The sequence below is a fragment of the Sus scrofa genome, chromosome 16 (genome assembly GCF_054392235.1).
Source record: "Sus scrofa isolate SSC_HxYL_T2T_F1_AM1 chromosome 16, Sscrofa_HxYL_maternal_Yorkshire_Landrace_v2.0, whole genome shotgun sequence".
Taxonomy (NCBI): domain Eukaryota; kingdom Metazoa; phylum Chordata; class Mammalia; order Artiodactyla; family Suidae; genus Sus; species Sus scrofa.
This window is the reverse complement of record NC_139398.1, coordinates 62221601-62365338: the sequence shown is the minus strand read 5'-3', so window position 1 is coordinate 62365338 and position 143738 is coordinate 62221601. Positions and strand designations below refer to the sequence as shown.

The 143738-nt window shown below is 45.1% G+C and overlaps 2 protein-coding genes, 1 long non-coding RNA gene and 1 pseudogene across 5 annotated transcripts in view; 2 read left to right on the top strand and 2 right to left on the bottom strand.

Moving 5' to 3' along the window:
* Positions 1–7436, bottom strand: part of LOC102164640 (uncharacterized) — a 182203-nt gene extending 174767 nt beyond the window's left edge. The window contains exons 1-3 of the long non-coding RNA XR_014831535.1: positions 7270–7436; positions 5909–6044; positions 1188–1323 (exon numbers count right to left, since the gene is read on the bottom strand). This is a non-coding gene — a long non-coding RNA (uncharacterized LOC102164640). The remainder of the gene's footprint in view (positions 1–1187; positions 1324–5908; positions 6045–7269) is intronic.
* A 7678-nt stretch (positions 7437–15114) lies between these two features.
* On the top strand, positions 15115–31722 carry C16H5orf47 (chromosome 16 C5orf47 homolog). Of its 2 annotated transcripts, none has more exons than XM_085002471.1 (5): positions 15115–15525; positions 24122–24207; positions 25705–25804; positions 27765–27833; positions 31523–31722. In XM_085002471.1, the coding sequence occupies exons 1-4, from the start codon at positions 15234–15236 to the stop codon at positions 27782–27784; spliced, it is 498 nt and encodes a 165-aa protein (XP_084858597.1). In that variant the 5' UTR covers positions 15115–15233; the 3' UTR covers positions 27785–27833; positions 31523–31722. The 2 variants fall into 2 exon arrangements, with proteins under 2 accessions (XP_084858597.1, XP_020932618.1); XM_021076959.2 differs by having other exon boundaries at positions 15115–15537.
* Positions 31723–50432: 18710 nt separating this feature from the next.
* On the bottom strand, positions 50433–52301 carry LOC100520701 (large ribosomal subunit protein uL11 pseudogene; annotated as a pseudogene). The gene has a single exon (XR_014831534.1). The product of XR_014831534.1 is annotated as a large ribosomal subunit protein uL11 pseudogene (transcript).
* Positions 52302–53585: 1284 nt separating this feature from the next.
* On the top strand, positions 53586–114367 carry NSG2 (neuronal vesicle trafficking associated 2). Its single transcript, XM_021076768.2, has 5 exons — positions 53586–53723; positions 54628–54778; positions 73619–73702; positions 109086–109196; positions 112567–114367. Exons 2-5 carry the CDS (start codon positions 54650–54652, stop codon positions 112756–112758), a joined length of 516 nt encoding a protein of 171 aa, XP_020932427.1. The 5' UTR covers positions 53586–53723; positions 54628–54649; the 3' UTR covers positions 112759–114367.
* The last annotated feature ends 29371 nt before the right edge of the window (positions 114368–143738 follow it).

Below are 143738 nucleotides of genomic sequence, written 5' to 3'. Positions count from 1 at the left end.
ATCCGCGTGGCCCGGCACGTGGCCTCAAGGCCGTTCACAGAGAGGGGTCGCTGGGCCGCTGGGCCGGGGCTGGTGTGCGTGTGTCTGTGCGTGTGTGTCCGTGTGTGCGTGCGTGTGTGTGAAGTTCTGGGGCAACCCTGCGTCGGACAAGCCCTCTCTGCACCATTTGCCCACCGGCCTCGGCTCATCTCCTGTCTCTGTCTCGGTCTCTCGGTCAGCTTCTCGCCGTCTGTCCAAGGGCAAGCCGGGTGGGGGTGGGGGTGGGGGTGGGGGGTGGAGAGGGTGGTACGCAAGAGACAAGGAACCCACTGGAGAAGAAAGATGATCTCGGGCCGTGGTGGAGACGACGTCTGAGGGAGGGACCAGGGACCCCTATGGGTGGCTCGCAGGAGGGGCCCCTGGGTGGAGAACTGAAAGGCGAGCGGGTTGTGGCTCTGCCCAGCGCGGTCACCCACCAGGCAGCCTCTCTTGTCACCCTGCTGGTCCTCACGTCAGCATCCATGCGTGCTGATCTCTAGCGGAGGGCTGGCCAGGCCCCGGGACACCCACGCCCGCCAGCGTGCGTGCACGCGCGCGCACACCCCCCCCACCCCCCTCAAACACGCCCCTTCCCTCACCCCCACAAGGGGCAGTGACGGAGAGCTCTGTGATGGTGCCGCACGGGTAGGCCCCGTGAGGCCCCGGTGGCTGAAGGCCTCCCTCCTCGACAGAGTCAAGAGACCCACTCGCAGACATTTCCCCGCGCTGTACCGGCGGCTCCCCTGGCCCATCCATTCCACACAGCGCAGGTGGCATCCACAGAGCAGCCCAGAGGCCCATCCCCATCCATCCCAGGGCAGCCCCTTTCCCCCACCCCCACCCCCACCCCCACCCGCCAAGCCCAAGTGTGTGCTCCTTGCCCACCATCCCCCCCCACACACACGCCCCCCCCCCCCCGCAACACGCCCCTTCCCTCACCCCCACAAGGGGCAGTGACGGAGAGCTCTGTGATGGTGCCGCACGGGTAGGCCCCGTGAGGCCCCGGTGGCTGAAGGCCTCCCTCCTCGACAGAGTCTCAGCCAAGCAGCCCTACACGGGCCGGCCCACACAAAGACCGAAGCCGGCCTCCAAACAGCTCCATTTCACCGGGACCAAACTTTCCCGGAAGCAGACCCGGGCACCCCTCTGTCTGTCGCCGCACTACTCACCAGAGCCAAGATCTGGAAGCCACCTAAAGGTCCACTGACAGGTGAGTGCACTTCGCAGACCCGGGGACATCTATGCGATGGCATCGCACACAGCCAGGAAAAAGCGGCAGAACGAGTGCCATCTGCCGCCGCGGGGCTGGAACGAGAGACCCTCAGGCTAAGCGAAGGAAGCCAGAAAGGAAAAAGACAAGTGCCCTAGGACATCACCTGTTGGTGGACTCTAAACGACGCAACGGATGGCGCTATCTAAACACCCACCCGCAGACACCAGAAACCGAGGGTGGGCAAGGAGCACACACTTGGGCTTGGCGGGTGGGGGTGGGGGTGGGGGTGGGGGTGGGGGAAAGGGGCTGCCCTGGGATGGATGGGGATGGGCCTCTGGGCTGCTCTGTGGATGCCACCTGCGCTGTGTGGAATGGATGGGCCACGGGAGCCGCCGGTACAGCGCGGGGAAATGTCTGCGAGTGGGTCCCTTGGCGGACCAAGACCCCTGGAGGAAACATTGGACATCAGCTCGACTTTAATCGTAAGAATCGACCTCCGACTCAAAGCAGACGAAGCCACTGCATTGCTGACCGCAGGAGGATTGAGGACACACGCCCAGCGCCCTCAGCTGCGGGCTCCAAACCCGAGTCAGTTCCCTGTGCAGAAAGAGGCTATCCTCCCAGGCTTCAAGTCAGCGCCAGCGACCTGACGGGGCCGTCTCGGGCATGGGGTGCCACCGTCCGCCCCCCCCCCCCCAGCCCGCCAGCCTTTGCAAACAACGAAACCCAAACGATCCTCCCCGCGGGTTTTTCCAAGCTCTGGTTCAGGTGATCCCGAGGCAGCCTTTGTTTGTTTGTTTGTTTGTTTGCTTGTTTGTTTGCTTGTTTGTGGATCTGGGCTGCTGGGGCCAATGGGGGTCTTGGGTGGGCTTCAAGGACCTGTCGGGCCACGAGGGATGTGCGGGTGTGGTGTGGGTGGAGAGCACAGGTGGGCAGCAGGCCCTGCGGGGGAGCGGGCCTGGCGGGGAGGGCAGGAGGCTCGGACCGGCCCGTGAGGGACGCGGCGGCGGCGGCGGCGGCGGCGGCGGGGGGCGCTGCGGTGGCGGCGCTTAGGGCAGGTGGCGGCCGCTGTGGGTCGGTGGCTTGAGGCAAGAGAGAGCATTGCGAGGTGCGAGAGTGTGGGTGAGGGTTGCGGGGGGCGCGTGGGAGCGCGTGTGTGAGTGGGGGTGCGGGGCGCGGGGGGTCGGGGGCGCGGGGCGCGGGAGGTGGGCTCGGGAGAGGCAGGCGAAGGCAGCGGGCGAGCCGGGGCAAAAGGCGAGGCGAAAGGGCCCGGGGCGGGCCGGGGAGGCGAGCGGGAGCGCAAAACAAGTGGCCGCACCTGCGGCATATGGAAGTTCCCAGGCCAGGGGTCGAGCCACAGCCACTGTAGAAGCAACGCCGAGTAGTTATGTTGTGAGCCACACGGGAAGTCCGAGTTCTCGGCTGCCGAGAGGCGCTCAAATGGAGCCGGGCGGCTGACGTCACGGGCGTCGGCGCGGGAGGGGGGGGGGGGAAATGGGGGAGCGAGCGCCACCTGGTGGGCTGCCGGGGGATGGGAGCGCCGCGCGTTGCTGGAGGGGAGGGGAGTGTGTGGGGGGGTGTCCCAGCGGTCGGGGGTGCGGGGGGTGCAGGGGGTGGGGTGGGGGTGTGTGTCCCGGGGGTCGGGGGGGGGAGTGTGTGTGTGTGTGTGTGTGTGTGTGTGTGTGTGTGTGTGTGTGTGTGGTGGGGGGGCGTGTCCCGGGGGTCCGGGCTGGCGCTCGGGGGCTTCGGGACAGTGTGGAGCGGTGTGGGGACAGTGCCTCAGGGCCGCACGCTGGGATCGCCCCGCCCTGCCCTGGGGCCTGGCCGGCCTGGCCCTTGGCCTCCGCGGCTCCCCGGCTCCCGGGCCTCCCCTTCCGCCCCTGTGCAGGGGCACTCGTGTCCTGGAGGGACGGCGACCACCGGCTGCCCTGCCTGCCCAGTCCTCGGCCGTACTCAGCCCACGGCGGGCTCCTGGAGAGCCCTGGGCCGGGCCCCCCTCGGTGGTGCCAGGGAGGAAAACGGGGGCTGGGCTGCAGGGGCATTGGCCAGAGGCTGGCGACCAGAACCACGGGGGCGTGGGGGTGGGGGGTGGTGAGGGGGTGGGGTGGGGGTTGGTGGGGGGGTGAGGGGTGCGGGGGGTGGGGTGGGGGGTGGAGTGGGGTGGAGTAGGGGGGGCGGCGCGGGGTGGGGTGCGGTGGGATGGGGTTGGGGGGGGACTTCACGGCATGGGGGGTGGGGGGCGGGCCCGGTGGCTGTCTGGGGCGGGAGAGCCGGGGCCCCGAGCACAGCAAGGAGCCGCACCGCCAGCCCAATGGACCCGGTCCCCTGCCGCCCACCCGGGGTCTAGAGGGAGGGTCAGGCCGGGCCCGAAGCCTGCTGGACGCTGCTCTCTCTGTCCGCCGCTGGACGCCCAGGACGGTCCCCCTCGCGGGCCATGCCATCACAGCAGCCCCCCGCCGAGGAGCGCCCCAGGCTCGCGAGAAGGAGCGCCCCGGGGGAAGCCGAGGCGCTCCAAGCAGGATGAGGCTACCGGGGGCCGGCTGAGGCCAGGGAGGGCCCGGTTCCCGCCGTTCCCTGGGCTGCTGGCAGGGGCTCCTGGGCGCAAGCCCACCCAAGGCCTTGGAGGAAGTCCCAGGGGCAGCCGAGGGGAGGGTGCGGAGGCAGGCAGGGGCCGGCTCCCTCCACCCCCACCGGGCCTCCCAGGCCCAGGCAGGCACCGGCCTCTCGGGTCCTCAGAGCCATGGGGGGCCACGGAGGACAGGACGCAGGGAGAGCAGCACCCCACCCCCGCGGAGAAGGACCTCGCCTCGGGGGGCCCTGCGGCCAGGGCCCCGGGTCCAGGGCGGGTGGGCTGTGTGAGCGGCAGGCCCCACCAGCTGGCCCTCCCTGCCTCCGTCTGGGATCAGACGACCAGTGTCCACGGGGCAGTGACGGAGAGCTTCGGCGGCCAGAGGGTGACAGGCCTGAGCCCCAAGCACGCGAACGCAGGAGAGGCAAGACCCGGCCGGCTCTGTCCCTGCCCCCCAAGGCCGCCTTGGACCTGGCGGCGGCGGCGGCCGGACACGAGCCGGGTGGTCTCCTGGGGCAAGACAGACCTTCTCAGGCTGAGGGCCCAAGCAAGGCCCAGCACCAGCCGCCTCCGCGTCAGGAAGGACGGAGCGGAGGAAGGCAGGCCCACCGCCTGCCTGGCGGGCACCGAAGGCTTCGCTGGGGTTTCCCGGACACAGGAAGGGAGGGACGCGGGTCCGGGGAGGGCCAGGGGTTCGGAGCCCACAGCTGAGGTCCCGCCCGCAGAGAGCCGCCGGGAGGCCCAAGGGCTGCGAGGGTGGGCCTGGGAGGCGGCCGGAGGAGTCGGCCCAGGCGGAAACAGGCTCTGGGCAGAGGTCGTGCCTGCAAGCCATGCTTCTCGTGGCACGTGGACCCTGCCAGCCTCCCACCCGCCTTGCCCTTGGATCCCTGTGGGCCGCCAGTGCCCTTGGGCACTGGGGGATCCGCGTGGCCCGGCACGTGGCCTCAAGGCCGTTCACAGAGAGGGGTCGCTGGGCCGCTGGGCCGGGGCTGGTGTGCGTGTGTCTGTGCGTGTGTGTCCGTGTGTGCGTGCGTGTGTGTGAAGTTCTGGGGCAACCCTGCGTCGGACAAGCCCTCTCTGCACCATTTGCCCACCGGCCTCGGCTCATCTCCTGTCTCTGTCTCGGTCTCTCGGTCAGCTTCTCGCCGTCTGTCCAAGGGCAAGCCGGGTGGGGGTGGGGGTGGGGGTGGGGGGTGGAGAGGGTGGTACGCAAGAGACAAGGAACCCACTGGAGAAGAAAGATGATCTCGGGCCGTGGTGGAGACGACGTCTGAGGGAGGGACCAGGGACCCCTATGGGTGGCTCGCAGGAGGGGCCCCTGGGTGGAGAACTGAAAGGCGAGCGGGTTGTGGCTCTGCCCAGCGCGGTCACCCACCAGGCAGCCTCTCTTGTCACCCTGCTGGTCCTCACGTCAGCATCCATGCGTGCTGATCTCTAGCGGAGGGCTGGCCAGGCCCCGGGACACCCACGCCCGCCAGCGTGCGTGCACGCGCGCGCACACCCCCCCCACCCCCCTCAAACACGCCCCTTCCCTCACCCCCACAAGGGGCAGTGACGGAGAGCTCTGTGATGGTGCCGCACGGGTAGGCCCCGTGAGGCCCCGGTGGCTGAAGGCCTCCCTCCTCGACAGAGTCAAGAGACCCACTCGCAGACATTTCCCCGCGCTGTACCGGCGGCTCCCCTGGCCCATCCATTCCACACAGCGCAGGTGGCATCCACAGAGCAGCCCAGAGGCCCATCCCCATCCATCCCAGGGCAGCCCCTTTCCCCCACCCCCACCCCCACCCCCACCCGCCAAGCCCAAGTGTGTGCTCCTTGCCCACCATCCCCCCCCACACACACGCCCCCCCCCCCCCCGCAACACGCCCCTTCCCTCACCCCCACAAGGGGCAGTGACGGAGAGCTCTGTGATGGTGCCGCACGGGTAGGCCCCGTGAGGCCCCGGTGGCTGAAGGCCTCCCTCCTCGACAGAGTCTCAGCCAAGCAGCCCTACACGGGCCGGCCCACACAAAGACCGAAGCCGGCCTCCAAACAGCTCCATTTCACCGGGACCAAACTTTCCCGGAAGCAGACCCGGGCACCCCTCTGTCTGTCGCCGCACTACTCACCAGAGCCAAGATCTGGAAGCCACCTAAAGGTCCACTGACAGGTGAGTGCACTTCGCAGACCCGGGGACATCTATGCGATGGCATCGCACACAGCCAGGAAAAAGCGGCAGAACGAGTGCCATCTGCCGCCGCGGGGCTGGAACGAGAGACCCTCAGGCTAAGCGAAGGAAGCCAGAAAGGAAAAAGACAAGTGCCCTAGGACATCACCTGTTGGTGGACTCTAAACGACGCAACGGATGGCGCTATCTAAACACCCACCCGCAGACACCAGAAACCGAGGGTGGGCAAGGAGCACACACTTGGGCTTGGCGGGTGGGGGTGGGGGTGGGGGTGGGGGTGGGGGAAAGGGGCTGCCCTGGGATGGATGGGGATGGGCCTCTGGGCTGCTCTGTGGATGCCACCTGCGCTGTGTGGAATGGATGGGCCACGGGAGCCGCCGGTACAGCGCGGGGAAATGTCTGCGAGTGGGTCCCTTGGCGGACCAAGACCCCTGGAGGAAACATTGGACATCAGCTCGACTTTAATCGTAAGAATCGACCTCCGACTCAAAGCAGACGAAGCCACTGCATTGCTGACCGCAGGAGGATTGAGGACACACGCCCAGCGCCCTCAGCTGCGGGCTCCAAACCCGAGTCAGTTCCCTGTGCAGAAAGAGGCTATCCTCCCAGGCTTCAAGTCAGCGCCAGCGACCTGACGGGGCCGTCTCGGGCATGGGGTGCCACCGTCCGCCCCCCCCCCCCAGCCCGCCAGCCTTTGCAAACAACGAAACCCAAACGATCCTCCCCGCGGGTTTTTCCAAGCTCTGGTTCAGGTGATCCCGAGGCAGCCTTTGTTTGTTTGTTTGTTTGTTTGCTTGTTTGTTTGCTTGTTTGTGGATCTGGGCTGCTGGGGCCAATGGGGGTCTTGGGTGGGCTTCAAGGACCTGTCGGGCCACGAGGGATGTGCGGGTGTGGTGTGGGTGGAGAGCACAGGTGGGCAGCAGGCCCTGCGGGGGAGCGGGCCTGGCGGGGAGGGCAGGAGGCTCGGACCGGCCCGTGAGGGACGCGGCGGCGGCGGCGGCGGCGGCGGCGGGGGGCGCTGCGGTGGCGGCGCTTAGGGCAGGTGGCGGCCGCTGTGGGTCGGTGGCTTGAGGCAAGAGAGAGCATTGCGAGGTGCGAGAGTGTGGGTGAGGGTTGCGGGGGGCGCGTGGGAGCGCGTGTGTGAGTGGGGGTGCGGGGCGCGGGGGGTCGGGGGCGCGGGGCGCGGGAGGTGGGCTCGGGAGAGGCAGGCGAAGGCAGCGGGCGAGCCGGGGCAAAAGGCGAGGCGAAAGGGCCCGGGGCGGGCCGGGGAGGCGAGCGGGAGCGCAAAACAAGTGGCCGCACCTGCGGCATATGGAAGTTCCCAGGCCAGGGGTCGAGCCACAGCCACTGTAGAAGCAACGCCGAGTAGTTATGTTGTGAGCCACACGGGAAGTCCGAGTTCTCGGCTGCCGAGAGGCGCTCAAATGGAGCCGGGCGGCTGACGTCACGGGCGTCGGCGCGGGAGGGGGGGGGGGGAAATGGGGGAGCGAGCGCCACCTGGTGGGCTGCCGGGGGATGGGAGCGCCGCGCGTTGCTGGAGGGGAGGGGAGTGTGTGGGGGGGTGTCCCAGCGGTCGGGGGTGCGGGGGGTGCAGGGGGTGGGGTGGGGGTGTGTGTCCCGGGGGTCGGGGGGGGGAGTGTGTGTGTGTGTGTGTGTGTGTGTGTGTGTGTGTGTGTGTGTGTGTGGTGGGGGGGCGTGTCCCGGGGGTCCGGGCTGGCGCTCGGGGGCTTCGGGACAGTGTGGAGCGGTGTGGGGACAGTGCCTCAGGGCCGCACGCTGGGATCGCCCCGCCCTGCCCTGGGGCCTGGCCGGCCTGGCCCTTGGCCTCCGCGGCTCCCCGGCTCCCGGGCCTCCCCTTCCGCCCCTGTGCAGGGGCACTCGTGTCCTGGAGGGACGGCGACCACCGGCTGCCCTGCCTGCCCAGTCCTCGGCCGTACTCAGCCCACGGCGGGCTCCTGGAGAGCCCTGGGCCGGGCCCCCCTCGGTGGTGCCAGGGAGGAAAACGGGGGCTGGGCTGCAGGGGCATTGGCCAGAGGCTGGCGACCAGAACCACGGGGGCGTGGGGGTGGGGGGTGGTGAGGGGGTGGGGTGGGGGTTGGTGGGGGGGTGAGGGGTGCGGGGGGTGGGGTGGGGGGTGGAGTGGGGTGGAGTAGGGGGGGCGGCGCGGGGTGGGGTGCGGTGGGATGGGGTTGGGGGGGGACTTCACGGCATGGGGGGTGGGGGGCGGGCCCGGTGACTGTCTGGGGCGGGAGAGCCGGGGCCCCGAGCACAGCAAGGAGCCGCACCGCCAGCCCAATGGACCCGGTCCCCTGCCGCCCACCCGGGGTCTAGAGGGAGGGTCAGGCCGGGCCCGAAGCCTGCTGGACGCTGCTCTCTCTGTCCGCCGCTGGACGCCCAGGACGGTCCCCCTCGCGGGCCATGCCATCACAGCAGCCCCCCGCCGAGGAGCGCCCCAGGCTCGCGAGAAGGAGCGCCCCGGGGGAAGCCGAGGCGCTCCAAGCAGGATGAGGCTACCGGGGGCCGGCTGAGGCCAGGGAGGGCCCGGTTCCCGCCGTTCCCTGGGCTGCTGGCAGGGGCTCCTGGGCGCAAGCCCACCCAAGGCCTTGGAGGAAGTCCCAGGGGCAGCCGAGGGGAGGGTGCGGAGGCAGGCAGGGGCCGGCTCCCTCCACCCCCACCGGGCCTCCCAGGCCCAGGCAGGCACCGGCCTCTCGGGTCCTCAGAGCCATGGGGGGCCACGGAGGACAGGACGCAGGGAGAGCAGCACCCCACCCCCGCGGAGAAGGACCTCGCCTCGGGGGGCCCTGCGGCCAGGGCCCCGGGTCCAGGGCGGGTGGGCTGTGTGAGCGGCAGGCCCCACCAGCTGGCCCTCCCTGCCTCCGTCTGGGATCAGACGACCAGTGTCCACGGGGCAGTGACGGAGAGCTTCGGCGGCCAGAGGGTGACAGGCCTGAGCCCCAAGCACGCGAACGCAGGAGAGGCAAGACCCGGCCGGCTCTGTCCCTGCCCCCCAAGGCCGCCTTGGACCTGGCGGCGGCGGCGGCCGGACACGAGCCGGGTGGTCTCCTGGGGCAAGACAGACCTTCTCAGGCTGAGGGCCCAAGCAAGGCCCAGCACCAGCCGCCTCCGCGTCAGGAAGGACGGAGCGGAGGAAGGCAGGCCCACCGCCTGCCTGGCGGGCACCGAAGGCTTCGCTGGGGTTTCCCGGACACAGGAAGGGAGGGACGCGGGTCCGGGGAGGGCCAGGGGTTCGGAGCCCACAGCTGAGGTCCCGCCCGCAGAGAGCCGCCGGGAGGCCCAAGGGCTGCGAGGGTGGGCCTGGGAGGCGGCCGGAGGAGTCGGCCCAGGCGGAAACAGGCTCTGGGCAGAGGTCGTGCCTGCAAGCCATGCTTCTCGTGGCACGTGGACCCTGCCAGCCTCCCACCCGCCTTGCCCTTGGATCCCTGTGGGCCGCCAGTGCCCTTGGGCACTGGGGGATCCGCGTGGCCCGGCACGTGGCCTCAAGGCCGTTCACAGAGAGGGGTCGCTGGGCCGCTGGGCCGGGGCTGGTGTGCGTGTGTCTGTGCGTGTGTGTCCGTGTGTGCGTGCGTGTGTGTGAAGTTCTGGGGCAACCCTGCGTCGGACAAGCCCTCTCTGCACCATTTGCCCACCGGCCTCGGCTCATCTCCTGTCTCTGTCTCGGTCTCTCGGTCAGCTTCTCGCCGTCTGTCCAAGGGCAAGCCGGGTGGGGGTGGGGGTGGGGGTGGGGGGTGGAGAGGGTGGTACGCAAGAGACAAGGAACCCACTGGAGAAGAAAGATGATCTCGGGCCGTGGTGGAGACGACGTCTGAGGGAGGGACCAGGGACCCCTATGGGTGGCTCGCAGGAGGGGCCCCTGGGTGGAGAACTGAAAGGTGAGCGGGTTGTGGCTCTGCCCAGCGCGGTCACCCACCAGGCAGCCTCTCTTGTCACCCTGCTGGTCCTCACGTCAGCATCCATGCGTGCTGATCTCTAGCGGTGTCCTGGCCATGTCGCAGGACGGACACACCCCCCCACCCTTATCCATGCACCCTCACAGGGTGCAGTGACAGAGAGCTGTGTGATTCTTTTCCATGTGTGGGCCCCGAGAGGCCCGGTGGCTGCAGGTTCCCTAGGTTGTTTCCATCTTTGTTCTGGCCTTGGCTAACTCCTTGATGTTTCGGTCTGTCTCCTTTTCCATCAAGGTAAATAAAATAGAAAATAGAAAAAAATGAAAGAGATCAAATACTAGAGGCAAATACGGCTGGAATGTGTAGGTTGTGTGCATGATGTTTTTAGCGATTAGATAGTGTCTGCTAAAAAGAACCGGAGGGCCACTACGTTCGTCAAGTTGCCAGGAAGTGGAACATCACGGGGTGACTCCTATGACTCTGTAGTCGGTTTAGCAGCACCCACCCCTCCTTGCAGTCGTTTCTGAGTGGAGTCCTGTTGTCGGAGAAGTAGTGCAGAATCATGGGCGGCCTCTAGGAATCAAATTCCTTTTCAACTTTTACCCCCAGCCAACAGCCCACCCTTTTGTTGTCTTTCCTTTCCTACAGTCCCACCCCTGTGTTTAGAGCGAAGGTTAAACCTGTAAGTGGCTGATAATATTTTGTCACTCATCACCAGGGAAGTTAGGTCCTTATGAATCATAAAATGCAGAATGCTCCTAATGGCTTGGATGTGAAAACAGTATGCTTATCTATAATCCATAATTGTAATAAAAATTCCAATGAATATATTTTCAATTCATGATAAGGTAACTATGAAATGCAATTCTTGTATGAGGTAGCTAAATGTGTTCCTAGGAGAACGAACAGCTTTCTATGCTTCCCTTAGAAAAGAGGAAAGGTTTGGAGTTCCCGTCGTGGTGCAGTGGTTAACGAATCTGTCTAGGAACCATGAGGTTTTGGGTTTGGTCCCTGGCCTTGCTCAGTGGGTCAAGGATCCAGTGTTGCTGTGAGCTGTGGTGTAGGTTGCAGATGCGGCTTGGATCCCACGTTGCTGTGGCTCTGGCGTAGGCCGGTTGGTACAGCTCTGATTCGACCCCTAGTCTGGGAACCTCCATATGCTGTGGGAGCGGCCCTAGTAAAGGAAAAAAAAAAAAAAAAAAGACAAAAAGAAAAGAGGAAAGGCTTACCACCATTGATCGAAGTAGTCATCCAGGGTGGTCTGACAGGATTAGAAACCATAGAGGAATCAACAAAGTCACAATAGACTCTTTGAAATGATTAATAAAATTGATACCTTACTGTTGAGCCCAAGTCAGCTGAAAATTGTGCCTCAATCACCCTCGGATGCAACAACAACAAAAAAAAGTAAGAAAAAGGCAAACCCAAGGAGTTCCTTCCTTGGCTCTGCATTAAGGAGCCTGACTAATATCCATGAGGACACAGGTTCGATCCCTGGCCTCACTCACTGGGTTAAGGATCCGTTGCTGCCATGAGTTGTGGTGTAAGTTGCAGACACAACTTCGACGTAGTTCATCGGCTACAGCTCCGATTCAAGTTCTAGCTTGCGAACCTCCATATTCCGAGGGTGCAGCCCTAAAAGACAAAAAATAAAAAATTAAAAAATTAAAAAAAAATAAATCACCCATAGGATGAATGAACAGGGGGATGTCACAATGCTTCCAAAGACATTCAGGATATTCACTCATTAGATGATGACTAAAGCAGAGCTGAATATTTTTCTGGCCATCAAGTTCTAGAGTACAGAGGAGTAAACAAATTTGTACAAGAACACAATTTATGGAAATTCACCCCCAATGAAGTCAGACATGTGATTAATCCTTTCATTACTTAAGACTTCTCACAAAGAAAACTATAGGCCTAGATGTCTTCAAAGTTGCATTGAACCAAAGGTCTATGAAAGAAGCCATTCTTGCCTAGGAACAGAAAGGGGAAAAAATCCAAACCAAACATGAGCATATCAAATGTAGAGGTCACTCATATTTATCAAGTGATGGTTTGTCACACACAAACAGGATTTATTCCAAACCTCAGGGTTGGCTTAACATTAGAAATCACTCGATATAGTTCCTCCTGTTTCTGGAATAAAGGCATTAAAGCATAGGAACATGTGAACAGATTACTGCCAAAGCATTGGAGAAAATTTCAAACCCATTTATTATCTAAAACTCTTGGCAAGGAGTTCTCTTCTGTCATAGTGTATTAAGGATCTGGTCTTGTCATTGAAGGAGTTTGGGTTGCTTCTGTGGTGTGTTTGATCACTGGCCTGGGAACTTCCACATGGTCTGGGTGAAGCCACAACCCCCCAAAAAAACTCTTGAATTTAAAAATTGAGGGGAACTTCCTTAATGTGTTAAGTGATATGACAAAATACACCTATAGCAAATATACTAAACAGTGAGACATTGAAAGTTTCTTCTGAGATCAGAATGATGACAAGGATGTTCACTGTTGTCCTTTGTGTTCAACAGTACATTGGATATTTTAGCCAGAGAAAATCAGATCTACCTATGGGGGACAAATAATTCATCTTAATTCTCCATCTCATTCTAGCCATAAAAATCAATCCCAGGTGGACAATCAAATGTGCAGATAAAACTATAAAACTTCTAGAAGATAACAGAGGAGGAGATCTTGGAATACACAAATACTGATTTCACCACATGCAAAAAAGGATAAGCCCCAAGGAAGCTATTGATATATTGGACTCCGACAGAGTTAAACTTTTGAATTTATTAAAGGGCCATAAAGAGAAGAAAAAGGTGAAGCACAGATGAGGAAAACATTTGCACTACATACAAACAGCAAACCACTAATAGAGAGAAGATGTAAAGAACTCTCAATGAATGAGAATCCCATATAGAAATATTCAAGAGATTCAAACCCCAAAGATAATATCCAAATGGCCAATGAGGTCAGCTTCATATATCCTCAGAAAAATGTAGATTACCACAAAGCCACTCTACACTGACTGTTAGTTTGATGTGTCCAGCTGAGTAGTTTTACGACTCAGTTATTTGGTCAAACATTCTAGATGTGTCCTTGACGTTATTTTCTATATGAGGTTAGCATTTAAAACTTTAAGTCCTTGACAAAACAAATTATTCTCTGAAACAGATCCATCTTCTTATGAATGGACCTCATTCAATCAGCAAAAAGGCCTTAGCAGAAAAATAGAAGAATGACCTCCCTTGAGGAAGAGGGAATTGTGCAGGCCAATGGTCTTCAAACTTGAACTGCAGCATCCACTCTTCCCTGAGTCTCCAGCCTGATGACATATCCTGAAGATTTTGGACTTGTTGACAGACATGTGCAGGCGTGCACACGTGTGTGTGTGTGCGCACACACACACAGTTCTTTTTCAGCACAGTGCTAATGTACACATACATTAGAATGGTTAAAATGAAAAAGACTTACATAACCAAGTGGTGGTGAACGTGTGGAGCAACTGAAATTCTCATACTTTGCTGGTGGGAATGAAAATTGTCACAAACACTTCAGATTCCTGTTTGCCAGTAGTTGCTAAAGCTGACTAAATGAATACCCTAAGCAATTCCACTCTAAGGTTTATACCCTATAATACATGGTCGATTATCTCTCTCTTTCTGTATATGTTCATACATATATGTATGAATGTTGCCAACAGTAGTTTTAATAACGTACCAAAATGAAATTGGAAACAACCAAATGTTCATCAGCAGTGGAGTGAATGCATGGTAGTATATGCAAATGATGTATAAACTCATGCAATTATTTACATCTCATAAACATAACTTGAGTGAAAAAAGTCAAACATAATGGGCAAACCTAAGTGATGCTGTTTGATATCAGGAAAGAAGGATGAGGGATTGGGACTGGACAAGGACATGCTGTGCTTCTGCAGTACACCACTTCTTAACCTCAGTGGATATTGCATAGGTGTATTCACCGTGTGAAAATTCATCCACAGGCATGTTGATAATTGGTGTACTTTGCTGCACATATATGTAATTCATTTCTTTAAAAGTTTAAGAGAGTATGTCTCCGTCACTGTCTGTTACGTTTGCAGAAGTTACTCCATGTTTTGGAACCCCAGTTCCTCGGCTGTAAAATGCTGCACAGATTTAAAGAGATGGTCCTTGGGAAAGCTATTGGTAAAGTTTGAATGTAATGATTTGTTATGATGTGCACTTCACAAGTAGACTCAATAAAGTGAAATGAAAATTAACTCTAAAGAAGCTACATCCTACTATGTGCCAGATACTTAATATGCCTTATTTTGGTTTATCTTTACTGGATTATCCTGAGTTTACATCTGAGGGAACTGGAATCTCAGAGAGGGAAAGCGGCTTGCCCAAATAACCCAGCTGAACCAGGATGGGCCTCAGGACTGCCTAAATAAGACGCTGGCCTCAGGCCCATGATGTCTCTGCATAGGGTCTCTTGAGGCCCATGGGCCAGTGCCAACGAACCTATGCCGGACCAAGGGCCCACTGGAACCCTTTGGTAGCAAAGGCATTGTCTCCTGCCCTACTTTTCCTCAAGGCCCCCAACTTCTGGCTGACACACCAGATTAGTCAAGTCCAGGCTTGGCTGCTCACTCTGAAATCTTCCCCACCCCCAGCCACACCAGGAGGGATGCCCCATTGACCTGATCCCTTTCCCCCACCCTGTTCTTGTTTCAGGTCATTTCCTCAGAGAGGTTTGCCCCTCTTGGTCTGCTTCTCACCCCCGGTGATCTTTTTTTTCAGATGAGTGGCCCACCATCCGTCAACCAAACACCTTCCTGCTGCCTCATCTTCTGCAGAGTGGTCCGGGCTCGCCTCTTCCCTCTGCTCACAGAGCGGCAGGGCTCTCGAGCTTCTCTCACTCTACTTCTTCCTTCATCACTCATCCTTCCCCAACCCACTTGCCCACAGAGTCCTGTTCCACAGCTCATCCCCTATACAGTGCAGAGTGGTCTGGCCCCTACACAGAGCCCCCCTGTCCGGCACAATGGTTCGGCCCCTCAGTTCTATCTGTCCCTCCACAGACTCACAGTGGTCTATTCCCTCAGGCTGGGGGGTTGCCAAACACAGTGGTCCTTGCTTCGGGGGTTGCCAAATACAGTGGTTCTTTCCCTCAGCTCTAACGCCGCCCCTACGTCCCCCCCACATCCCGGTGCAGTAGTCCATTCTGTCAGCTCTGCCACGCCTCCTCACACACAGTGGTCCCGCCCCCAGGTCTCCCTTCTCCTCCCTTCGCTTTCTGCCCCTCAGACCCCTAATCGCCCTCTGCTGGCTTCCGAGGGCACCGAGTGGCGGTTGCACGACGGCTGCATCGATGGCGGCGAAAGGCCGGGAGCAGGAGGGGAACCGGTCGCGCTTCGTCTACGTGACTCGCTTCGGCTCGCACCAGTGCGGCGGCGTTCTGCAGCTGGGCGGCCGCCGGGCTCTGGGCCCGTGGAGTCCCGGGTTCGGGGCTGGCCGCCGTCAAGCAGGGGCTCGGGCGGTGGCGGCAGGGACCCCGGGCGGCACGGAGCCGCCCGCCGGCTCCCGGCCCAGGTCTCCTGAGGCCTCCTCCCCGGCGCGGGCGTCGAACGTGCGGAGCAGATCCCGGCCCACGGCCGGTGGAGGTGCCACAAAGGGTTGGTCAGGGACTTGGGTGGGGTCCCCTGGTCTTTCCGTCCTTCTAGGTAGCCGTCCTGCCAGGACTACTGGTCTCAGGGAGGTGGGCTTCTCAGCCTGTGGCCTCCCTATCAGCACTCGGTCAACCTCCCATGCCTCCTGGCCGTCTGGGGTTCGAGGCTCGTGGAGTCGGGTGGGTCTCTGCAGCCGCACTGGCCCCGCCCCCGCCCGGTCGCGGTCCACAGTAGGCCGGCCCCTGGGTGGGGCTGGGCGGTGGGCCGTCTTCCTATTTGTTCCGGGCGGTGCCGGAGAGACGGGTTCGGTCCTGCGCTTCGGAGCTTTGCCGCGAGAGGGCGCCAAAGTGAATGATTGGGGGCCTTGGGTTGGTCCCCTTTCCTTGTAGGAGACGTTGAATTTCTAAGTCGGCCTAAGGAGAACCGACGTCTTAAAAATGATGCCGCTGCCTCTTTGAAAAGAGAGGAGAGCCTGTCTTTGCATTGTTCACACTCCTTGGGTGTATTTCAGGAAGGCTTTCTATTGCACAAGTTCCTTTCTGTAGGTTTTTCCGATATCTTGTTAAATTGATCCCAAGGTATTTTGAATCTTTGCTGCTGTTGCAAGTAGAGTTTCCTCTTCCATGAGAGGCTCCACATGTTTGTTGTTTATGTATGTAAAGCCTCTTGATTTAGACAAACAAGCCAATAAAAAAAGCCCAAAAAGTTTGGGAAGCTTTGACAAAGTTATACACTACAAATAGGATCTGGATATCACTACAAATAGGATCTGGAACATTTCCCTCACCTCAAAAAGTCCTTCCTCTCTTTTGAGAACCCATTCCTCTACCTGTTTCTTGTTTGTTTGTTTATTGTTTTTTATTTAAAGAATTTAGTCGTTTCTTGAGATATTCCCAATCCAGTCAATTACCCATTTAAAGTGTGACATTCAATGGTTTTTTCAGTGTTGTGCTACCGTCATCACGATCAATTTAGAACATTTTTATTACCCATTCCCCCTCACTACCCTTTCCAACTTGCAAGTCCAGTCCTAAACAACCGTTAAACTACTTTCTGTCTCCATAGATTTGCCTATTCTGGGCATTTCAAATAAATGGAATTCGACAATCTGTGGACTTTGGCTTCTTACACCTAGTCTCTTGACGATTTTCTTTTTTCTTTCGGTTTAGGGCCGCACTTGAGGCATATGGAGGTTTCCAGGCTAGGGGTCTAATCAGAGCTATAGCTGCCCAACTAAGTCACAGCTCACAGCAGTGCCAGATTCCTTAACCCACTGATTAGAAGCCGCAACCTCATGTTTCCTAGTCAGATTGGTCCGGGTTTGAAGCCGCAACCTCATGTTTCCTAGTCAGATTGGTTTCCACTGCCACAACGGGGAATTCCCTAGCCTTTAGATTTTTGTAGGTTAATTTTTTTTTTGCTTTTTTTTTTTTTTTTTTTTTTAAAGCTGCGCTTACGACATATGGAAGTTCCCAGGCTAGGGGTGGAATTGGAGCTGCAGCTGCCAGTCTACACCACAGCCACAGCCATTCGGGATCCGAGCCACGGCTTCAACCTACACCACAGCTCACAGCAACCCACTGAGCGAGGCCAGGAATTGAACCTGCATCCTCATGGATTCGTTACCTCTGAGCCACGACAGGAACTCCCTGTATGTTAATTTTTGATCCTAGTGCTTCACTGAATTACTGTTTAAGTTAGTTTTATCATTGCTACTCAAGATTTTCTAGTTATACTATTATATTATTTGTACTTTTTTAATTTTTATTTTTAGGGCCACACCTGTGGCATATGGAAGTTCCCAGGCTAGAGGTTTAATTGGAGCTGCAGCTGCCAGCCTATGCCACAGCCACAACAATGTCAGATGCCAGCTGCGTCTGCTGCCTACACCGCAGCTTGCAGCAGAGAGGGAGCTGGCCAGGGATTGAACCCGCATCTGCATGGATATTAGTTGGGTTCATTGCTGTGGAGCCCCAATGGGAATTCCTATTCAATTTTTATTTTCGTCAATGTTTTTTTTTTTTTTTTTTTTACTATGAATGAGTGTTGAATTTTGTTAAAGGCTTTCTTAGATAATATTTTCTTTCTTAGATAATATTTTTTCCGGAGTTCCCGTCATGGCGCAGTGGTTAATGAATCCGACTAGGAACCATGAGGTTGAGGGTTCGGTCCCTGCCCTTGCTCAGTGGGTTAAATAGCAAAAAGACAAAAAGAAAAAAAAGAAAGAAAAAATTTTTTTCCTTAGATTTATTAAATGGCATATGATATACACTGATTTCTTAAGACTGAACCAACTTTGCATTCCTGAAATAAATCCCACTTGGTTATGATGTACTTTTTTTTTTTTTTTTTGTCTTTTTGCTATTTCTTGGGCCGCTCCCGCGGCATATGGAGGTTCCCAGGCTAGGGGTCCAATCGGAGCTGTAGCCACCGGCCTACGCCAGAGCCACAGCAACGCGGGATCCGAGCCGTATCTGCAACCTACACCACAGCTCACAGCAACGCCGGATCGTCAACCCACTGAGCAAGGGCAGGGACCGAACCCTCAACCTCATGGTTCCTAGTCTGAGTCTGATTCGTTAACCACTGCGCCACGATGGGAACTCCATGATGTACTATTTTCTTAACATAGTGTTAGACTATGTTTGCTAATAATTTGTTTAGGAGTTTTGCATTGGTATTTGAGGCAGATAGTGATTTGTAATTTTTCTTTCTTTGTACTTCATCTGGCTTAAATATCATGATTACACTTAGTTCATAAAAGGAATTAAGAACATTTCCTTCCTTTTTAATGCTCTAGAATAATTTATAGAACATTGAGACTACCTGGTGTTTGAAGTTCTGGTAGAATTCTGTGAAATTGTCTAGGTCTAGCGCTTTTTGTGGGATAATTTCTTAACAACTTTCTCTGCATATTCTATGGAAATTAGTCTCTTTACACTTTCTAGCTGGGTCAGTTTTGGTTATCTGTATTTTCCTAGGAAATTATTTGTTTCATCTAGGTTTCCAAATTTATTTGCATAGAGGTCTGCAAAGAAATGTCTTAGGATTTTTAAAAATTCCTTGTATTTCAATGGTTATTTCCCCTTTTCATTTTTTTTAATGTATGTGCCTTCTTCCCTTTCCTTGATCAAGTTGCCAGTATTTTATTTATTTCGTTAATTTTTTTAACACAGCATTTTTTTAAATTTAATGATTTTAATTTTTTTCCATTATAGCTGGTTTACAGTGTTCTGTCAACTTTCTACTGTACAGCAAGGTGACCCAGTTACGCGTACATATATACATTCCTTTTTCTCACATTATCATGCTCCATCTTAAGTGACTAGATATAGTTCCTGGTGCTATAGAGCAGGATCTCATTGCTTGTTCATTCCAAAAGCAATTGTTTGCATCTATTAACTCCAAATTCCAGTCCATCCCAGTCCTTCCCCCTCCCCCTTCACAACCACAAGTCTGTTCTCCATGTCCATGATTTTCTTTTCTGTAACACAGCATTTTGATTTGTGAATTAAGTATTTAGTTTTCCTAGTCTCTTCCTCAGTAGTAAATATGTATAATAAAGATAAATTTAATTTTTTTCTTATGTGTGTTTTTTTGTTTGCTTTTTTCTTTTTACGCTTTTATTTTGAGAAAGAAATTTAATTCATTTATTTTTTCCTTCCTATTTGTTTACTTATTTATCTTTTTAGGACCACACCCTGGCATATGAAAGTTCCCTAGGGGTTGAATCAGAGCTGTAGCTGCTGGCTTACACTACAGCCACAGCAACACCAGATTCCAGATTTGTCTGTGACCTACACCATAGCTCACAGCAATGCTGGATCCTTAACCCACTGAGCAAGGCCAGATATTGAACCCGTATCCACATGGATGCTAGCCAGATTCCTTTTGCTGCATCACAATGGGAACTCCCATTCCTTCCTCCCTCCTGCCTTCCTGCCTTCTGCCTTCTTCTTCTTCTTTCTTTCCCTAGTAAACTCTAGTTTTATTGCATTATGATCAGAGTGTTCTTTGTAATGTCTCCATTTTATGGATCTTACTTGTGTTTTCTTTGGGATCTAATTTATGATCTTTCCTTTTTTGTTCTTTTTCTTCTTCCAAAGCTATGAGATTGGAAGATTGTCCCTTTGAGTCATGTTTATCCCTTTAAATCATGCTTGCCCCTATAACTAAATCAGTCTATTAAATTTTATGCTTTTGGTACTTTATGTGGTGTCTGGCCCTTTCAATTCCACATTGAAATCCTTCCTTGTAGTCTGTGCTGGGATCTGCCTGGTTATCTTTTAGAATTTTCAGATTTAGGGTGGATATCATCTTACTATTGGTTGCTCAGCTCTCCTTCAGGTACCTCCTTTTCTAGTGTCCCTCCTTTCTCTGCCTTGTTGGCCACAGAGCCTTGCTTAGCATGAAGTTGGAACAAATGAGATCATAGTGCCACAATTTAATGCTTTTTCCCATTTACTTATATTTATTTAGCAGTGTCAGCATTCTTTGTCATCAAGCAAAGCTGAAGATGTGGTTGCGTGTAGACGTTTTGTAATGTAAAGTTGGGGAGAAATTTTGGGAAGTCGATTACTCTGCCTCCCCACCCCTGCCCCTCCCACTTCCACAACATTGTCCCCAGCTACCCAGAAGGTCTACATTGAAAAGTTTAGAGTAAGAGAAATGATGGGCTCAGATTTACTTTTCGTGCTATGTAGAGAAGATTGATTTAGAGTCAGGCAACACCAAAAGCCCAAGTTGAAAAATATATTTTATTGGCATCCTTCCAGAATTTCCTTAATTTTATTTTGATAATTTAACTTACTTAAATTTACTTTGATAATTTAGCAGTATAGCACTCTACTCTGTGCAATTTGATTGACTTCTGAGAATGAGCCAGGGTGGGAAACCTTCAGAGATACTTCATCAGGGGCACGATTTTAGAATTCGTGCCCCTCCAAAGGTCCCATTGTTAAAAGGTGCTCAGGATTTTTATTTGATTGTTCGTTTCTGGCCTCTGTGCTGGTGATAAAAAATTTAGGGATAGTATAAGATACATTAGCACTGGATTTCCAGCTAACTATTTTTTTAAAGTCAATGAATTTTATTATGTTTATAGTTGTATAATGATCATCACAACTCAATTTTATAGCGTTTCCATCCCAGACCCCCTCCCATCCCCTCCACACCCCCTGTCTCCTTTGGAAACTAACCTCTCTCCTTTGAAAATTTTTCACAGTCTTCAGGCCAGTATCTGTTCTGCAAAGAAGTTCATTGTATCCTTTTTTTTAGATTCCACATATAGGCGATAGCATATATTTGTGTCTCACGGTCTAATTTCACTTAGCATGATAATTTCTAGGTTCATCCATGTTGCTGCAAATGCCATTATTTCTTTCATTTTTATGGCTGAGTAATATTCCATTGTGTATATGTACCACATCTTCCTTATCCACTCCTCTGTTGATGGACATTTAGGTTGCTTCCATGTCTTAGCTATTGTATATAGTGCTGCAATGAACAGTGGAGTACATGTGTCTTTTCGATTCATGGTTTTCTCTGGATAGATGCCCAGGAGTAGGACTGCTGGATCAAATGGTAATTCTATTTTTAGTTTAGTTTTTTTTTTTTTTGAGGAATCTCCATACTGTCTTCCATAGCGGTTGCACCAGTTTACATTCCCACCAACAGTGTAATAGGGTTCCCTTTTCTTCACACCCTCTCCAGCATTTAATGTTTGTAGACTTTTGGATGATGGCCATTCTGGCTGGTGTAGGGTGGTACCTCATAGTAGTTTTGATTTGCTTTCATCTAATAATGAGTGATGTTGAACATCTTTTCTTGTGTTTTTTGGCCATCTGTATGTCTTCTTTGGAGAACTGTCCCTTTAGATCTTCCGCCCATTTTTTTTTGTTTGTTTTTTGTTTTTTGTTTTTGTCTTTTGTTGTTGTTGTTGTTGCTATTTCTTGGGCCGCTCCCGTGGCATATGGAGGTTCTCAGGCTAGGGGTCCAATCGGAGCTGTAGCCACCGGCCTACACCAGAGCCACAGCAACGTGGGATCCGAGCCTCCGAGCCGCGTCTGCAACCTACACCACAGCTCACGGCAACGCCGGATCGTTAACCCACTGAGCAAGGGCAGGGACCGAACCCGCAACCTCATGGTTCCTAGTCAGATTCGTTAACCACTGCGCCACGATAGGAACTCCCCGCCCATTTTTTGATGAGTTTTTTTTTTTTTTTTGATATTGAGTTGCAGGAGGTGTTTATAAGTTTTGGAGATTAATCCCTTGTCAGTTGCTTCATTTGCAAATGTTTTCTTCCACTCTGTGGGTTGTCTTTTAGTTTTGTTTAGGGTTTCCTTTGCCGTGAAGAAACTTTTCAGTTTAATTAGGTCCCATTAGTTTATTTTTCCAGCCCCTTTGAAAAATAAAAACAGGTAAAAGTTTATTTTAGGAATTAGAAATTGGTGGTGGTGATGGTGCTGAGTTCTTCACCTTTTTGGGGGAGAGGGAGAGCAGGAAGTGGGGAAAGAATCAAATGAATCCCCTGGAGAAGAATCTTTTTTGCATTAGAACCAACAGATCTCAAATAGACAAATAATAGTGGAGTCTAAGATAGTGAATTGGAAATGAAGAATGCTGAAAAGTAGATGAAGAAGCTTATGAGGGAAGGAAGGGATGCTTGAATTAGTGCTGGAGATGCCCCCAGAAGCCAAGTAGAAATAACAGCGGCAAAGAGCTGAGATTGCAAAACCAGCTTTCTCTTCTTGTAACTGGTTTGTGTTGACCTAGAATAGATTTCCTCTGGTTGGCTGCTCTTCTGGGGTGGGAAATGACCATAATGCAGTTTGTTTTGAAGTTTGGCTGTGAAATTTTGGACATTTTTGTTATTTCTTTGTGGTAGGGGTAACATGATTAGACCTGGAGGAAGGATAACTGGGAGGGAGTGGAGTGGGAGAGATGCCAAAGACCAGTTCTGAGGCAGTGATCCAGTGGAAAGATCAAAGTCTTGAACTGAGACGATGCTAGTAGAGGCAGAGTGGATAGGATTGAGGACTGGCTGGAAGAGGGGGAAGGATGGGTTGCTTCTCACAGATTGGGACATGCCCTTTTAGAGCATACTCTAATTCACTCAACGAATGGATTATTGACTATGTATCTAATTTCTCCAGTGTTAGATGCTGGACCTCTGATAAAGAATAAAACACTTCTCAAGTAAAAATGTGAGAAATAATATGGTAAGTGAGTATAGGGTGCTTTGTGAAGTCAGATTTAAATTATCAATTAAATTAGGTCCCCCTCCCTGGGAAAAATAAAAATTGGATGAGTAGAAGAAAGCCAGGTATAGAATGGTGGTAGGGCAGGAATGAGTTGGGGAAGGTTGGAGTACTTTGGGGTGTTTCAGACAACAGGAGAACAAATATAAAGGGTTTCAGGGGAGACACGCTCATTGTTTTACAATTTTGTCTTTGAATAGACAAGCTCTTAGGTTTTCTTCTAACAGTTAATATTTGGGAAGGCAGCATGGTTTAGTAAGAGTCAGGAAGCTTAGCACTCTGACAAGCTTTTATTAGTATCTACTGTGTGTGTGGTAGTGTGGATAGAAAGATGAATAAAGTACACATGGACACTACCCCTCTGGGAGGTCACAGCCTAGCGGCAGAAACACTGTATAAACACATGCTATAAAAGTGTGTTAAGTGCTGCGATCAAAGTGTTCCTGGATCAGTGCTGTTTGTGGGACTGCGGGTGTTTGAGGGAAGGCTGTAAAGAGGAGGTGACATGTGAGCTGAGTCTTGAAGAGCAGGTAGAAATTTGCCTGGCAGTTGTGTGTGTGTGTGTGTGTGTGTGTTTGTGTGTGTATGTGTAGGGGCATGCATGCACACAGTGCAGAACAGAATAGCATATGCAAAGGCAGGGAGGGGTAAGAACACCACATATTTGGGGAATCACAAGGTGCTTTGTGCACTTGGAGGCGTGATGTATACCCTGAATTGGGCAGAGAAGAAAGGAGACTCTGGAGGTAGCCTGAGACAAGATGTAGCTTCTGGTGTTTGTTTACTCTGTTGCTGACCTTCTGGGGACTCACCTTTCAAATCAGAAAGGGGAGGTTTCGTCTGCCCCCATTTTCTAGTATGGTATTAGCTAATTTGTGAACTGGTATTATCTAGTGATCAGCAATATATCAATTAGAAAAATCCCCAGAGAGAGCTCAATAGACATTTATAAAATTGTCTATTCTCAGGATAATGAATCTTTATTTTTTTTTATTTTTTTTGTCTTTTTTTTGCTATTTCTTTGGGCCGCTCCCGCGGCATATGGAGGTTCCCAGGCTAGGGGTCCAATCGGAGCTGTAGCCACCGGCCTACGCCAGAGCCACAGCAACGCGGGATCCGAGTCGCGTCTGCAACCTACACCACAGCTCACGGCAACGCCGGATCGAAACCCACTGAGCAAGGGCAGGGACCGAACCCTCAACCTCATGGTTCCTAGTCGGATTTGTTAACCACTGCGCCATGACGGGAACTCCCCAGGATAATGAATCTTTAAAGTATGTACTGACCTTGATATTTTACCTTGTCACTCCTTTTTTTTTTTAAATTAGGTTTAACTCAGAAGAATTTAGCTAAAAAATTTGACTTCCCCGTACCTTTGAACGAAGCTTCCAAAATAATGAAGAAAAAGAAAAAGGTATATTATTGTAAAGGGGAATGAACAATATTTTGAATTTTAGATTAACCTGTATAAATACAAATGTGTCAAGACAGTAAAAAAGTGCCATTTTAAAAACATTTAATTTACTGAAATGAGAAAATAGAATTAATTTAGCAGAAATGAAACTGGGTTTGGCAATATTTATTAACCTAAAGAATAGTCCTTCCAATGTTTGAAGACATAAAACATGTCTTCATCAAAATGTAACCCATTGGGAGCTTTTTCAAAGCATGAAAATATATGTTCCATAGATATAACAAGCTCTGATAGGTAGTGTAACATAAGAAAATCATGGATTTCATGGAAAAGAATAAGGTGTCTATGTTGGTGTTACATTGCTCTTTTAAAAACAAGGGATGTACATTAAGTTCCTAGCAGGAAAGCTGACAAGCGTGAAGCTTTGTGCTCAAACATTTTCATCTCTGGTTGTCCAGATGTCATGGTAACTAAAGGTTTGAAACATATTCAAGATCAATTGTTCTACGAATCTTTTTTCCTCACCATATATTTTACACTTCAGTTTAAAGAAATTGTTAGTTGATAATGACCCACGAAATTATATTATGTCTGAGATTTGAGTTTGATTTCTAATCCATGCATAATATAAAATAACATTCAAAATGACTAACCCTTGCAGCAAGTGCGTTTTCAGTGAGTATTTAATCTTCCCACTATACTAAGAAATATTTTTTCCTCAGAGTTCCCATTGTGGCTCAGCAGAAACAAATCTGACTAGGATCCATGAGGATGTAGGTTTGATCCCTGGCCCTAATCAGTGGGTTAAGGATCTGGCATTGCCATGAGCTGTGGTGTAGGTCACAGACATACCTTAGACCCTGTGTTGCTGTGTCTGTGGTGCAGGCCTGCAGCTGCAGCTCTGATTTGAACCCTAGCCTAGGAACTTCCATGAGCCACAGATGCAGCCATGAAAAGAAAAAAAATTAATCCTATGAAATTAGATTGTTATGATCATTATACAACTACAGATGTGATAAATTCACGTGAGTAATAAAAAAAAGAAAAAAAAAGACATATCATAATAAAAATTCTGAAAACTAAAGACAGAAAATAAAACTGAAAAGTAACCAGTGGGGGAGAAAATAATTAAATCATTGTCCAGTGGTTTAGACATATGAAGAAAAACTCACTATTTTTATTACCTTTCAAAACAAAATTGAATATGTTGAAGCAGTGGGACTTAATAGACATTGCTTTGGAAAGGAAAATTCATCCAGGACAGTTATTTTAAATACTACGGAGAGAAAATGCTAGGAAGTTGGAAAAAGATACAGAGAAATCAGTAATCATAGGAAAACAATTATGTTTAAGGTTTAGGTCTCTAAGTGTAATATTGCTTTACAACGATAATATCAAATTGGCACGTATCACAGTTGAGTCACTCCCAATTGCCTACATCTAAATGTATTCCTGATTCTCTGCTCGATGTTCCTTAACTGTGCTTATCTTTTTAAGGTTTCAGTATGGAATGGAGTGTACAAAGTGATTTCTAAAATGCTTGAAGAAAATGAAAAATACAGACTCAGGCTGAAATGCCAGCAATTATCTAGGGAAAGTAAGTAACACAATTTTTATTGTATTAAAGAAGACTGGCTTCTCTAATAGTTTAGTCACCCTTGGATCGCATTAGACCAGTAGTTTTCCTAATTATCACCTTCAATGTATAGAACTATGTGCCGTATTATCACCATTCATCATAATTAAAAATACAAAGCCTTGTAAAGCTCTGAGTGTAGAGTAGACTGCACGTGTAGGTATGAGTGGAGGAGCGCAGAAGGTGAGTATTGACCAGAATTTACTGAGCAAAGGTGATATGCTTGTCTGTTAAATCTGAATTTTAAAGCCAACTTTTTTTTTTTTTTTTTTTTTTGTCATTTTGCATTTTCTAGGGCCGCACCCGTGGCATATGGAGGTTCCCAGGCTAGGGGTCTAATTGGAGCTGTAGCTGCCGGCCTACGCCAGAGCCACAGCAACTCGGGATCAGAGCTGCATCTGCGACCTACACCACAGCTCACGGCAACGCCGGGTCCTTAACCCACTGAGCAAGGGCAGGGATTGAACCTGAAACCTCATGGTTCCTAGTCGGATTTGTTAACTACTGAGCCACGACAGGAACTCCAATGCCAACTTTTTAATACAGACTGCAACCTCATTATTGATGAAGAAAAACGTTTTAACTGAGTTATAGAAGTATATATTCTGTGTTGCTTCATATAGTTACTTCTGCTTCATGATGGTTCAGTCCAATTTTATGGATTTAACAAAATCTGCACTTGAGTTATGGCCTTGATGTCATTATTTTGTTCTTGGAAAACAACTCATAAATTAAACCCTGTTCTAAAGCTGCATCAATATTGAGTTGATATTGTGGCCAGAACAAAATTAGATGTAATCTAGCAGATTTATTAAAGTGAGTGGACTCTCAAATGATTAAGTGAGGTAAAATTTACATGACTAATAATGCCACATGAATTAATAAATCATGTTATTTTCTTTTCTTCACATGCATATTTTAGCACATATGTTACCATGATGAATGTTCTATACGTTTTCAGTAAGTCACTCAATGACAACTTTTTTTTTTTTCTTTGTCTTTTTTTGCTATTTCTTGGGCTGCTCCCGCGGCATATGGAGGTTCCCAGGCTAGGGGTCTAATTGGAACTGTAGCCACTGGCCCAGGCCAGAGCCACAGCAACGCGGGATCCAAGCCACGTCTACAACCTATACCACAGCTCACGGCAACGCCGGATCATTAACCCACTGAGCAAGGGCAGGGACCGAACCCACAACCTCGTGGTTCCTAGTTGGATTCGTTAACCACTGCGCCATGACAGGAACTCCAATGACAACTTTTATTTTGACAGCAAATCTTCAGAATTTGATTTTGTGAAGACTATTTTTATAAGATAATACTTAGAGCAGAAGATTGCTTTGTAAGCAAGGTAACACTGGAATCTCATTACTGTAATATTACATCAATAATTGCACAGATTGTTTGTAATAATGGCATATAAACTAATGTTTATACCCTGTTTTACTTTTCTTATCCAGTTAAGGAGAATGAGGCAGGAGAGTGAATTAGGAGGAAAAAAGTAGTCTGTGGTTTCTTAGGAGACAAGGATGTTTGAATAGGCAGCGAAATGTGCAAAAATCCTGGACATTGTTCTGAGTGCTAATCCAGATCCAATTACTTTAATAATCATACTAGATTAAATCTAATATTGCCCTGGTCATAACCTTGAACTTGTCAGGTTCTCTTGTGGGTCAGCAATAGGCCTTCTGCTAAACATCAAATGATCTTCTAAGGAATATTTAGCGACTCAAAATGGTACACTATATTTTTTAGAAATAGGCTTTTATAAACAAAAGGTATCCTTGTAATTACTTTTTATTACACTTAGAATCAGATTATAAAAACTAGTAATTATATTGAAAAAGTGTATTATAACTTGTTAATGGGAAAACTAGTGCCAGAGACCAGTTTGAATTTTTCCTATATTTTATGTTGTTCCTAGATTCAAATTGTACAAGATGATTCTTCTTTTCATCTTCTGCTAAGAATCCACTTAGACAACAAGTAAAAGGTATAGATTTTTTCTTTCCCCTTACATCCTACCATCTCCAACCTTTAGTGTATACCCCTTGCCAATTCCAGCCTATTTTCTTCCTTAAATCCAGTGTTTGGTACATAGACGTCACTAGTTAAATATTTGTTGAAATTTAGTAAACTTCATTTGGGCCCCATCATCACAGTACTATTGAATTGAAACTACTTTCTCCATGGTCTCTTTTTGTTCCTATCTCGGCTTAGTTCTCTTTTTTGAACATGCTGTCACATTTAATATTATTTTACTACTTTTCTGACTGTATTTTCTGTGTATTTTTTATTTGTCCTTTTTTTTTCTTTTCTTTTTTTTTTTTTAGAGCTTCCATGGCATATGGAAGTTCCCAGACTGGGGTCGAATCAGAGCTGCAGCTGCAGCCACAGCCACACGGGATACCAGCTGACGCTGAATCCTTGATCCACTGAGCAAGGCCAGAGATCAAACCCATGTCCTCATGGATACTAGTTGCCACAATGGGAACTCCCTATTTGTCCCTTTTACTACAATCTCATAACAAATACTGTCCTAGGAGTAACTGTAGGTCCTACTCTCTCTTTACATATTTATTCTTAGATAACTTACCCATTTTGTAGCTTCAGTTACTCTTTCCGGGTTTACGAGCCTTAAATCTCTATTCTACTTCTGACCTCTTGTCTTGTACTTCTGAATTTCTTTAGGCTATTCTCCAGTTAATTTTAAATGCCATGTGTTTTAAATTGAGCCAATGTAATTCCCCTACCCTCTCTTTAAAAATTTTTAAATTTTTTTTATTATGCCCTGGTTTACTAATCATCTGGGCTTATTCAATTCTAGGGAGAGGTTACACCCAGTTTTGGGGGGATTTGAAAAGTAGTAGAAAAGTTAAGTAAAATGGGCCTTGGAACAGAGAAATTAGACTTTTATAAGTAGGAATGTGGGAGAAGGGAGTATGCTTTAGACATGAACATAAGCAAATTCATAGGGTCCAAGAAAATGTTTAGGAATGTACATATGGAGGTTCCCAGGCTAGGGGTCGAATAGGAGCTGCAGCTGCTGGCCTACACCACAGCCACAGCAACGCAGGATCCGAGCTGCATCTGCGATCTACACCACAGCTCATGGCAATGCTGGATCCTTAACCCACTGAGTGAGGCCAGGGATCGAACCTACATCCTCATGGTTCCTAGTCAAATTGTTTCCTGCTGCACCTTGACGGGAACTCCTAGGAATGTACAGTTTGATTAAAGCTTGTTTAAGGTAGCCATGGTGAAGTGTATGCAATATACTGAGACCGTATTTCAAATGATCTCACATAAATACTTGGACAAGAATTTGTACTCAGTTCAGTAGGCGATGAAGAAACATGGAACATTTTCTTAGCCCTTTATTCCAAGTGATTTTAAATATACATAAAAATACCAAGAATAATACAAGGACCTCCAGGATATCCTTTAACTAGTTTCACTGATTTTTACATATTGCCACATGTACTTTATCATTCTCCTACTCCTGCTCTTTCTTTCTGTGTGTGTATGTGTGTAAAATATTGCCCCTCAATACTTTAGTATGTATATCCTAAGAACAAGGATATATTTTTTAATAGCCATACTATAGTTACCAAATTCAGGAAGTTTAACTTTAGTAGAAAACTTTTATAATAATTTACAGCCTATTAACCGGTTTTAACCATGCCTATTAACCATGTCAATAATGTCCTTAATGGGATTTGTTCTTTTGATATCAGGTCTGGTCCAGGGTCATGTATTGCATTTAACTGTCATGTTCTTTAGGCTTCTTTAATCTGTAATTGGTCTTCAGCCTTTCTTTGTCTTTTATGATATTGACATTTTTGAAGAATGTGGGCCAATTATTTTTCAAACTATCCCTCTTGACTTGCTGATACTGTCTCATGATTTGATTAGTATTTTACGTTTTTGACTGGAACTTGTAATGTTATGTCCTTCTGAGAATATCACATCTAGAATCATGGGATCTTCATTTATCCCTTATTAATAATGTTAACTTTGATCTGTGGTTAAGATGTCTGTTTCTCCACTATATATTTTGTAATTGATAAGTATTATGGGAAGATAATAAGAAACTATGCAAATATCTTGTACATCAACAGTATAGAACATTTTAAAGCAGTGAGTTGATCTGATTTGCATTTTAGAGTCTGATGTCATTTTGTGAAAAGTTTTGGAATAGAGGCAAGATAGGATGTGAAAAAGAAAATTCAGGGATTGTAATAGCAGTCCAAAGGAAAAGTGAAATGCCCTTAACTACAGTGGAGAGGAGAAAAATGACTAGATGTAGGGAAATATAAGAGATGATACTAAAGTTTGAGAACAAATAGAAATAAGGAAGCCAAGAGAAAGAACGGGTTTTGTGTTTTTATTTATTTATTTATTTATTTTAGGGCTGCACCTGTGGCATAGGGAGGTTCCCAGGGGGTCGAATCAGAGTTGCAGCTGCTGGCCTACACTACAGGCATAGCAATGCCAGATCCGAGCCACCTCTGTGACCTACACCAGAGCACATGGCAATGCTGGATGGATCCTTAACCCAGTGAACGAGGCCGGGGATCGAGTCTGCATCCTCATGGATGCTAGTCAGATTCATTTCCACTGAGCCATCATGGCAACTCCAGAACTGTGGGTGTTTTTTTTTTTTTGTCTTTTTAGGGCTGCACCCCCTGCATGTGAATGTTCCCAGGCTAAGGGTCAAATTGGAGCTGTAGCTGCTGGCCTACGCCAGAGCCACATCTGTGACCTACACTACAGCTCATGGCAATGCCGGATCCTTAACCCACTGAGTGAGGCTGGGGATCAAACTCGCGTCCTCGTGTATCCTAACTGGTTTTTTGAAGCAAATGACTTTTATTTTGGCATGAAGAATTTTAGGTGATAAGTACTCAGGTAAAAACTCTAAGCAATTTTAAGCATTGTGTCAGAGCCAGCGTGATATCTCTTCTGCCTACAAGTCATATGCAGTGCTAGCAGTCGATGCAGATGAAAGCCTTGGTGTAAGGATGGAGGGAGAGGAGAGGACTGAGAAGGGGATGTCAGGCAATGACTAGGATGAAGAGGAAGTCTCAGTCCCTCGAACAGGAAATTATGGGCTTGATTAGGAGTAATGAGAGGAATGATTGTGGTCTGAAGAGGGATACAAATGAAGCCTAGGAGATCAAGGGATTGGCAGTTGAAAGGAGGGCAATGACCTTGTTCAGTGAGAGTATAAGGGTACAAAAAGTGAAAGTATAGAAATAGATCAGCTGGGAACATTTGAAGAGTTTCAGCACTTAGAAGTAAAGCAGAAGTTCCAAGGATGAGGGTCCCTTTTTTGGACAGTCCCAAGGTCCAAACAATGACCTTGCTTTGTGACTGAAATGGCCTGGAGATAAAGGCCTGCAATAATAGTTTTTTTGTTGACACAGTTCTTATAATTGGACTGTTGAAGTCACCAAGGATATTTGTAAGAGTTGCAGTAGAGAGGAAAAATATGAGTTATACGCTGAATCTATCAGAAATATTTTATGATCAACTTGAGAAAGTAAAAGTTATCGAAACAGTAAATTCAGGGAAAGGCTAACAGTTGCTTTGCAGTTTTAGACATGTTAAAACTTTTCAGTGACTACTGATTGCAACATTTTATATTAACAAGATTCAATTTTGTCATCTTTTACTTAGGATTAACCTATCTTTGGATCTGTTTACCAAAGAAGATTATGAAGAATTTAAAGATGGAACTTTAAATTGAATCATTATAGGTTAATTTTGTTGTGTTTTGTTGGAATTGGGACTTAATAATCGAATAGAAAAAACTATGTTCTTTATACATTAGTAGTATTGCTTTGCAAACTAATAAAACATTTAGTTAAATATTGTTATAATATGCATGCAAGTGTTATTTTTAGAGTTAATACTTATTCCATACTCATTCAAATCAATATTTTATATAAAATTTAAATTAGCATGTCAGTATAATTGCATGCATTTAAAATTGCCAACTTTTCCCTTTTGTTAATGTCTGCAACTGCCACTTTATTCACCCCTTCATATAGATTTAACTTAAACAGCTAGGGTTTGTGGTAACATGCTCTTCTTAGAACCTGTTTCCTATTGAGGGACACATTGCTTGGGTGAATGGGCCCTTCCTACCATGCAGTGTCCAAAGGTGCCCTGACAAGGAGGGTCATGCAACTTCTTTGGGGGTGCACTGGGCAAATTTCAGGCTCCTAAATTTTTGCTAGGTTCCTGGACACATGTTCTGAGTTTACCGGCACAGGTTCTGGAGCCCCAAGGCATCTCGAGGCACTCCAGTTACAGTGGGGGTGTCTTAGGACCCTGTTTAAAATCTGGCTTATAATAAGCCCACTGGATTTACAAACTACTCAGTGGTCATTTCCACAGTTCCCAGGTATATAGTTGATATACTTGGTAGTTGGAATACTCTCCCCATTGGATACTTGTCTTTTGGGGTAAGGGTTCTTATAGTGGGGAAGGGCAAGTGGACTTGTCTGGATGCCGCCCTTTCTCAGTCAAGATATTAAGTTAAAAAATAAGATCACATTCTTATTTGTGGGATGGGGGGAGAGTGGCAGAGATTAGTGCTACCATTAAAGATCTAAAGGATTCCAGGGTGGTGATTCCTATCATACCTCTTAAATTTACCAGTCTTATTCTTGAAGAAACTAGATGGATTCTGGAGAATGACTGTAGACTACCATACACTTAACCACATAGTAGCCCTGTTTGCAGCTGCTGTGCTAGATAGGTTTTGTTTTGGTAGAACAAAAACATGATATATAATCATTGATGTGGCAAATGCATGCTTTCCCTTTCCAATAAGAAAAAGTCAGAAACAGTTGTACTCATGCAGGGCAGACAGTATTCATTTAGTTTTGCCTTAAAGCTATGTTAAATCTCCTTCATTTCATCATAATATAGTCCAAAGAGATATGATGATTCCATTCTGTGGATGCTTGATCATTCCACAGAACATCTCAGTAATCCATTATGTTAATAATGCTGATCAGGCAAGTCAAACATGAGGTGGCTAGTGCTTTGAAAGCCTTGATAATTCACGTGTGCTCCAGAGGGTGTGAGAAGACTCTACAATGTTTCAAGGACCTGCTTGAATTTTTAGTGAATATTTTAGGATTCCAATGAAGAAAACTTCAGTAATGTTTTTAGGGTCCAGTGGTAGGACCCAATGCCAGGATATCCCCTCCAAAGTAAACAAAAACATGCATCCTGAATCCCTTACCACAGAAACTGAACCACATGCATTGATTCTACATGAAATGCATTCCTCCTCTAGGACTTTTTTTTTTTTTTTTTTTTTTTTTTGTCTTTTCTAGGGCCGCATCCATGGCATATGGAGGTTTCTAGGCCAGGGGTCTAATTGGAGCTGTAGCTGCCAGCCTTCGCCAGGGCCACAGCAACATGGGATGCAAGCCACATCTGCAGCCTACACCACAGCTCACGGCAATGCCAGATCCTTAACCCACTGAGCGAGGCCAGGGATCGAACCTGCAACCTCATGGTTCCTAGTTGGATTTGTTAACTACTGAGCCACGACGGGATCTCCTCATCTAGGACTATTGACCTGGTCAATATATTAGATGACATAGAAAGTTGCTAGCTTTGAGTGGGACCTAGTGCAGGAAAGAGCTCTTCAGAAGGTCCAGGCTGCGGTGTAAACAGTCTTGCTGCTTGAATTGGTCATAATATTTGGAAGACCCTACAGTGTTGAAAATATCAGTAGTGGGAAAAGACATAGCATGAAGCTTATGAAAACTCAACACAGGGTCCATAATAGAATTATAAATCATAATATATAAATCTTATATCTATAGAATAAAATAACATCCTTTTTGAGAAGCAGTTCCAACATGTTTTGGGGCTCCGGAAGAGACATATTGCTTGGTCATGAAGTACCAAGTGACTGAATCTAAAACTTCACCTTATGAAAATAATTCTGTTGGCTCCAACTAGTAAAAAAATTGGAGTACCTGCAGCAGACTCTCATAAAATGGAAATAGCTCTTCTGGAAAGGAAGACTAAGCAGGACTGAAGAACACAAGCAAGCTGCATAAGGAGGTATGTCACCTGCATCATTTATACTAGCTCCCCTACCCCTGCTTGCACCTGTGGCCATATAGACTGTCTCATACAACAAGTTGAAAGAGTGGGAAAAAAATCTGAGCTTTGATTTTTGGATGAATTGGTTTTATCATGGATGCAAGTCAATATATATATGGTAGCAGCATGACAGCCATCTTCCAGAGTGGCCCTGAAAGATACTGGAAAGGGAAAAGGGCAGAGTTGAAAGCAGCACACCTGATCGTCCACTGTGTGATAGAAGTGACAAATGATGAGAATCTTTACAGATTCCTGGCCTGTAGGAAAAAGCCTGGCCACCTGATTTGGGGCTTGGCAGGAAAGATTGGAAGATTGGAGACAAGAAGGTCTGGGATAGAGGCTTACGGATGGATGTATGGGAAGGGGCACAGAGTGTGACAATTTTTGTATCACATGCTAAGACTCATCAGAAAGTATTCACTGCTCAATAGATGCTGAATAAATAAGTAGACAGACATGATGGGCAGTTGAGCTTAGCCACTATTCATTATTGGCCACTCAGGAACTTGATTGTTTTTCTGTTTTTAATCTCTTTAATTTCAGTTACTATTTTCTTCTCTATGCCTATTTTGGGTTTATTTTACTCTTGTGTAGGTTCAAAGTGGAAGCTTAGATTACTGACCTGAAACTTTTCCTCTTTTTAATGTATGCATTTAGTGCTATAAATTTTCTTCTCAGCACTGTTTTAACTATGATCTCTGGGTTTTGACATGTTGTGTTTTCGGTTTTGATTTAGTTATGAATTTGCCTATATATTCTTTAAGTTCTATCATTTTTTTTTCTTTTTTGGTCACAGTCATGGCATGTGGAAGTTCCTAGGCCAGGGATAGAATCTGAGCCACAGCTGCCACTTAAGCCACAGTTGTGGCAATGCTGGATCCTTAACTCCTAAGTTCTACCAATTTTTACTTCACATGTTTTGTAGATCTTTTGTTTGGTGCGTACATATATAGTATTGCTATGTGTTCCTGGTAGATTGACCCTTTTTCATAATGTACTGTCTCTCTCTGTCTCTAGTAATTTTATTTGCTATTGATTGAGTCTATTTTATATGCTAATAATATAATTATTCTTGCTTTCTTTTAAAGACATCTTTTCCCATCCTTTGACTTTCAACTTGCTTTTTCATTACATATGAAATATTGCTTGTATACAACATATTGTTGGGTTATGTTTTTTAATACATTGTGCCAATCTCTGTCTTTTAACTGATAGATTTATACCATTTACATTTAATGTATTTCTTGATACATTAGCGTTTAAATCTTCAATTTTATTTTTTGTTTTGTTTGTTATTTGTTTCTCTATTTTCTTTTTTCTGCCTTCCTGCTCCTCATATGATATCCACTGACACTGAGTCAGTGATGGAAGTGGGGGCAGGGGAGTACGGAGGGAAAGAGGAGGCTCATTACTTGCCAATGGGATTGAAAATCCTGGCTCTCTACTTGGCATTTTCTTTTTTTTTTTGTCTTTTTTTTTGCTATTTCTTTGGGCCGCTCCCATGGCATATGGAGGTTCCCAGGCTAGGGGTCCAATCGGAGCTGTAGCCACTGGCCTACGCCAGAGCCACAGCAACGCAGGATCCGAGCCGCGTCTGCAACCTACACCACAGCTCACAGCAACGCCAGATCATCAACCCACTGAGCAAGGGCAGGGACCGAACCCACAACCTCATGGTTCCTAGTCGGATTCGTTAACCACTGCACCACGACGGGAACTCCCCTACTTGACATTTTCTGACATCATCCCATTGAGGGTACTGAGGCACCCCAACATAGGGAGAGATTATCTATTTCATTTTCCTGGAAGCATAAGCCTTGACTGATATCTTACAAAGGAAATGTGCAGTGGCAGATCAGTGAAGAAAAGGTAGTCTCCTCAATGAACGATGTTGAAACAATTGGCTATCCATGTGCAAAAATGTGAACCTCTACCTACACCTCACATCTTATATAAAAGAATAACTCAAAATGAATCATAGATCTAAATGTGAGGTATAAAACTATAAAATGTTTAGAAGAAAATATAGAAAAAAGTCTTCAAGATTGAGGATTAAGCAAAGAGTTCAAAGTGGGTAAGTTTTATTTCATCAAATTAGAAAAAAACTGTATGTGAATAGTTTATTCATAATAGCCAAAAACTGAAAATAACCTAAATGTCCTTCAATGGATGAATAAACAAACCGTGGAATGCTACTCAGCAATACAAACAAAACAAAACAAAACAATACAAAACTGTTGATGTAATAATCTCTATGAACCTTCAGAGAATTATGCTAAATGAAAAAACCAATCCCGAAGTTATATATTTATTATTCCACTTATATAGCATTCTTGAAATGGAAAAATTATAGAAATGGAGAATAGGTGAGTGCCTTCCAGGGTTTAAGGACAGGGTGGGAGTTTTAGAGAAGTGTGTACAGCTATAAGAAGGTGAGTTCCATTGATTTATTTTCAAATGTTGAATAAACCTTTCATTCCTGAGGTAAATTCTGCTTGTGTATCATGTAATATCCTTTTCTATATACTATTGTAATTGATTTGCTATTATTCTGCTGAGGATTTTTGCCTTTATATCATGATGGATATTGGTCTATAGTTTTCTCTTATTGGAATGAATGTCTTGTCTGGTTTTGGTATCAGGGTAATACTATTCCCATATAATGTTATTAGGTGCATACACATTTAGAACTGTAATGACCTATGATAAAGATTGATTGATAAGTTTATCATTAGGTAATGTTGTCATTTATTCCTGGTAATGTGTCTTATTCTGAAGTTCACTTTGATATTAACAACTACATCAGCCTTCTTTTGATTAGCACTTCATGGAATATCTTTTTCCACACTGTTACTTTTAATATGTCCATGTTATATTTAAAGTGTATTTCTTGTAGAAAGCCCATAATTGTTTTTCTAATCCAGTTTGATAAATTTGGTGTGTTTAGACCATTTAGAATAAATACAATTATTGATATGATTGGATTAAAGCCTACCATCTAGGTAGCTATCTTATTTTATTTTATTTTTTGGCTTTTAACTCAATGAATTTTATTATATTTGTTGTTGTACAATGATCATCACAACCCAGTTTTACAGCATTTCTACCCCCAATCCCCAGCCCATCCCTCCCCTTGCTATCTCCTTTGATAACCATAAGTTTTTCAAAGTTTGTGAGTCAGTATCTGTTATGCAAAGATCACTGTGTCCTTTTTTAGATTCCATGTATAAGTAATAGCATATGATGTTCGTGTCTGTCTGACTAACTTCACTCAGCATGATAATTTCTAGGCCCATCCACGTTACTGCAAAAGTCATTTTCTCATTTCTTTTTATAACTGAGTAATATTCCATTGTGTATATGTACCACATCTTCCTTATCCACTCCTCTGTTGATGGACATTTAGGTTGCTTCCATGTCTTAGCTATTGTATACAGTGCTGCAATGAACAGTGGAGTACATGTATCTTTTCGAGTCATGGTTTTCTCTGGATAGATGCCCAGGAGTGGGATTGCTGGATCAAATGGTAATTCTATTTTTAGTTTTGTTTTTGTTTTTGTATTGAGGAATATCTATACTGTTTTCCATAGTGGTTGCACAAATTTACATTCCCACCAACAGTGTAAGAACAGTTTTGAGGGAGAGACCAGGAATTCAGTTTTGGACATGTTGACATTCAGGTGTCTGCACCATTCAAATGGAAATGTCAAGGAAATAGTTGTATGTAGGGGTCTGGAGTCTAGAAGAAATCTACCTGCTGGATATACAAATTTATTAGTTACCAATATATGAGTGGTATTTGAAGCCTCAGGGTGTGATTGTCAAGTGAGAGTATGATATAAGGACAGCCTAGACAGAGCCTGTGGTTGGTGCTGTGCTCCCAGGTAGATACACCATCAGGATGGAAAGTCTTCTGTCCCTAGTTGCCTTAATTATTAACCCTCTCCAGGAACTGCCCTTGGCTATAGAGCTCCACTTTGTATGAGGTCTTGCCCTCTCCCGGAAGGGCACTTATCTGCATCTCAGCTCAGGGAAACTGAAGGGTCATCCCAGCTTTATAAGTACTTGTGATTGGCTGAAGGGCTTTGTTGAGACTGTATCACCCTTCAAGTTCTCCCTCTAACTAATTGTGCTTTCTCCCCTTCCTTTCTTTATCCCAAGAACACTCTTGAATAAAATTTCTGTTTTCAAAGCTCTCAAAATTGGCTTTTGGAAGAACCTGCCCCACAACAAAACTGTCTTCTCAATTGGGACTTATTTTACAACACAGACTGGGAAGCTTTTTGTTAGAAGAGACAGATGAGTGGATTGATCATTTAACAGGAAAAGAGTGCCTTGGAATGCCTTTTAAAGACATACATTTCTAGGCAAATTTCAAAAGACTTCCTCAAAAAGCCTTTATTCTTATCAACCTACTTCTTTCTAAGTGGATCTTCTTAATTGGAATGGTTCTTTATAAGTCATCCTGCCTGTACTAAGATGATGTCAATTTTCACCCCAGGGCTTGCCTCCAGTATTTAGAGTGTCTCTTTCTTCATCTATTTCTAGCCAATCAGAGGAGAAATTTGGGCTGATCTTTCTGCCATTTACCTTTCTGCCTCTCTATTGTCCTTTTTTCCTTTAAATCAAAAGTAGGCAATGTCCCCTTCCCTTTTTAAGAAGAAAGAGAAAGCTTCTCATAGCTTTCTGACTGCTGTTATTTGAAATTTAAATATAGAGCTCCTAGCAATAATATGTGCATGGCTTCCTTTTATGCTTGCCTCTGGGAGATTCTTAGGACAGATTTCTATAAAGCTTATATTCCTATCATACCATTAAATTTTGAATCACATTCTTAAACTGACAATTTAATGAGATTTATAATGAGACATATACAGTGCTTCTATCATCACTTTCATTGGAGGTATATCTATACATGGAAACAAAACAAAGTCTTAAATGCTAAAATATAATGGAAACCGATCTCAGAAGCATTACAGATCCTTTGAAATGTATGTATGTAAAATAATTATTTTCAGATAAACCATCGTTGAGCCCTTTGGAAAAAGACTCACATTGTATTCACTTTTCCCCATTTCCAATTCTTTTTTTTTTTGGTCTTTTTGCCATTTCTTGGGCCACTCCCGAGGCATATGGACGTTCCCAGGCCAGGGGTCAAATCGGAGCTGTAGCTGCCAGCCTACGCCAGAGCCACAGCAACGCAGGATCCGAGCCGCATCTGTGACCTACACCACAGCTCATGGCAACGCTGGATCCTTAACCCACTGAGCAAGGGCAGGTATAGAACCTGCAACCTCATGGTTCCTAGTCGGATTCGTTAACCACTGAGCCACAACGGGAACTCCCACTTCCAATTCTGACTCAATAAATGGAAACAAAATGGGAAAATGAGCATTAGTGAAAATAATAATTTGGCCTGTTGTTTTTAGGGCCACACCCATGGCATATGGAAGTTCCCAGGCTAGGGGTCAAATGGGAGCTGCAGCTGCCAGCCTACGCCACAGCACTGCAGGATCTGAGCAGCATCTGTGACCTATGTGACCTGAACCACAGCTCACAGCAACTCTGAATCCTTAAGCCACTGAGCAGGGCCAGGGATCGAACCCACATCTTCATGGATACTAGTTGGGTTCATTACCACTGAGCCACAAACTCCAAAATTTAGCTTGAATATCTGATTAAATATGGGAGAAATGAGAAGCAGGAAAGGGGATGAAATATAGGTGAGCTAATCATCTCATATAACATGTAACGAGGATCAAAATAATTTGTTTTATTCTAAAGACAGATGAATGTCTGTTCAAATGTGTTTTTTGACATATTAAAAATAACAAGACATAATTTTAAAACATTATTGCCTTTTTGCCTTTTCTAGGGCTGCTTCCCGTGGCATGTGGAGGTTCCCAGGCTAGGGGTCTAATCAGAGCTGTAGCCGCCGGCCTACACCACAGCCACAGCAATGTGGGATCCAAGCCGCGTCTGCAACCTACACCACGGCTCACGGGAACACTGGATCCTTAACTCACTGAGCAAGGCCAGGGATTGAACCCGCAACCTCATGGTTCCTAGTCGGATTCGTTAACCACTGCGCCACGACGGGAACTCCACTAAGCAATTTATATGTATGAACTCATCTAATCCTTAAAATTATTCTATGAAATATTACTAGCATCCTCAATTTACAATGAAGATATTCAAGCACAGAGAGGTTAAGTAACTTTTAACCCAAATCAGAAATCTAGCAAGTGATAGAGCTGGGATTTGATCCCAGACAGTCTAGATCCTAAGACTGTGTCCTTAAATCTCACACTATTCTTACAAATATGAAGGAAAATGGTCACTAACTCATAAAAAAATAAGCAGCAATTTTAAAATTTATAAGTAGAAACAAGCCATATGATATACAAAAAAAGGTGTGATTTAAAATTATAGGAGTTTCTGTTGTGTCTCAGTGGTAACAAAACTGACTAGTATCCATGGAGGATGCAGGTTCGATCCCTGGCCTCAATCAGTGGGTTAAGAATCTGGCGTTGCCGTGAACTGTGGCATAGGTTGCAGACATGGCTTGAATCTGGTGTTGCTGTGGCTGTAGTGTAGGCCAGCACTGACCCAAACCCTAGCCTGGGAACTTCCAAATGCGGCCCTTAAAAAAATAAAATAAAATAAAATACATAAATAAAAAGAAAATTCTTTACAAATAATGTAAAGAATTACAGCCACCTAAAATTATCAGGTAATGCTCAAAAGAATAACTATTTGTTTCATCCAGGTCATTGTCAACATTCTGCCTTAAGTGTTCATTATTAAATTAAAAGTTAAGTTGATAAACTACTCAGCACAGGATTGTGGTATACAGACATTTGTTGTTTGGAGGGCTCAATATGCCTTCCCACTTCTTGAAAATACTTCCTTCCTTTCCTCCAAGAAATAGTTTTGTCCACTTCAACCATGTGGTTTGAGTAGGGACTGCCATCTTCAAATCTCATTTCCCTTGTCAGAAATGCACTGGATTCTACTTGGGCCTATTAAGCTACTTCCTTGGGAATTTTGAACTTGGAACCTGAGAGAAGTCTCATGCTGTTCATTTGCATGAGCGAAAATCTTGTCTTAGCAATATATCTGCTGAGAACAAATAAATTTTGGTTAAAAAAAAAAGCTGTTTGAAACAGCAATGAGATATCACTACATATCTATTAGATTGGTTAAAATCCCAAACACTGACAGCACCAAGTGCTGGTGAGAATATGGAGCAACAAGAACTCTCATCCATTGCTTTTGGGAATGAAAAAAAGTTCAAACACTTTGGAAGACAATTTGGCAATTTCTTTCAAAATGAAGCATACTCTTCCCTACTCTCCAGTAGTACTCTCCTTGGTATTTAATACCTAAATTAATCAAAAATTATGTTTATGTAAAAACTTGCACACACATGTTTAAAGTAGCTTTGTTCATAATTGCCAAAACTTGGAAGCAATGAAGATGTCTTTTAACAGGTGACTGGATAAATAAACTGTGGAACATCCAGATAATGGAATATTATTTAGTGGTTAAAAAAAAAAAGATCAATCAAGTCATGAAAAAACAGGAGGAAATTCAAATGCATATTGCTAAGTGAAGGGAGCCAATCTGAAATGGCACTGTATTATAAGATGCCAACTATTTGACATTTTGAAACAGGAAAATTTATAATCGGTGGTTGTAGGGGGTTTGGAGGGAGGGAGGAATGAATAGGTAGAGCACAAGGGATTTTTAGGGCAGTGGAACTCTCTTGCATGATATTGTAATAATGGATATATCACAAACATGTAATGGCGGATAGCTATGTATTTGTCAAAACTCCTAGAATGTACAACACGAAGTAAACCCTATTTAGTTAAAATAGTGTATCAATATTGGCTCATCAATTGTAACAAATATATCACACTAATGTCAGATGTTGTTAATAGGAGAAATTGTGTATGTGTTTTGCTGTGGGGTGGTGGTGGCAAGAGAAAAGGTATATGGGAACTCTGCACTTTCTTCTTTTTTTTCTTTTTTCTGGCCACACTTGGGGCATATGGAAGTTCCCAGGCGCTAGGGGTCAAATTGGAGCTGCAGCTTTAGACCTCCGCCACAGCAGTGGCAACACCAGATCCAAGCCACATCTGCGACCTCTGCTTCAGCTTGTAGTAACATGGAATATTTAACTCCCTAAGTGAGGCCAGGGATTGAACCCACATCCTCATGGACACTATGTTGGGTTCTTAACCCACTGAGCCACAGAGGGAACTCTGGAACTCTGTACTTTCAACTCAATTTTTCTGTAAATCTAAAACTGCTCTAAAAAATAAAAAATAACTGCTCTAGTATCCATGAGGATGCGGGCTTGATCCCTGCCCTTGCTCAGTGCGTTTAAGTATCATGGCATTGTGGTGAGCTGTGGTGGAGGTCGCAGAGGTGGCTAGGATCCCGAGTTGCTGTGGCTCTGGCGTAGGCTGGTGGCTACAGCTCTGATTTGACCCCGAGCCTGGGAACCTCCATATGCCGAGGGAGCGGCCCTAGAAAAGGCAAAAAGACAAAACAAAACAAAACAAAGACACAACAACAACCCCAAAACCTGTTAATTACAAACAATACAAAAACAAAACAGCTATTTGAAGGAGAGGGACAATTTAAGCAAGGACTTGAAGAATTAAGGCTCTGGAAAGAAGTTAATAATGGATTGGTGCAAGCCTCAAGTTCTCTACTGCTTTCCTCCTTCACACTACCCGTTGTTAATGGAAGGCCTAGAAGCTGAGAAGAAAGCAGCGGCCCAGAGCTTTCGGCAGTCTTGTGGCTAAGAGTCAAACATTGGAGTTCATTGCTACCAAGCTAAATGGAGCTAAAAGAGGTTAGTTTCCAGACAAAAGGGAACTCCTGAGAAGTGAGCCCAATCTTCCCTACCATTTTTTCCCTCAAGATGTTTTCTGATTCCTAATCTGTACTTAGGACTGATGGCCCAAATGTAACGTGGATGTGAAGATGCTAAGAAATTTAAACAGTATATTTGAAGCCTCCTGGTGCCACAGAGAGACAATTGAAGTTCAATGTGTACTTTGGCAGAAGTCTTGGGAATGCCCTAGGCTTCTGTTTGAAACTCCCAAGAGACTGTTCAAACCCCAAATAAACCAGACTGTACAAGAACCAGAACTTGGCCTATAATTATGTCAATCTGCAATTGAACCAAGGTGAATTGCCTCTATTTAACTTCCTGTGAGAATGAAAGTAAACTATATTTGTTGGAAGACAACAATATTTACAGCCTGTATATTTTTTCATATACAGTATAAAGACATTCAATAAAAAATTAGGCATGCCAGAGTCTAATTACTATAAGCAGGAGAGGGAAAAAAGATAATAAACTGAGAGTCACATGAGATACAGGCAGTAAAGTTATCAAACATGGTTTTTAAAATATATGTGAGTATATGGAGTTCCTGTTCTAGCTCAGTGGGTTATGAACCCAACATAATGTCCATGAGGATGTGAGTTCAATCCCTGGCCTTGCTCAGTGGGTTAAGGATCTGGCATTGCTGTGAGCTGTGTTGTAGGTTGCAGATGCAGCTTGCTGTGGCTGTGGCACAGGCTGGCAGCTGCAGCTCTGTTTCAGCCCCTAGCCTGGGAACTTCCACATACTGCAGGCGCAGCCCTAAAAAGCAATGTGTGTGTGTGTGTATGTGTGTGTAAGTATTATCATCAAAAAATGAGAAGATGCAGTGTCACCAAATACCTGAAACTGGTAAAAAGAACTATAAAGACTATTTAGAAAAAAAAATTAATAATTAAGATCAAGAACTCAATAAAGTTTAATAGCAAATTGGATAAATTAAACAGAAAAAAAACCCATAAAGATTACACAGATGAGCAGATTAGTGAAGTGGAAGACAGATCAAATTAGAAAAATATTTATATTAAAGTATGGAGAGGAAAAATAAAAACAGATGGACAATGCAGAAAAGGCTAAAGAGATGCTGAACAAGTTCTGAAAAACATGAAATTTGCAAACCAGAAAAGAAGAGAGAGGAAGTGGGGCCAATAAATATCTGAAGAAAGAAAGTAACAGGAAATCAATAGAAAATCAATGAAGCCAAAAGATGATTCTTCAAAAAGATTAGTAAAATTAATAAGCCTCTCACCAAGATAACAAAAAAAGAGGGAAGAAACAAATCACTAATATCAGAAATAAAGGAGAGTATATCACTGCCTCTCCCACAGATATTAAATGCATAATAAAGGAATACTAAGAACAACTCAATGCCACATATTTGATAACCCATTCCTTCCTTCCTTTCTCTTTCCTTCCTTCCTCCCTTCCTTTCTCTCTTTTTATTTTTTTTTGTCTTTTTGTTGTTTCTAGGGCCACTCTCATGGCATATGGAGGTTCCCAGGCTAGGGATTCAATCGGAGCTGCAGCCGCCGGCCTACACCACAGCCACAGCAACACAGGATCTGAGCTGCATCTGCAACCTACACCACAGCTCATGTCAATGCCGGATCGTTAACCCACTGAGCAAGGTCAGGGATCGAACCCGCAACCTCATGTTTTCTAGTCGGATTTGTTAACCACTGCGCCATGACGGGAGCTCCGTTCCTTGCTTTCTTGCCACTTCATAGCGTATGCAGTTTCTGGGCCAAGGATAAGATCCAAGCCATAGTTGCAATAGTTGTGGCAACGCTGGATCCTTAACCCACTATGCTGCGCCAGGGATCAAACCTGCAACCCAGTGCCCACGAGATTCCACTGATCCCATTGCACCACAGCAGGAACTCCTGGACCAGTTTTTTGAGAGACACAACCTATTGAAACTCACATAGAAAAAAATGGATAATCTAATAGGCTTATATTTATTAAAGGAATTGAATCAATAATTAATAACCTTCCAAAACAGAAAAAATTTAAAAAGTTTTTGTTTGTAGACGATATGATAGTATAGGTAAAAAAAATACAAAAAATCACAAGAAAATTCCTGGAATTAATAAGCAATTATAACTACGTTGCAGGAAACAAGTTTAATATGCAAAAGTCAATTGCTTTCCTATATACCAGCAATGAACAAGTAGAATTTGAAATTAAAAACACAATACCATTTACGGTATCACCCGAAAATGAAATGCCTAAATGTAACAAAATAGGTACAAGATCTATATGAGGAAAACAACAAAAATCTGATGAAAGAAATCAAAGAACTAAATAAATGGAGAGATATTCTGTGTTCATGGATATAACAAATCAATTTAACAAGATGTGGGTTCTTCTCAACTCAATACAGATTCAATGAAATCTTAATAAAAATCCCAACAAAAAATTGTTTTATGGATATCAGCAAACTGATTCTAAAGTTTATGTGGAGAGGCAAAAGACCTAGAATAGCAAATACAATATAGAAGGAGAAGAACAAAGTTGTAGGACTAAAACTACCTGGCTTTAAGACCTACTATAAAGCTGCCGTAATCAAGACAGTGTGGTATTGGTAAAAGAATAGGCAAATAGAATGATGGAATAGAATAGAGAACCCAGAAATAGACCTACATAAAGGTTGTCAACTGATCTTTGAGAAAGGAGCAAAAGCTAAACAATGGAGAAAAGCAGTCTTTTCTGAACTGAATATCTGTAGGCAAAACAACAACAACAACAACAACAAAACACCTAGACACAGACCTTACACTCTTCACAAAAATTAACTCAAGGAGTTCTCGTTGTGGCTCAGTGGTTAACGAATCCGACTAGGAACCATGAGGTTGCAGGTTCGATCCCTGGCCTTGCTCATTGGGTTAAGGATCCGGCGTTGCCGTGAACTGCGGTGTAGGTCACAGATGCGGTTCAGATCCTGCATCGCTGTGGCTGTGGTGTAGGCCAGCAGCTACAGCTCTGATTTGACCCCTAGCCTGGGAACCTCCATATGCCACGGGCGTGACCCTAGAAAAGACAGAAAAAAAAAAAAATTAACTCAAATTGAACCACCAGACCCAAATGTGAAATGCCAAACTCTAAAACTCCTAGAAGATAACACAGGAGACCTTGAGTTGGATGATGACATTTTATGTTAAAACACCAAGGCGTGGCTCGTAGAAGAAAGAAACAATAAGCTGGACTACATCAAAATTAAAATTTCTACTTTGCAACAGACACTTTCAAGAGAATGAAGAAACATGCCATAGACTAGCAGTAAATATTTGCAAAATTCTTATGTAATAAGATCCACTAAACAAAATACACAATGAATTCTTAAAATTAAACAATAAAGAAACAGCCCAATTTTTAATGGACCAAAGACTTTCACAGACACCTTCAAAAAAGATTTATGGATGGCAAATTAGCATAAGACAACACCACATTTTCACCAACATTTGGTGCTGTCATATGCAAAACGGTACAGCCACTTTAGAATAAGTTTCTCACAAAACTAAACATGCTTTTCTCATTCGATTTGGCAACTGAACTCCTTGGTATTTACCCAAAGGAACTGAAAACTTATGTCTACACAGAAACCTGCAAACAGATTTTTTAATAGCAGTTTTATTCATAATTGTCAAAACTTGAAAGCAACCAAGATGTTCTTCAGTAGGTGAATGGATGAATGAACCAGACAATGGAATATTATTTAGCACTAAAACCAGATGAGCTATCAAGCCATGAAAAGACATGAAGGAAACTTAAAGGCATATTACTAAGTGAAAGAAGCCAATCTGAAGAGACTGTATACTGTATGATTCCAACTGTTGTTTATTATGGAAAAGTCAAAACTACGGTCAGAGTAAAAAGATCAATTGTTGCCAAGGATTGGGGGGAGGGGTGAATAGGTGGAATACAAAGAATTTTTATGGCAATAGAACTACTCTGTATGATAATCTAATGATAGATGCATATCACCAGCATTTCATAGTTTTCATCATAGAGATTTGGTACATATTTGCTAGACTTATACCAAGCTATTTCATTTGGGGATACCATTGTAAATGTTATCCTAAAAACATTTTGGTTTCCAATTGTTCATTGCTAATATATAGAAATATAATAATTTTTGCATATACATTTATCCCAAACTTGGCTAGACTAGGAATTTAAACTTAAATTTAGCTCTAGGAATTTAAAAAATAGATTTTTTGGGATTTTTTTCATGTAAATAATCATATTGTCTACAAATAATGATAATTTTTTTTCTTCGTTTCAAATACGTTTACCTCTTCTTTTCTTTCTTTCTTTCTTTTTTTTTTTTTTTTTTTTTTTTGTCTTTTTGCCATTTCTTGGGCTGCTCTGGCGGCATATGAAGGTTCCCAGGCTAGGGGTCGAATTGGAGCCATAGCTGCCAGCCTACGCCAGAGCCACAGCCATGGGGGAATCCGAGCCACGTCTGTGACCTACACCACAGCTCACGGCAACGCCGGATCCTTAACTCACTGAGCAAGGCCAGGGATCAAACCCACAGCCTCATGGTTCCTAGTCAGATTCGTTAACCACTGAGCCAACGATGGGAACTCCCCTTCTTATTTTTTTTGCCTTATTGTTCTGGCTCGTACTTCCAGGTATGATGTTGACTAGGAGTGGTGAGAGTGGACATTCTTGACTGTTAAAGATCTTGAGAAATGGCATTCAGCCTTTCACCATTATTACATTAGCTTTTCTTTTCTTTTTCCTTCCTCCCTCCCTTCCTTCTTCCTTCCTTCCTTCCTTCCTTCTTTCCTTCCTTCCTTTTTCTTTCTTTCTTTCTTTCTTTCTTTCTTTCTTTCTTTCTTTCTTTCTTTCTTTCTTTCTTTCTTTCTTTCTTTCTTTCTTTCCTTCTTTCTTTCTTTCTTTCTTTCTTTCTTTCCTTCTTTCTTTCTTTCTTTCTTTCTTTCCTTCTTTCCTTCTTTCTTTCTTTCTTTCTTTCCTTCTTTCCTTCTTTCTCTCTTCCTCTCCCCCCCTCTCTTTCTTTTCCCTTATTCTTTATTCCCTCCCTCCCTTCCTCCCTTCCTTCCTGCCTTCCTGTCTTTCTTATACTCTTTACCAGGTTGGGAAACTTCTTTTTTATTTGCAATTTTATGACATTTTTTTTAATGAATGAATGTTAAATTTTATCAAATTCATTTTCTCTTTCAATTGCTTCCACATGATAAAAACCCACTTATTCATGGTGTATCATTATTTTTGTCTGCTGATAGATTCAATTTTCTAATATTTTATTGAAGATTTTTGCACCTTAATGAAGTATATTGACTTGTAATTTTCTTGTCTTGTACTTCTTCATCTGGTTTGGTATCATGGTAATGCAGGATTCATAGAATGAGTTAGGAATTGTTTTCCTCCCTTCTATTTTCTGGAAGAGATAATATAGAATTAGTGTTATTCTCTTAAAAATATTTGGTTGCATTCACCTGTGAAACCATTTAGGGCTGGCAGACTTTATACTACAAATTCAATTTCTTTAATAATTATAAAAACCTTGAGTGAGTTTGGGTAATTTGTGGTTTTTAAGGAATTGGTCCATGTAAACTAGTTCATGATGGAGTTCCCATTGTGGCTCAGTGGAAACAAATCTGACTAGTATCCATGAGGACGCAGGTTCAATCCCTGGTCTCACTCAGTGGGTTAAGGATCCAGCATTGCTGTGAGCTGTGGAGTAGGTCGAAGACAAGGCTTGGATCTGGTGTTACTGTGACTTTGGTGTCAGCCAGCAGCTCTTCAGCTCCTATTCGACCCCTAGCCTGTGTACCTCCATAAGACATGGGTGTGGCCCTGAAAAGACAGACAGACAGACAGACAGAAAGAAAGAAAACAAAACTAATTCACGAAACTCATGTACATAGAGTTGTTTGTATTAGTCCCTTATTATCCTTTTAATGTCTGCATGCTCTATGTATTTCATTCATAATATTGGTGATTTGTGCATTCTCTTTCCTTTGTTAGTCTTTCTACAGGTTTATATGATTTATTGATCTTTCCAAAGAACCAGCTTGTGGTCTCATTGATTTGTTCTATTGCTTTTGTTTTGTTTTGTTTTCAGTTTTATTGATTTTTGCTCTTTATTATCCCTTTCCTTTTGCTTGCTTTGGGTTTTTTTTTTGCTCTTCTTTTTTCTGAGTGATGGCTTAGATTATTGATATGACACGTTTCTTCTCTTATACACATTTAATGCTGTAAATTCTCTAAGCACTGTTTTAGCTGCACTCCAAAATTTTTGATATCTGTATTTTGATTTTTATTCAGTTCAAAATATTTTTAAATTTCCCTTGAGACCTTCTCTTTAATATGTGGGTTATTTCAAAGTATGTTGTTTAATTTCTAAGTGTTTGGAGACTTGCCTGTTATCATCCTGTCATTGATTTCAAGTCTAATTCTATTATGGTCAGAGAACGTTCTTTATAAAATTTTCAATTAAAAAAAACTGTTCGGACTTGTTTTATAACTCAGGATACAGTCTATTTTGGTAACTCAGGATATAGTGTATCCTAGTAAGCGTTTCCAGTTCATTTAAAATAATTCATTTTCTTCTGTTATTGGGTGGATTTTTTTCTGTAAATGTCAATTAGATCCAGTTGGTTGATGAGGCTGTTCAGTTCTTCTATAACAGTGGTTCTCAACTGGGAGAGGTTTTGCCCCTCTGTCCCAGGGGACAAATGTCAATCTCTGGAGATATTTTTGATAGTCACAACTTGGGGGGAGATGCTGCTGGCATCTAGTAGTAAAGACCAGAAATGCTGATAAACATCCTACAGTGCACAGGGCATCCCCCATCCCTTCCAAAAAATAATTGTTCAGTTCAAAATATTTTTGTCTTTTCCTTTCTTGTCTTTTGTCTTTTTAGGGCCGCACCTGCGGCATATGGAGATTCCCAGGCTAGGGGTCCAGTCGGAGCTGTAGCCTCTGGTCTACACCACAGCCACAGCAATGCAGGATCTGAGCCGTGTCTGTGACCTATACCACAGCTCATGGCAATGCTGGATCCTTAACCCACTGAGAAATGCCAGGGATCGAACCCACAACCTCATGGTTCCTAGTCAGATTCGTTAACCACTGAGCCACAACAGGAACTCCTCAAAATATTTTTGAAATTAAGAAACCCTATTCTATAGGGTTTTTAAAAATTTGTTCTTTTAATTAATGAGATAGGAGTGTTTGGGACTCCACTTTTAATTGTGGACTTTTCTATTTCTCTTTTCAGTTCTGTCAATTTTTGGTTCATGTATTTTTGAAGCTTTATTATTAGGTTCTGACACACTTAGGATTGTTATGTCTTCTAAGTCAAATGACACTTTTACGTAGATAGAGGGATATGTAATATTCCTCTATTTCTGGTCATTTTCTTTGCTCTGAAGTCTACTTTGTTGATAATAATACAACTACTCCATCTTTCCTTTGATTAGTGGATGTTTCTTCCATCTTGTTACCTTTTTTTTTTTTTTTTTTTTTTTGGTTGTCAAATAATCCCTTATTGAAATATTTTCTCCTTCATAGTTTTTAACTAGCTGGGTATTCTATTGTACCACTGTTGATGTCATGAGGATGATGGCCACCAAGTTTCAGCTCACTGACTAGGCAGTCCCTAGGATCCCTTTAATGTTTTTAGAGAGTTCTCTAGCTAAAGACCAGTGCTGCATCTGTCAAGCCACATTGACCACCTCATCAAAAGTGATATTCCCACTGTGCTTCCCGTTTGTCTGCTTCTTTCTGTCTCTGGGTGGTTCCTTGAGGACTTTGGTTATTAGATCGGAGGCAGAATATATCACTTCAGTCTGGGCCTCTCTGTTCTGAATGGTCAGTTTCTCTGTGATCTGTAGACTCTTCCAGTAACCAGTTTTCTTGGTCATGTCATCACTATTTTTTTTTTTTTTTTTGAGACAGACCCAGAGGTGCCGAATCTTGGGGCCCAGGGAAGATGTGGCATTGACTTCCTCACTGGTGTACCTCAGGCATATGACTTTGATCTCACTGGGGTCAAACTTGGGTGGCATGACAGAGGCAGCTGGTGTCAGATGAACCTTTATGTGGGAGGACAGAGAAAAGCTGCACTTTGGTGTCCTCTGAGATGAAAACAAAAAGCCTGATCCAGTACTTTTATGCTATCTGTATCATTTTCTTTGAAGTGGGTTTCTTAATGATGTCATATATTTTGTTCATGTTTTTCCTTTATTTTGACAAATTCTGCTTTTTATTTTGTTTGTTTAGACCATTTATGCTTAATGTAATTATTGATATGTTTGAATTTTGTTCTATTTCATTATTTGTTTTCTGCTGTTCCTTTTTTTTGTCTTGTTTCTCTGTTTTCCAGTTCCTGCCTTCTTTGAGCTGTTTGAACTTTTTTAGTACTCCATTTAAATTTATATATCACATTTTTAGCTTTATCTCTGTATATTTTTGGTTATTCTAGGAATTACAATAAGCACAATTAAGTTTTCACAGTTTAGTTGGAATCACTACTTTACCATTTCAAGTGGAATATAAAAACATTACCACCAGATTTGTCCCTCTATCCTTCACTTATCATTTTGAAGTTGTCTTATATATTGCATTTACATTTACATATATGGAAAACCTCATCACAAAATGTCGTGTTTTCTATTTTCAATTGTCAAACATCTTGTCCAGAGCTCTACAGGAGAATAATAGTCTATTATATTAAGCACTTCTCAATATCATTCTCCAACAAGGGGCTTCTCTACATCACTTCAGCCCCATTTCTTTCTGCACCCCTCTCCCAGACTCAAATATAAGGAAGCCTGGATTTTCTATTGCCATGAGACATGCCCTTCTCCTGGACTTTCGTAAACTCTCAGCATCTGTGGCTTAGAGTTGTTAAAGGTGTAATTTCTGCTTGTGAATCAAATATAAACTATTTGAAGGGACTTCCCTCTTCCTTTGTGAGGATAGGATAAAATACAAGTAGTTACAATTGCTTCCCTGTATCTGTCTACATTTTGTTGTCCTTAGACAATGCCTGCACCTGAACATCATCCAGGTCTTTGGAAAATCAGGGAGTGGGGGGCTAACATTTATTGGAATACCTCCCTCTCATATATATGCATACTTCTATTAATAGTGTTCCTGGGCAACTCTGCTGTAACGTAGACTGTCTTGTCTCAGAAACATCTCTTTCTCTAGACACACGCACATACGCACATGCATATACATACACACATACACACACACAAGCACCATTCTTAAGTAGCACAGTAATAGATATGTTTTCTCCTGGCCTTTTAGCTAGTAGAGTGTATGCTCAGTATGTGATCATCAAGGTGACCAAATAATTTATTGCGAAAGTGAGGAAGTTCCCAGGCTAGGGGTCGAATTGGAGCTACAGCTGCTAGCCTATGCCACAGCCATAGCAATGCCAGATCCATGTCTCATCTGTGAACTACACCACAGCCTGCAGCAACGCTGGATCCTTAACCCACTGAGTGGGGCCAGGGTTCAAACCTGCATCCTCATGGATACTAGTCAGATTCGTTTCTGCTAAGCCACAGTAGGAGCTCCTAGGATAACTTTGAAAGTGAAATTGGATGCTATTATTAATGCCAAGACCTGATGAAGTGCATCATAAACAGCACCACAGCTGGGAATGAATGGCCAACAGTGATTTGGACCACAGCTAGGAGAAACCAGTGGCAACAGTCTTGACCTCAGAGAATTTAAAGGGCATGTAAGAGCAATCCCCAGGGATGAAATAATTCAGCAATTTAGAACTCCGTCTCAGAGCTGAAAGGGGTTCCTTTAGTGTAATTTCTTCTCATATTCACAACCTCTCTGCAAGCGAGATATTATTTCCACATCAGAGATAAAGAAATGGAAGCTTGGAGAGTGAATGCAAAATGTCCAAGATCCCCATAGCCAGAACTTTGTAGAGCTGACCCTAGGACTTTGCCCTCTCTAATTCCAGACACCAACCTGGAAACCCCGTAATGTTGTGGACTGCATATAAACTTTGACAGCACTGTTTCAGGGCTCAAATCCCAGTTCCTGGTGCTATACCAGCTCTGTGACCTTAGCTGACCTGCGTGATCACAGTAGCATTGTGAAAATAGGAGCTTATGTTTATGTATTGCTTGCCATGTACCCTGCTCTGAGGTATACTCTTTCCCCAAGTTATCACATTCACACCTGCCACTAACCCCATCATATAGGTACTGTTAGAAATCACAATTTGTAAATGAGGGAAACAGTCTGAAAGAGCCTGGAAAAGAGCCCCCTGCATGGGAGATACTCAATAAATCACAATTCCCCTTGTCTCCATACACATGTCAGAGCACAGTATAGGTCCAGAACAATTTTGTGTTTCATAAAATTGTCCTGGAAGACCTTAGGAGGTGGTTCCTTCTCCTAATGCATGTACTCCTTCTCCAGTTTTTCTGAAGGCTCAAGGATTTCTTGTAATATGACACATATTAACTTTCTTTTCTCTCTCTTTTTTTTTAATGGCCAGAATCCCTCCCACTTTCTTGAAACCATTTTGTCCCTTGCTGTGGTTGTGGCCATGCATGAGAAACAGCAGGTGGTGCCAGATGACAGATGGTGCGGGAGCCCGTTCCCCGGTGGGAGGGGGCTCAAGCGAGCGAGCAAGCGAGCAAACAGGCAGACAGCTGCCAGAAGCCCGCTCGCTCGCGCCTCGCTCTCAGACGCTCCCAATCCAGACGCACGCAAGGCGCTGTCCTTTCAGCACCACAAGCTCGGGCCGAGGAGGAAGGACTCCTGGCCATCCTCCTCCTCTTCAAATTGGCTTGAATCTGCTCTGACCCCCAAGAGTGCAGCACAGTAAGTAGGCATTTGTTTTTGCTATAACCACTCCTCAATATCCTCCAACCCATTACCATCCCTTTCACCCTCACAACAACCCTATTTTGTCTAATAACGTTCCATCAGCAGGATTGACAAGAGAAATTCAGTTGTGCTGGGCTTTTGGGGGTGGGGTGGGAGCATCATTTGACTTCCAAGGGAACTGGAGAGGAATAAATGTGATTTGTTTATTTAGTTGGCAATCTTGCAATATGGGGGTTGCTAACTTTCCCTGGAACCAAAACAAACAAACAAACAAAAAAACCAAAAATGGCCCTTCGCTATTGAGGAAATGGAGGCATTCCATGTCTGAATAACAGGATCAGGTTCAAGCCAGCCCTTTTTTGCTTTAGGAAATTGTATCTCCTATACAACCTACATATCATGTGAAAGGGTAGAGTGCACATAGAAGCATTAAATGTATTTATTGTATTTTAGGGGGATTACTGGGGGAAAAAAACCATAAAAATTGCAACCAAGATGGTAAGGTGAAATTTATCATACTGCAGCGTGACTTGGAATAATAGTATTTATTTTTGCACTTAGAATGAGCTTTTCACTGAGACTATATGACTATGTTATCTCTAGTGTCTTGGATATTTTTTAAAAGATTGTATATTTTGTGTAAGCCTGGGATTTTCCTTGAGGTTCTAAATTTGAGGGCCATTAAGTGCTGTGGGCAAGTGGCATATTTTGATGATTAAAGAAGTTTTACTGGATAATGGGAATCATGTCAGGAAATCTAGCAGAAGATCAATGACTGATCTGTACATCGAAGCCGCTGGAGTGGAGCTCTTGAGGACAGCGCTATTTTCTCTGTCGTCAGCCTTCTCTTTTCCTGCCTCACTTCCCACTGTAACTAGAATCCCACTGCTTGCCTTAGGTCTGGGAAGAAAGGCGTAAGGATGGTGAAGCTGAACAGTAACCCCAATGAGAAGGGAACCAAGCCGCCTTCCGTTGAGGATGGCTTCCAGACCGTCCCTCTCATCACTCCCTTGGAGGTTAATCACTTACAGCTGCCTGCTCCGGAAAAGGTAAAGCAGGTGCTCCTTTCCTCATTAGCCACCCCCATGCTCCCCCCACCATCTAAGGAAATAAAGCAGCAAAAATTCCACTTCCCCTAAATCCTTGCATTCCCTCATCAGCCAAATATGTTCCTTTTCTTGCAAAATGTAGTTATTCCTTCCAGAGACATGACATCTCTTGTGTTATTTCAGACTTATGGTAAGTGTTTATTCATTTTTTTTTGTTCACACATACATACATGAGCAAGAAAATTAACCTTTCCTTTAAATTTTTTATTATAGTAGATGAATACTAATAGGATTCTAGATGATGAGAAAGAAAATTGTCTTGATTGTTTTTGGAAGGTGTTTCAAATTTGACTGGTACTGATTTGAGGGCAGAGAATTGGATGCAGTCCAACAAGCATTTAGTTTGCACCTGCAAAGGCCTTGTCCCTATGCTGCAAGTTGGTTATAAAAAGACACATTACAAAATCCCTATCCATTATAACACTTGTATTAACGTAAAGCATTATGATAAATGCTCTATTTGAGCATTAATTACAAAGATTGTGAGAGCACAGGGTTGGAAAGAGCTAAATTTTGTTGGGGTAGAGGGGAACTGGGAGGACAGGTTAGGTAAGTTGCAGAGGAGAATATTTGAATTTGGCTTTTAAAAGTGAGTAAAAACCTTCCAGGTAGACCATTGGAGGAAAAGGCATTTAAGGCATTTAAGGCAAAGGGCAAAGCACGGAGAGCTTTTGGGAAATAGCATGACTGGAGTAAAGTGTCTTTGGGGGAGGTGTGGCTGGAAATGAATGACTGGCTGATGGCACATCTCCTGATATGGGAGTAGTCCATGAAGAATAGAGGTGGGCATTTAAACAAAAGTGGGGGAGTTATCGCATGAACACAGGTGGGAGAAACACTATTGTTTAAGATCCACCTGAGAGAACTTGGGCTTTTGTAATGTTAGCTTTTGCTTACTATAAGAGATAGATTTGGAGGCAAATGATGGAGTTCCCTGGCTAAAGGGTGAACGATGGATCATTCCATCTGTTTGATTTCCTCATTGGCGTCTCCAGGAGGGCATTGTGTATCTTAACCAATTGGCTCTATCCAATGAATAGAAGAGGACCCAAAGCTAGATAAAGGTCCTGGCTGATTGGCTGAGGGCTGAGTCATCTGTTTTGAAAGTGCAGAGGTTGTCAATATGAAAATGTCCATAGATGTGGCAGGAATAAAGAATCCTTGAGCCATACTGAGAAACGGATAAGCCCTTTTCAAAATAAAATTTGAACAGGCATTTGGCACTAAAGAAATGTGAAGGAACCGTATTAATTGGGTATTGGCTACCTGTATACCAGAAGTTCTCAGGTTTTGACTGCGTATTCAAATCACCAGGGGAGTTTTGAATATCCTGATATCTAGGCCACACCCCAGAGCAGTTATATCAGAATCTCTGGGGGTGAGACCTAGGTGTCAGTATTAATTAAATCTTCCCAGGTGACTTCTGTGTGCAGCCAAAGTTGAGAACCGTCGTGCTAGGTGCACACTACCCAGAGATTATACCTTCACATTTGCAGGCAAAAAGGTGAAGGGTCAGAGAAATTTGGTTAGTTATCCAAGCTCACAGAAGAAGTAAGTGGCAACGCTGGAATTTGATTCCAGATGTAAAGAAAATTGGGGGGAAGAAGGGGGAATATTCTCTAAAGGTATTGTGAAGTTTCAGGAAAAATATTTACCCTTCAGCCTTGAAGATCTGTCCGTCCCTGAAAGGTGTGGAAGTTAAGGCACCTCTCCCCAGTACCATGTGTACAGTTAAACACATATCTGCAGGACTTCCGCAGATATGGCTTCTGTATCCCCTTACTCCCCCACCCCATTCTCCCATCTCCAAGGGCTTTCTTCTCTCCTTGAGAGAGGAGAAACACCCAATAACCACTGAGCGTCCAGTGCAAACGTGCCAAAAAAGTGTGAACTTGCGTGTGTGGGAAGGGAAACCAATGCATCATGAAAGATGCAAATCCCTACACGGACACATCTCCATGGGGCACATTTCAGATGCCCTGTGATGTTCATGACAAAGTCTTCATAGCAGGTAGACCTCAATGTCCTCCTCTATGAAGTGAGGAGGATCACACCCACTTCGCAAAGTAGAGCAAAGTTAGACGTGGCCTCATATGTAAAATGCCCGGCACAAAAATAATATAAAAGAATAATAGTTATCATTTTAAGTGCTTCCTAAATGCTAGATGCTGTTGTAAGCCATAAGCAGGCATGCGCGCGCACACACACACACACACACACACTCTTTCATTCTTTCAACAGTTTATAGGACCCAGTAAGGGTGTTGCTACTTTCATCCAATTTTTCAAGATGATGAAACTCAGGCCCAGAGTGATAAAGTCACTTCCCAAAGCCCAGTGTTGATGAGCCTCCTGGCAGTGTCTGGGGATCCCAGGGCCCAGGCTGTTCTAGAACCTTCCACCTCAGCAGGAATAGGCAGTCAGCTGACCTGGGAGTCCCTAGACTTGGGCTCTAGCACAAGCTCAGTCACCAACCACAGCTTGAGTCCTGTAAGCTGTCTCTCCTCCCTTAGGCCTCTGTCTTCCCTTCTCTGAATGGGAAATTTTATCAGTAGTTTTCTGTGCTAGGATTTAGATTTTACAATATTTACAAGAGTAAACAAGGCTTTTCCCCCCGACATTAGAATAGATGTGTTAACAGTGAATTCCACTCAAGAAGTCCAAGTCTGAGAACAGTGTTGTGGCTGCCAGCACAGACTCTGAAACCAGATCTCTAGGGGTCTTCGCTGCTCTACCTTCTATAAGCCTACCTGGGCTGAGGACTTGAGCGAGGTTCTCAAAAGGCCTCAGCCTCTGCCTTTTCATGGATTCGAGGGGATGATAATATGGGGACTCCATCTCACCAGGCTGTAGAGAAGGCGAGATAAGTCCTCACACAGTTGTCAGCTCTCTGATTATGTCCAGCCAGATGGTGAGGGTTTGGTGCCAAAAAGGTTATCAGAAAGAAGTATATTTGACCCCAGGGTTATATCATGGGTTTTCTTCTTGAAAAGGTAAGATACAGAGTGTGCTTGGTGTGTAATACTGACAGTCATCTTTAGGTTTGTTCTCTAAGCGCTCTTTCGTATGAATGCGAGTTTCTGGGGAGAAGCTTTTGGAGGCCAAGTAGAGGGGATGAGCATGTCTGACGTTCTTGCTCTAGGTTAGGAATGGGCCATGCAGGGCATTCATAGCTGCCGTATCAATTAATCTTCCCAACAGCCCTGTGAGGTGGGTGCTAGTGCACTCATTTCACTGATGAGTAAACTGAGGCTTGGGTCGAATGAGTGACTTGCTCACACTTCATAGACAAGAGTAGAAAAGCTGAGGTTGGAACCATGTTGCACCTGTCACCCCAATTTTTTCCCTCTGTGCCATGCTACCTTTAATGAGTAGCTTCCCACCCCCAGGCAGTGCTTCCTCAAACTCTGCATTCCATTGCCCATGGCCATGGCTCCTTCTTGAGCTCTCCTGCAGGTGGGACTTGAGGCGATCCTCCAGTGAGGATATCACAGCCTCCAGTGCCCACTCCCTACCCAGTGCAGAGGGACTGGTGCCTGACTTGGAAGAGGAGACTTGCCAGCCTCATTGTTGTTCTCCCACCTATTCTATCGCTCTAATCAATCCTTCACACTGCACCTGAGGCAGTGCCCCCGGCATTGTGACCAGGTCCTTCTCCCACGGGAGGTCTTTTCAGTCACCCCTGCTCCAGGGTGCAGTCCTCAAATTCTTCCCTTGCCACTCCAGGACCTCCATTAACTGCTCCACTGGCTTTCAGTCCCACTACTCCCCATTTTGTACCCTGAATACCAGCATGTCAGAACTGCCTAGAGCCCTGGTTCTCAACTGGGGGTGACATTTTCCCCCAGAGGGACATTTGGCATTTTTGGTTGTGATCATTGGAAAGGGGAGATGCTATTAGCCAGGATTCTGCTAAACATCCTACAATTCATGAAATGCACCCCCCAAAAGAATTATCCTGTCCCAAATGTCAACAGTGCTGAGATTCAGAAGCCTAGCCTTGGAGTTTTCCACACTCTCTGGGATGTTTTGTGTCCCTTCCTCCTTGCCCATGCCATTCCTTCTGCCCCAGAATGCCCTTCTTGTCCCTCTGCTGGTCTGATAAGCCTATTCTCATCTTCCTAAACCCAGTTCAGATGGCAGCTCTCCTGGACACCTTCCCTGACCACCTGTAATCTGGATATGGCTGTACGTACTATGTTGGAAGATGCTCGCTCATTCATCCATCCAGCAGAAGGAACCTTCTATGTGCCAGGCACTATGCTAGGCTCCATATACGAAGCCATGAAAAATCAGGCATGGCCACTGCTTTCATGGAGCTTCCAGTACAGTGGGGAAGATGGACTTCAAACAAGCCAGCACACAAATAGAAGCACAGAGATGCAAGTTGTAAGAAGGGCTGTTAAGGAAAGAATAAGGTGCTCTATTGCAAGAGAGGATAAGACTTAAGGGGACTTAATTATGATGGCAGGATGGTCAGAGGAGATTTTTCTGAGGAAGGAACCCTGGCCGGGACCTGGAGGATGGATGGGTAGGGGGAGTAGGAGGCAGAGGGCCCAGCATGTGGACAGGCACTGAGGGATTTGGCACACTGAGGGAAGGGGAGAGACCTGGGAGATGAGGTGTGGTGGGCACCAGATCATGCAGGGCCTGGTGTATGTTTTGAAGTGGTTTAAAGAAGGAGAGTAACAAAATCAGATTTCTATCTTAGGAAGAAATTTTATTTTATTTCCTCTGGCTGCTATGGGCCACCCTAGGGACAGGGGACTCATGCTTTGTCTCCTGGTCTCTCCTTCCTCTTTTCTTCCAATCTATCTTCCACATGAGGCTGCACCAGAGAAGTTCCCTCAAAGCAGAGACTACTGGGTTTCCTGAGGCACCACCCCCACCCCTGCCGTGAGTGGTGGGAGAAACGAATGGAGGGCAGGAGATCAGCTAGGAGGCCACTGCCATGCTCATGAAGGGGATGGTGGTGGGGGGCGCTAGGGTGGTGGGAGCAGAAATGGGGCAGTGTGTGGATTTATGTAGACTTGATGCTAGGTGGGCACTGAGGCCTGAGACTCCTGGCTCAGTCTTATCTTTGCAGCCTTATTCCTGGCATATGGTGGGCATCAGGAGATGTTGGCTGAATGAGGCTCGCTGTCTTGACTAGTGTAAATCTGGGCTTGATTTCTTCACTTGATGAAATACACTTAAATCTAAGTTTGGTGGGTCTCTCTCCAGGCCATTGGAGCAAGCTCTTGAGAAGTGGAACATCAATCGACAGATACCAAATTTCAGGATATACCTTTGGTTTATCTAAGTGACCACAATAGCCCAGATGTCCCCACACTCCCTGTTGAGGTTGCTAATGTTTTCTTGATGCAGAAGTAGGCTCAGAGAAGTGATATGCTGTCCTAGAACACACCAAAACAAAACAGTGCAGCCAAGATCTGCAAGCAAGAGTGCTGGGAAATGCCAGCTAAGGATGGCAGGCTTGCAGAAAGCAAGCCACAAAAAGGCACAACCCCACTTTGGCAAAGCCCCAGTTGAATTGTGTTTTCAGCAAGCCAGCTGCCAGGCTCTGGGCAAACATCCCTTTCTTTTCTACTGATTACTAAGTCTTTACATGTCCTGGAGAGGGTTGGCTCACATGCTTGTGGGAGGAAAGGAATGCAGATATTAAGAGATCAATCACTGATGTTTGGCATACTTCACATTTTATGTGGTAGACTGCATGCTCTTTATAGTCCTAGATACTTGAGTTCAAATCTGGGTTAGCTGTTTACTTACTCTGTGGCTTTAAGCAAGTTGCTTGGCATCTCTGGGCTTTTTTTTTTTTTTCTTCTGTAAAATGAGCATAATATCTACCTAAAGAGTTACTTTGAGGGAAAAATGTGAAAATAGTCTAATGGCACACAGATGGTGCTCACTGATACTTTCCTTTCTTTCACTGGATATTCAGAATATGTCTCCTGAAGGTGACATTTTTGGAGGATGACTGTAAAAGTGAAACGTGCCGAGAAGGATGTGGTTTCAAGGGTGGGAGTGCAGGGGTCTGATGGGGTGGATCTGGAAGGATGTTGGGCAAAAGAAATGCTGCCTCTGTCACTGAGCTGCGCATGCTTTCTTGGTCTTTCTTGTGGCTTCACCAGAGGGCTTCTTCATCTCCGTAGTACACAGGATCAGAGAACTGTCGGTCTTCCCTGGGGAGCAGAGAACACACATCCCTGCAGATTCCAGGTTCCTAGAGCCCCCTTGCTCTGCTCTTCAGAGACCCTCAAGAGACAGCTTATAAATCATCCAGGATTGAGGTAAAGGTTCTGACTAGGCAATTTCAGTAAATAGAAAATGACCAATAAGCATATTAAAATTCTTCATAATTTAAAAAAGTAATCTTGGGAGTTCCCGTCGTGGCGCAGTGGTTAACGAATCCGACTAGGAACCATGCGGTTGCGAGTTCGGTCCCTGCCCTTGCTCAGTGGGTTAAAGATCTGGCATTGCCATGAGCTGTGGTGTAGGTTGCAGACGCGGCTCGGATCCCGCGTTGCTGTGGCTCTGGCGTAGGCTGGCGGCTACAGCTCCGATTCGACCCCTAGCCTGGGAACCTCCATATGCCGCAGGAGTGGCCCAAAGAAATAGCAAAAAAAAAAAAAAAAAAGTAATCTTGACTAAAACACAACTTTTTATCTATCTGATTGACAAAAACAATTTGCCAATGCCTGGTGTTGCTAACACTGGGGAAAATCAGACCTTCTCATTACACTCCAGTTGGTTACATAATTTGATGCAATGTTTTTTAGAGGGTATTTGGACATTGTTTATAAAAGTTAAACTGTGTATCCCATTTGACTGGTATGCTTGCTACTGACAGGCATTTATCCTCCTAGTGGTATATTTTTTTCAAGTCTCCAAATACACCCTCCCCATATATATACACACACATACATATATATGGAACAACTGGAATGTTCCATGAGATTGGAATGGTTAAATAAACCCTGGTACATGGATGTGGACTAGTAAGCGATTGTTATGAGGATGAGGCAGATTTGCTTGTGCTAATGTGGAAAAATCAACAAACACACTGCTCTGTTAAAACCACTTTGAAGAGCATGGTATAGAGTGATTCATTCCATTTGTGGAGACACATGTGTAGGTTTCATTCTTATAATTCATAAAACAGTCTTAAAAAGACACCCATGAAACCATTAAATGTTTAGGAAGTATGGATGGGGTGGTTGGGGCCCATTCGAATACTTTTTTCTGTAATTTCCATACTTATTATTTTTTTCAACTGTGAGCATGTATCAGATTTTCTGTTTTTTAAAAAAATCACCTCCATGCCACAGATGGTGAAACAGTCTCAGAGAGTGAAGTGACTTATTTGCTCGTGTTCACACACAGAGAGACCACCGTGAAGGGAGCCTGTGCCCCCCCATAGAGAGGGAGGCCTGTATAGCAATGCAGTTTGAATTCAGATCCTTATTCTACCACCTACTTCTTCTGTGACCCTGGGCAAGTTTACTAACCACTCTCTCCCTCTGTTTTCTCATTGTTAAAATGAGGACAGTGATATCTTCCTCTAAGAATTGTTTGAAGGATGAAATGAGAAAATACATGACTGATGTTTATCAGAGTGCCCGGTACAGAGTAAAATGCCTAATGTGAGGTTATTGTTATGTCGTTGTTATCATCATCAATTCAGTCCTAGAATCAGGATTGTTTTCCCTAGAGTACACAGGGGCTGCACAGGGCCTCAGGCCCCAGGAAGTATTGAGCAGTGAGGTGGGCTGGGCCTCTGCACAGTAGAGGACAGGGCCAGATGGCAGAGCTGTGGACCTCTCTGCAGTGCCCCCAGCCCAGGAAGCTAGCCTCTGCTTGGAGCAGGGGCTGGAAGTCCCTGTAGAGGACTCTATAGAGAGTACCTTGTCTTGCACAATTCTGTGCCTTGCCATAGAGTTGGAGAGTCATAGACTTACTGGGCAGCTGGTCCATTTGAGGCCACACTGGGCAACCTTCCATTCTGCCCTGAGAAATCCTCAGCCCAGCAAGGAAAAAGGACTTGATCTCACAGAAAGAGCCCTGGATTGGGAGTCAGTAGGTCCATACTAGAGTTTTGCTTCTGACACTATCTTGCTGCGTGACTTGCAGCAAATCCCTTCCTCTTTCTGGGCTTCCATGTCCCCATCTGTGAACTGGTGGGATTGGACAGCAACTGCCACTAATGTCCTTTGGGCACTGACATTTTACCTTGTGTTCTGGACCCAGTATCAAACTTCAAGGACCCAAGGAAAGATTCAAACCCAAAGAGATGGAGTATGAGTTGAGGAGAGAGGGGGGAAAATGGGAGAGGGTTCCCAACCGTGTCCTCAGGTCCCATTGGGGTGACTTCACCTTGTCTTATTGGATGTAGAATGTGTTCATTTGCTTCTTCATTCCGTAGTATTTATCAGGTGCCATAGGATTAGAGTTTGAGTGTTTTGATTTTTTGGATGATGATCTTATATCCTTAGTGGCACTAGGATCTGACCCAAAAGTCCAGGTTTAAGCCTCGGCTCTGTCTGCTAGTGATTATGTGAGGTTGTGAATTCATTTCTGCTCCCTGAGACTCAAGTTCTTATCTGTAAAATGGGGATAATCACAGGAGTTCCCTAGTGGTGCAGCAGGTTAAGGATCCGGCATTATCATTACAGTGGCCTGGGTCTCTGCTGTGGCAAGGGCTTGATCCCTGGGTTGGAAACTTCCACATGCCATGGGTGTGGCAAAAAAAAAAATGGGGTAATCACTCCTACCTGAGAGTGATTGAGAAGATTTGCTGAGATATAAGATATAAAGCTTTTGGAACAGTGCCAGGCACACAGAAGGCGCCTTAAAAAAAACATGATAGAAAAGAGCATGATGCTCTTAGGTTTGGAGACCAGCTAACCATTTACCAATCATTGATCACAGGCAACTGACTGAACTCTCTGAGGCTAAATTTCCCTCATCTGAAAAAATGGGAATAATAATGATTTTAAAGGAGAGATATGAGGATTGGAGAGAATGTTGTAAGGGGGGTTGTGAGAATAAACAGTATACTCGGTAGGGCCTGTAGCACAGCGTCTGGTGCACTGAGGTGCCTGGCAGCTAGCCATTCATTGTCCAGCTCTGAACTTCTCTCTTGCTGCAGGAATGAGCTGATGGGGAGAGCTTCGATCTATTTTTGGCCTGTGCAAGTCCAGCTCATAAAAATACAATCATGCTCCTTGTCAGCACTTCTGCACTTTTGTTTATTGTTCCTGCCAATCCTGGGGCCTCTCCACGTGGGAACGTCTTCATTATTGATAATCCTGGGAAGTAGTATTTAAAATTTTTATGATCTGTACTTTGTGCCATCTGAACCATCATGTATTATCTGGCCTTGCCAGTGAAGGGGGAGTATATCCAGACAAGGAGTCCTTTTGGGATGAATAATTTATCCCATTTGCACAATGCCAATTATGTTAAATTATATTCTTCACGTCAGCCACCGTCAGCACAATGGGGACTGATGTATTAATACGAAAAGAAAACAAACTTGTTTCTTTGCCCAAATCCACCATGATATTTGAAAACCTGGAGTTTCATTCTTCCAAGTATCTACACAACCTCACTTTCAATAATCATGAGAGTAGAAAGAATTTTTCCTTCTCACTCTCCACTTTTTCCTCCCATTTCTATTATTTTATTTATTTATTTATTTATTTTTTGTCTTTTTGCCATTTCTTGGGCCGCTCCCGCAGCATATGGAGGTTCCCAGGCTAGGGGTCGAATCGGAGCTGTAGCCACCGGCCTATGCCAGAGCCACAGCAACGCAGGATCCGAGCCGCATCTGCGACCTACACCACAGCTCACGGCAACGCCGTAACCTTGACCCACTGAGCAAGGGCAAGGACCGAACTCGCAACCGCATGGTTCCTAGTCGGATTAGTTAACCACTGCGCCACGACGGGAACTCCCATTTCTATTATTAATCAAGGAGCTCAGGCCTCCATTTTGCTCCATTTTATTTTTCAGCTGCAGAAAATAGAGCCTTTCTTTGCAAATTTATTTTCTCTCCTCTCTCTTTCTTTGCTTATGCAAGCTGATTCCTCCAAGGTACGATTAATAATGATTGGCTAACATTTCATATGCTTTCCCCTTCATAGTACTAAAAAAAGTGACTGTTACTATATCTCTTTTTATAGACGAGAACTGTTTCTGGCTCTAGTCCTTGGGAACAGCATACCACGCTTCCTGACATGCTCAATAGCTGCTTGATTCCAGCAACTATAGGGCTGGATTTTCCCTGCTTTCTTTATCTCTCCAGCATACCTGTGGCAGAGGCTTCTGTTCTGCCTGTAATACACACCTGGAAAGCATTCTGTGGTTTATAATCCTCCCTCAGCTCCTCACTGCCCTCAGGTTCATCTTCAAGATGCTTTGACATGGCATTCAGAGCCTTTGTTTACCCCTCACTTCACCTGCTCTGTTCTCCAGCCACTCTAAACCACCTCTTTGGGGCTCTTCCAGGCCCAGCCTCCTGGATGGCTTCTGAATGTTTGCTGGTATATGATGTTCCCTTGATATCATATGTATATGATGTTCATATACATATACATGATATCCTTGATGTATCATGATATACCTTCATATATATATATACACACACACATATATATACATATATATGTATACATATACATATATATGTGTGTATGTGTATTGACATATGCTGGATATACTTGATATCATAGGTATATGACGTTCTCTTTTCTGTGGGTTTAGGGAGGCATGAATGGAAACAAGGAAGCTAGTCATGGAGCAAAAGTTCATGGAGAGAAGATGATGCTGTGGATTAGGGCCATGGCAGTGTAACTGGATGAGAGGGTTTATTTGAGAGAAATCTTTGAGGAAGCAGGAACTGTTGATGGAATGGATTTGGAGACTGGAGGGAAGGAAGGGATCATGGGAGATTCCTGTATATGACTTGACATGAACAATGGCATGGATGATGCTGCTGTTTTCTGAGATGGGGATTACATGGGGAAGAAAATGTTGAGGGTCAGGTGGTTGGGGAAGGTGGGTCAGGGAACCTGGGAGCTTGGTAAATTTAAGTGTTTCTATCCAAGGGCAAATGTCCAGTAAGGTAATTTGAATTGTGTGGGGTCCGAACTGGAGATGTAAATTTGAGAGTTAGGAGAATAAAGACAGACTTGGAAGTGATGGGAGTAAGAACACTCAGGGGAGACTGGTAGGAAGAGTGCCCATGACCTAGGCCTGAGGGATTCTAACACTGAGAGGTCAAGCAGAGGGGGAGGAGCCTGAAGAGGAAACTGAGAAGGGCTGGTTAGTGAGCATGAAGAGGACCATAGACTCAGGAGAAAGACTTTTAAGGAGGAGTGAGTGAAGGAGCCTGTCAAATACTTCTGAGGAGTCAAAGAAGATGAGGCCAGAGGACTGCCCATTTGTTCCTGGCAAAGGGGCAGAGACCTGCTTTTGACATGGAGAAAGGGTTCTAATGAGCCAATACTTCCTTAGGGGCAAAAGTAAAATAGTACTTGGGTTGCTTTTGGAGAAGATGTGGCTTTGCTAAAGACAGGAGCAGCTGACTGAGGACTGACACAGGGTCGGACCGACCTGTCTGTCGGTCTGTGTTTGAGCTTGGTGGTTTGAGAAGTGTTCCAAAGCCAAAATCAGTGTTTTCATCACAAAGTCACTCAGGACATAAGCAGCATCTCATAAGGCGTTTAAGGCAAAGCAGAGCATGGCTTTGAAGGAGGGCTAGGACTGTGATTCTACCTAAACTCAGTATCCCTGAAATTACTGAAGATGGTGAATCAGATTTAAAAAAAAAAGAGATCTCTATAACATATAATTTATATATATGTTATATATATAAAATGATATAAATGAAATCACACAGGATATAAAAATCCTTTTTGCATCAGATTTCTTTTCTTTCTTTTTTCACTGGCCCACAGCATATGGAGTTCCTGGGCCAGGGATCAAGCCTGAGCTGCAGTTGCAACCTAAGCCGAAGCAATGCTGGATCCTTAACCCTCTGTGCCTGGGCTGGGGATGGATCCCAGCATGCCGCCAATCCTGTTGTACCACATAGGGAACTCCTTGCATCATATTTTTTTGTTCAGTGTAATGTCTGTGAGATTCACCCACATGTTTGTAGTACTGCTGTGTAGCATTGCATTTTATGCATAAACTACAAGTTATTTATTCTTCTGTTCATGGACATTTGGATTGTTCTCAGTTTTGGGTTATTATAAAAAAAGTGGCTATGAACATTTTTGTGTGTATCTTTTGGTGGACCCATCATATTTTGAGGTGATTTTTTTTGCCAGTGCCAAGAAAAACTATTGGTTTTATTATGCTTATTTGGTACTTAGCCATCTGACTAAATTCTAACAGCTTTTCAGTTCATTTTTCTTGGAATGCATTTGTAGCTTATAGAAATATTTTCACCCTTAAGTACCAGAAAACCCAACTCAGATTAGGTAAAGGCCCAAGGTGTGTATATTTGCCTCCCATGACTGCAGGGTCCAATGTGGTTCTGGTTTCAGGCAAAGTGTGATCCAGAGGGCAGGGTGTCATCAGAGCCCATCTCCATTTCTCTGGGTTCCTCTTGGCTCTGCCCTCTTTTGTATGCCACCTTTGACCTCATCTTGTCACCTCCTTATAGTAACAACAATCACTTCAGCAGTTTCAGAACTAAGTCCTCACCACATCATCCAGAGGAAGAGCGTCCTCTTTGGGGAACACTATAAAGAGCAAGGAGGCTTCTTCTCCCAGGTACCCAGTCAATATTGCCTCATATCCATTGACCCATCTAACATGCCCATCTCTGAGTCAATCAAATTGTTTAGTCTATAGAATAATATGTTATGATTGGCTTAAACTAATTAGGGACTATCCTTGTCATCAAGGAAGGCATAAATTCCATCAAACCACATAGCTGCCACATGGGAAAGGGATGAATTTTTGAAAGGAATACTGGAGGGCTTTTTTTGAAAGAGCGAAATGGTGCCAGAGAAGCAACCACAACGTGTTTATTAGGACAATTAGAATGCTATTGCCTGCAATAATTATCCACTGTTCATTTCAACAGTAATGTTTGTTTAGTTCTGTCTCCTGTCTCAACATGTTGGCTACTGTACAGGGGCTTCTAAATTTACGTGGAATGATGTAAATGGTTTAGAGCCTTTTGAGCTTTGGGAAAGATTTTTTAAAAGTTGAGAAGCAGAGGGAAAGACTAAGAAGCAAATGCTTCTTAACATTTGATGCGCGATGGCTAAGGATCTAGAAATGAAGGGATCAAGCCAAGAGATGGTTGAAATGGTCTTGGCAATGTGGGAAGATGTTGCTATGCAACAAATAGCCAAAACTTTTGTGGCTCAAAACAACACATTTTTATTATCTCACAGTTTTTATATATAAGAATTCTAGGCACTGTTTAGATAGATTCTCTGCTCTAGAAACTCACAGGTCTGAAATCAAGGTGTCAGCTGGATTTCATTTTCGTCTGGTGCTTTGGGTCCTTTTCCAAGCTCATTCAGGTTGTTGGGTGAATTCAGTTACTTGTGGTTGTAGGGCTGACGTCCCATTTTCTTGAGTGACTTGGCCGTTTGCCATGGTCATTTTAAACTCCTAGAGGCCACCCTCAGGTACTGGCTGCATGGCCTTCTCATAGCATATTGACTTACATTTTCAAGGCCAGCAGGACAATCTTTCTACAGTTTGCTGTGATGGAGTTTTTATATAGGATTACATACTCATGAGAGTGACTATGCTGTCATATTCACAGGTCCTGTCCATACTCTTGAGGAAAAATTACATAGTGCATATACACGGGTGTGGGGATAGGGTGGGAAGCTTGGGGATGTTATCATAAAAGCCAGACAGTTATTGCCCCAAGGCTATTATGGGTCACATGGCACACTGACCAGGAAATTCACTATGCTTAGAAATAGATACTGAGGAGTTCCCGTCGTGGTGCAGTGGTTGACGAATCTGACTAGGAACCATGAGGTTGAGGGTTCGATCCCTGCCCTTGCTCAGTGGGTTAAGGATCTGGCGTTGCCGTGAGCTGTGGTGTAGGTCGCAGACGCGGCTCGGATCCTGTGTTGCTGTGGCTCCGGTGTAGGCCAGTGGCTACAGCTCCGATTAGACCCCTAGCCTGGGAACCTCCATATACCGCAGGAGCTGCCCAAGAAATAGCAAAAAAAAAAAAAAAAAAAAAAAAAAAAAAAAAAAAAAAAGAAATAGACACTGAGAGTGGGTTAAGGATCCGGTGTTGTCGTGAGCTGTGGTGTAAGTTGCAGACACGGCTTGGATCCTGAGTCACTGTGGCTGTGGTGTAGGCTGGCGGTCACAACTCCGATTAGACCCCTAGCCTGGGAAACTCCATATGCCCCGGGTGTGGCCCTAAAAAGACAAAAAGACCAAAAAAAAAAAAAAAATTGAAGTGTAGTTGATTTACAATGTTATGTTAGCTTCAAATATACAACATAGTGATTCAATATTTTTATAGATTATACTCCATTAAAGTTATTAAAGAAAAGAAATAGATACTGAGATAGATTACAATATATTTGCATATACATACACACATCAGATATATACACACACACACCATGGGGCATTGGAAGAAAATACATATAATATATAATATAATACAGTTTGTGAGTATTTCTAAAAATGTGGATTCAGAGAAATAATCAGACATTTAGCTTCTCTATGTACTTCATAAGTGACAGCTGGTCTAGTGATATCCTGAATATTTTTAATCATTAAAATTTGTAGAATATCTTTTAAATTCACAAATCACCTGCACTATTATTATTTCATTTAGCCCTTCCCAGAACACTGTGAGTTTCTAATAATAGAAACACCTAGCCTATGAGCTGTGCTTTAGCATTTGCTCTTATATTGATATTAGCTCTTGATTTTCACACATCAAAGTTCATGTGACACCAAAATAGACAAACATGTAGACTACATGCTATTTCACACTTTTGTTTCTTTGACCATGTGGTTAACTTTGCAGAAAATGGCTTGGGTTGTTCACCCAGGAAACATCTATTCACCCTTCAAATTCCCCTTTTTTTCAGACCATGCTTAAATAGCAGTCCTGTGCTGCTCTTAAAGAGCTGGATAGGGAGGACCTATAGGCTGACAGGTGCAAGCCAGGCCCAATTCAATAGCTGCCTCATCTATGGAACATTTGGTGGCACTTAGAGTCAGTGCTCAAAAAGACATTTGCTTTTGAATCAATGGCCTGAGTGCTTAACTTATTAAAATTTTTTTTTTCTTATGGTTGATTTACATTATTCTGTCAATTTTTGCTGAGTACAGCAAAGTGACCCAGTCATACAATTATACACACTCTCTTTCTCATATTATCTTTCATCATGTTCCATCACAGTGATTGGACATAGTTCCCTGTGCTATACAGCAGCATCTCTTTGTCTATCCAATGTAACAGTTGGCATCTATTAACCCTTAAACTCCCAGTCCATCCCACTCCCTCCTCCTCCCCCTTGGCAACCATAAGTTTGCTGTCCATGTCTGTGAATCTGTTTCCGTTCTGTAGATAGGTTCATCTGTGCCATATTTTAGATTCCACATATAAGTGATATCATATGGTATCTGTCTTTCTCTTTCTGACTTACTTTACTTAGTATGAGAATCTCTAGTTGCATCCATGTTGCTGCAAATGACATTTTGTTCTTTTTTTTAATGGCTGAGATATTCCATTGTATACATGCACCATCTTAATCCACTCTTCTGCTGATGGACATTTGGGTTTTTTTTCCCATGTCTTGGCTATTGTGAATAGTGCTATAATGAACATAGGAGTGCATGTATCTTTTTGAATGGATATATGCTCATATATAGAATATATAGAAGTGGGATTGCTGGATCATTTGGAAGTTCTCTATTTAGTTTTCCGAGGAACCTCTATACTATTTTCCATAGTGGTTGTACTGTATCAATTTACATTCCCACCAACAATGCAGGAGGGGTCCCCTTTCTCCACACCCTCTCTCTAGCATTTGTTATTTGTAGTCTTATTAATGATAGCTATTCTGACTGGTGTGAGGTGGTACCTCATTGCGGTTTTGATTTGCATTTCTCTAATAATTATGTCTTCTTTGGAGGAATGTCTGTTTAGGTCTTCTGCCCATCTTTCAGTTGGGTTGTGTGGTTTTTTTTTTTTTTTTTTTTTTTTTGCCGTTGAGTTTTATGAGTTGTTTGTGTATATTGGAGATTAAGCCCTTGTTGGTTGCATCATTTGCTACTATTTTCTCCCATTCTGTAGGTAGTCTTTTTGCTTTTGTCTTTGTTTTTTATGGTTTCCTTTGCTGTGCAAAATCTTGTAAGTTTGATTAGGTTCCATTGGTTTATTTTTGTTTTTATTTTTATTGTCTTGGGTGACTGACCTAAGAAAACATTCATATGGTTGATGTCAGAGAATGTTTCACCTATGTTCTCTTTTAGGAGTTTTTTTTTGTTGTTGTTTTTAGGGCTGCAGGTGTGGCATTTGGAAGTTCCCAGGCTAGGGGTTGAATTGGAGCTACAGCTGCTGGCCTACACCACAGCCATAGCAATGCCAGATCTGAGCCATGACTGTGACATACACAGCAGCTCTCAGCAATGCAGATCCTTAACCTACTGAATGAGGCCAGGGATCGAACTCACATCCTCATGGATACTAGTCCATGAGGGTTCATTTCTGCTGAGCCGCAATGGGAGTTTTATGGTGTCTTGTCTTATGCTTAAATCTTAAAGCCATTTTGAGTTTATTTTTGTGCATGTTGTGAGGGTGTGTTCTAATTTCATTGATTTACCTGCAGCTGTCTGATTCTTCCAGCACCACTTACTGGAGAGACTGTCTTCTTTCCATTTTGTATTCCTGCCTCCTTTGTCAGAGATTAACTGACCCTAAGTGTCTGGGTTTATTTCCAGGCTGTCTGTTCCATTGGTCCATATGTCTGTTTTTGTACCAATACCACACTGTCTTGATTACTGTAGCTTTGTACTACTGTCTGCATACTACATTTCAAGCATTTCTTAGTTTTAAGGAAGCTGGGTCTCCCTTTTTGTTGTTTGTGGGAGCAGAATCCAAAGGGGCTGAGGCACAACAGCAGAATTTACATCTGCAGGTGAGTTCTAGATGTCAGGGAGTGAGCGATGTTCTAGATAGGCTGGGACCTAGGTCCTCCTTAACCAATATGTTGAAATGCCTCAAGGTAGCTGTTCAGTCATAGTAGCTCCTTTCCCATCCTTTCCTTTTTGGGCTATATTTTGTCAATGATATGCCTCACAGACCTTAAAGAACATTCTTCATAGGAGAATTCTTGCAGAAGTCAGTACACTTGACTGTTGTCTTTAGGAAAACTTGGTGAAAGTTTTCAGTGAAAATTAGGTTAATTTAGGCTGTGATGAGGAGAATGATCACGGTTAGAAGATGGCTTCTTTTGGGAGTTCCTGTCATGGCACCATGGTTAACGAATCTGACTAGGAACCATGAGGTTGAGGGTTCAATCCCTGGCCTTCCTCAGTGGGTTAAGGATCCGGCCTTGCCGTGAGCTGTGGTGTAGGTAACAGACGCGGCTCGGATCTGGCGTTGCTGTGGCTCTGGTGTAGGCCGCAGCTACAGCTCTGATTAGACCCCTAGCCTGGCCACAGGAGCAGCCCTAGAAAAAGGCAAAAAGACCAAAAAAAAAAAAAAAAAAAAAAAAAAAAGAATGATTGCTTCTTTTTAGCTGTGTGACCTTGGGCAAGTGACTTGGCATCTCTGTGCTTCAGTTTCTCTTTCAGAAGAGATGGAAAGAGCAGTGATATGTAGATAAGGTATATGGAGAGCTTGATCTAGATCTGGCATGTAATAAATTTTTCCAAAAATATTACACATTATCATCTCATTAACCCTTGAAACACTTTGTTAAATAGGGGCTATTATTATGATTATCATGTATATTTTGCAGGTGAGGCCCTGAGGCTCAGACAGTGTCTGTGTTCCCATGACACTGTGGCACTCAGCAATAGTTATTGATTATCTGTCAAGTTTCTTTTTTCTTCCACTTTGCCTGCACAGTGGGGTGGAGTTCCATAAATGTCTTAACAGGTTGGCAGCTTATCTTGAAAAGATATTAACCGTCTCTGTAAAATATTCAGACTTCAGAAAAATAAGATGATACAATAGATTCAATGGATCTTTATGTTTTTCTTTGTGGAAGTCCCTAAATCAAATTGGAATTGTGTATGTGCAAAGGTTTACCTACCAAATGTTCATCATAGCTTGTTTATATAACCCAGACTGTGGAAACGATCTACATGCTCAGTGGTCAAGATTGCTTAGATTAATTGTGGTATATGTATACAGTGAAATACTATGCTACATCCAAAGGCAAAATGAAAACATATATTTATCTTCGTGGAAGAAATGTTAGTATAGTGTGTGGTAAAATAAAGTGTGAATCAATTTCATAAAAATATATATTTGTATAAATAGCAAATACATATATCTCTATATAATATGCATATATATGTATATAAAAACATCTGGAAATGTGTGGCTCAAACTGTCACCTATGGTCGTTTCTTTTGGAGTGGGAATGTATTATGTGTAATTAGAATTTTCTATTTTCTTTCATGTGTTTGAGGGGGAGGTTCTTTATTTTCTGATCTTGATGCAATATATGGTAAATTCTAGTTACTAAAAAAAAGGAACAGAAAAGTGTTTCCAGTCTCTGTGCATGCTAACTCTGGCTAAACATTTCAGGTGATTGTGAAGACAAGAACGGAATACCAGCCTGAACAGAAGAACAAAGGGAAGTTCCGGGTGCCAAAAATCGCAGAATTTACGGTCAGTGTCTTGACGGTATAACAGAAAGATTGGGTCTGGGTCAGTGAGTCTAATCAAATAAGAAAAGCTCTGCCTCTTGAGGACAAGCTGCGCTCTCTCACGCTCCAAAGTATTCAGGCAATTCGATCATTGGTAAATGCGTCTCATTTCTTCTTTTTCCTTCTGTCCGTCTCTCTGTCATTCCATTACGATATCCAGAAAATGTGATGGAAATGTATAAAAAAATGCAACTTTTAGACAGCGGCTGGTTGCAACAGATACAAAAAAGACAAAGGGGAAAAAAAGTTGACTTAGTGGTGGAAACCAAATGGTTGTCTTTCTATTTCTTGGTGGAGTCGTCACTAGGAGAACTGATGAATATGTATCACTGGGATGATATGCACGAAGGAGCCATGGGGCCTGCTCTGTGAGGATGCAAGGAAGTGCCCTGGGGATGTCACTTAGGACTTTAGGTGCCTGAGGAGAGCACAGCTTATGAAGAGGCCCTGAGCCTGGAGGGAAGTCAGACCCAACACTGAATAAGAATAAGGTCAGCGAGGCTGGGCTCTAGGTGGGCAGCAGGTAGAGGTGAGGCAGAAGTAGGCAGAAGTGGGCAGAGGACAGACAAACCCGGTTCTTGTGGGCTATGTGGAGGAATTTGGGTGCTAGAAGCATGAAAGAAACCCCTGAAGGACTTCAAGAAGAGGAAGGACATGATTTAATTTGGTTTTGGTGAAAAGCATGCTGGGTTTTACATGCCTGACAGGGTGTAGTGGGCAAGAGGGAGTGTGGGCAGACTGTTGGGCCACTACAGTTGTCCAAGTGAAAAAAGAAAGCAGTGGTGGCTTAGAGAAGGATGGTGAGACCTTAATGATATTTAGGAGGTAAAATCACCTGTGGAGGCAGTAGAATAAGTGGTTCTGTGGATGGATATTGGCGAAGTCTGGCTGGGTTTGAGCCCTGATTCCACCTCATACCAGTCATGAGCAAGTCAGTAAACCTCATTTATCAAATGGAGGTAACAGATGTTTATTATGTGGATGAAGTATAAAATGCAAAGCCCTTGCATCTGTACATGATAAATGCATGACTGACAGTAGCTATTTTGTGTCGACTGTGACTGGGGGATGTTTTTTTCTTGCCTTTTAAGGCCCAACCTATGGCATATGGAAATTCCCAGTCTAGGGGTTGAATCAGAGTGGCAGCTGCCAGCCTATGCCACAGCCACAGCAATATGGGATCTGAGCCATGTCTGTGACCTACACCACAGCTCACGGCAACTCTGGATCACTAACCCACTGAGTGAGGCCCGGGATTGAACCTGCATCCTCGTGGATAATACTCTGATTCATTTCCGCTGCGCCACCATGGGAACCCCCTGTGACTGGGGATTTTGGAAGTGAAAATAGCCCTTGCTTGGTTGTCTGAGGACTGGAGTATGTGCATGGATAAACATATTGGTCTGTTTCTGTCCCCATCTTTCTCCTTACTAAATCTGTGTTACAGCAGCTGGTTGTGTGAGCCTGGGAGTGAATATGGTACCTCTGTGTACATCTCTTAGAATGTGAGACTTCCCTGGATGCCGCCCTCCTTTCCTGATGGCAAGGGTTGCTTTTATTTTTGGCTATGGCTTTAGTGCTTGGCACAAAACGTGGGCCCAGTGAATGTGGACCTGGCCTGAACTGCAAGCAGGTAGCGGCAAGAACCAGCAGGTAGCTGTCAGGGGAGGGTGGGAGTATTTTGGTACATAATATATGGGCACCAGGCCAAGGTGTAAAGCTGACCTGTCCTCCTGTCAGCAGAGATCATCAGAAATATGCCCACATTCATGCACAAGAGTGTTTATTGCAATGTTATTTATAAAATCAAAGCATTGGAGACAAGGCTAGACTTTCAACAACTTTCTCATAATTCTATAAATAGACTATTTTAGCAGTTTCTTGAGTCACTTTTTGGGGGCAAATATAGAGTTTATTCTAAATTATGGGTTTATGAGATATTTTCATTTTCCTTTTCCTTTTCTAAATTTTACACAAGCATGAATCTTTCAATAATCGGAAAACATTAGAAGTATTTAAAAAAATCTGCTCTTTTTACCAAATAGAGTGTTACAGTGTTTGATGGAATTATTCCTTTTTTAGCAATCATTTAAAATGATGGTTATGAAGACATGCAATAATTTGAGCAAACACTTCAGAGAGGAGGTTGAGTGAAATCAGCAGAGATTAAAATTGTATGTTTTCCATCATTGGAACTATGAAAAAAACACAAGGATACAGAGGAAAAAGGACATGGAAAGAAGTATTGTAAAACATCATCTGTGACTGTGTTATCAGCAGTGCTGTTGGACCATGATTTTTTCTCTTTGCCGGCAACTTTTTGTGATGTGGCTATTTTATCATGTTTGATGCCCACGAGCCCTTGAGAAGCTGATAATATAACCCCTTATTTTTTCCAAGGGGAGCAATGGCTCAGAGCAGTAATGTGATCTGCTTGCCCAGCCAGTAAGTGGCAGGGCCAGTGCTGAGAGCCAGACCCTGGCCTTTCTGTTCATCCACACTGCCTGCAGTAGGTGACTGTGGTTTAGAACAGAAGTGAGTCAGCTAAAAGAAAATGAGTGGCTTGTCAGGGTCCAGAGGGTTGGGAAGAAAGGGTTTTGGGGTTTGGGGGCATCCCTTTGTCAGCACTGACTGTCAGGTGTGGGTGGAGGGCCCTGCCACTTGGAATAAATGGGAGGAATGGCGCAAATTTGTTTGCTTCTGTAGAGCTGTGAGCATTCCTTAGCCTGGCTTTGCACTTCCTTAAAGAGAGAATCCCCCCTCAGGCTTCGTGGAGGATGCTTCTGCTGGGGAGAAGGTGGATGCAGCCGACTAGGGAGGAGGCTGTGGTGGTGATTAAGGAGACGAGCTCTTTGCGCTAAGCTGATGAGAGGTGTTCTAGGGAACACCCGTGCTTTGGGGCTAGATTCACCTGGCAGCTCAGGTCTTATCCCTGTCACTTCTTAGCTTTATGACCTTGGGAAAGTTGCCTCACCTCTCTGTGCTCCTGATTCCTCATCGGTAAACTGGGTCACAAACCTTGAGACAGCATGAAGTGCGAGTCCTCGGGGCACTCTAGTTTTCAATGTACATTCATGTTATTCCTTCCTTTCAGATCCCTGTTCTTCCCTCTGGGTTCTTTTTTTTTTTTTTTTGGCTTTTGTCTTTTTAGGGCCACACCTGCAGCATATGGAGGCTGGGGTCTAATTGGAGCTGTAGCCGCTGGCCTACGCCAGAGCCTCAGCAACACCAGCCGAGCCGCGTCTGCAACCTACACCACAGCTCACGGCAACACCAGATCCTTAACCCACTGAGCAAGGCCAGGGATCGAACCTGCAACCTCATGGTTCCTAATCGGATTCGTTTCTGCTGTGCCATGGTAGGAACGCCCCTTCTGGGTTCTTAGCCTCCTGCCTGATTAGCTGATTTTGTCTGTTGGTTGAGACAGACCTAGTCCTCCCTTCCAAGGCCTTTTCCCCCAGGGAATGTGGCTGGAAAACCTGGAGGAGCTGTTCAAAGGGCAGCCAGTTCAATGTTAGGACCCGTGGGTGACCTCTGGCCCTCTACTGTGACCTTTGGAGCCATTTCTTTGCCTTCTGGGGAGTATAGGCAATATTTTGTGGTAGGCTCCTTCAATTCTAATATAAATAATCCTAGTACTTGTTAAGAACACCTTTACACCCACGTTCAGGCTAACAACAACCTTGTTTACTCGCTACTCTTTTTATTATCCCTATTTAATGGATGAGGAAACTGATGCTCAAAGGAGTGAAGTGTCTGCCAAGGCCATGCAGTGAGGACATGCCAGAGCAAAATAAGGACCCAGCCCTATGGCTCCATATCCTACTCTCTCTGCTACACCTCGATGCCGCTCTGCCATTGTCCTCGCCAAGCTGTGGCCTGCCTGACTTCTTCCCTTCTTGCTTTCTCCCTTTCTTTGTCTTTATCAGATTTGCTCTGGCCTAGGCTGAATGCCTGATGTTGGGAGATACACAGATGCATAAGACAAAATCCTTGTTCTGGAGGAGCTCGTAAATGTGTGGATTAGATGAGAATGTTCCTGCTAATTTCTTAGCTATACTTGTCCCTGTAGAGTCACCTCCTCTGGGAAGCCTTCCCTGGTCTTCTGAGCTGGGTTTGGTGCCTCCTCTGGGCTCTGCAGGCCATATGGAAGTCTTGAATGCTATTGCACTGTAACTGGCTACTCTGACATCTTCAGCCTCTGGTCCAGTGGCCCACCCACGTGTTCTCAGTTCCCAGCAGAGGGCCTGGCATAGAGTGGGTGTCAAGTGTGTTGCAACTCTAGCCCCAGTCTTTTGGGACTGCCTCAGTATTCATCCCTAACCACACATCCTGGGTCAAATTCAGAAAAGCTGACTCTGGTGGCTATGGCCTGGGCAGGCTTAGATTAGAAGGTATCCAGGTAGATGGGAAAAGATCCAGGGGATGCCTGCTGACAAGACCCTGAGCACAGTCAGTGGGCAGAATCCAGAATGAGAGGGATGTATTAGTGCAAAGGCACCAGAACTCACCATTCCTGTCAAGCAAATGGACACATTAAAATAATGTGGGCAGGGGAGAATTGGAAGTGCGTCGCTAGCAATTTTAAAGATGGTGTTTGTGGGCTGTTACTAAAAGCAAACAACAAACCAACAAAACAAAAACAAGCACAGAGAAATTTACTCAGTACTGTGTGGTAACCTGTATGGGAAAAGGATCGGAAAAGGAATGGACATAGGTATATGTATAACTGATTTACTTTGCCATGTGCCTGAAATTAACACAACTTTGTAAGTCAACTACATTCTGATAAAATTAAACCAAACCAAAAATCCATTCGAAGCTTTAGGCTTAATATTATGCATTAAGATTATGTATTAATTACAATATAGTAATATATAATCAATATTACATAGTGATTTCTCATGGTTTCATCCACTGACTGATCCACTCAACTCTTTGGGCTCGTGCATTACTCCTGGCTTGACCTGTGGTTGGTGCTTTATGTAAGTTATCCCCCTGAATGATCCCAGCAAACAGGGCTGGGGAGGCTGTCACCCCACTTGCTGAGCCTGCAAACAGGCTCAGAGAGGGTGGGGATTTCCCCAGTTTCATGCCCAGGTGACTGTGCAGCTGGGATGTACTCTCAGGTCCTAAGCAGGAGCCACAGCGGGGTCTAGGGGGTTAGGGAAGATGCCACAAGTGAAAGGGGAGCCTGGCTACAAGTGAGTAGCTCCCCTGGTGAATGCTGCTAAAACAATCCACCTGCCAGTTGTTTCTTCCTTCTTCTCTTTCTCTTCTACTTGTCCATGGGGTGGGGGCGTTGGCACTCTATCTCAGGCCTCAATTCTGCTGACATTCCCTCCAACAACAACATGGAAGAGACATGGTGAAATGCCAGGACCAGCCGCCCCAGGGAGGGTAGCCAAGTCTTATTGCTGGCAGAGTCCAGGCCTGTCTCCCTTCTGAAAGTCTCTGGTAATTGTGCTTTCTTCTCTGGTCTTTGTTCTCACGCATTGTCTCCCGGCCCAGCCTCCTTCCAGGTCCCTCTGCCTCCTTTTTCCTTTCCCTTCCTGCCCATTCTTCTCACCTCCCCAAAGGAGGACCCTTCGTAAAGCTCTTATACTGGACACTGCCATCCTTCTAACCCTGCCATGGCTTCCGTTGCTCACCTGCCTCTTCCCACAGGTGCCCTGACCTGCCCAAGGCCCTGGTTCTTCCCTCATGGCCCCATACATCATATGCCTCCTTATCTTTATTTGTGCTATCCCTTCCAGCTGGAATGCCTTTCTCACCTTCACCAGTGAGCAAACTCCTTTATCATCCCTCAGCACCCAGCTCAAATGACTTTGGTTAGGGCTTTCCTGCCTGCCCATGCGCAGTCCATCCTTCCTTCTCAGGATTCCCTCACCTGCTGGAATCCCCCCAGTTACACAGTGTGGGCATCAATATTACCTGCTGTGTCTTCCACTGACTTGAGGCTGGATGGTGTCTTCATCTTTGCACCCCAAGAGCCTAGCCAGTGCCTGACCACCCTAGGTAACAAATTATGTCTTTAATGATTAAATAAATGGATGACTGAGCAAACAAACAAACAAAAATCCCTATATCTGATGGAGAAACTCCATATTGATAAACATCAGTGCTCTGACTGCCTCATTTTCAGTATTTTTACTTACAATCAGGGCCCATGGAGTTCCTGTCATGGTGCAGCTGAAATGAATCTGACTAGGAACCATGAGGTTTGATCCCTGGCCTTGCTCAGTGGGTTAAGGATCTGGCGTTGCTTTGAGCTGTGGGGTAGGCCGGCAGCTGTAGCTCCGATTCGACCCCTAGCCTGGGAACCTCCATGTGCTGCGGATGCGGCCCTCAAAAGACAAAAAAAAAAACAAAACGGGGCCCTACCTCTGCTGCTAAGCTTCTTGCTGATGACACATTCTCATAAATGTCCTCTTCCTGATGTCACATTTCCTGGGAGGTGAGACCTCATTTATAGTTTTGCCATTTGCTTCTACCAATTTGTCATCAAAACCCCAGGGGCTGCTTTCCATTGGTGTGACTCTAATATTTGCTGACAGCAGCAAATGGAGATAAGCAATTTGACTTTATTATCTGTTGTCTGGGTTTTTATTGCTCTCCTATTTTTTTAATTTTGAGGAACATTTTAGGTACATTATTAAAAACACTGCCTGCTGGGTTAGGAGCAGAGTCATTATCTGGCATGGAAAGAATTTGCATGTGAGTGCTGGGTGGAGAAAGGCTGCAATAGTACTTGTTGTTTATTATTGCACTTCTGGCTCGGGTTTTATTGCAAATCAGAATAAAAATGAGAGCCTCTGTTTATTGTTGGGTGCTTTCTCCTGGCCTGATGAAATTGTACCATTAGAGTGAGCTTCAAAAACATACAGTGTTATTGAGAATTGAAAAGCAAACGAGGCTTAATTTTTTTTTTTTTTTTTTTTTTTTTTTTTTTTTTTTTTTTAACAAAACATTTCCCTGGGAAAGAAAACATCTGTGGCATTCTCTCAGGAGGAATATGCTCAGGGTTTGGATGAGAGACTGGGTGATTCAATGACCCTTCCACAGACTAATGACTGGACTGCTTTTATTGCCAGCTTCTCGTGTTCATTGATTCAAACATTGGCAAAGAAATGCTGTAATAAAGCAAGTCACTCATTAATGAGTTTGGTGTAGAAGACGTCTAGAGTTTAGTGAATATTTTTATTTCCTATGGGACTCCTGTAAGGGTTGGCTGATTAAAAATTTGCACACCAGTTGTTAAAACTGTTGGAAGCTTATAAGCAACCATGGTGGGAATATTTACACCCTGGAAATGAACAAACACATTAAATCACACATTGACCCCCTTTTCCTAGCCTGGGGTATTTTACCAGCACCCCTGTGTGAAGGGCAGTATGGAAGAGGGGAAATTCGTGGATTGGGGGTTTGACATTGTGGGTTTGTATGAACTAAAGGAAGTTATTTCATCTCTCTGAACCTGTGTTTCCCAATCTGAAAAATACAATAATGCTGCTGTCTACATCATAGGCCTGGTGTGAGGACAAAATGAGATGTTTCCACCGTTCTATGGAAGCTTCCTCTTGTCAATACATGACAGTTTTTATTTTTCGTTTTTTTTTTTCTTTTTTTCTTTTTAGGAATGCACATGTAGCATATGGAGGATCCCAGGCTAGGGATCGAATTGGAGCTGTAGCCGCCGGCCTACACCAAAGCCACAGCAATATCAGGTCCAGCCACGTCTGCCACCTACACTACAGCTCATGAACTCTGGATCCTTAACCCACTGAGTGAGGCCAGGGATTGAACCTCAACCTCATGGTTCCTAGTTGGATTTGTTTCTGCCGAGCCACGATGGGAACTCCTACATGATAGTTATTTCTGGGGAGCTGGTCATCTGCCTGGATGGAATACTTCCATCTAGGGTGGGTCTCTGGAGGAAGCCACGCCTGGCTCCATCTCAGTAGGTCCTCTATCTCAACTGCCCTGGCTCAATTGCTCCTCCTCGCCCACCCTTCCCACTGTGCCAACTTTTGACTTTCCAGGTCCATCTCATGTTCCCCCTTCCACCCATTATGAATGAAATTACAATGGCCATCAGATCTTGCTTGAGAAATCTTTGCTGTTTTTCCTCTTCCTACAGGCAAGATTTTTAGTATGACATTGCAAGCTCTTCTAGAGGTGGTCCTTGCTACTTGTCCCTCTGCCATTTCCTGTGTCCTCAGTGCTTCAGGCCTCTCATGGTTCCACAGAACCACCACGCCCTTTCACACCTCTAGGTCTTTGCCCACGCAGTTTCCTCTGCTCTTGTTGCCAGTCCTCGTTGTCTGCCTTGTGACCCAGCTCAGATCTCGCCTCTTCCAGAAACCAGACCTTGATTGTCCAAGTCAGCTTCCTACCTGGGAGTCCCATAGTCCCAGGCTTTCCTTGCACCTATCACTGCTCTGAGATGGCACGTTGGCTTCGACTAGAGGTTTCCTGCTCTCTGGCTGAATGGCTGAAAGTAGTACAGAAGAGAGGGCTTCATAAAAGTTTCTCAAATCCCATGCAGGGGTAATAAAAGGAAGATGCTTGTGGAAAGTAAGACAAGGTTTAAAAAATTATTATTTGTAATTACTAACAATAACTTCCATTTCATTGAGCTCCTATCATGTGCTGGGTAGTTTGCTAGTCATTTTCCATCCTGTCTTTACTAACTCGTGAAGTACGCATTATTTTTGATGTACAGATGAGGAAACAGAGGATCAGAGAGGTTAGTTAGGGCACTCAAGGTCACATAGCCAATAAGCAGCAGGGTCAGGCTTTTCTGGCCCAGAGGGGTATGTGTGTCTATGGTGTGTATATGAGTGTGTGTGTGTGTGTTCTTTTGTCTATTTCGGCTTCCGAATGAGGAAGCCCTGTACATATGGGGAATTGGCTACATTGAACTAAACTGAAAAGTGGTTGCTAGAGTACTAAGATTTTGCTGCCTATCCCTGCTATTTGCCAAGCATTAGGCCAATTTTGCTTTGGCTCTCTTTTCTTCTTTCTTCTCTTTAAATACAGTGTTTGGCCAAGTCCTGAATGCATTGATCCAAAAGAAAAAAGAGAAGCAAACATTTCCTGAGGGAGAAATGCCATTTTCTTCATGGCTTGTCATGTGGCTTGCCTTGCAGTCCCATCCCACGGTGGGAAGGTTAATCTCTTGACTTTCTCGCTCTCTGGGCCTCTGCTGCTGCAGTGCGTGATTATTTTAAATGGGATTTTTAAAAAAATTTATGACGTTTAAGCTCCTGGAACTGTCAGAGGAAGACAGGTCCTAACAAAGTGACTGTCTGTGTGGTGTGTCGTGTCACCACCGTGTTCTATAATTATAAGAAAACTTGCTGCCATAGCAACTGCCACATAGGCCTGGCTTCCTCCTAGAGATGTTGGCAAGCTCTTCAGCTCTGTGATCCAAGCAATTGTAGAGGAGTTTGGTTCTCTGAGGGGATTCAGCTCTCACTTGGGCGATAACCATGAACACATTCTAAGTGTCCACAATCTGGACTCAGTTTTGCTATGCAATCTGACAGACCTGGGTTTGATTGCTGGTTCTGGCTGTAAGGGCAAGTCACCTCATTTCCATGAGCCCCAGTTTCCTCTTTAGTAAAATGGATGTGCCAACATCCACTTCCGAGGGTTGTGCTCAGGATGCACCTGGCAGAATGCCTGACACACAGGACACTCTAGTATATGTTAGACATCTCTCCCTTTTACTGCTTTGCTGTGAACAAATGAAAAAAGAAAAATGCTGAGTTAGAGGACAGATGTTTTCATCTTTTGTTATTATTATTATTGTTAATTATTATCATTGGTAGTATTTGCAACTAGAAAAACAAGTTGGTAGATAGAAATTCTAGGCTGAATCGTGTATGTCAGAGAGAAAAGGAGAGGTAAGAAAGAGAAGAGAGAGAGAAAATACATGAATATTTAGCTAGATGAAACTGACTTGATTTAAAATTCCTCCAGCTTTTTTTTTTTTTTTAAATTGCGTTTTTCTGAGGCTAAGAAAGAGATATTTGATTTCTAAAAAAAAATTTCTAAACTGAGTAAGGAAACCTGGTTCCTTGTCTTAGTCTCTGGGCTTCAGTTTTCTCATCTGTAAAATGAGGGCATTGAATGGGATGGTCCCCAAGGGCTCTTCTGTCTGTGATGTTCTAAGGCAGGGGGTCTTGATGAGGGATAATTGTGCTCCCCAGGGGACATTTGGCAAGGTCAGGAGGCATTTATGGTTGTCACCTCTGTGCGTGGGTGTTTATGTGTATGTGCTGCTGGCCTCTAGTGGGTTGAGGCCAGGCATGCTCTTAGATGGCCTCTGGTACACAGGACAGTCCCTCATGACAAAGGACTATCCTGCTTAAAATGTCAATAGTGCCAAGGCTGAGAAACCTTGGCCTAAGATTTGCCACCATGTTTACTGGTCTGAAAACAGGAATTATGTCACTGTCGCTCTGCCAAGATGTGCCAGCTTTATTGGTTTCTTATCCTAGCCATTTCCTGGGGATTTGAAGCCCTAGAAAAATTAGTAAAGGTAAAGAAAAAGACCTCTCAAATTCCTAAGGGACTTAATAAAACATGAGATGGTTGCAGGAAGTAGGAAAAATAAGTTCCTTTGAATTTGCTCTTTCTTTGGTACTGCATAACTCTTAATGGATCAGAGGTGATTGTTCATGGGCGAAGTAAAATGTGCAGAATGCAATGTAAAATCCATGAATAGCTATGTTATTATTTTTCTATACAGGATAAAGTAAGACACATATATTTCAACTGCAGCCCTCATTTTCCAGCTCTGCCTTTGGTTTTGACATTTCAAGTCAGAGCCAGGGCCTGTCTCTTCTGAGAGTCATGTGTGCGCATGTCTTTCCCCAGCTTAAAACCACTCTGGGGCCTTCCACTGGTCTTCAGGGTGAGATATAAACTCCTTAGTCTATTGTCCCTGGTCCTCAGAACCTGTATCTTTCAACCTCCTCTCCTTCCTCACTTCACACCCCTCCCACCGGCCTAAATTACTCATGGGATCCTGGACACACTCTGACCTATCTTGTCTCTATGCCTCTGCATAGCTGTTTCCTTTGCCCTGAATGCTTTTTTCTCCCCTATGGTGTAGTGCGTACTTTTCATCTCATTGGCCTGGCTCACACATCACCTTCTGGGTGAAGCCTGTTCTAATAGCCTCTCCTCCCTTCCCTACTGTCAGACGTGGAATGGATTGTTTCTTCCTCTGGGACCTTATTCATTGGAGAGTTTGTCAACATGACTTCCTCCTTGCAGTTATTTCCTTACATGTGTTTTCCCCTGGCCCTAGGAAAGCCTGGGCTCTTTAGAACAGACACTACCTTTGATTCATTTCTAAATCCTCTACTCCTACTGTAGACCTTGAGAACAATAGGGGGTCAGTAACTTTTCAAATATGGGTAAGAATTGGATGAAGGTCATCAAAAGGTATAAACTTCCATTTATAAAATGATAGATAAGTGCTAAGGATAAAATCCAACATGATAAATGTAGTTAACACTGCTTTAGGTTATATATGAATGTTGGTAAGAGAGTAAATCCTTAGAGATTTGCATCACAAAGAAAAAACATTTTTTTTTATTTTATATGAGATGATGGATGTTTTAGTCCCTAAACTTACTGTGATAATCATTTCATAATGTAAGTCAAATCACTTTGCTTGCCTTGCCTTTTTTTCTTTTGCTGTACATCGAAGGTTATACAGTACTATATATATGTCAGTTATGTCTTAATAAAACTGGAAGGAAAAAAAATAAAGTAAAAGTGTTGGAGAGTTACTGACCACCTATTGTTCTCAAGGTCTACAGTCGGAGTAGAGGATTTAGAAATGAATCAAAGGTAGTGTCTGTTCTAAAGAACCCAGGCTTTCCAAGTGTCAGTTATGTCTTAATAAAACTGGAAGGAAAAAAAATAAAGTAAAAGTGTTGAAGAGCATTTAGATTGCTGTATAGAGTATATTTTACACAGATAGTAAGTTGAAGATAAATAAAATCTGCTTTAAACTGTTAAAAAGGCAACACATAGAGTACATGTACAAAACGCCAGCAGTATAGACAGGCATAAGTTGAAAAATTCTCTCCCATTCTCTCCTTTTTTTTTTTTTTTTTTTTTTTTGCTTTTTAGGGCCCAACCCCTTCGCATATGGAGGTTCTCAGGCTTAGGGGTTGAATTGGAGCTGTAGCTGCTGGCCTACACCACAGCCACGGCAACGTCAGATCCATGGATGCAAGCCGCATCCATGACCTACACCACAGTTCACAGCAACGCCGGATTCTTAACCCACTGATCAAGGCCAGGGATCGAACCTGCATCCTCATGGATACTAGTCAGATTCGTTTCTGTTGAGTCACGATGGGAACGCCTTCTTCTTTTTTTTCTTTTTGCCTTTCTCTCCCTTCATAATTCTTCTCACCCAAACTATCTGTTGCCTATGTCTGTGCTACCCAAACTGGAAGTTCTTAGCCACATGTAGCCATATACATTTAAATTAATCAAAACAAAATAAAATTCAAAATTTAAATTCCGTAGTCACATAGGCCACATTTCAAAAAGGTTCAATAGTCATTTTGGACAGCTCGGATTTATAGGACATTCCATATTGCACAAGCTCTCTTGAACAGCCCAGGAATAGCTCTTGATGTTTCTATCCAGAGGCATTTCTACATGCGAGCGTATGTGTATTTATTTATGCATATGCTCATTTGATATTCTTTTTAATTTTCTCAAATGTGACCATTTTATACATATTTTCTGTACCTTGCCTTTTTTTCTCTTAATGATATACCTCAGAGATCTTTCCACATCAGCATGTGAGATCCTTTTATTGTTCTTGTTAATGACTGTAGATTGAGGATTTTCATAGTTTTAACTCAATCTGTTCCCTATTGTGGTTTTAGTTTTCAATTTTTTTGCTGCTATGATCTCTGCTTCATTACTGAGTATGTGTGTTTTTACACACACACACACCTTTCGTATAGTTTATAAGTATATTTGCAAGATATGAGAAACTTTGTCTTAAAAGCCTTACAAGAAGGAATGCAAATTTTCAATTTCAATAGATTGTGCCAAACTATCTTCCAAAAAATGTTCCTACCAATCTATACATCCTCCACTGTGCCTATGAATTTGCTCTTCCCAGTAATGCCAGCATCTTCTTCTTTTTTTTTTTTTTTTCCATGCCTGGGACCTGGAAAAAAATAGGTGGTCAGTAACTTTTTAAGTATGATTAAGAATTGGAAGAAGGTAATCAAAAGGTATAAACTGGGCATACAGATGTTCCTGGGCCTGGGATCTAACCAGAGCCACAGCTGCAGCAACACTGAATCCTTAACAGCTAGGCCAGCAGGGAACTCCGCCAGCACCTGTGTTAACAAACTTCAAAGTTTTACCAATCTGATAGAAAATGGCACTTCACCTTAAGTTTGTATGTCTTTCATAACTGATGAAATTGGGCCTCTTTCCACATGCAAGTTGACTATTGACTATGTCCTTCCTGGAAAATGTCCTACTTAGCTGGACCACTTCCTGATCCTTCCTACTCATTTGCGTGGCCTCTTCCAAAAGCTGAGAACTTAGCCATTCTCACTTATTTAGTATTTTCTCCGTTGTCCTTTGCCTTTTTGTTTTGTTTATGGTGCAACTCTTCCTTAAGACTGCAGTATTTCTTACCTTTGCTTTAACTCAATTTAATCACAGACTTTAGAAAGCATAAAGGAAAATGTGAGTACATGCTATGAAAATCAAAGCCTTTTCCCACTCTAAACTCATGTTTTCTTCTGCTGCTACTTTTATGATTTTATTTTTTATGTTAAAATTTGGATCCATCTGGAATTTGTAAAGAGTAGGGTGGAAATCCAACTTTACTTCTATTTGAATAGCAGTTTGATAGTTGATCTACGTTTACTAGTTAATCCTTCCTCTCTTTGACTTGACATGTCTACTTTTTTAGATACTGCATCCCCATATGTATTTGAGTTTACTTTTCTACTCTATTTTCTTCTATGGATCTGACAATTATTTGCTATCAAACACTGAGACAATGCCAAATTGTCTCAGTTACATAGTTTTGTAATACATTTTAAAATCTGTGTAAAGTGTTCTTTTTTTAATGATCTTTATTTTTTCCTTTGTAGTTGGTTTACAGTGTTCTGTCAGTTTTCTACTGTACAGCAAAGTGACCCAGTCACACACATATATATACATTCTTTTTCTCACATTATCCTCCATCATGTTCCATCACAAGTAACTAGATATAGTTCCCAGGGCTATACAGCCGGATCTCATTGCTCATCCACTCCAAATGCAATAGTTTGCATGTATTAACCCAAGCTCCCAGTCCATCCCACTCCCTCCCCGGCCCCCTTGGCAACCACAAGTCTGTTCTCCAAGTCTATGCATTTCTTTTCTGTGGAAAGGTTCATTTGTGCTATATATTAGATCCCAGATATAAGTGATATCATATAGTATTTGCCTTTCTCTTTCTGACTTCCCGTGCAGCTCACAACATAAAAACTGCTCTTCTTTTATTCCTTTTGCTTTTTAGAAACTCCTAATTTATTCTTGCACATTTGCTTTTCCAGATAAACATTACTGTATTTTTTAGGTGCAAAAAATTCCTATTCAATTTTTAATGTGGTTTACATGAATTCATAGATTACCTTAAAGAGAGACCACATCTTTAAAGTATTGAGTCTATTTAGAAATAAGGTTTAACTTTGCATTTGTTGAAGTCTTCTTTTGAAGTTGTCAGTTAAGCTTTAATCTCATCTTTATAGTTCTTATTATATTTATTCCATAGTATTTTACCTAATTTTTGTTGGTATTGTAAAAGGGATCTTTTCTTCCATTGAATTTTCTAATTTAATTTTTATTAAGTTGTTATTTATACTTAATAAAAATGCTTTTGAATTTTGTACATTTATTTGCCTCCAGGGAGTGACCAACTTCTCTTATTGTTTCTAATAATTTGTATAACATTTGATTCTTTGAGTTTCTGCATATATAATTATATCATCTCTCCATAATACCAATATTGCTTCCCTTTTCTTATATTTAGCTTTCTTATGTTATTTCCTCTTTGAAATTTTTAGACTCCTGATGTCATTTTCTTATCTAACTACATCGGTCAATACTTTAAGATCTGCTGTTTCTAGCATTTCGCCATTTAAATTTTGATGGTTTTTTTTTTCCCCCTCAAAAGCCTTTTCTGCATTTATGAAGAGGAGCGTATGGTTTGTCTCCTTTGACCTAGTATTATGGTAAATTATGCTGATAGATTTTTAAATATTAATTCATTCCTACATATCCTCATTTGGTCATGGCCTACCACTGAATTCTGTTTGCTAATATATTATTTAAAATTGTTGCTTTAATAACATTGTGAGGTTGTGTTGTGTTTTCTGTGCTATCTCTGTCAGATAAGGTTATCTGTGTTACGCTGCGTTTGTAAAGAGAATGGACGTGGTTTTTTCTTTCTCCATGCTCTAGAAAGTATGAAAGAGTAGAGAAATAATATTTCTTTGAGTTTTTAATAAAACAATTAACCCAGAATTCCCTTGTGGCACAGTGGGTTAAGGATCTGGTGTTGTCATTGCAGCAGCTCAGGTCACTGGTGTGGCGCAGGTTTGATCCCTGGCCCAGGAACTTCCATATACTGTGGGTGCAGCCAAAAAAAAACTTAACCCATAAAATCATCTGGCTTAGTGTTATTGGGCGGGTGTGGATAGTTTTCAGTATATATGTAAAGGATGAATGTCAAGCAAATTCCATTTGTACCCAACTACCTCTCCAAAGCTTTAAAAGATGATATTTTGAAATGCACCCATTGTTATTCTCTTGAACCCCCTTGAATGATTTTTTTCTCGAAGTCGCCCCATTCAGTCAGTAATATTTACAGAGTAGCTAGTGTGTCCCGGTCTTGAAGTAGGTGGTGCAGGTGATTCATGGAAGTAGCAGCCATGGCCCACAATCTCATGTTCCCAGGCTGCTGGCATACAGCTGAAACCTCCAGTTATGTGAATGTGATTTGAAAGCAGCATCACTTATCATTGAATATTAAGGGAGCTCAGGGCTCTGTATTTACAGATCATCTGTTAGGCACACATTAGTCTTTCTTGAATCTAGAGCATAACATCTCAGTCCAGGCTGCACGCAGCAAGACAACAAGAAATTGCCTCTCCTTTCTGATTTTGAGCCTGCTCCATTTCTGACACTGGTCTGCGGAGTAAGGCCACATTGCTCAGCAGTGGGCTGAGCTCATTAGATGTGCCTTGCTCACAGGCTTTCCCCTTGTGACTCACTTCCCCTTACCTCCTTGAACTTTTGGCTTTTTCATCTGAAAGATGGAGATACTAGTCTTGTTTTGTGATACTTAAATGAGATAAGATATGTAAAGCATCAAAACACAGTTGGCACCCGATAAACATAAATTTTTCTCCTATTTTTGGGTATCAAAGTACCTAGCTCAGTCTGGGGCTGTGAAGAAGATTCTCATGGAACACTTGTTTAGGTCTGGATTATTTTTCGAGCCTTTGGGAGGTTCTCCTACCTCCCAATTTCATCCTCTCCAGTTCAGTTTCTACCCATCTATTCAACTTCCATTTTAAAACCGTGGAGGCATGTCCCTGAATACCAGATGTTAAGCACCTGTTAGCTCTCCAGGGTGCACAAGAAATTCTTTACCTTGACACTCATGCTCCTTCTTGAGCTCCCCTCTATTCACCTTTTTTTTTTTTTTTTTGTCTTTTGTCTTTTTGTCTTTTGTTGTTGTTGTTGCTATTTCTTGGGCCGCTCCCGCGGCATATGGAGGTTCCCAGGCTAGGGGTCTAATCGGAGCTGTAGACTCCGGCCTACGCCACAGCCACAGCAACTCAGGATCCGAGCCGCGTCTGCAACCTACACCACAGCTCACGGCAACGCTGGATCGTTAACCCACTGAGCAAGGGCAGGAACCGAACCCGCAACCTCATGGTTCCTAGTCGGATTCGTTAACCACTGCGCCACGACGGGAACTCCTCTATTCACCTTTTAAGCTTCCTCTTTCATCATCCTGCATCACCCCCACCTCCATATCTTTGCACAGACTGTTCTTTGCCTGATTCACCCTTTCCCCATCTCCTTCCAGGCTGGGTTAGGACCCCCTTCCCCAGGGCTTTCTCCATCTCCGTGCTCTTCATCTTGTTTCTAAATTCTCTCCTAAGGGCAGAGACTACACATGTGTCATCTTTACGTGTTCTTGGCCCCGGACTTGTATGGACCAGGTGTTCCACCAGTATCTGTTGTCAGGGACATGATTAGTCTTTGGGTTACATGGTAAAATAGAAATGAGATTTCCTCCATTCCAGTTCTCTGAGGAGCCCTGGGGAAAGAGTTCTTTAAAATATGAAAATGAGGCCAGGAAAATCAATTGCATTTCTTGGCTGCAGGAGATGACAGAAAAGCATGACTTTCCTGAGCTCCCAGGGCACGGCACTATAATGGGAAGTTAGAGGCACCTTTCATTTTAACGTGGATGTAAACGGGGCCCAGACTGGAACTCATTGAACCAGTCAGCCGCCCCCTGCTCATGAAATTCAGGAGCAGGCGTGCTTGAAAAGCCCTGCATACATAGCTCCTTTCTTCTTTTTAGGTAATAATGAGCCGGCTGGGCAGCCTTGCTAATGATTTTACAGTTAAACACTCACGCTCCAAGATGCCTCCTTCAATATGTGGAGGGAGAGAAAAGGCCAGAAATAAGACAGGGTGAAGATTCAGAGCATCATCTGTGTTCCAGGCACTGGTCGTGCTTCATTTATCATTTCCTTTGACCTTTATAACTGCTCTGTGATGGAAACATAATTGTAATCACTCCCTTTGAACACAAAACAAAACAAAACAAAATGATACAAAAAGAGAGAGAGTGTGAAAGAAATGACTTGTCCAAGGTCACAGGTTTGGTAGGAGTCATTTGTATATCTTCTGAACAATCAGTTTGATTTTATCTTTTGGACTCTGAATGTTGTTTTTTAAAAATTCTATTAGCGTGTAGTTGACTTACAATGTTGTATCAGTTTCAGGTGTACAACCAAGTGAATCAGCTATGCATATACACATGTCCATTCTTTTTTCCCAAATAGGTTATTGCAGACTATCGAGTTGTTTTCCTTGTGCTGTGCAGTAGTAGGTCCTTGTTGTCTATTTTATACACAATAGTGTGTGTATGTTAACCCCATGAATGCCATAATGGATCCAGTTCCTATCTTTGGTTAAGCTTCTAGAAATCCTTGCACCAATTTATTGCCCTCCTCCTCTGCTGCAAGTACAGGCATGGTTACAATACCTGCTTCCGATTTATGTTCATCTTTGTTTTTTTTCATTTATTTCTATTCTATTTTCCTCATTTGTAAAATGGAGAGAATAGTAATAATACCCATCACAAAAGAGTGCTATGAAAACATAATGGGGAAACCATATAAAGTACTTGGGGCAGAACTTGGCCCACTGGGGGCACTTAGCAAATGTTAGTGATAACTAAATCATGCAGCCTGCAAGCTGCCTTAAATCACTTCCGGAAAAGGATAGGGGTGTAATGAAAATAAGATGAATGAGACTAGTTAGGTGGCATTTATTTACTCAGCACAGATTTATCGAGCACCTAGTGCAGCCAAGCCCTGGTCAGATGCAGGGGCTACCAAGATGAATCCTCAAGCCTGGGGCCTCCAAGGAGCAAACAGCTCATCAATCAAAATTCAGGTCCTGCACAGGTTTTCTTAGCTGGCTTTCAGTTTCCCACCACAGAGCCTGGAGCTGAGAACATTCTGCATCTCAGCATCTTCAGTTCTGCTTTATTTTCTGTGCTCAGGAAACAGCCCTGACCCGAACCTCACCCCCTGCCCCATGGTTTTCCACAGCCCTGCAAAGAGCAACTTTGTATATAGGAAACCCACTGACCCATCATTCAGGGTCGTGATACCCAGCTCATCCTGCCAGGGCTGCTGGGAAGACGCGGCTGGGGGTTACAGCTGAATAAGCACATGAACCGGGGACCAAGGTTGCAGCCACTGCAGGGAACTTGGTTGAGGGAAGGTAATTTCCTTAGATTCCAAGGCCTTGCCTTCTTGCTCTGTGGAGATGTCTCTGCAGCGTCACAGCCTGGCTGTGTGTGCAACCCTGTGTGACTGCGGCTGATTTGCTCGTCTTTGTAGAGTCAGAATGGTTTGTAAGAAACGTGTACTTCATTATGTGGAGCCAGGGAGAGGGGGCGAAAGGCAGGAGCCCGAAACATGGTTTCCCAGTAACACCATGGGAAAGTTAATTAAGGCTGTGACTCAGTAGACCATCTTGATGAAATTAAGAGGTCCAGCCAGGCCTCCTGCTATTTTAGTGACAGGGCGTCAAGCGAGTGGCTTTGTGGGCGACTGCTTAAGGAACGTATTTCTATAATAACAACAGTGAGGCTATCCAACACTGCTGGGAACTTTACATCTAGTGTCCTTGGGTGTCCTATCAGTCCGTGGGTGTTATGATTAATCCCGTTTTTGTAGATAAGGAGACTGAGACTCAGAGAGGTGGTGTCCCCAGTGGTGGAGCAGAGACTGGACCCCAGGCTAGTCTGGTGCTAGAGCCTGGCTCACTCTCTCACCACCTGACACTGCTTCCCTTTTATATGCCTGTATCCTAGTCTCTGCAGAGCCGAAAGTGGACTGCCACACCGCCTGTTCCCCGAACCCTTGGATGCCTGTCATTTTCTTAATAATAAATAAAAATCATAATTACAGCATCAGTAAACAAACTCCATGACCTATCTGCTCGAAGCCCATTTGCCTGCCTGTTGGGACAGATTTGTAGCTATAATCTCTCCCTGTGGAAAGAGCAAGGCTTGTGTGACATCTTAATTTACTGAGTTCCACTTTGTGCAAAATAGCCCTGCTAAGATTTGTGAGGCCTCCTGGCCTGGATCATTTTTACAAAGTGCTGGTGATGGACAACGTGGCAATGCAAGCTCCAGGCCTCTCCTGGACTGACAGCTAAGGGAAGAGGAAGGTCTGTGTTTTGTTTTGTTTTTTAAATTTTTTATTACTCAAATGCATTTATCACATCTGTAGTTGTATAATGATCATAACAATCTGATTTCACAGCATTTCCATCCCACAGCCCAGGCACATCCCCCCACCCCCCAGGGTCTGCGTGTTTTGAGCAAATGTTAGAAAGAAGAGTCTCAACCTGGCCTGGCTGTGTGGTCCTGGGGAGTCCCCTCAGGAAGTTAGGGCCATCTTCATCAGATAGGTGTCGTGTGGACTCAGTAAAGCAGTGCATGTAGAGCCAAGTGCCTGGCTTGTAGTAGATGCTCAATAAATATTAGGTCCTCCTTCTCCATGCCCCCATGGTAAGCAGTGCTGGGTCTCTTTGCAGCTATTTTCTAGACATATGCTCCAGACTGCTTTAATTCCCCACTCTTCCCTGTACGGCAAGCAGCACAGGTGCTCTTGGTGCCACCTGGGCTGGCTCTCTACTCAGCCCCAGACCAGTCACACTCCCCAGGTCACCTTGGACCTTATCACCTCCCTCCCAGAACAGACTGGAGGGAAATCCTGGTTACAGCCTTTACTTGGCTGTTCGACCCTGGACCTATCACTTCTGGGAACCATATTTCCTATAAAATAGGGTTCAGATGACTAACTTTACAGGGGCATTGAAGAGTTCAGAACAAATAATGAAAAGAAATCATAGTGTTATATCTGCTGCCCCCGATTTAAAAATTGGGACATTTCCCTTATGGGCAGAATCTCTGTCTTTTCTTAAAAAAGCAAAAGAACAGCCCCATCAGGGCCTCATTCCCATCCTTGACAACAATTGTCTGGGGCTGAGAAGCTGCCCCCGTGAAGGGGACACGTTCCCTCCAGTCCTCACACCTGGCCCTCTTCTCTCAGTTACATGGCTTGTCTGCTCTGTGCTTGCACGTAGTAGGTGACCAGGAAATGTTGGCTCCTCCCTTTGACAGGTTGTTTAGATCTAGGTATACTGGCTAAGATCTCCATTCTGCATTTGCCTCTGATTTATTGGCTGATAAAGACGCAGCTTCGGGGGGGATGGTCTCAGCTTCTCCAACCTGTAAGAGGTTTACTCTCAAACGTTTAAACATCCTCTGGTTCGGGTTGAACTGTGGTTTGCCCTTTTAAAATGAAGAATATTTCAGGAGGCCAAAGATTTATCTCCTTCCTAAACTGGGGCCCCCAACCCTGTTTCTTCTTTCTCATGATTATGCCAATAGCACATTAAACTGGGAAATGAATTATTTCTTTGGAATGTTCCCATTTAAATTGTGCTTTTTCTCTTTCAAGTGTTCTACTAAAATTAATGAATTCCTGGCTCTGGCTGGCATCACACTTCAATACTATTCCCCTCTCCATGGGGAGTTGTCCTTTTTGGGATCTGAAAGAGATGCCTGAATTATTGCTCCTATAAAGTTTGAGGCCACAGATGTCTCATTTTCCCCTTCCTTTCAAAAGGCAATTTACTCAGCGGGATTCACTGCGGCCCTAAAGAATGGGCTTCTTTAATGGTTTTTTTGGGGGCTTCCATAGGGAGCTGACCAAACAGTGTGATATACAATCTTTTTGGTTTGGGATGGAGCGGTGGCAGCTCTTTCAGAGGAAATAGATTGAGTGGAAGGTACACAGCCTTGAGGCTCACACCTGAGTTCAAATTCTGCTTCTCCATTCCTTGTTTGAGTTTACTTAGGCAAATGACTAAACTTTTGGATCTTACATTCTTCATTTATAAACAGGAACAATTAGACCTACCTTCTAGGGTTGGTTTTAAAAGTTATTAATAAGAAATAAAGTTAAATTATCGACATCATGTTTAATTATTTTTACTGTCCATCTCAAGCCTTTCTAATGAAACCATCCAGAATATGGGAGCACAGCCCATAAGCAAAGCCAACTCCTTCTCCAGGAATTGATCTCAGCTGAGGAATTAAACAGAATATAGACAGTAAGCAGAATAGATGCTCACTCTCCAGACCTTCCCTGCCATTTTAGGGTTGGCATTTCTACCTGAGAGATAGCATCTTGACAGAAATCATTCTAATACACTCACTTAGAAGCCGCTTTGCTTCAGACCAAAGCCAGACAGGGATCTGTATGATCTCCTGTTGTCTTTGAGTCAGCGTGCTAAGGATCATTGTAATACACATTTCATAGATGAAGAAACCAAGCCTTAGAGATGTCACAGAACTTGTCTAAAGTCACAAAGATGGGGGAGGAGCCGCCGATGGAGAGCATGTATGTTCTGAATGTGCGCTGGCTCAAGACCGGCTCTGGTGAGTAGTGATGGCCATCCCACTATTTCACAGAACCCAAAGGAAACAGTTTCTTTTCTTCTGATTAATTCGAACAAACCAATAGGAACACCATGGGGATTTGTTTAGTTGCATCCCGTTCACAGCTATGTGAGTCTGATGAATTCAAAATAAGTGAACGAATTCATTAGTATGGAGGGAATGAGGTCTCTTTGGCATGAAAAAAAAAATCATTCAAAACATGGAACCATGGAACAGGCAGAGGGCACACAATTTTAGATCCCGAGGCGTGCTAGTTCTTTCTAGGTCCTTGGGATGAACATCTCTGGGCACTGGCTCTGTGCTGGGTGTGTTTTCACATGGTGACCTCATTTCATCCCTACATCGATGCTTCAAGGTAGTTACTGGGATCCCAATTTCCAGATAAGAAAGCTGAGGCCCAGGAAATGTGATAAGAGAAACGAGAGGTGATGGAACGGTTAGAATCCAAACATGGGTGTTTCTGGCTTCCAAGCCAAGGCTCTGGCCATTATCCTATTTTTCTCTCTTGACTGAGACAGAACAGACTGATGGAAAGATGTTCCATCTGAGGCCTCTGAAACATACAGAGCTGACATGAGAACATTTGGGCTTGGAAGGTAGATTCAACTTCTAGGTGCTACTTAAAGGTGAGAATGGTGAGCCCTTGATAGAGTCAAGCAGCGGAGAGGTCAGTCTGCACACCCATAGCTGTAAACTGACAAGGGCTGGGAAGAGTTTTGGTGCCAGAACCCTCCCACTCTTTCTTTCTGAGGCTCCCACCAAGAAGGTCTATACATAAGGATGAACCCCAAGTAGCAGATGGACTGCTCCGTTCACCTTGTCCATTCAACTAATAACCCAAGAAGAAGCTTCTCTCATGAGCACAGCTAGATGTGAGGCTCAGGATGTGAGGCCCAAGCGATTCTTTAGCTTCTCACCTTGTTTTTCCCACCCTTACCCCAGGAAGGTTCTTATTGAGATGGGAGGTAGGTGAGAGAGTGTTTGTTCCCAATGCCTAATGTCAGGCTCACCCACTGATAACCTTGTTCAAGATGCTGCAGGGGAGGGGAAGTGGGGAGTGGGTGGGAGAGAGATGGCCCAGGCTCCTCCCATGCAGGAAGAGTGAGAACTTTCCTGACCCATGAGGCAAGGAGTCCAAGAAGAAACGTTCATGGGGCCTGGGGGCTGAAAGGAAAAATTTCATGGCCGGAGTTTGGTACCTTCCTTTGAGGCACAGCGTCCATAGTAAAGCAGAGCCATTTCTGCCAGGGTTTAAAAAAGAAGATCCGCAGTGCCTTACCTTCAGGGGAACCAAAAAGGGGACAACAAGGGGAGATGTGTAGGAAGTTCCTGAGGCCACCACCTGGGTGGATGGTTTACTAGGACTCACAGGACTCAGCATGTAGCTGTAGCCAGGGCCACGCTTTATTGCAGCAAAAGGATACAAAGCACAAACAGCAAAGGAAAAAGGTGCAGGGGGTGACCTCCAGAGGGAACCAGGCAGGAGCGTCCAAAGGCCTCTGCTAGTGGAGTCACATGGGACACACTCACTTTCCCTGGCAATGAGCTGTGACCACATTCACGGAGAGCTGTCTACCAGAGAACTCATTAGAACTCATTAGAGACTCAGTGTCCAGGGTTTCAGCTGGGGGCCTGTCATGTCAGCACCCCCTGCGTAGCATGTACCTAAGTTCTGGACTCCAGAAGGAGGGCAGGTGTTCCACACGAACCATATCGTTTGTATGGTTTAGGCACAGTGAGCCCCTCTTCCTAGTTCTGGGAGTGGTGGGAAACCTCTTGATATCCAAGTTCTCTGATGCAGGCAGGGCTTCTCTTGCACACAGACCTTTCCAAGCGCAGCAGTCTCAGGCCGGCTATGGGAACTCTTTTGTGTGAAAGCTCCTCTAAACTCCTCCCAGGGAGGGAATGTGGGTCTGTCTGTGTCTGTGTGCGTGTATCAACGTGCAGTGGGAGGGGTGAGGGGGTGGCAGGTCCTTCTTCCTCACGGACAAAGGTAGCAAATTGAGTAGAGGCGGACATGCAACCTCCCCCCAAACATGGCCACCTTCTGTCCAGAGGAGATCCTGCCGAGTGTGCTGTTGTGCTATTGGCAGACATTAGTTCTCAGCCTGGCAGGAGTTGTAGGAAGACATGGAATAGCTTATCTGGCTCAGAACCCCCCACTGGCATGCCTCGCAGTGTCACACATTGGAACTTGGAGAAGATGATTTCTAATTTTCCGAACCCATTTTGCTGACCTGATTTTTTTTTTTTTTTTTGATATCAACTCTGCTGCCAAGAAAGAGGATTGAGGAATGAAAGTAGCTTAATGGAACAGGCTATCTGGGCTGCAGGGCTGGTGTTTCCATGGAGATGCAGATGCAGGCTGCCTCTAGACAAGGCTCGGCTGGGATGCCGTGAGGCAGTGGTGTACCTCTGACTGTGGCCGGGATGGCCCTCTGGGGCAGGGGAGCACTAGCTGTGGGCTGGGGCCTGGCTCTGGACTGGCTGAAGCAAATGGATGTGAGGTCTTCGAAGCTCCCTTATGTGCTCTTGGTGCCGAGCCCTGGCCAAGAGCTGGGCAGGAGGTTGGTGAGGTACAGGCCCTGCCCTTGAGAAGCTCATAACTTGGTGGGGTGGACTGATGGGTCAGGTCGTGATAACACAGAGCAACAGGTGTCTGTGGCCTGAGTGGAGCTTGGCGGAACCCAGAGAGGCCTCACTCCTGAGGAAGAGATCTGAGAAGGCTTCCTGGCATGTATGGAGATACCCTCCAGGGGAAAGACATGCCAGTAGCAGAGAGCATAGAACTTTCAGGAATTAGGTCTGTACTCTGTGTGTGTCTGTGTGAATCTGTGTGTGTTTGTTGTATCTGTCCTATTGTATATATTTGTGTGCATATGTCTGCACGTGTGTGTCTATGTATGTCTGAGGGTCTATGGATCTGTGTGTGTGTGTATGTGTGCGTTTCTCTCTATGTGTGTGTATGATAAAGGCAGCGCAGTGCTACGGAAAGAAAATATATTTTGGATCCAGACAGATCTGGCTTCTAGGTTTTGCTCTACCTTGGTGGTCCTGGAAAATCCTGACAATTACTCAACCTCCGCAGTCCTCAGTTTCATCATCTGAGAAGCAGGAATATGAGCAGGACCCACTTCATGGGCCACGGGAAGGACTGAGTGAGATTACCTATGTAAAATGCTGAGTATCTCACCATCAGGGACATAAGCTCCATGCCCCCTTCTCTTCAGAAGCCAACAAAGGATTTTGGCCCTTGTTTTGATCTAACTACAAGCTCCAGGTCACTTGCATCCAAATCTCCTGGTCTTGCATGGAGATGCTGATTTGTGGGTATCGTGCAAACCAAGGGAATGAAGATCTCTGGGTGCCGGGCCCAGAGTTTTGCATCTGACCATTTTCCTTAGGTGGCTCTAATACTCAATAAGGTCTGGGACCTACCATGGCAGGATGCAAAGTCAGCTCCACAGTGAGCTCATGTGGGATCTTTAGTCCTACTCTGAAAGGTTCAGAGGAGAATTTTCTTTTCTTTCTTTTTTTTTTTTTTTTGCTTTTTAGGGCTGTGCTTGCTATATAGGGACAAGCTAGGGGTTGAAATGGAGCTGCAGCTACAGGCCTAGGCCACAGCCACAGCAATGCGGGATCTGAGCCACAGCTCAAGGCCACGCTGGATCCTTAACCCACAGAGCAAGGCCAGGGATGGAACCTACCTACATCCTCATGGATACTAGTTGGGTTCATTACTGCTGAGCCACAATGGGAACTCTCAGAGGCATAACTTAATTTAGGAAGATCCCTTGGAGTTTCTGTTGTGGCTCAGAGGGTTAAGAACCTGTCATAGTGTCTGTGAGGATGGAGGTTCGATCCTTGGCCTCGCTCAGTGGGTTAAGGATCTGGCATTGCCACAAGCTGTGGCATAGTTTGCAGATACAGCTTGGATCTGGTGTTGCCGTGGCTGTGGCATAGGCCTCAGCTGCAGCTCAGATTTAACCCCTAGCCTGGAAACTTCCATAAGCCACAGATGTGGCCAAAAAAGAAAAAAAATTAAAAATAATTTAGGAAGGTCCTCTTGGTGGCCAGTAAGGATGATGGATTGGGAGGTGGAGGCAGGAGAAACCAGAGAGGAAGTGGCCCATGGCAGATGTGCTTTTCTGTCCCATGGACATGAATCACCAGTAAATCCTTTAAACAGTAGGACCCTCAGGCCTTCAGAAGCCCAAAGACAGAGGGTACTGCCCTCTCCTTGAGGGGCTGGTTAGTCTCGGGGAGGACAGGTCACAAGTGATGGTAACACAATGTAACACCCTGTGGTTCTCATGCTGAGGAAATAATTGAACCAAATTCAGCTCTACCCTAATGGTGCACAGTTATAACGATAAGAGTGGTGGCAACAAGAAGCATTACTTTATCATTTTTGCATTTACATGGCAATTTGCCATTTGCAGTAGTCATCTTGATTATACCTCATGACAGTTTTGTATAGATTAGTGTAATGATTTGGAGTCATTTTGCAGAGAGTGAAACTGCAAGTTGTGGCCTATCTTGTTCTGGGGTGGCCTGGACTAGGCTTATGATGATGTTCTATGTGATTAGAGAAAGTTGGATGGGCCACTAGTGGGTAGAAGGGGAAGGAGCAGAAGGGATCAAGGTTTATGCAGATCGAGTCTGCAAAACCGACTTGAGATGATGGCAGCATCGTAATGGCTGTTTCCCCTCTTAGAGTTCCAATATTGTTCTTATAATGGTGCAGTACATTTTTAATAAAAATAAACTCTATGGTAGTTATAGATTTATCTGGCAATACAGCATATGGTGAGGCAGCTGGACTTCTGAGTTAGACAGATCTGAGTTCAAATACTCAGCCTCCTCTCATACAGGTAAAGCCATCCCATCTGCCTCTGATAGGCCATCTGTAAAATGGGCACATTGATAGTATCTTCCCCACAAAATAGTGAGAACACAAAATGATGTCACATGTATGTGTTCCCCCTGCACGCTAAGATCATACCTTGGGCCATGCCTGTGCTAGAGGGCTGCTTTACAACAGCCGATGGAGAGAAGTAAGCAGAGGATTCCAGAGGCAAGCAACTTGCCCAGTGACATGGCAAATAAGTGACAGAGCTGGGCTTTCAGATTAGACAATCTGGCTCCAAAAATTCTGCTCCATTCACTGATGCTTGGTGCTAGGAAAAGGATGACGGAGACCAGGGTGTCATTTGAGCAGAATTTATGGATTCTGCAATTCCCTTGCTTTTTCCACTCAAGCCCTATTGTCAGGATCTTTGGGGCTGAGCCAGGAGGAAGGCGCCGGGTGGCCTAATTCTGTCTCTGGAGGTTCCACCTGTCACGTACAAAAGACAAATGTCGGTTGGGCAGCTCTGTTTTTATCTCCACACAAAGTTTAATTTCCCCGATGTGAGTGGTTCTATGGCTTTGAGGTTTCCAGGATTTGCATTCTTCGTAAAGAAAGATGGTGTATTGGGGATTGTGGTGCTGAGATGCTGCAGTACATGAATGTTAATGAAGTTCACCTTTCCTGGCATAATGAGGGTCCTAGATCAGCGCCCTGGCTTGGCAGATGGTGGAAGGATTTTCGGTTTTCTCTTCTCTCTTCTTAACTCCTGGGGTTTCATGTCTGCAGTGACGTATCCTCCTAGAATAAGTTTACAGTGCACGTACGTCACCTTGCCTCATTGCACTATTGCAAGCAAATGCAGCAGCGGGACTGGGAACTATGTATCAAAACATGGGTTAAGGTCGTGTTTAGGACTGAGGGCTTCAGAATCAGATAGTCCAGAGTTCCAATCAGGCTCTGCTAATTCCATAACCACGTGACCTCAGACAAGTTACTCTGTGCCTCTGTGCCTTACTGTGTACCACTGCAAAATGGGGGTAATAATTAGACATTGAGGGCTATCTCGAAGATTAAAGAAGATGTTACATAAGAAACACTTGACATAGTACCCAGTGTATTACTGAACAGTCAACAATTAAGCCCAGGGGCCAGGACAACACTGAGTAATTTACAGATATCATCACATTTAATCATCGCACCAATCCTGTGGGGTGGGGTTTTTGTTTCCATTGAACAGAAGATGAAACAGGAGCTCAGAGAGGTGAAGCATCTTGCTGAAAGTCATACAGCTCATCAGAGGCAGAAGCAGAATGGGTGTCTTGTCAGGATGGGGCCACAGCTATGGCAGAGAACTGCATAGATATAGCAGACCCCAGGGGCAGATCAGGGCAGGATCTGGGCCTCAGGGCTGGACAAGGAGGCTAATGAGGAAGGACACGTGTGTGTGTGTGTGTGTGTGTGCGTGAGCGCGCGTGCAAGCGAGGGACAGGGGTGTTCCAGGCCTGGGCTAAGGCCTGAAGATGCATGACAGTGGGAACTCTCAGTGGGCTGGGGTGGCTGGAGGGGATTCTGTGAGCCAGAGTGGCCTGAGAGACTGGAGAGTGGCAGAGGGAGGCCAGGCTGAGTGGGACGTTACCCAGAAAACCCTAGGATGGACGCTGGAGGAAGTGCCTCTCCTGGGCAGGACAAGGGTGATCTTGGTCTCCAAAGACCTCAGCGGTCTCTCCACCTCGTCTACCTCCTGCCCCATCTCAGGCAGACTGCTCCTTCCAGGCCCACTGAGACCCTGAGCTCCTCTTCTTTTTAGGGTCTCTGGGGCTGTGCCTAGGTCTAGATGGCTCTGGCCCAGAGTCTTCTCGTGTGGAGCTCCTTCTCCTGCCCCTGTCCATGCTATCCAAGGCTCCTTTCCAATGCGCTGTTCCAGATCCTGCTCAGGTCTTGTTTTGTAATTATTCATTTGGTAATTTGCTTGCTCAGCGTCTGACCCTCTCCCTGCTGTCAGCTCCCGAGGCAAAGGCTGTATGGTGGCACGTGGCTCACAGTGGGCCCTTTAATAAGCATGTGCTGAGTGAATGAACAGATGTGCAGGGAGATAGGGAGCAGGGAGGACCACATCTCTAAGGAACCACTCAAATCCCACACTGAGATGTTGTTTACTTCTAGTCCCAGGCTATAATGTTCAGGCGGTAGAGCCAAGGACTTTAGAACATCTCCAAGAAACAAGGTTATATAATCCGAGTCAATCAATATTGATGTGCAGCTGGCTTGCATGTTCAGAGGTGCTCTCTGTGGAAGTGGGGCTTCTCTCCCAGGTCCTGGGAGGCTTCCCCACCACATCGGGAGCTTTGCTGTAGGGACCAAGCACTAGGACCTCTGATTTCTATGAATCTAATCCATCTGAAAGGGGGAGGCCAGCTCTAGGATGCCCCACGGAGACCTGCCTTCAGGAAAAATCTCACCCTGACACCAATCAGAAACCTAGATGTCCTCAACCACCCCGTTCAACAGCCAATACTGTTAGTCATCAAGAATAAGAATCCGGGAGTTCCCATTGCGGCGCAGCAGAAGTGAATCCGATTAGTAACCATGAGGTTGTGGGTTTGATCCCTGGCCTCGCTCAGTGGATTAAGGATCCAGCATTGCTGTGAGCTGTGGTGTAGGTCGCAGATGTGGCTCGATCTGGCGTTGCTGTGGCTCTGGCGTAGGCCGGCAGGTGGAGCTCTGATTAGACCCCTAGCCTGGGAACCTCCATGTGTAGTGGGTACGGCCCTGAAAAGACAAAAAAAAAAAAAGAATCCAGACCCAACTCAAAGGTCACCCTTCCTCCCCAGAGTTAGCTCCTTCTTCCTTCTTTTTCACATCACTCTGCTCACCTCCCAAATCTCTTCAGGCCACTGACCCCTTCCACTCCCACTGCCACGGGTCTGGCCTCCAAATTTAGGGCGTGGCCTGGTGCATCAGCCTCCCCATTGGCTCCCTGCCTCCAGCTTTACCCCTGCAAACCAGCCTCCATGTCCACCTCACCCCTACCCCTCCACCTTTCCAAAATGTAATTCTTGTCCTATCATTTCCCTGCTTAAAACCTTCAGGGGCTCTCTGTTTCCCTGGAGCTAAAGCCCACATTTTAGCCTGGTCCTTCCTTAGGTTTCTCCTTCTAGCTACCCATTGCCCCAAGCCCACCTCTCCCTCGCTGCCATCCTGCTGACCAGCCATGACGAATCATGCTTCCAGAACAGCCTGAGCTTCTGCTCTGTGGCAGATGTGACTTCCTCTGCTCAGAATCTTCTTCCTTCCCTGTCCTGGCATTTCCCCCTGAAGTCACTTCCAGAGTCATTTCCCCTAAGAGGCCTTCTCTGATCCCCACTTCCCCTGGCCCCGCAGGCTGGTTAGGTCCGGCAGCCCCCTGTGCTGGTGCTCTCACTCATCCTGCCACATGAGTGTCTGTGTCCTCCTGTCCACCTCTTCCTTGTCCTGTGGGCTGTGAAGCCTCAAGGGACAGCTTGTGCCCAATTCACAGCCCCGAACTCTCTGACCTCCGTAGGCTCTTAAGGAATGACAGACCTTGGGTTGTTGCAGAAGTTACCAAGATTCAGGTGGGGAGATAGATTTGTCTTTGCCTAAAATAGCCTCTCATCACCCTCATTCTGGGCTATGGAACATGTGGCAGGAGGCAGTCTTGCTCAGCAGAATCCTTGGAGTGGGCTCTACCTCTGGCATCCCAGTCAACATCAGACCCTTGATTCTGACAGTCATATAGGGCACCCCGCCTGGGGTCTAGGTCTGGCTCTCTTCTCATCACTGAGAGTGGCAGCCACATTGGGTCTTGGATTCTACCTGCCAAGACTCTGATGAGATCGGTATGGTGTGGAGCCAGAGCATCAGCTTTGTTTAAAATACTGCCCAGGTGATTCTAACGATGTGGACTGGGGGAACCTGTCCCACAGCCAGCCTACCAGGCCCTGCTCCAGCTCTCAGGACCTCCTCCTCTTCACCAACTGACTATAGACCAAGGAGACTATCCAGCCCCATCTGGGGAAGGACACCACACTGGAGTCTTTTTGTTGTTGTTATTGTTGCCTTTTAGGGCTGCAGGTGCAGCATGAGGAAGTTCCCAGGCTAGGGGTCTAATCGGAGCTGCAGCTGCTGGCCTATGCCACAGCCACAGCAATGCAAGATCCAAGCCATGTCTGCGACCTACGCCGAAGCTCATGGCAACGCCGGATCCTTAACCCACTGAGTGAGGCCAGGGATTGAACCTGCATCCTCATGGATCCTAGTCGGGTTTGTTACCACTGAGCACTGATAGGAACTCCCACCCTGGAGTCTTGTTCTGCTCCAAGTCAGCCAAGAGGCCGGGCTCTCTGCTCATTAGGGACTATAGTTATTAGGACTGTAGTTCCCCCAGACCCTGCATCAGACTGGGTGGTGGCAGGGTGGTGGCAGGGTGGGCTACAGCTCTCGACTTTTCCTTTGCATGTTTGAAGTCTGCATGCTCGTGGATATGCCTGTGAGCATCTGTGTCCCAGTCTCGAGGACAGCTCTGGTGAGGGGACACTAGCAGGAGTTTAAGGTCCCTTTGACAGAGTCAACCTGAGCACTGGGCAATTTTTTTTTTAATTGAGGTAAAACCCAATAACATAAAGTTCACTACTTTAAAGTAAAAAATCGAGTGGCATTTAATATATTCACAATGTTGTGCAACTATCACCTTGATCTAGTTCCAAAATGTTTTTAATTACTTCAAAAGGAAACTCTGTTCCCATTAGCATCATCCTCCAATTCACCTCATCCCAGCCCCTGGCAACCACGGGTCTGCATTCTGTCTCTATGGATTTACCTGTTCTGGATATTTTGTATAAATGGAATCATACAATGTATGGCCTTTCATTTGGTATGTTTTTGAGGTCCACCCTCATTTGTATGAGAACTTCATTCCTTTTTCTGGCTGAATAATATTCTATTGTGTGGAAAGACCACAATTTGTTTATGCTTCATCAGTTGATGGCTGCTTCTACCTTTTGGCTATTGGGAAAACTGGGCACTTAAAATTCTTTACTTCTATACTGCAGACATCTGCTGAATGGGTATTCCTAGGTCCTTAGCAATGGGCAGTGGTTTTGGGTGGCCCCCTTCCTGGTACTAATCAAGTAGGATCTTCTAGTGTCCAAAGAGGGGCATGCGTTTCTGGGGAACCTCTTGTTCCAGGCTCGTCTCTGACATCTCTGTTTCTCTCCATATCTTACTGGGTGATTCCAGTCCTACCTCTATACCATCTCACCCCACACTGTCACCACCCTAATCCTGGGAAGGTGGCTGATGAGTGTGCAGCAGGCTGGAGCTGGGGGTTTAGGATGCAAATAGAAAGGGTAGCACATTGTGTGGACAGTAGTTTAGAACTGAATTTTATGTGTCACCATATAAGAGGAAAGGACAATTTTTCTCTATCCTCTTACCTCTGACATGAAATGTGTGGGTATTTTTCTACACCTGCAATTCTCCAATTTTTGGTGGGTTCTACAGCTTAGCTCAGGTCTGACATTACCTGCCTGGAGGTAGCCCAGACCCCATAGTTTGAGGCCTCAGTCCCACAAGACTGCCCTCATTTCAGACACCAGTTGCAAATCCCAGTTGTCATCTGTACTTCTTCTTCTTCTTCTTTTTTTTTTTGCTTTGGCATATGGAGGTTCCCAGGTTAGGGGTCCAATTGGAGCTACAGCTGCTGGCCACAGCCACAGCCATGCCAGATCTGAGCAGCGTCTGTGACCTACACCACGGCTCACAGCAACACTGGATCCTTAACCCACTGAGTGAGGCCAGGGATCGAACCTGAAACCTCATGGTTCCTAGTCAGATTCATTTCTGCTGAGCCACGAACAGGAACTCTGTCATCTGTATGTCTAATCAACTGGCTATAACCTGGCGGTTCCCACAGCCTCCTCCGCAGGTCCAGGGGTTTGCTAGAATGGTTCACAAAACTCAAAAGAGAACTTTACTTACTATTACTGATTTATTATGAAGGATATTAAAAGATACACATGAACAGCCAGATGAGGAGGTGCACAGGGCAAAGTCTGGAAGGATCTTGAGCACAGGAGCTTCTATCCCCGTGTAGTCTGGGATTCACCATCCTTACAGGCATGGATGTACTCTTGTTCACCAACCTGGAAGCTCTCCGAGCCCCTTTGGTTAGGCGTTTTATGGAGGCTTCATGGTTCATTAAAGCTTTGGCTGTTGTTGGTTAACTCAATCTCAGCCCCTCTTCCCTCCTGGAAAGTGGGGCAGATGGTTAAGTCATAACCTTCCAATCAGTGGTTAGTTCCTCTGGCAACCGGCCCCATCCTTAGGGGCTTTCCAAAAGTCACATTATAATATAATATAAGGTAACATAAACTCAGGTGTAGTCGGAAGGGGGTTTTATGAATCATAATAACTGCTCCCTTCACTTTTATGGTTTGGAGTTATTTCGGAAACTAGGCACCAAAACTGAATATTAGAACAAAAGAAGCTGCAACTCTGCTCTTATCACTTAGGAAATTACCAGAGTTTTAGCTCTGTGCCAGGAACCGGGAACAAAGCCAAATATATATAATGTAATGAATCTATATCTATGTCTATGTCTATGTCTATATCTATACCTATACCTATATCTATATCTATATCTATATCTATCTATATCTATCTTATATCACTCACAATAGCACATCATCCTGAAACTTCATCCACACACATGCACAGGGAATTTCTCATGGACAGTATCTGCTCATAGGATTCAGATGAACGTCTCCCACACCCATCTTTCTCTTTTCCTTTTTAAATTCCTTCCATCCAGTATTTATAGCTGCTAACAACTCCTTTTGAAGTAATGCAGCATCTCAGCTCTTTCTGTCCTTGTAAACCATCCCTAGAAGTGGGAAGAGATGGGATAGGCGCCCCCCTCCCCCAAAGTTGGTTTTATTTATCTTCTAAATCAAAATAAGCCTTCTCTCCATGACAGGAATTCTGCCACATTTCTCAGTCAACTGATTCAAAAGGTCACTAGCTCTAAAAATAAGGTGAAAAATTCTGCCTATAACACTAGGTGCCCAGTGTTATGGGGGTTACCCTCTGTACCCAGTGGAGGGATGGGGCCAGTGCAAACCTAGAGGTACCCCTGAAATTAGCCATTTAGTCCTTTCTAGTAAATGTGGATGGTGCCTTCAGTTTGTTTGGTGGGGTATTTTTGAAAATTTTACTTATAAATAATGGTTGGGAGCTTGGCTTTCACTATGAGCAATTTGGAGATCATTAGATGCTTCTGAGCAGAGAAGGCATGTACCTTGACTTAGATTTTGAATGAACTTCTCAGGTTGCTTATATGAATATGCATAGGGGGCAAGGAGGCTGACAGTTAGAAGCCAGTTTCAAAATTGCTGGTGAGAAGTGATGATGGCTTTGGCCATGATGGAGATGACCGAGGTTGGCAAGAAGCAATTAGATTATGGATGTATTAGAAGGCAGAAATGTTAGCTTCTGCTGGCAGGCTGGGACATAGAATGTGAGAGAAAGAGAGTCAAAAAATGACTTCAAAATTTTTGGCCTGAGACACTGCAAAGGTGGGGTTGATATTTTCTGAGATAGGGAGAAATATGGGGGTGGAGGAGCAGATTTGGGATGGGAAGGGAGCAGGATTTGATTTGAGAATGCAGTTCAGGTGAGTGCTGGATGTCCAAGCGGAGGTGGAATAAGCACTGATATCTGAGATTGGAATTCAGCTGTGGCAGGGAGGGTGGTGATCGAAGGCAGAGGCACCAGATGGCTTAATGATCATCTCCCTCCACACCCCCCTCCAAGAATTGACAGGGAAAGCAAATGGGGCAGGTGAGGGGGGGATCACACACTGGACCAAGATGGAGCTTCAGAGAGGACCTGGAAGAAGGGGACATCGAGGACCAAAGAGTGCAGGTGGTTCGCTCAGGCTCAGCCTGCACATTGGTGATCGAGCTGAGACAGAGCTGATTCTTTGGGCCCCCAGCTGCCCGCTACGCTTTCTAACACACCAGCCTGCCTGCCAGCTCCAGGCTTTGAAGGTGGCACGCGTGGACTGAAGTCAGACAAGCTGAGGCTGGATGATTGTTTTTTTTTTTTTTCTTTTTTCTCCAGGTTACCATACTTGTCAGTCTGGCCCTAGCTTTCCTTGCCTGCATCGTGTTCCTGGTGGTTTACAAAGCCTTCACCTATGACCACAGCTGCCCAGAGGGATTTGTTTATAAGGTAAGAGGCTTCTGGCAGGGGAGTGGCTACAGGTGACTGTCAACTTCACCTAGAATGCTTATCAACGTCTTTTCATTGGCATTCAAATTCTGATAAGGAAACCTCCTTACAGACTGTTTAAAATGTAATATGTGTCTGAAGAAAAAACCCCACTAATTTGAAAATATATATGCACCCCAATATTCATAGCAGCATTATTTGCAATAGCCAAGATATGGAAGGAACCTAACTGGCCATCAATGACAAATGGATAAGGAAGATGTCATACACACGTGCACACACATACACACAATGGAATATTACTCAGAGATAAAAAAGAATGAATATTTGCCATTTGCAACAACATGGATGGGCTTAGAGTATACTATGTTAAGTGATATAAGTTAAACAGAGAAAGACAAATGCTGTATGATATCACTTATGTGTGGAATCTAAATAGCAAAACAAACTAGTAAATATAACATAAAAAAAACAGCCTCAGAGATATAGAGAACAAACTAGCAGTCACCAGTGGGAAGAGAGAATTGAAGGGGGCAAGAGAGAGGTAGGGGATTAAGAGGTACAAACTGTATGTATAAAATAAATAAGCTATGATGATATGTTGTACAGCACAGGGAATATAACCAATAGTTTATAATAACTATAAATGGAGTATAAGCTTTAGAAATTGTAACTTACCATGCTAAACACCTGAAACTTATATTATAAATCAAATATACTTCAATTGAAAAAACTTTATGCACTCAATAAAAATATTGAAATATGCAAAAAAAAATCAGCATAGAAATGTTTAAGTAACACGAAAAAGGAATTAATGGCGGCAGGCCCAAATCATTTTCATTCTTTCTAAGAAGTATATTCACAGTGAATGTTGATATGAGATAAAAAATTACCATTGAAAAAGGCATGTGGGAGTTCCCGTCGTGGCACAGTGGTTAAGGAATCTGACTAGGAACCATGAGGTTGCAGGTTCGATCCCTGGCCTTGCTCAGTGGGTTAAGGACCCGGCGTTGCCGTGAGCTGTGGTGTAGGTTGCAGAAGCGGCTCAGATCCCGCATTGCTGTGACTCTGGCGTAGGCCAGTGGCTACGGCTATGTTTAGACCCCTAGCCTGGGAACTTCCATATGCCGTGGGTGCGGCCCTAGAAAAGACAAAAGACCAAAAAAAAAAAAAAAAAAAGAAAGAAAGAAAAGAAAAGAAAAAAGCTAGGAGTTTTCAAGCTGCACGAAGGACTTGGTCTCCAGTGGGTGGTAGAGTGCCTGCACCTAGAGGGCACTGTCCAGAGTGCTGGCTTCCGGAGGCAGGCCACCTTCCGACTGCCCACTGCCTACTGCCCATCAGTTGTCAGGGAGAGCTCGCTCCTGCTCCTGGTAGACTCTGACATCTTAAGAGCACTCTGCCCTGGTGTGGCTGTGGGTCTTCCTGGTTTGACGGCTGGTTCCTTATCTCTGCAGAGTCAGGAAGACAGGGTGCTGTGCTTCTGATCTGGCCTCCCCGAGTCCTGCAGCTGGGCCCTTTCCCCTGACTCTGACTGTGCTCCTTCCCTTGAAGAACTGAACCGGCTGCATGACCCCTGAGCATCCCCTGGGCCCTCTGAGTCTCAGGTTTCTTGCCTGCAGTGGGCACCAATAATGTCTGCCTATAGGATTTTGGAGAGAATTTAAGTAAAACCAGTCAGCAAAGGGCCTGCTGGATAATGAGCTCTTAACAAATGTTACTGGCAATAAAGCTAGAATCTGGTTCAGAGCTGAAAGAGCTGAAATGAACATTTATAAATTACCATTTACTGAGAACCCATTATATGTCACATCCTTTCTGAGATATTTTCATAAACAGTCTCTCGGTTGAGCTGTTCACTTATTCTGAAAAATAGGTTTTATGGCCTCCATTTTACCTTGGAGGAAATGGAGATTAAGAGTGTTTTGTTACGAGAGTTTTCCGAGACATCACTGCTGTTACGTTCCAAAGTGAGGGAATCAAATGGGGAATGTTCTGCCTTAACAATACATCTCTGGAGTTCCCATCGTGGCTCAGTGGTTAACGAATTCGACTAGGAACCATGAAGTTGTGGGTTCGATCCCTGGCCTTGCTCAGTGGGTTAAGGATCTGGTGTTGCTGTGAGCTGTGGTGTGGGTCGCAGACGTGGCTCAGATCCCGCATTGCTGTGACTCTGGTGTAGGCCGGTGGCTATATCTCCGTTTAGACCCCTAGCCTGGGAACCTCCACATGCCGCGGGAGCGGCCCTAGAAAAGGCAAAAAGGCAAAAAAAGAAAAAAGAAAAAGAAACTAAGCCTTTTCATATAAGAAAAAGGAGTTACAAGTATCAAGGAAATGAAATAGATAGCAGTTGGCTGCAGGCAGTGGCCTGGAGAAGCACCCAGGGGATGGGTGAATCAACCAGGTAAAGCGTTACCGGTAGTGTCCACTGTAGTCACATAACCAGTCAGCAGAAAGGATGTCAACCTTGAATTAGTAGCAGCAGCAGCAGCAACTTCCTTCCTTTCTTTCCTCCTTCTTCCCTTCCTCCCCCCTCTTTCCCTCTCACTCTCTTCCCTCCTTTTTTTTTTTTTTTTTTTTTTGTCTCTTTTAGGACTGTGCCCACAGCATATGGAGATTTCCAGGTTAGGGGTTGAATTGAGCTGTAGCCACCAGCCTACGCCACCGCCACAGCAACACCAGATCCAAGCTGAGTCTGTGACCTACACCACAGCTCACAGCAACGTGGGATCCTTAACCCACTGAGCAAGGCCAGGGATCGAACCAGTGTCCTCATGGTTACTAGTCAGATTCATTTCTGCTGAGCCCTTCCTTTTTATTGAGGCATAATTGACATATAACATTATATTAATTTCAGGTATTACAACATAATGATTCAATATTTGCGTACATGAGGAATAATCACCACTATACGTTTAGTTAACATCCATCACCCCAAATGTTATACATTTTTTTTCTCATGATGAGAACTTTTAAGATATACTCTGCTGGCAACTTACAAATATGCAATTCAGTATTACTAACTACAATCACTGTGCTGTGCATTACACCCCCCAGGACTTATTTATTTTATAACTGGAAGTTTGTAACTTTTGATCCCCTTCACCCATATCCCCTACACCTTCTCCGCCTCTGGGAACCACCATTCTAGCATCAGGTTTGTTTCTTCTGGCTTCATGTAGGTGGCAGCTTTGATGATGGTGATGATGTTGTGGAAAGCCTGCTGAGTGCCAGGCCCAGGCTAGGTGCCATCGCTTGCTCTCTGGCTGAGAACCTGGTGTGGCTGTGGCCCCCAGGGAGGGATGGCCGTGTTGCAGGGTGGGTCGGAAGCTGTCCCCTGAGCTATCCCTGACTCTGTCTCTCTCTTCCCCAGCACAAGCGCTGTATTCCAGCCTCCCTGGATGCTTACTACTCATCCCAGGACCCCAGCTCCAGAAGCCGCTTCTACACAGTCATCAGCCACTACAGCGTGGCCAAGCAGAGCACCGCCCGGGCCATTGGGCCGTGGCTGTCGGCGGCCGCCGTCATCCACGAGCCCAAGCCACCCAAGACCCAGGGCCACTAGAGGCCCAGCCCCAGCCAGAATGGGGGGTGGAGAGGGGGACCCCTGTTGGCTAAGCCAAGCTCCAGTTACAACACTGTACTCCTGGGATATGGGGGTGGGGGTGGGGCCGGGGGTGGGTTGGGGGGGAACTCACCGAAAATATCGTGCACTGGAGTTGTCTGAATCGATATTTCTTTTTGTCCCTTGGTATTGTTGATTCGTCCCCAAGTCAGGCTCATGTACAAAGGCATGTTCCGTGTTGACTGTTCCCGTGTAAGATATTTTCAAAGCCACTGCTTATTATTTGTTAGGAAAATTTAAAAACAGAAAAGAAAAGGGAGACTGAATGGTAAAGGTTTAGACTGGCTGCATCTGGAAGATGTGGAAGGGTAGGAAAGATGCTCTGGGCTTCTTGGCAGAGAGTTGGCAGCTTCAGTGTGGGCTGCGGAAGGTACAGAACTTGTGAGGAACAGGCGGGGCTGTTGGCTTGGCCTCTGGTCTGTAGAGGAAGAACTCTAGAAGTTAGAAACTGCTCAGCTGGAGAGAAGGACTGATTTTGGCATTTGTAAGCCCAGGATGCACACAACCCAGAGTGAAAAGCCGCCACCATGGTGCGCTTTGAAGGTTAGTGCAAACTTTCAACTGTATGGACATCAGAGCTGGGCTTGGGCTGACCCACGTGGCCTGGGGATTGTAGGGGATAAGCAAACATGGAGCAGTGGGCAGACTTTGCCTTTTGTTTGTGTTTCTAGCCCTGCTCTGGGTACTGCCCATGTTTAGGAGATGACAGGGTAGGAAGAGAGAAAGGAGAGGCTGCAGGAAGGAAGGAAAGAGGCATGGCACAGGCAGGCGACATTTGGCCAAGCTATATGCACAGCCCTCCAGTTTAAAATTTTGGTCTGTTTGTGGTTTCCCAAAGTGCTAATAACACGAGGAAGAGCAGGAGGGGTCATAACCAGGAACCTCAGGTGACAACCAGGGAGACTTTAGACTGGGGTGGCAACAATGACAAATCATTTCCAAAGGAAGGTGAAAACTGTGGCTGTGTTTTGCTCACTCCATTGTGTTGACAGAGGACACAGTCTAAACTCTCCAGTCTGCTTCCAGAAGCTCCTGACCAGGAGGCAGCATCTGGCCCTGTCCAGGCCTCCCAGTGACCTGGACCCACATCAGGCACTCCCATGTGGCTCTCCCACAAACATTTTGGGGAGGCCCTCTCTGTGTGGTGTTGGTTCCAGGCCTGAAAGGGCCAGAAGAGGCTGGGAGAGTTGGTATTTGAGATGGGGTAGTTTCTCCATGAAGCTCGAACAGGTGATTTAAAGGGCATTTTTTTGTGGCTTGCTATTGCTGAAATCATTGTACACAACAGCTGGGTAATAAGACTAGCATAGCTCAAACTATTCTGCTAAAAGCTATCATCTGACTCCCCCCTCCCACCCCATCACCTCAAGTCACCTGTAAATTCATTTGTCATCTGAAGCAGAATAACAAATTGTCCCTAGCAAAACTGCTGAGCGCTTTATAATTTTGTGGTGTATTTTTGTCAGTAGGTAGCAGAGGCTGAAGTATTTTTTGGTGTAATTCTTGAACTTTTCTGACAGGAAACAAATAAAGATAGATGTGTCTGAGAGTCTGGACCTCCTTTGCAATTTTTTTTATCTTCTGCTCAGTGAGCCTGGTGGGGTGGATGCTGGGGGCAGGGGTCCCCGAGGATAGGGTGAGCTCTGTGAGTAGAATGTCCCGCTGGGCTGCGACTGGAACTTGGGGTGGGGAGACGTCTATGCAGCCAATGGGCCTGAAATGATGCTGAGGTCAGAAGCAAGGTCCAAGAGATACACCTGGCTCTTGTCTTTCAGCCCAACATCCTTCATCCTGCAAGCATCTGCTGAGCACCTGCTGAGGGCCAGGCTGTGCTGGGCACGGGGCATTCAGCCATGAACAACACATATTCGATCCCTGAAGTCTGGAGGTGGAGTCAGACGTGGAAGCAGACACTGGCAAAAGAAGAGTCTGAAAGTGCCATTGACAGGATGTATTTGGTCATTAGCCAATAGCTTGAGGAGGAAGATGATGAGTGATGAATGGGCCCTTTTCATAAGGCTTGTTTAAGGCTTATTATAGCCTTGGCAGTAGGGATTGTTGATCCCCATTTGACAGATGAGGAGACTGAGGCTCAGAGGAATGGAGAGATGCCCTGGGGCTATAGCAGAAGAGCCAGGATTCAAATCTAGGTGTCTGTGACTGCTTCGTCCCCCTTAACTGCTTCTGTAAGTCCCCAGGCAATGCTATTGGGGTTGCAATTCATTCCTCAGAAAGTCAATTCACACTTAGAAAAGCGAACTAGCTTATTCTCAGCTCTAACTTGGTATGTGCAGCGAATGTTAAAGATAGCAAACACTGAAGTGCCCCTCGCTACATGCCAAGAACTAAGCGCTTTAGGCATCCTGGTTCGTGTAACCATTCTGCCAGCTCCATGGGGCAGGTACCTGCATCATCAACATTGTTGTCATCCTGTCGTCATCAACCCCATTTTGAGATGAAGGAGGCTTGGAGCAGTGCAGTGCTGCCACAGAGGCAGTGCAGTTAGGAAGCATGATTCTAACCCACATGTTGGGGTCCCAGCACCTTAAGCACTGTGCCATTCCAGTAGTAACTGCTCATCTCTGAGCTTTGTTTGAGAGTTTCTAGTTTGTGTTTCCAACTCTTCCCAAACTCAGATGGCAGGCCGTTGTGGGAGGGGCCAGGATTGATTTAGAAAAGAGCTGGAAGATGTGGCTATAGGCTTATTGCTGCACTGGGGGTGGTGGGAAGGAAAACAACGTTAGCGTGGTTTCTACCCTTTGGAGTCACACAGGCCGCTGAGCTGAATGGGACTTAGACAATGCTACTTGCATCCATAAGGCCTTAGTTTCCAGCCTCTGTTCAGGGTCCGGTGAGTTGGACAAGCAGGGCCGAGATTTAGGCTGGCTTCCCATCCCAGAGGCAGGCTCATCCATATGCCCCGTGCATAAACACCCACTATTTTTCTCAATTGCACAAAGTCAGCTAAAGACTTAATGAGCACATGTTCAAACATTCTGTCATAAATGGATTTGCCACTCCATTGCCTCAAAAAATAAACCAAGGGTACCACCTCTTCTCTGGAATGAACAGGCTCTGCGAATGTGACTAGAAGGAAGGGACAACATCAGGGACAGGAGACAGGGACAGATATTTCTTTCTTTTTTTCTTTTTTTGTCTTTTTGTCTTTTCTAGGGCCGCACTTGCGGCATACGGAGGTTCCCAGGCTAGGGGTCTAATCGGAGCTGTGGCAGCCGGTCTACACCAGAGCCACAGCAACACGGGATCTGAGCTATGTCTGTGACCTACACCACAGCTCACAGCAATGCTGGATCCTTAACCCACTGAGCGAGGCCAGGAATCGAACCTGAAACCTCATGGTTCCTAGTCAGATTCATTAACTACTGAGCCACGATGGGAACTGCCCAAAGTGTTTTTTTTTGGGGGGGGGGTGCAGATATTTCTGTTGTTAGGAGTGACCCTGGGACTATGTGCTATTCCTGGTGGAGTCAGAATTTTCTCATCAGTAAAAAAGGAGGATGCCTAACTCTTTCCATGAATAAGCCAAGGAATGGGAGATTAGTTCTAGGCACGTTTAACCAAAGAGGATTTGGTCAGGGAAAAGCCACTCTTGGTTTTGGAGGACGGAGTTTCACAGGGCGCTGCTGGCTGACAGAGGGCTGGGAGGCGGGGGAGGGGACAGGAAATGGTGATAAAAACAGCACCTTGGTTCACAGAACAAACTGTGGCTTTTGAACACTCTTTAACCTGCCAGGAACCTCTCTCAAGCTTCTCACAGCGAACAGGGAGGTCAGGCAGGACCGAAGGTGTGCTGGCGGAGCAGAAGTTCTCAGGAGGGAAGAGCATGGCGCTGGGTGTCAGCCAGGGACTCTTGGAGGAACTGGACTTGGAACTGGGTCTTGGAGGATCGGTCGAATTTTGACAAGAAGAATTCAGATGGCGGAGAGAAGATGGCACAGAATCGTCCTCCCAGGCCATGGAAACAGCATCATCAAGGTGCAGAGACACAGCCCAGGGCTGCCTGGTGCCGGTGCTGGATGCAAAGATTAAAGAGGCACAGGAAGCTGCGATTGCTGCCCTGGAACTCACAGTCCGGGCTTTCGGGGGGAGGGGAGGAATGGAGGGAGATAAATGAAGACATGATCGCCACCCCTTAGGGAGAGGCAGGGTGGCACCCGGGGTAATCCCATCAGTCAATCAGGTCTGAGGATATTAGGGAGATGTACATTTTTCTGGAAAATTGAAAGACCACTTGTTGGACTCTTGTTGATCATTCTATCCCCCCTCCGCCCCTGTGATGTGCTTTAATCCCATGGGGGACTCGTGTGGAGGAAGGATAAGAAATAAATTCCTAATAATTTTTTCAAGGAGCACACAACACCATTTCTTTAAAAAAAAAAAAATAGCGCTCCTGAACTGGTGAGGGAAAGGACTGGTTTCCATGGCAACATCAATGCCATGCGCTGCAGCCTGGCACAGCGGGGTGGGGTGCTCATCTGACTCTGCTCTTTTGTTAGAAATGATGTGTTTCTGAGAACCTAGCCCCAGAGTTCATGAGTCGAAGTTGCCCTGGGAGATGGCCTCGTCCCTCATGACACTCTGTCTTGATCTGTCCTTGTCTTTCTCTGAACGGTGTCTGGAGGTGTGGACCGACTCGCTGTAATTTATACTTCCAGTCGAGGTCCCCAGTGATCGCTGTTCTGGCTTTGGGCCAGGTGAGTGGGGTGGGGTGAATGGCAGAGGGCGAGACAGCCCCAGAGGAGGAGGAGGAGGACCGTGGCTCTGAGGCTCTGCTCCTTCTGCCTCTGCGGTCCAGATCAGTTCCAAAGATCAAACCCTTTACTAGAAAGCAGACGATATCAGCCTTTGATATAAAGGCAGGGTTATCGCATTTATTTATTTTTTTATTTTTATTTTTATTTTTTGGTCTTTTTGCCTTTTCTAGGGCTGCTTCCCGCAGCATATGGAGGTTCCCAGGCTAGGGGTCTAATCAGAGCTGTAGCCACCGGCCTACGCCAGACCCACAGCAATGCGGGATCCGAGCCGTGTCTGCGACCTACACCACAGCTCACGGCAACGCGGGATCCTTAACCCCCTGAGCAAGGCCAGGGATCGAACCTGCAACCTCATGGTTCCTGGTTGGATTCTCTAACCACTGCGCCACAACAGGAACTCCAAGCTTATCTCATTTATTAACCAAACACCTCTTTCATTCTCTTATTATATTGTCAGCACCTTTACCTCCTCCCCACTCTACGTGGGACCCCAACACGAATCCATGGGGCTGCATTGAAAGGAAAATTTGAGTAACAGCTGTCATGCTTGAGTTGGAAGTAATTGGCCACATGTCATAACTACTCCTATCTGCACCCATGGTGGGGACTGTGAACCAATCACATCACCTTTCTTTAATATTTATTTATTTATCTATTTATTTTTATTTTTATTTTTTTTTCAGGGCCGCATCTATGGCATATGGAATTTCCCGACCTAGGGGCTGAATCAGAGCTGCAGCTGAGGCCTACACCACAGCCACAACAATGCCAGACCGAGCTGTATCTTCAACCTGCTCCGCAGATTACGGCAATGCTGGATGCTTAACCCACTGAGCAAGGTCAGGGATTGAACCTACGACCTCATAGATATTAGATAGGTTCTTAACCCACTGAGCCACAATGGGGACTCCTCACATCACCTTTCTTACTGGGCCCTGTTGCAAACAAATCCTCTTTCCCTACCATAGTTGTCCATGCTCCCTCTGCCACTCATGTTGATGCTGAGAGGGACAGAGATTTCTGATTATGTTGAAAGTCTCATGACTTTCCATAGCAGGAGGGCCTCGGCCAGTAGCAGATTATCTTTCCCATCACCTCTTGTTTCCAAGCTTGATTACAGACTAGTTTTCACCATTCAGCTGTGAGTGGGACGTGGAAGTGCTGTGCATCACTGCTAGGATGACACTTTTAAGCAGGTGGTGGGGCTTCTCTATTCTCTTTTCCTCCCCCCTCATCCTTCCTTCATAATGTTGTGTTAGGGGGGCGATGGAGCCTCAAGATGGAAGGAGCCTGGATCCCTGAATCACTGTGAGGAGAGCCACCTGCCTACACTGGGCTGCTGGATGCGTGAAAAACAACTTTTATAGTGTTATTAATGAACTTTTGGGTTTTATTTGTTACAGTAAAAAGAACTACCATGGCAAATACACACATGGAGTCCATTTTAGATCTGGACACCATGCCTTGTTTAGGACTGACTGTGACAATGGCTGGGATTTACTCTGGAGCGAGGCTCAGGATTCCAGCCCCATCCTCAGTCGAACTCCCTCCAGGAAGCTCCTCAGCCTCCAAGCTCCCTCATTCATCAAGCTTTTCCCAGCCTACACCTCAGGACTCCATTCCGGTGTCACATTTCCTGTGATCTCCCCAAACTGAGTCGGATTGTCCACTGAAGTCCCCCCAAATCCTGTGTATCCCTGTGTCACAGAGTGATCACTATCTCTTTTTATCACTGGATTACTTGTCAGTGATCTCCTGGATGGATGCTTGAATGGATGGATGAAAGAAATGTCTTTATGCCAGTAAAATCTAAATGTCTGTTTCCAGTCCAGATCCATACCCATATATTCAGTGGGCGCCTCAAAGTCAACATGTCCCCTGGAAACTTCATTGTATTTCCCCCAAATATGCTTTATGTTCCCTGTCCTTTAAATGGGGTGATGACGTCATTAACTGCTCAGCTTTCTAGACTGGAAAGCTGGGTGCCATTTTATTTTTTATTTCTATTTATTTAATTTTATTTTACCTTTTTTTTTTTTTTTTTTTTTTTTTTGTATTTTTCTATGGCCGCACTGGCGGCATATGGAGATTCCCAGGCTAGGGGTCTAATCGGAGCTGTAGCTGCTGAGCCATAGCAATGTGGGCTCCAAGCCGTGTCTGCGACCTGCACTACAGCTCACGGCAACGCCGGATGCCTAACCCACTGAGTAAGGCCAGGGATCGAACCCACAGCCTCATGGTTCCTAGTTGGATTCGTTAACCACTGAGCCATGACGGGAACTCCTTATTTTACTTCTTGACCATGCTCATGGCATACAGAAGTTTCCAGGCCAGCGATCAAAACCCAAGCCACAGAATGACAAGACCAGATCCTTAACTGCTAGGCCACCATGAAACTCCCTGATGCTCCCCTTTAGTGCTCCCCTTAATATCAATGAACATTTGATCGGCTGCTAAGTTCTGACATTTCTGCTTTCAAAGTGTGACAACCGAGTCTGTTCCTTTGCCAGAACCTAAGGGCAGGTGCCCCTCACTCCTCCCTCACATGCCTCCTCACAGTCTCTCTCCTTTAGTTTCTCCTTCCTTCCACCCTTCCCACTGGATTAAAATGACCATGCCACTCCCGTCTGTAGCCATTCAGTGGCTCCTCACGGTCATCAGATTAAATGCAGTCTCCCGACCTTGATGCTGAAAGCCCATTATAGTCTGATCCCTGGCTCCTCCCACCACCCCCAAGTTTTCTATGGACCCCCCCTTCGCCACGCCCACTCAGTCCCATTGAGCTGGCCTTTCACAGCACCCGTAGGCTCAAATGTCCTATGAGCTGGGACAATATTATGGAGATTGTTTTATTTTTTTCCCCCCTCCCTCCACCCTCCTCACCACGTCTGATTGAAATAGGTAATTGTCTCTGGGCTCCTTGTGTGGGAAAAGGATAAGGCTGGGAAGAAAGCAGAAAGTACCTTCCTGACCTTGCTTCTGTTCCCAAAATCTGCACCACAGACGGAAGATAATTCCCAGGTACAGATGAAATGTCTTGAAGAAACATACAGTAAAATTTGTCTCATTCCAGAAAAGATCCCCTGGGCTGAAGGGAGCAGAGGATGGAGCAGAGAGGTGGAGGGGTCTCAGAGAGAAGGGGGTCTCACCAGATAACCCCCTCTCCCCCTGACAGGGGTACCAAAGCCCCAGAGAGGAAAGGCTGGGGCACACCCCAGAGAGTAGATCAGTCATCCTGAAGACTGTTGGGGTCCATTTTCAGCTCAGAAACGGACTGAAGAGGCCATGGAGATGGGCACCCTCGGATCCCAGAACCAAGCTACTCAAAAGGCTGGGGCAACATCTGCTGGCCCAAGTCAAAATAAGAATTTAATTGAGTTTGAGGGAGAAAAGAGAGTGACCCTGCTCACCTGAACTTATGGAGTGAGGTTCACACCCTCTCTGCCCTTCTCAGCATCTTTGTCTCCTCATCCTCAGGTTCACTCTCATCAGCCTAATGGTACAGTTTTGCTCTGGCCGGATGAGCCCCTCTTGCAGGCCTCCATGGGTCCTTGTCTATTCCTCTATTAAATTACTTATTTATTTGCCATGCCCACAGCACACAGAAGTTCCTGGGTTAGGAATGAAACCCACGTCACAGCAGTGATCCAAGTCACAGCAGTGACAATGCCAGATCCTTAACCTACTGCACCATCAGAGAACTCCTTAAGTTACTCATTGTATAATTATTTATAGAATATAATAGAACAGAATATGTGGTAGATGTTAATAGTATTATTTCATTTTACAGATGAAGAAATAGAGGCTCAGAGGGGTCAGGTGCTGTCCTGCTGCCCTCATCCCCAGGCATGGGCCTTTGCACCCATGTGTGGAGTCCATTTAAGCCCACCATCGCCATCCTCCATCCTCGCAGCCCGCCACCAGCTGGCTTAGAAGCCTCTGGCCCGGCACTCCCGCAGGATGATAGCATTCCACCAGGCCAGCTCTTCCCCCTGCAGCTTTAAACAAACACATTTGATTAGGAGGATGTGTCTCTCTCCATAGGCAATTTATTCCCTTCCATGCAAATTGTTCAACTAATTAATAAAGAAGAAACAACACCATTCAGACCAGTGAGCTCTTGAAAGAGAAAATGAAGGAGCTGTCAGCAAATTGGTGGCATCTGAAGTCCTGGGCTTGGAGTTGAACAGACCTGGATCTGACTTGGGTTTCCACTGCTCTCTGCCAGTGGGCCCTCGGGCAGGTCACTTTGCCCATCTGAGCCTCAGTTTCCTCATCTGTGAAGTGGGGTTGCTGACCCCTCCTTTGGCACACTGCTGAGAAGGTCATATGAGAAAGTATCCAGATGTTTTGGAAACACCAAGATGCTCTGGCTATAGGAGAAGATTATTCCTTTACATTATATTACAGAAAAACACATGAGTGGCTGGTGCAGCCTTAGGACCCTAGAGCACATGATCCCACTGCCAGAGCCTTACCCAGGTCTGGTAGGCTCTGCTGTGGGTTAAAATGTGTCCCCTGAAGGATCTGTTGAAGTCCTAAACCTTTGGGACTCAGATTGTGACCTTATTTGGGAATAGGGTCTTCAGAGATCCACTTATGTAACCAAGTTAAAATAAGGTCATTGGTAGCCCCTGATTCAATGTGATTGGTATCTTCCTAAAAAGGGGGAGTTTAGATCCAGAAAGAGGCACAAGGTGAGCACCATGTGAAGGCAGAGGATTGGTGCCATGAGTCTCCAAATCAGGATGAGCTCAAGACGGCCTGCAAGCCGGCAGGAGCTCAGAGGGGCAGAGCACAGAGTCTCCCTCACAGCCCAGACTCAATCAGCCCAACTTGATCTTGGACTTCCAGCCCCCAGAACTCTGAGGACAGTCCGTTTCTGTTATTTTAGGCCACTCAGTCTGTTGTCCTTGTTCCAGGAGCCCTAGCAAACCACACAGACCCCAAAGGCTGTGCTCTTTCTCTGAGCTGCATGTCACAACTATTCACTCTGTACTCCTTGTAATTAATGAACTCCAAGTTGAGTGGCTCCATCCCACTCAGTGAGATCACCTCCCACGTGCCAAGTCTCTGTTAGGAACCAGAAAGTCAGTGGCATGTAAAATGCAGACTCCACCTTCAAGGAGATAGTGACCTGCCAAACATGTACAGCTCCAAAGCGATGCTCTGTCATCCTTTTAAATGTCCTGTGATCATTCAGGACACACACCGCCTGGATCAGCTGCAGGGACTTACAGATGAGAGGACCTGGCCCTACCCCAGTGGAGCTCCCTGGTTGACCCTTGTGAGACAGGACGCAGCAGTTACAAACAGCTTTGGAGGGGGCAGTGGGAAGGGAGAAGGCCATGAGCTCTGGTCTGGAAGGTGGGGTGGGGGCTTCCCAGTGTGGTGAGGGAAGCACACTCCACACAAAATAACAGCTCTTCTCAGGCCAACAGTCACCCCCACCACAGGAAGCCCAACCAAGAGCTGGCCAGGAGGAAGAAAAAAATTAGAAGAGAAACTTCATTTGGACTAGATGAGCTGGAAAACAAACTCTCTCCCTCGAATATTTGTTGTTAGCTGTCCAACGCTTTTGTAATCATGAGTTGGATAAAATAGCATCAGCCATTTGGACTTGAGATCAGCCAAGGTGGTTGGCGTCTAATTGCGTTTGGAAAGAAAACAGAGGAAAATCTTTTAAAGTCATTACTGTGTTTTCTCCAGCGTGAGAAGTGGTGCTTTTAATTAGTTGTTCTTTGACCTTTTTCTCAGCAACACACAGGAAACCCAGTGGACCTGGGCTCCAGCCAGCCCCGCAGCCAGATTTGCTCTCTCTCCAAGCTTCCTAAGCCAAGGGGGTTTAGACTCAGTATTGCTGAAAAGCAAGTTGGTTGGGCTTTGGCCTGCAGCCCCTTCCTGCAGCTCTGGGAAGTAAACCTCTTCCTACTGAGGGCTGGGCTGCAGAATATGAACTGACGGAAGGGGCACCATGTGAGTCTGTTCCTCTCTGAAAGTCCGGTCTCTCAAAAAGACCCATCAGACAGCTTTACTATGGCAAATCAAATACTTTGCCAGTGAATTTCCTTTCCCCAAAGCAAAGGGGTAGGCATTTTTTTTTTCTTCTCCTCTCCCCTAAGTCCATGAGATGGGGAGAATTCAATTTGCCAGACTTCGTCCTGAGAAGAGCACTGCATCTTTTTGGAAGAAACACCTTGAGAAACCAGTTGGGATGAAGGGTAATACCCCAAGGCAGGGATCTTCCATGACTTAATCCAAATCCTCGTGAAACAATAGCAGTTTAAAAAGCTTTGTTTTCCCTTGCACATTTTTTCGTGTTGATAATGTAAATTCTTTTAAATCACAGATTTAATGGTTGTGAAGGAAGTAGTTTACTATTTATTATATAAGTATCTGCTTTTTTTGTTTTTGTTTTTTTTTTTTTTTTGGGAAGTATTTGCTTTAAATACATTTTCTTAAAGATCTTGAAGCTGCACATTTCGTGCTTTCAGTTTTTAAAAAATATCATGAAGTTCCTGTTGTGGCTCAGTGGAAAAGAACCTGACTAGGATCCATGAGGACTCGGGTTCGATCCCTGGCCTCGAACAGTAGGTTAAGGATTTGGCGTTGCCGTGAGCTGTGGTGTAGGTTGCAGACAGGGCTTGGATCCAGCATTGCTGTGCCTATGGTGTAGGCCGGCAGCTCCAGCTCCAATTTGAGCCCTAGCCTGGGAACCTCCATAGGCTGCAGATGTGGCCCTAAAAAGCACACAAACACACGCATACACAAAATCAGCCCATACTCCTAAATGACAAGACCATTTATTGAAACCATCAACCAAATCTAAGTGTCTGAAAGAAAACATCTGACTTCATTGCTTAGTTCAAATAAATTCAACTATGAGACAACTATTGCCGTCTGAATTCTAATTCTAAGTTAGTATTTAAAATAATCAACAAGGACCTACTGTATAACACAGGGAACTCTATTCAATATCTTATAATAAACTATAATGGGAAATAATCTAAAAAAAGAGTTTGTAGACACACACATATATTTAAACTGAATCACCTTGCTCTATATCTGAAACTAACTCAACTTTTTTTTTTTTCTTTGTCTTTTTAGGGCCACACTTAAGGCATATGGAGGTTCTCAGCCTAAGTGTTGAATAAGAGCTGTAGCCACTGGCCTACACCACAGCAACAGCAATGCCAGATCTGAGCCACGTCTGCGATCTACACCACAGCTTACAGCAACACCATATTCTCAACCCACTGAGCGAGGCCAGGGATTGAACCTGAATCCTCATGGATGCTAGTTAGATTCATTTCTGCTGAGCCACGACAGTAACTTCCTAATTCAAATTTGTAAATCAACTATGTTCCCATAATTTCTTTCTATATATATATATATATATATATATACATATATATATAAAACATTTCCCCAGCTTTATTGAGGATATAGTTGCCATATAATAATGTTTAAGTGGTACAAGGTGATGATTTGATACCCATATATGTTGTGAAATATTTATCACAAGAAATTTAGTTAGTATTCTTCACCTTGCATAACTACCATTATTCCCATAAAAATTTAAAAACATTCTAAGTTAGACAGACAGACAGATAGATGGAAAGACAGATAAACAGATGGTTGAATAAACTCCAAGGGATCCTGCAGAGAGTTTGCTCCAATGTTCCTCACTGCAGGTCTTTGCTTTGTTGAGGGACTCCTCCACTCTAGAGCTGTCCCTCTGAAATATTTCCCCTTTATTTGGTCCTGGAGATCTTTACACTATAGAAATAATTAGGCCGAGGGAGAAGCAAGCCTTTCCTTTGCTGAGTGCAGGAGGCATGACTGTGAAAGCAGAAGAACTGGCAGACCCTGGAAGTTACCCCAGGGCGCATTTTATAGACACAAGGGCTTTTGGAAGCTGAAGTTGTGGAAACTGTTTCCCTAAAACTTACTCCAATCTTTGTGGACTCTCAGTGATTTGCAGCCCCGGGTTGAAGATGGCCAGATAACATAAGGAGAAAATTTGATTGGTTACAATTTGCTAAAATCTTCACAGCTTCACTGAGAGGGCTGGCTTAGCTCTCTGGGCAGCACCCACAACCCTGCTGGGGGTCTTCCAGGGAAGCTGTTCACTGCTCCAGCTGTGGGGCGGTGAAAGAATGGAGAAACATTGAAAATATTCTCGTTTCTCAGCCCAGACTATCCCTAGCCAGTAATACATAGGTCAAAGCTTTTTTGAATTAATAAAACAATACAGTGGCGGAGTTCCCGTCGTGGCTCAGTGGTTAATGAATCCGACTGGGAACCATGAGGTTGTGGGTTCGATGCCTGGCCTTGCTCAGTGGGTTAAGGATCTGGCGTTGCCGTGAGCTGTGGTGTGGGTTGCAGATGTGGCTCGGATCCCGCGTTGCTGTGGCTCCGGCATAGGCTGGTGGCTACAGCTCTGATTTGACCCCTAGCCTGGGAACCTCCATATGCTGTAGGAGCCGCCCAAGAAAAGGCAAAAAAACAAACAAAAATACACTGGCATACAAATGAAAATACTCCATATTTATGTCTTTTTTTATCCCAAGAAATTACCCCAAGAAATTTATCCCTCCTAAATTCAGGAGGAGGAATTCCCATTGTGGGTCAGCAGTAATGAACCCAACTAGTATCCATAAGGGTGCAGGTTTGATCCCTGGCCTCACTCAGTGGGTTAAGGATCCAGCATTGCTGAGAACTGTGGGGTAGTTTGCAGACATGGCTCAGATCTGGCATTGCTGTGGCTATGGTGTAGGCTGGCAGCTGCAGCTCTGATTCGACCCCTAGCCTGGGAACCTCCATATACCAAGGGTGCGGCTCTAAAAAGAAAAGGACAACAACAACAAAAATTCAGAATGGAGACTTCTCTCTCCAAGCCCCATCTGGTGTCCTGGCAGTAGGTCGGGATTATTCTGAGCATACACAGAGGATCAAAATCCTGCTGCATAATATACCTTTCTAAAAGAAGAGCCAGGATTTGGTGATGTGGGAGGCACCTGTCCGGCTCCTGTCACCTGTCCAAGAATGTTGCAAAGGCCCCTCAGTCAGTTACCTGCCTGGTCTGGGTCCTTCTTCCTCCAATCTGCCTTCCTAGAGGCCACCAGGATGATTTCCCCTTTCCAAAATTGTAGGAAATTGTTGGGAATGAAGTATGAATTAGCTACTTTGTAAAACATTCTGAGTTTTTTTTTTTTTTTAAGTAAAACTAAACATATCCCTACCCTGTGACCAGCAAGTGTATTGCCAAGAAATATGAAAGCACATGTGTGCACAAAGACTCTGGGAAGAATATCCATAGAAGCATTTTTCGTAACACATAACCGCTTTTCCTAACACAGCATTTTTCAAAGCATGGGAAACAGGTGTCCATCACTAGGGGGAATGGCTAAACAAGCTGTGATCTATCCATACCGTGGAAGACTACTTAGGAATAAAAGGAAAGACCCACTGACATGTGCAATGATATGGGTGCATCCCCGAAACATTATGTGAGTGAAGGCAGCATGCCTCAAAGACTATCTGCTGTCTGATTCCACAGATAAAGTTTGCAGCGATTAAAACTAGTCTCTAATGATAGAAATCTGAATAATTGCTGCCTGTGGGTGTGGGTGGTTGTGGAGATGGACTCCAAGGGGCACGAGGGGAGTTTCTGGAGTGATGGAAATGTTCAGTGTTTTGATAATCGCTTGCATTTCACAAGGATATCACTTGCCAAAATCTATCAAGGATACTTTTAAGATCTCTGCATTTCACTGTATTAGATTTTTTCTCAAAATAAAAAAATATAGAACATTCGTTAATGATGGGTGCATGCTGAAATGTTGAGGGAGAATACTGATGTTGGCAACTTACTTTGAAAAGCATCAAAATTAAAGTGGAGTAATGGATGGATTGCGGGGGTGGAGATATGGAGAGATTTGTGGTGGAGGAAATGCAGCAAAGTGCTAATCACATCTGGGTGGTGGGCGCAAGGCTCTTTATTACACAGCTCTTTTTTTTTTTTTTAGTTTTCTTTTTTTAAATTTAATTTTGTATTTAAGCATAGTTGATTTACAATGTTGTGTCATTTTCTGCTGTAGAGCAAAGTGACCCAATCATACTTACATATACTTTCTTTTCTTATATGGAGGTTCCCAGGCTAGGGGTCAAATTGGAGCTACAGCTGCCGGCCTACACCACAACCCCGGCAACGCCAGATTCGAGCCTCGTCTGTGACCTACACCACAGCTCACGGCAATGCTGGATCCTTAACCCACTTAGTGAGGCCAGGGATCGAACCTGAAACCTCCTGGTTCCTAGTTGGGTTCGTTAACCACTGAGCCATGAGGGGAACTCCCGCTTATCCATTCTAAGCGTAGTAGTTTGCATCTACTAACCCCAAACTCCCAGTCCATCCCACTCCATCTCCCTCTCTCTTGGCAATCACAAATCTGTTTCGTATGTCTGTGAGTCTGTTTCTGTTTTGTATATAGTTTCATTAGTGCCATATACATATTTTTCTTTTTATGGCCACACCCGGGACCATATGGAAATTTCCAGGATAGGGGTCGAATCAGAGCCCTAGCCACAGGCCTACACTACAGGCAACACCAGATCCAATCTGCATCTGCAACCTATGCCACAGCTTGCTGCAACACCAGATCCTTAACCCACTGGCCAAGGCCAGGGATCAAACCTGAATCCTCATGTATACTATGTCAGATTCTTCACCTGCTGAGCCACAATGGGAACTCTCATTTGTGTCATATATTAGAGTCCACATATAAATGTTATCATACGGTATTTGTCTTTCTCTTTTTGACTTACTTCACTTAGTATGAGAATCTCTAGTTGCATCCATGTTTGGCTGCAGATGGCATGATATCATTCTTTTTTACGGCTGAGTAGTATTCCATTGTATATATGTACCACATTATACAGATCTTTTAAGGTAAGCTTGTCCTAAATACGACTCTGTATCCGGGGCTTAGCTTGATGCCTGCTGGGAACTGCTTATCAGGCATTTTGCTCTTTGAGTTATCATGACAATCTTATGAGAGCTGCATTAGCCCAGGTTACAGATGAGAAAACAGAGGCTCATATATAAATTTATACATTTGTTTCAATGTAAGCCTGGATCAGAGCCCAGGCAGTCCCCTGCTAGGATCTTCTAATCTTGACAAATTCACAGCCCAGTATTTTAGAGGTCAGTTGCTATTTTAAGTCCTAGGAAAGAATGTTGGATAAATCACAAGTGTTTTGTGTTCTCTAGCTGTGGACCAGCAGGAATCACAGAGGCTGGCTGGCTTCTGGGCACTGCATTTTTTTTCTTCTTACATGGTCTCTGATATTTCTCCTTTGAACATTTTGATTTTGAGACAATGAGTGTTATGGGTTGAGTTGTATCCCCACAAATTCATATATTGAAGTCCTAACCCCCAAAACCTCAGGATGCAATCTTCTTTGGAAACAGATGGTCAAGTTAAGGTCATAAATCTAATATGACTATTGTCCCATAAAAAGGATACATTTGGATACAGAGACAGACCTGCCCATAGGGCGAATGCCATGTGAATATGGAAGCAGAGATTATGATGATATACCCACAAGCCAAGGAATGCCGAAGATTACCACCCGAACCCAGGAGAGAAGCCTGGCCAGCTTGTGCGACCAATCCCACCAACATCTTCATCCCAGATTTCTGGTCTCCAGAGCTATGAGACAATCAAATTCTGTTTTTCAGCCACCCACCGTGTGGTACTTTGTTACAACATCCTTAGGAAACTAATACCATATCTGAGCAATTCTTGGTCCCAGGTTATTTTATTATGTGACTTATTTTGAGAACCACCTGTCACACACACTCAAGTTTGTCATATTATATGTTTAGCAGGAATCTTAAAGATTATATGGCTTCAAAATATGCTTCCAGAGAAACTGGACTCTCATAGAGTAAAGAAGGCCAAGGGAAGACAAGATTTAATTTATAGAAAAGTATTTTCCAAGTGACCTTTCAGGAATTAATCTCTACATGATATACTTCCAGCAAGACTCTGGGAATAAAAATAAATCTGCTTAATAAGACCGTAAGGTTTTCTTACTCTCTTATGCTAACTATCGATATCTCTGGGGAAAAAGTAGTTTTATGCTCATTTAAAAAAGAGAGACTTAGGGACTAATAGAACTTTTTCCCACCTAAAGGAAAGAATAGGGTGTATTGTCTTCCTCTGTTTCATTTTCCTTCCTGCCTCCCCTCCCTAACTGAGCTCCTATAGCATGTTAAGCCCTGTGCTAGCTGCTGGTGACAGTATGTGGCAAACACTATCCACAAGAGATTCATGCATTCCTCACACGGTGTAAAGCAGTTGCAAGGAATCAGCTGTTGAGCTTTGGACTACATTTCCCAGACTCCCTTGCTTCTAGGAGGGGTTCCTCTGGCTGAGTCCAGGACTCTGTGTGGGAGGAGGTGATGCAGATCATTTCTCCATAGTCCGGTTCTTAAGGATAAATTAGAACCACGGGGCCCCTTAAATGCAGATACTTTATTTCGTTATGATGTTTTTGGTTGCAATGATCAGAAAACTATAAACTATTATTAGACATAGATGAAGGAGAAGGAAAATAAAAACCTGTCAGAGGGAAAGAGGAGGAATTTATTCGAACACTAGCTTTTAAAGCTGCCGCTGCGACAGGGGGATGATTTTAGGATCTTGGAGAGGAGGTATTAAATAACACTGAATCACACTAACAAAGGATTACTCTTTCTCTAAATCTTGATAGGTCCTGATTACATTAAGAAAAAAAGTTTCAGCTTAGGTTCACTATCTCTCTCTCTCTCTCTCTTTTTTTTTTTTTTGGCTGTGCTGTGCAGCGGCTTGATGTGGGATCTCAGTTCCCAGACCACAAGTTGAACCCAGGCTGCAGCAGGGTTGAAAGCTCCAAGTCCTAACCACTAGACCGCCAGGGAACCCCCAGGTTTACTGTCTTAATACATTTCTTCAGCCTGTGATGGTACCTAGTTAACATTTATATTCTTTTATTTCTATTTATTTCCATCATAACCTCTAGATATAGCACATGGTGTTAAGTTCTTTCTTTTTTTACTAGTTAGCTCAATTTATTTATTTATTTATTTATTTTAATGATTTTTATTTTTTCCATTAGAGTTGGTTTACTGTGTTCTATTAAGCTAATTTCTGTTTATAGTTTTGATATAAAATTTCCCCTTTAAAACAAGTTTTAAGAAAAAAAATCTAGTCAACCGAAAGAAAATGATTAAGTAAATGGCAGCAGATGTGGCCCAAGGGTGTGGTTAGTGTAAAGATGGTGTTTGACATCCCAAATACTGCTTTTCGTAAGGTATTTGGGAAATACAAGTCAGGAAGATACTGGGTCATCCTAGAGAGCTGGGCCTCAGGAACCGGAAAATGGGAAGGAAACCCGCATCACCCTCCAATTCTGCCATACCTCTGCTTCTCTCCACATACCTATTGCGTTTTGGTGTCACTTTGCTGGTCAACATTATCACAGTAGAAAATAGTCATCGACAGCTCCCAAATTTGACAGCCACCCTGGAAGAGATTGATTTGCGCTCAGTTCCAATTTCACCTTCTTTGATAATGGGATCATTGGCCCAGGGGGGCCAGGTGCCCATCTGTGACCCAGTCTCTTGTGTCCATGAGGGTAAGATAACACTGAAGGCACAAAGCTGTCTCAGCTCTCATCATGTGGTTGGGACCGGGAGCAAACTGGATGACGAGCCATAGAGCAAATTTGGATGAATCTGACATTAAAATTGAGTATTCTCCTTCAACGAAGAGATGCACCAGAAAAGTTGATAAGCAAATGGCAGGCTGAATAAAGATTTTTGCAATATGGCAATATCAACAAATTCCTTGTACCTGTGATATGTAAAGAACCCTTATAAATCAATTTTTTTTTTTTTTAAAGACAGAACTCAATAGGACACTGGGCAAAAGAGAGGGACAAAAGAGAAAATCCGAGTGGCTGAGCGATATATGAAGAAGGGAACTCATTAGTCATGAGAGAAGTGGAAGTGAGAACAACAGGGTGGGAATCAACTTACATGTATTCCTATAGGAAACATTGGTAAGTAAATAATTCTGCCTGTGGATGGGGATATGGGGAGACCTGAACTTCCCCGATCAGAAGGGGGACTATAAATTGGCAGAGGCCTTCTGGAAAGAGCTCTGAAGCACTTAGCAAAATGACGCATGCATGTGCCATATGTCCCCATTAGCACCTTCCTAGGTGTACAGCTCAGATAAATTGCTTCCAAGGTCTGCAAAGGAACATGTACTAGGATAGACATCAGTGGGCTCTGAAAGGAAGAGGAGGGGAGGATGGAAGGCAACCTGAGTGGCCACCATTGGGGGAAGAACACATAAACCATGGTGGATGGAATCCTTGGAATCCATGGAATCCTTGGCAGGAACCGCAAACCAGGTGTGTTTACAGCTGCATGGAAAGGGTTCCATGCAACAAAACTGAGGTAGAGAAGGGAAACCAAGTGAACATAATCACATGATACCTCTCATTTAAATCAAAACGCATTGTATATGAAACAACATTACTTAGCTGAGAACAATTCATGCACCTGTGAGACACATCAGGCTAGATACCCAGGTGGGTAATGCTCATAAAGAATCAGGGAAGAAGGAGAGAAAAGTAAAATAAAGAAAAATGCTGACAATCAGAAGGTTGGGAGTTCCTGTTGTGGCTCAGTGGTTTAGGAACCTGACATAGTGGAGTTCCTGTCATGGCGAGGCAGAAACGAATCTGACTAGGAAACATGAGGTTGTGGGTTCAATCCCTGGCCTTGTTCAGTGGGTTAAGGATCCGGCATTGCCGTGAGCTGTGGTGTAGGTTGCAGACGCGGCTCAGATCTGGCATTGCTGTGGCTCTGGTGTCGGCCGATTGGACCCCTAGCCTGGGAATCTCCACATGCTGCAGGGGTGGCAATAAATAAAAGAACCTGACATAGTGTCCGTGAGGTTGTGGGTTCAATCCCTGTCCTCACTCAGTGGATTAAGGATCTGGCACAAGCTTCAGCATAGGTCATAGATGTGGCTTGGATCTGGCATTGCTGTGGCTGCAGCAGAAGCCTCAGCTGCAGGTCGGATTCAACTCCTAGCCCAGGAACTTCCATATGATGCAGCTATGGCCATAAAAAGAAAAACAAAACAAAACAAAACAAAAAAAATGAGAAGGATGTCTGGCGGACTACTAGCTTACGTGGTATAAAATCAGAGACAGGAGAGAGCTGGGCAGAGGACCCACTCGGGGGCTATTACATTAGACCGGGTGAAGGAAGGTAAGACTTGAACTCAGTAAGTAGTGGAGCTGGACAATGTCAGCTGTATGATGACAGGAGATGTACGGGAGGAGGCAGAAATGACGGGGCCGGGCGACAGACTGAATGTAGCAGGGGAGGGAGAAGGGAGAGTCTAGAGTATTCTTGTGATTCTGGGCATCTAAGAGAATGCTGGCATGACTGGGACAGGGAGCCTGGGAAGAGAACCAGGTTCAGCGTGAAAAAAAAATAAATACCATTTTGGTTGTCAATACTCGATGGTGTGTTCGTGATGAAGCGTGTAAATGTTTTATCACAGATAAGGATTGAGGCGGCATATTCGAGCAGAGTCCCTGCCTGATCCTCCGCATGGTGCCATGCTAAATCAGCCTTTCTGAAAAATGGCTGGGAGACTTAGTGAAACAAATTTCTGGACTCAAGAAGAAAGCAAATCACTCATACTCCAGTGAAGTTTAGAAATTGGGCAGAGCCAGACTGAATAAGAGGTTTTTATTTGAAATTTGAGCAGAAATGCTATAGTCCATCTTTAAATCTCTGAGTTATAAACTGGGATTTGTGCAAAGTGCTTGACTCCCTGTTGACTCCGAATCATGGCAATATCAATATTTTAGGGCTTTCATAATACAGTGCTGTAGTTTGTTGCTGGAATTTGGCCTCTGCTCGCTGGTGGCGAATAGAAATGTGGAGACAGAGTTTGGGGTGAAGGAGAAAAAATAGTTTTATTGTTTGCCAGGCAAGGGAGGGTCACAGCAGGATAAGGCCTCAAAGACTGTGCCCCCACCTTAGGAAAGAGTGGGAGGTGGTTTTACAGTTTGGAGAGTCACAAATAGGGCCGCAGATAAGGATCAGGCTAGAGGCGAGCTTGCGTTGTTTTCAAAGCTGGTGTTCAGTGATCTGGTGGTCTTTCTGGATTAAATAATGCTTCATTCACATCTTGCATGTGTTGGGGGCTTTAGTTCTGCAGAAGAACAAAGATCCTATGGTCTGTATTCTTTGAGGAGGGACCGGGACCCTGTCCCAAAGCCACACTACGGTTTTTTGACTGTCCCTCACAGGTCTCTGTGTCCCCGCCCTTCCCCCATTAGCAACTGTTTGAACCTGCTCTTTGGAACTCAGGGAAGGTCATGGAGGCTGAAGTTTATTCCCTCAAAACAAGAAATGGGGGACACAGAAAGCCTTGTATGCCCAGGAGCCCCAAAGGGTCCTGCTTGGTTTTAAGTTTACTGAAGGAAATAAATACCATGACAGTGAGGAAAATTTCATTTCCCCGATTCTCGATTCATGTACCAGTTGGCAACCACAAGGCCAGAGGGCTGAAGGAATATGGGTTTGAGGGTTTATAAGGAATCTCCCGTCTACAACAAGAATAGGTTTGAATGAGACTCAGCTTTGGGGGCCATGCTGGACTCCACAAGGCTCCTGCTGGGTATAGGGAGGGGAAGACAGGAAATCCCATGAGAGGCCGAGGAAAGGTGCTCAACTCACTTCTGAGAGGCCTGGGTTCCAGTTCTGCCACAAACTCCCCGGGGAGTCTTGGCTGAGTCACTGCCCATCTACCGACCCCTGGTCTCATGTTTCCTCATTTATAGGATAAGCTGGTTCAGTGAGAGGCTCTCTGCTCTTTCCCCTAATTTGGATCCAATTCCTTCTGCCCCACTCTAAACTTCTGTGTTCTGAGATCCTGTTCCAGGGAGTTCCTGGTGTGGCACAGCGGAAAAGAATCCTCCTAGCATCCATGAGGATGCAGGTTCGATCCCTGGCCTCACTCAGTGGGTTAAGGATCTGGCGTTGCCATGAGCTGTGGTGTAGGTCACAGATGTGATCGGATCTGATGTTGCTGTGGCTGTGGCTGTGGCCGGCAGCTGTGGCTCCGATTCAACCCCTAGCCTAGGAATTTCCATATGCCACACATATGACCCTTTTAAAAAGCAAAAAAAAAAAAAAAAAAAAAAAAAAGATAAAAGAAAAAAGAAGATGTGATACACACACAATGGAATACTACTTAGCTATGAGAAGAATGAAATTTTGCCATTTTCAGCAATGCCATTTGCCATTGCAAGTCCAGTGGATGGACTTTTTCAAATCCACTCCCATCCATTTGATCCTTTACACAAGACTTTCCCACCCACCATTTCCTGGTTTCACATATCTGTAAGGTAGCTTACGAGATGACATCTCACTTCCTAAATGAAACAAGTGAGGCTCTGAAAGGAAAATCATTTCCTGAGGCTACCCAGCTGAGAAGTTGGGTGACCAGCTGCCTCAGTTGACCCAGGCCTGTCCCAGATTTAATACCCAAAGCCCCATATTCCGGGAATCATGTGGAGTCTGCAACCATTGGTCATTCTAGAGAAGCACAATCTCAAGAATATAAGATCATGCCTATCATTGTGTGTGTGTGTGTTTAGGGTCACACCCGAGGCATATGGAAGTTCCCAGCCTAGGGGTTGAATCAGAGCTGCAGTTCCCAGCCTATACCACAGCCACAACAACACAGATCTGGGCTGGGACTGTGACCTACACGTCAGGATTCTGTATGCCTTGGGGGCAGAGGCACTGTCACTATTTTGTCAAGGATGTTCGTACATCAAACAGCTTTGGAACATAAAGATGGTGTCTACTTCTGGAGCAAAGGGCAGTTTTGCTTGCTACTTGCTGCCCAGTAGAATAAAAATAATACTCCCTTTCAGGGCAAAGATTGGGTAGAGTTACCTCTCAGGCTAAAAGATTTGGGTTCCCAAAGTGCAGGGCTCCTCCTCTGTGATGTAAGCCTGCTAGGAGCAATGCACCTCCTCTCTGCACTCTGCCGTGGGGCTGGGGAAGCAAGGGGGACCGTAACGAACGTGAAGTTCACGGCCTTTGCCTCTGACCTGGAGTCCTATGTCTTCCACCAGCAACCATGGAATGGGGGCACACTATTTGTTAGCTTGCAAGCGGGGTAAAATCTTAGACTCTCATTGTTCTTCCTCATTACCCAGGGAATCTACCATCCAGGAACCAGGAACACTCACTTTGAACTTCCGAGTGAATGAGCAAGAGACTTTCTACCGATTGTTCCCTGAAATGCGGGGGTTGTTTGTTACAGCAACTAGTCTATCCTGACAAACACAAAGGATCAGGAAGGACTTTGCAAGCCTGTTGCCTAACTAGCCCTCTTCCAGGAAAGCTGGGGCGGGACGGGGCTGGGGGAGATATTTGCTTTCCTGTAATAAAGACTTTGCTTGCTTGCTGCTTGCTTGTTGCCTGTGTGTTCACGGAGTTTATTCTTCGACAGTGTGGACAAGAACCCAGATTCTGATAACATTTTTCTGGCATCGCCTGGAGCCCGCTGTCGTTCAGGCAGAGGTAACAGGAAAGCAGTTTGTGCCTCTAAAGTGCATTTGAAGTTGGGGGAGGCAAGCCTACCTCCAGTCAGAACACAATGTCCTGAATTTTATGGTCTTTGAGAAAAGCTTATGGATTCGTATCATCAGCAGGAAGGCAGCAACTGTTTGGATCCAGACAGCAAATCCCACCAGAGGCTGTTTTGAGAAGGTCTTAAAGGCAAATGCTTGTAACTGAAATCTGCGAAAAACAGCTCTCACGGGTCTTCCAGGCTCTTCTTCCAAGCCAGTCTCTGTGTTTTCCAGCCGACAGATACTTGCTAATTTGGGCCAGAGACAACTCTGATGTCATCTATATCTAGGTTGGACTGCATCCTGTAAAGATATGCTGGAATCCTAATCGCTGGTACTTCTCAATATGGTTGTATTTGACAATAAGTAATCAGGAGTTCCTGTTGTGGCGCAGTGGTTAACGAATCCGACTAGGAACCGTGAGGTTGAGGGTTCAGTCCCTGCCCTTGCTCAGTGGGTTAAAGATCCGGCGTTGCCGTGAGCTGTGGTGTAGGTTGCAGACGCGGCTTGGATCCCGCGTTGCTGTGGCTCTGGCGTAGGCAGGTGGCTGCAGCTCCGATTCGACCCCTAGCCTGGGAACCTCCATATGCTGCAGGGGCGGCCCAAGAAATAGCAAAAAGACAAAAAAAAAAAAAAAAAAGAAAATAAGTAATCAAGTGGAGGTTATGAGGGTGGGCCCTAATCCAACTGACTGGTATCCTTCTAAGAAGAGAAAAATACCAAGGAAGACACGAACGAATGCGGGGGAATGCCATGGGACGATAGATGTGAAAACTGAAGATAGGACACTTGGACAAAACAAGGAACGCCAAAGATTGCCATCAAATACCAGAAGCTTGGAAGAGGGGAGGCGGGAGTCCCCTCTAGCTTTCAGAGAGGGCACAGCTTGGCTGCCACCCTAATTTCAGACTTCTGGCCTCTAGCACTGGGAGACAGTCAATTTCTGTTTTAAGCCATCCCAGTTTATGGTACTTTGTCACAGCAGCCTGAGAAACTAACATAGTGCAGTGATCTTCCTAACGCCCCAAGTTTGATCTTCAGTTGCTCCCACTGCCGAGAGGCTAGAGCTCAAATACCCTCTTATCCCTGCAACATCCTCTCCACCTATGCACCATCCACCCTAATTTCTGGCTGTAGCCATGGGCCAGCCAGACCCACACATGAGATCTTTGCCCATAAGGACTCTTCCCCACAAGTGGTCTTCTTGCCCCAACTCCATCAAAGCCCATCATTCTGGACCATATTTTATTCACCTCATCTCCTCCCAATTTTCCTCCTTTACTCTGGCCATGCTGATCTTCCTTCTGCTCTTTGAACGGAAGATGCTGGTTCTCAGCATCTTGGGAGACATCCTGGTGGGAGGTCTCTTAAAATATTTTTAAAAATTAAAGTATAAGAGTTCCCATCGTGGTGCAGCGGAAACAAATCTGACTAAGAACCATGAGGTGGCAGGTTCGATCCCTGGCCTCGCTTAGTGGGTTAAGGATCTGGCGTTGCCGTGAGCTGTGGTGTACGTCAAAGATGTGGCTCGGATCCCGCGTTGCAGTGGGTCTGGCGTAGGCCGGTGGCTACAGCTCTGATTAGACCCCTAGCCTGGGAACTTCCATATGCCGTGAGTGCGGCCCTAGAAAAGACCAAAAAAAAAAACAACAACAACAACAACAACAAAACCCCCTCCCAATGAATGGGCCAGCGAGGAAAACAGTGAACTGACCATTACTCGCTGAGGAAGGAATACTAGGGAGAGGCAGCAGCACCCTATTCAGCTAAGTATTTGCTCAGCTGGGGTGATTTCTTGCCATTCCTTCATTTGTCAAATATCTAGTGTGTGCTCAGAACTCTGGGGGAGAGGGGCTGGGAGCACTGACCAGGAGGGTCCCTAAGCAGAGTGAGGCAGAGGACAACTTTAATGGGTCTCCACATTCCTCCCTGTTGCAAGTTCTGACACTCTCCCCTCCAGCTTTGCCCACTCAAATTTTAGGAGAAAGCTCCTACTCCTCCCTCCCCTCTTCCCAGCCTACTGAGTCAGTTGTGATTTCAATTAATTAACGCACTCACACACTCACACAGGCGTTTGTTCACACTCTCTGCTGTGTCAATCACTTGTCCAGGTTTGGGGGATACGGTAATGAAGGAGACAGGCAAGGGCCCCGCCCTCGAGGCGCTTACATTCCATTTCGGGTGATGGGACCCTGCTTTGGAAGGAGATTGGAGCTGAAGGAGGAGGGGGCCAGCCATGGGAAGAGCCAAGGGCAGGGTGTCTGAGAGAGAGGGCACAGCAGATTTGGAAGCCCTACAAAGGAAGAGGCTTAAGAGGGTTTTGGTAGCTGCAGAATTCGCTGAGCCCCATCCTAAAGAGAATGAATCAGCTTTCCATCTGCGTTCCTGCAGTATTGTGCTTCCTTCTGCTCAGGCTTGAGCCATATGTTAATTATTGCTTCGAGTCTTTGTCTTCCTGATGGAACTTGGAGTGCTTCTAGGTCAGGAACCGTCTGTAAGAGTCAGTTAATTGTGCAAGCCTTACAAACCTCACAGGGTCCTTGGGAAGGTTAAAGGAGATCATCATGGGAAGCTTTTAACACAGTTTTTTGAACTATAAATGCCCAGTACATGTTAATCATTATTGTTGATAAGCCTAGTACCTACCAGCCCAACTGCGGCACAGAGAAGGATTTCAGTGCTGTTTATGAATGAAAGGGGCAGGTGAGAGGGTCCAACAGAAAGCCATTAAGGCTGTTGATGGGTTGCCACCCACTGTGTCGGGAGCCATAGGGCTGCTCCAGTAAAGAAAGCAAAGCCACAGTCAGCACCTGCATGAGGCTTGTCTGGTTAGCAGAGCTACAGACAAGCTGAAGAAAGAAGAAGGATTGCGGATGCGTGGGGCTTGTCTGGTTAGCAGAGCTACAGACAAGCTGAAGAAAGAAGAAGGATTGCAGAGCAATCCCTTGAAAGACATCGGTTCCAGGAAAATAAAAATGATATCCCCTAAAAATATGTTAATCTATTTTTCTGTGTTTATCTTTCCTTTTCTATCTCTATTCACAGCTTTCTTACTGCTAAAGATTTGCCCTGGGTACGTAAAACACTTGAACCAAAACAGAATGAAGTTGTTTAAACAATGTAATGGAAAAAGCCTTTGTTTTGGAGTAACAATTTATGGCACCTATTTTGTGAGAGTATTCAGGGGAAACTTATGATTTCAGTCCCTTTACTTAAAAAGAAGTTTGAGACTGGGAAAATGTTGTTTGGCCTATAAATTGCTATTTTCTATAATAGATATATTTTTTAACAGTGTCACTTGTAGCTTTCATCCCTTGTGGGGGCATTTGTTAATTTTTGGGTATAATACTCCTTTCTATTGAAATTGGTGGTTTGGAACTTACGTAAATCAGTACAATAGGTTAAATGCTTAGCTTGCTGGCGCCAAATAAATCGTGGTTTTAAGAATGCCATGAGCCCAAAGCTTTCATGCGTTTTGTTAACCACATACACCTTTAGTTAAAGAACGTTAGGTATCATAGTTTATTACTTATTAAAGCTTTGTTCTTAATATAGAATAGAATAGCTACTGTTGTTGACCTTTTACGAAAAATACAGTGTGAAACTTTAAGTTTGTAATCTTGTAGGAAAATCTGAAGTTGAAAGGAACATGTTTTAACTAACCTTCTTTTTTGTATCTCGGGTGGAGGGAACAAAAGGGCTTTAAATCAAATGTTAATGTTAAATCTTACACGAAATCTGATTGTGAAATGGTATAAAAGCTGATGCTTTTCATTTAATAAATTGGGTCATCTGCAGCATGCAGCTGAGGAGTTGGCTCCAATTCTTTCCGCGCCGTTTGTAGCCCATCCTCTCCTTCGGCACTCCCTGGCTGCTGGGGCTGGACCTCGGCACCACTGGCTGAGAGTTTCTCCTTTGAGGAAAGTGTGCCTACTGGGAATCTGAGAACACAAACTTGGTGCAAGAAATATCACTTCATTTTCTGTCATTTATATTACATCTATTTTTAACTCCCATTCTAAGGTAGTGGACACTATCAAATATTCTTCTGCTTTCTTCTAGGGTGCATTCTAAGATCTGGAGGACTCAAACACAATACAGGAGTGAAGGATTTGGCTATTCTGGTCTTTGGCAACATTCATCAAAACTCAGCATTCCACTTCACTGGCTGCTGGATAGTTGCCAACATGGGGTAGTTATTTATCCAATAAATACTTATTGATCACAAAGGAAATGTTAGGTGCTGGGGATACAGACATGAAAGAAACAAAGCCATGCTTTCAGAGCTCCCAGAGACTGGTTTCTTAGGTAGTGTCTGAGCCAAGACTTGAATGAATTAAAGGAGTAAGGTCCATGCCAGCCCGGGAGCATTCCAGATCATATGCAAAGGCCCTGAGGTGGACTGTGAGCTCAGTGTGTCTGAGGAGCGACTAGTAGGCAGAGTGACTGGTGCTGAGTGCTTGAGGGGGATGTAACTGGGAGATGAGTTCTTGGGGGTGGGCAGGTAAGACCTTGGAGGTCACAGAGGGATTTGCATTTTGTGCTGAGTGACATGAGAAGTTGCTATAGGATTTTGAGTAGAGGAGGAGTGTTGTGACTTAACCTGTATTTTTAAAGGATCACACTGACTGCTGTGGCCAGAAAAACTGTAGTGGGGTGAGTGTGGAAGTAAGTAGGAGGGTCATGTAGCAATTCAGGTGAGAGATGGTGGCGGCTGGGTCCAGAGTGTAAGGATGGTGAGAAAGTCAAAGTGGGAATAATAATACTAGTGGGATAATCCCTTATGTATTTATGTTTTGAAGGATCGGTCCAAGATTTTCTGGTAGTGTGGTATAGGGGGTGTGTGTGTATGTGTGTGTGTGAAGACAGAGAAAGAGATTAGAAGAAGGGAGACAGCGTCAGAGGGAGTGAGAGACAGAGAAAGGAAAGGATGGGAGAGAGAGAGAGAGACAGAGGCAGAGAGGGACAGAGATGCAGAGAGAGAGAGAGAGAGAGAGAGAGAGAGAGAGAGAGAGAGAGAGAGAAAGAAAGAGACACGCTCACGGAGAAAGAGAGGGAATGAAAATGAACGAAGGCTGCTTTCTTGCAGCTGTGCTGACTCTTCTGGCTCAAGCTGAGTCTCCAGCTCTTTGGATGCTTGGAAGTCATTTCATTGCTTCTGTAGAGCCTCTGGTCCCCAGCACATCTGTGTGAGGCTGACCATAGCCTTGTTTCCTAGATGCACTGTGTATTACTCTTCCCTCTCTCGGGCTCCTCGTGGGAAGCAAGGGGGCAGGTCCTCTCTGCTCTGGGCCCCCACAACTTCTTGGGGATTTTGCTCCCTGCCTGGTGCTCAACCTATAGAGATGTGGGGACTCTTTAGGGCCCACCCTGAGTCTCTTGCGTCTCCTCTAAGATCCTACCTCTGGAGGGGAGCTAACCCCAGTTTGGAGAGATTGGCTCTGATCTGAGGGGTGGTGAGCTCCCAAGGAAGGGGAGACCTTGTTCATACAGCCTCACATTTTCTTCTAAATATTTTGTCTGTACTGTGAGGACATCTCCTTGCCCTGAGGGTTTAGATTTTTGCAAGTTGAAAGTTAAAAGCGAAGAGGAAGTCCTCTTTCTTGGCTTTTGGTGCCCACATTTAGCCCCTGAGGCAGCTGGCAGGATGGGTCCCAAGGTCAGGGGTGGGGGAGGACAAGGTCGCGAGGATGGGAAGGGAAAGAGGAAGCTATGAGTAACCAGGTCCAAAGATTCCAGCCACCCCCACCCCCCACCCCCAAGATCAAGAGAAGTTTACTTGGGATCTGAACACGCCTTCTAGCCTGACTGTGCTTGTCCACTTGGTTATCAGATGAGGTATATTTAATGTTTTGCCACTAGGCTGTTGTGTCTTTCTTTTTTGAAATGGTAAACAGTTAATGCTCTTCCCCAGGGGAGGAAACTGCAAAGGCCAGGAAGCAGATGATGAGGCATCTGTAGATGGAGGAGGTCACTGTCCCCAGGCCTCTAGGTCTTTCTGTACAAGTTTGAGGATAGAGAACCTATTAAAAGTGCAGCTGGGGCTGGTTTATTTCTCTTCCGCATCTTTGCTTTCGGGAGTATCCTAATTCTTGAAGATGGAACAACCATCTATAAAATGAAGAAGATATAGTAGTGATTCTATATAACGGATGAAAATAATGATGCATAAGCAAGATGCATGATATGAGGAAAGTATCTTCTGGTTACAGGACAATCTTTTCAAGGGAAGAAAAAGAACAAGCAGCCTTGAGTTCCAATACTACCTCCTCCTTCTTTTGGTAGTTGACCCGGAACTTCATGGAGTCTGCTTCTTCCTCTGTATCATGGTAAAATACCAGTACATGTTTTTCTAGATTTGCTGTTAAGATTCAAGGAGACTGTGCATATGTCATCAGGGGTAGGGGCATTTCACGCTGACCTGTTCACCCAAGTCCTGGGTGTTGGAGCCTGCCTTCAGCAACTTGCTGTGGGGGTCACAGGCTCTACCTTTCAGTCTAGGAATATGGAGGGAGGTGGAAAGCTCATATGTGACCTTGGCTGTTGGGAAGAGGTGTCCTCCTGGGGCATTTTGGATGTGGTTCAGCTTCTCTAAGTCTCTGCTGGACCATCTCCTGTGGGGTGGGGATTGCTGCCTCTGTGGGCCCCTGGCTTAGAATGGCTCCTGTTGTCCTGAGGCTGATCGGTGCTTCTTAATGCGTTGTCCCTTCTCAATGTGATGTCACACTCCACCTTACCCTCCACCCCTGGCTTCCCTCCTTCCATGCTTGGGGCACAAGCGGAGGCAGAAGAGGCTTAACTGTCTCCCTCTTCCCCTTTCCAAATCTGGGTCCATAAACTCTACACCAAGCTTCCTGCAGAATGTCCCCTGTTGATTCTCCAGAGCCTGTTTTGGGAGTAAAGTGTACATCTGCCATGTATGTCTCTAGGTCTTCCTGGCTGAACAACCCAAGTTCCCCTCAAGGCCATGCCAAGGCGTCCAACTATCGAAGGAAAGGTCAGCGAGATCCAGAATGAGACCTAACCCCCAAATGACCATCTGGAGACATCATTCTGCTCTTTGTGTATCTGTTCTCTGCACATAGTAGGGGGCCAACAGACCAGGATTCCCTCCTCCTTCCCCTTCCTTCTGGAGGAGGCTTCTGGGCAATGGGAATCAATCAGGCAGTCCCTTCAGTCAACCAGGCAGATGGTTTGGATGGAGGAAGCGTAAGGAGATGCAGTGGGGAAAATATGAGTCAGAGGAATCTAGCTCTGCCATATGCCAGTCACTCTCTCTGAGCCTCAGTATTCGCATCTGTAAAATGGTGATAAAATTCTCTCCTTGGAAAGTTGGCTGTGTGGATATAAGGACGTGGATGTGAAATCATTTTATGATTATAAGGTGCTGTTCAAAGATGAGTTGTTATTCCT

What these genes read in the sequence shown, in the direction of transcription:
- NSG2 (XM_021076768.2), top strand. Translation starts at nt 54,650, where the DNA reads ATGGTGAAGCTGAACAGTAACCCCAATGAGAAGGGAACCAAGCCGCCT. An exon ending in AGCTGCCTGCTCCGGAAAAG is followed by an intron (nt 54,779 to 73,618) that starts GTAAAGCAGGTG and finishes TAAACATTTCAG; the next exon opens with GTGATTGTGAAGACAAGAAC. An exon ending in CAGAGGGATTTGTTTATAAG is followed by an intron (nt 109,197 to 112,566) that starts GTAAGAGGCTTC and finishes TCTCTTCCCCAG; the next exon opens with CACAAGCGCTGTATTCCAGC.
- C16H5orf47 (XM_021076959.2), top strand. Translation starts at nt 15,234, where the DNA reads ATGGCGGCGAAAGGCCGGGAGCAGGAGGGGAACCGGTCGCGCTTCGTC. An exon ending in CGGTGGAGGTGCCACAAAGG is followed by an intron (nt 15,538 to 24,121) that starts GTTGGTCAGGGA and finishes TTTTTAAATTAG; the next exon opens with GTTTAACTCAGAAGAATTTA. An exon ending in CCAGCAATTATCTAGGGAAA is followed by an intron (nt 25,805 to 27,764) that starts GTAAGTAACACA and finishes TGTTGTTCCTAG; the next exon opens with ATTCAAATTGTACAAGATGA.